The 136452-nt window shown below is 58.4% G+C and overlaps 5 protein-coding genes and 1 pseudogene across 22 annotated transcripts in view; 2 read left to right on the forward strand and 4 right to left on the reverse strand.

Annotated features, from left to right (window-relative positions):
- Positions 1-4587: 4587 nt before the first annotated feature.
- On the reverse strand, positions 4588-5895 carry LOC102956937 (annotated as a pseudogene).
- Positions 5896-15003: 9108 nt separating this feature from the next.
- BIK (BCL2 interacting killer) lies at positions 15004-32615 on the forward strand. 6 transcript variants are annotated; one of them, XM_042993454.1, is made up of 6 exons: positions 17888-18419; positions 21151-21342; positions 28985-29125; positions 30513-30620; positions 31352-31469; positions 32093-32615. In XM_042993454.1, coding segments are annotated over exons 1-6 (648 nt in total). In that variant the 5' UTR covers positions 17888-18417; the 3' UTR covers positions 32180-32615. The 6 variants fall into 6 exon arrangements, with proteins under 6 accessions (XP_042849389.1, XP_042849390.1, XP_042849388.1 ...); XM_042993457.1 differs by lacking the exon at positions 17888-18419 and adding an exon at positions 19738-19767; XM_042993455.1 differs by lacking the exons at positions 17888-18419; positions 21151-21342 and adding an exon at positions 15004-15475.
- Positions 32616-35758: 3143 nt separating this feature from the next.
- MCAT (malonyl-CoA-acyl carrier protein transacylase) lies at positions 35759-45367 on the reverse strand. Of its 8 annotated transcripts, none has more exons than XR_006220283.1 (6): positions 44874-45367; positions 43441-43528; positions 40745-40962; positions 37599-37783; positions 36446-36556; positions 36255-36343 (listed from the first exon to the last, which is right to left on the reverse strand). XR_006220283.1 is itself a non-coding variant. In XM_042993458.1 (5 exons), the coding sequence occupies exons 1-5, from the start codon at positions 45297-45299 to the stop codon at positions 36244-36246; spliced, it is 1017 nt and encodes a 338-aa protein (XP_042849392.1). In that variant the 5' UTR covers positions 45300-45367; the 3' UTR covers positions 35759-36243. The 8 variants fall into 8 exon arrangements, 5 of the variants coding, with proteins under 5 accessions (XP_042849392.1, XP_042849393.1, XP_007079583.2 ...); XR_006220284.1 differs by lacking the exons at positions 36255-36343; positions 36446-36556 and adding exons at positions 38161-38291; positions 38740-40291 and having other exon boundaries at positions 37697-37783; XM_042993458.1 differs by lacking the exon at positions 36446-36556 and having other exon boundaries at positions 35759-36343.
- Positions 45368-53006: 7639 nt separating this feature from the next.
- On the forward strand, positions 53007-63737 carry TSPO (translocator protein). Its single transcript, XM_042993462.1, has 4 exons — positions 53007-53074; positions 60914-61124; positions 62673-62811; positions 63297-63737. The coding sequence occupies exons 2-4, from the start codon at positions 60943-60945 to the stop codon at positions 63483-63485; spliced, it is 510 nt and encodes a 169-aa protein (XP_042849396.1). The 5' UTR covers positions 53007-53074; positions 60914-60942; the 3' UTR covers positions 63486-63737.
- Positions 63738-66890: 3153 nt separating this feature from the next.
- Positions 66891-83881, reverse strand: TTLL12 (tubulin tyrosine ligase like 12). Its single transcript, XM_042993463.1, has 14 exons — positions 83685-83881; positions 79995-80167; positions 77815-78013; positions 76881-77040; positions 76661-76794; positions 74492-74568; positions 73342-73458; positions 73066-73260; positions 72607-72718; positions 71620-71771; positions 71150-71231; positions 69350-69418; positions 68653-68791; positions 66891-68289 (listed from the first exon to the last, which is right to left on the reverse strand). Exons 1-14 carry the CDS (start codon positions 83859-83861, stop codon positions 68138-68140), a joined length of 1938 nt encoding a protein of 645 aa, XP_042849397.1. The 5' UTR covers positions 83862-83881; the 3' UTR covers positions 66891-68137.
- An 11869-nt stretch (positions 83882-95750) lies between these two features.
- SCUBE1 (signal peptide, CUB domain and EGF like domain containing 1) overlaps positions 95751-136452 on the reverse strand; it is a 131315-nt gene continuing 90613 nt past the window's right edge. For all 6 annotated transcript variants that reach the window (XM_042993465.1, XM_042993464.1, XM_042993466.1 and 3 more), the window contains 16 exons: positions 132654-132770; positions 126161-126283; positions 123348-123464; positions 121720-121842; positions 113533-113652; positions 113099-113203; positions 112000-112113; positions 111031-111168; positions 109682-109885; positions 106726-106887; positions 105225-105392; positions 103722-103883; positions 101770-101967; positions 100216-100368; positions 99787-99866; positions 95751-97751 (listed from right to left, as the gene is read on the reverse strand). In XM_042993465.1, coding sequence (XP_042849399.1) covers positions 97599-97751; positions 99787-99866; positions 100216-100368; positions 101770-101967; positions 103722-103883; positions 105225-105392; positions 106726-106887; positions 109682-109885; positions 111031-111168; positions 112000-112113; positions 113099-113203; positions 113533-113652; positions 121720-121842; positions 123348-123464; positions 126161-126283; positions 132654-132770 — 2237 coding nt within the window. In that variant the 3' untranslated portion in view covers positions 95751-97598. The remainder of the gene's footprint in view (positions 97752-99786; positions 99867-100215; positions 100369-101769; positions 101968-103721; positions 103884-105224; positions 105393-106725; positions 106888-109681; positions 109886-111030; positions 111169-111999; positions 112114-113098; positions 113204-113532; positions 113653-121719; positions 121843-123347; positions 123465-126160; positions 126284-132653; positions 132771-136452) is intronic.

The following is a 136452-nucleotide window of genomic DNA, read 5'->3' on the forward strand; positions in this document are numbered from 1 at the left end:
GCCACTCCTCAAAGCCAGCTGGGTGGGCCATTTCCGTGGGGGGCCCCGCTTTCTCCCAACCCGTCCTTCCCTTCTCATCCATTTCTGCGCCTGCAGGGACCCCACCCCTTTGCCCTCATGCTGGGATCCCCCAACTGTCCCCCAGCCCTGGGGGGGCCCCAGGTGTTCAGACCCTCCACCAGGTAAGCTGAGTAGGTGTTTAGTCAGCAGTAGAGGAAAAACAATGACAAAAGAATCAATTTATATCCCGGAAAGCCGCCCACAAGCTGTGGTTTTGAATTCTTAGCCTCTCGGGTGCTCAGTTCCTCCTCTTTAAAATAGAACCAGCTGGGGGGTTGTGAGGTTCAATGAGGCCGCATGGAACAGTCCAGCAAGAAGCCGGGCCTGGGGGCGGGGGGGGGGGGGTGGTTTCTATGATCATTCCTGTTATTATTATTATCATTCATTATTAATGAAAGAGAAGCACTCAGATGAGGACCACACTCTGTGTGTGTGTGTGTGTGTGTGTGTGTGTGTGTGTGTACCCCATGGCAGGACTGAGGTTTGATGGGTTGGGATGGGGGTTGAGAGAGAGTCTAGAGTCCAAACCTTCTCTCCAGACAAATCTCAGATTCATGGGAAATGCTCCCCCCCGTCCCATGTTAAGGCCCAGGACAGACACAAAGCCAGTGAGAGAGATGGGGTGCTGATCTTCCCAAGAGCCGGGGTCCTGCCCCCCCCACCCCCCACTTCTGAGTGCCCGTGAGCCAACCGCACACATTCGTATCCTGTCCTGCTCAGTACTGCTCATATGGGGAAACCTGCACCATGGAGGGAGCCAGCTGGTGCCAGAGGGGATCTGAGCCCAGGTCTGGGGGACTCCGAGTTTGCTGCCCTTTGTCTTGGGGCAGCTGGAGGCAGGCAGGCTGTGCACCATCGGTGGGGGAAGGCGGGGTGTGCGGGCGACTGCCGTGGGTGGTGGAGGCCGAGAAGTGCAGCTGGAGGTCAGGGAGCCCATCATAGGAGGCTGGCCGATCACCTGTCTCCCTCTCCGACCGCCTGTGGCTATTCACGGCTGTGCCCCCCGGGGGCCTGGCATGGGTCTGGCCACGGAAGGTGGCCAGTGAGGACTGGGAAGGACCAAGAAAAGAACAGCCCCCTGTATGAGCGCGCGTCTAAAATACCCAGACTTCTCCCAGCCCTGGGGCCCCTCTCTCTCAGAAGAAAAGGTCTGAGTACGAACCTGACCATCTCTTCTGGACCTGAGCTCGGCCTTTAGGGCTCCTGGGCCTTGGTTTCTCCATCGAGAAGGGTCCACACACCTCGCCTTGCAGTGCTTTTGACGAGATGGAATTTAACAAAACCGTGGGAGCGTATGGGCCCTAATGTAATAAGCCCTCGATCCTCCCTCCGGCCCCCACACACTTGACCCCTCACCCCCTCAGACTGCCAGAGGCGGTTGCACCAGACGAGGGAGTGAGGAGGAAAGCATCTGCAGGTGGCAAGGAGGGACCGGGTGTTGGTGAAGAGACCCAAGAAAAGTTCCTACCAATGAATTAAGCCACCCGGCCTCGGGCAGGAAAATCTGAGCCCCGATTCACATCACGATATCTGCGACGGCCTTCCGAGGTTCAGAGTTACCCCCGTTCAGCACTGAAGGGAACTGAGGCAGAGGTGAGGAGGCTGGCCCAGGCCCCACAGTTCATCTGGGGCCAACACAGACCTGACGCAGGACCTGTAGAAAACTCTGGGCAGATGCCCTAAAACGAGCACGTGCGCCTGAGTGGGCTGTGCTGGGTTCCATTTCTGCCCCTGCCCCGAACCCCCAACCCCAACCCCCCAAAAAGACCCACATTATCAGAGGAGGATTCAGGCCCCTAAGCCTTTAGCTGGATACTTTTTCCCATTTTCGACCTCCCCTCTGGATGCTGAGTCCCCTGAGGGCAGGGCTTTCGACACCCCGTGTTGTTCCCAGAGTCTCACTGCTCAGTGGAGATGCCACGGGGAGGTTTGGGCACGAATGGATGACCTTGAAATCGGGAATTGGACACACCTGAGTGCAAACTGGTTTTTGTTTTTGTTTTTTTTTAATTGCATCATGACTTCAGGCCTGTTGCTGAAGCCTCACTGAAGTCAGCTTCCTCATCTGTGAAATGGGCTCTAGACACAAATTTCACTGGATTGCACTGGAGAAGTAAAACAAACCCTTACTGGCCAAACACAGGCCCTCACTGGCCAAACGCTGAGGGGTCAGTTTCCACACACACACACACACACCCCCCCCGCCCCCCAGTGGGCTCCAGGCCCAGGCCTCCTCCAGCCAGGATCATTGGCTCACTGAGTGCTGAGCCCAGTCCTTGATGGGGGTGATCCGTCCTGCCACCGGGCTTGGCTAGCAGCTCCCTCCTTCTGGAAACAAAGAGGTCAAACGTCTGTGCTTCAACTCTCCAGCCTTCATACCTCTGCTCACGCTGTTCCTTCTACCCTGAGTGTCCTTTAGTGAAATTTCTGGGTCGTAGACGCTTTGAGATGTTTACCGGGCTGACCTCCAGGCTGCACCTCTGTGTGTTCCCAGTCCCAGTGCCCAAGGAGACGGGGCTCCCCACTCCCCTGTGGTCATCAAAGGCTTGATTGCTCGGCAGTATCTTTATTGATTCGATTTGTACTTCTTTCATGATTCGTGGGGGAAATGGTGACACCTACACTTCCTCAGAAGAGAGGACGAGACTGCAGAACTTTTAAGTAAGAAGAAAAATTATTTCTCTACGAAAGAAAAATTCCCAAAATGCTGTGGTCTCTCGGGGTCCTCCTCACTTTTCGAGGCTGGAGCAGGGGCGTTTGGGACAGCTGTGGTTAGCAGTCCCGAGACGGGGAAACCTGCAGGCCTGGAGGGAGAAACGGGGTCCCGCTCGAGTGGCCCGCATCACCTCCTGCTTTCATTTTCCTCCTCTGTAAAATGGGAACAGCCCTGTTTGCCTCCTAGGTTGTCGTGAGGACAGAAAGGGATGGTGAAGGGACATTCCCTCATTTGTAAACCAGAGATCTACAGAGGGTCCGGGGTGCGGGGTGCAGGAGAGGGAAAGTGAACCCGGGCCCTGCCCTCTCGGAGCTTACAGACCACAGGAAGCCAGACTGGGAGAGGTCCTTCGAAGGGTGCCTCCTCCCCCCAGAGAAGAGGTGTGGACAGCAGCTGCCCTGACACCACAGGCCAGCCCATCCTTGTGGACTGTGGGCATGTGAGCCGTAGAAACCGCTGTTATTGTTTTGAAAAAATCTGCTATCACACTGATAAACTGAGCTGTCAGAAGGGATGTTATTTCTGGGTGAAAGGAGATTCTGCAGAACCGGGGCTCCTTCCTGCCTGCAGCCACGTGGGCCAGGTCCCTCTCGCCAGACCTGACTTGAGTGATAACCTGGGGCCTTGAACCTGCTCCTGGCATCGAACAGCGGTGGCCGTCGCTGCAGGATGTCCACGGCCTGCGGCTCAAGGCCCCCACAATGCTTCAGGAGCAGATATCACCTTCTCTCTGACCCTGGATTCCTGGAATTGTCTGATGGAGCGGAGGCCTGTTCTCTGTCCCCCTGACAGGTTGCATGAGATTAGGTTATTTTGGTCACTCCGGGCCATTTGGTTTTTTTGGCCCGAACACGTGTCTATTAAATTGTTGTGGCACGAGTTGAGTGGCCCGGCTGGTTAAGCCTCCTTAATCTGCTCTGAAATGCACGGGCTCTGTTTTCAATTGTGATACGACCCTTGTCACCAGCAAAGGGCCCCCCCCCGCCCCCAGGTTCCCATCATGGGCTCCGCCCACCAAGTACTCCTGGCAGCCGGGCATCTGGGTCTTAATTAGAATCCTTGCTCTTGGCTATTTTAAGTCTGATGCGTTGTGCTTTGTGTTGTTTAATTTTATTTTCCAGTATCGAGTTTTCATTTACATACCGGAAAGTGCACAAATCTTAAGCGTTCAGCTGGACGCATGGGTACATAGGTACGTACCCCGTGAGCACCATTTGTACCACCCCAGAAAGTTCCCTCATGCCCTTTCCCAGCCAGTACCCACCCACCCCCACCTCGAGACCTAGCCAATAGTCTCACCTCTATTTCCATAGATTAGTTTTGCCTGTTCTTGAACGTCACCCAAGTGGAATTGTGCAGTATGTTCTCTCTGATGTCTGGCTCCTTCCACTCATCATAATATCTACTAAAAAGTTATTGTTTTGGGGCGCCTGGGTGGCTCAGTCGGTTGAGCGTTCGACTCTTGATTTTGGCTCAGGTCATGATCTCTCGGTTGGTGGGATCGAGTCCTGCGTTGAACTCTGTGCTAACAGCTTGGAGCCTGCTTGGGATTTTCTCTCTCTCTCTCTCTCTGTCTCTTTCACTGCCCCCCACTCTCGCTGTCAAAATAAATGAACATTTAAAAAGTGTTATGGCCAGAAACATAATACATCTTCATTGGAAAACTTGCAAATAATGTACAAGAGAAAGAAAAAAAAAAAACACTTGATAATATCTGCACTTATTAACCACTCTTGACCTTCTAGAATGTTCCTTACAGACCTTTCAAGGCAAATGAAAATTTTTTTTTTTCTAATGGTGAAAAAATTTATATTTAGATTTGGCCAGCTGGACTCAGTTTAGATGATCCCCATTTTGTTGGCAACATCCAAAGCATCATGGTCGGGAGCCAGTCGAGCATATGCCGTCTTCTCTCTATCGGGCCTGATCCGGGGGTTGACCTTGGCCACGTCAATGTCATAGAGCTTCTTCACAGCCTGTTTGACCTGGTGCTTTGTTGGCCTTGACATCTATGATGAACACAAGTGTGTTGTTGTCTTCTATTTTCTTCCTATCTGACTCCGCCGTCAGGGGGAGCTTGATGGTGGCATAGTGGTCAAGCTGGTTTCTCCTAGGGGGCCTCTTTCCAGGATATTTGGGCTGCCTTAGGAGACGCAGTGTCTTGGGCCATAGGAAAGTAGGGGACGTGCAGATCTTCTTTTTTTTTTTATGGCTGTGGACTCCTTTCAGCGCTGCTTTCTTGGCCTTCGAAGCCTTTGCTCGGGCTTTGGTTTCGGGGGGCGGGGGTGGGGCAGGGGCTTCCTTCTTCGCCTTTGGTGCCGTCTTTGTGAGGGGGGAAAATATTTTTCAACGTAAGTCAACTCCCGTGATACGTTTTACCCTAGAACATTTTTTGTCTCACTCAGCACAGCCGAGGTGCGTTGCCTTTCCACGTCAGGACGTGTAGACCCACGGCTACACAGCACGGCATTTTTATCCCCGGATGATGGGGACTTAGGTTGTCTCTCCCATTTGATTTCCTCTTGCTTCTCTCTCACTCCCGGGACAATATGCTCCATAAGGACAGAAAACGTATCTGTCTGTGTGCCGCCTCCCCCACACGGCGTGGGTGCGGGAGGGAGCGGACAAGTTTCAGTGAACGTGCTTGCACACACGCCTGTGACAACTAGTTTAACTATGTTTGCAAGAAAATTCCTGAAATTCGGATTGTTGGCCCCCAAAGAATACACATTCTTAAGTTTTTTGGGTTTTCTTATAAATATATATTTTTAAATGTTTATTTACTTTTGAGAGAGAGAAAGGGCACGAGCAGGGGGAGGGGCAGAGAGGAAGGGGGACAGAGGATCCGAAGCAGGCTCTGTGCGCACAGCAGGGAGTCCCATGTGGGGCTTGAACTCAGGAGCTGCGAGATCCTGAACTGAGCTGACGTCAGCCACTCAACTGACTGGGCCACCCAAGAGCCCCCACATTCTTAAGTTTTTTTGTTCTACATTGCCAAATTACCTTCTGGAAAGATCTGTTTAATCATGCGTTCATTCTAATTTTTAGTGAACACCTACTCTGTGCCAGATACGGTCCCAGGCGCTGTGTTTATAGCGGTGAGCAGCCCGCGTCTTCATGGAGCCCGTGTGTACCCCCCACGAATCGGGAAGGCCCAAGGCCACTTTCCCACCGCTCACCCTCACTCAGTTACCTCGTGCTTTTGAAACATTCCCCATCGGGTGAGAAGAGATATCTCACCACTTTTTTAAAACGTGTATTTATTTTTGAAAGGGAGAGAGGGAGAGAGAACGAATGGGGGAGGGGCGGGAGGGGGGGGGGGACAGAGAATCCGAAGAGGGATCCGTGCTGACGGCAGAGAGCCTGATGTGGGCTTGAAGTCACAAACCGCGAGATCACGACCTGAGTCGAAGTCAGACACGTGACCGATTGAGCCACCCAGGAGCCCCTCAACAATTTTTTCAAAATGTATTTATTTTGAGAGGTGGGGGGAGGGGCAGAGAGACAGGGAGAGGGAATCCCAAGCAGGCTCTGCGATGTCACCACAGAGCCTGACACGGGGCTCAAGCCCACGGACCGTGAGGTCACGACCTAAGCGGAAACCAAGAGTCGGACGCTCAACCGACTGAGCCACCCGGGCACCCCGAATGCCGACTCCAAGTTAAGCCTTGTTCCCTGTCCCTGTGGCGCTTTTATGCCAGTTGGGGAAGACATACCATAAACAAAATTGAGAACTATAGTGCCCGTAAGAGGTCATAAATGCAAGACAGTCGTAAAGAACTCTAGGAAGCCAAGGATTGCAGGGTTAGGTGGGAGTGTCAGGGATGCCTTGCTGACAAAGGTGACGTTTGAGCCAAGATTTAAGGAGATCAGAGGACCAAGCTGCAGATTTCTAATGGAAGACCAATCCAGGCAGAGGAGTACGTGTAAAGGGCCCAAGGCAGCCGAGAACCCGCGTTTGAGGAATCGCAAGGAGGCCAGGGTGGCTGGAATGAAATGCGCAATGAGAGGAGTAGTTGAAAATGAGGCCAAGGGGTGCCTGGGTGGCTTAGTTGGTTAAGATTCTGACTTCGGCTCAGGTCATGATCTCGTGGTTCGTGGGTTCGAGCCCCGCATCGGGCTCTCTTCTGTCAGCATGGAGCCCGCTTCGGATCCTCAGTCCCCCTCTCCGTCTGCCCCTCCCCTGCTCATGTGCGCGCTCTCTCTCAAAAATAAACATTAAGGGGCGCCTGGGTGGCGTAGTTGGTTAAGCGTCCGACTTCGGCCGGGTCACGATCTCGCGGTCCGTGAGTTCGAGCCCCGCGTCGGGCTCTGGGCTGATGGCTCGGAGCCTGGAGCCTGTTTCCGATTCTGTGTCTCCTCTCTCTCTGCCCCTCCCCCGTTCATGCTCTGTCTCTCTCTGTCCCAAAAATAAATAAAAAACGTTGAAAAAAAAATTTAAAAAGAAAAAAAAAATAAATAAATAAAAATAAACATTAAAAAAAAAGAAAAAGGAAAAGAAAATGAAGCCAAAAAGGTAAAATGGGGCTAGGTTAGGTAGGGCCTTGAGGACTTTGGCTTTTACTCTGTAAGACAGAGAGCCCTGGGAAGATGTGTGCCTTGGGCGAATGCAACCTGAGGGTCCACTGGAGGGCAGGGGCACTTATAAGGCGCCGGCTGTTGGCAGCTGGCTTTGGAAATCCTATAGCATCATTTCTGCCAAATTCTGTTCATTAGAAATTAGTCCCCCGAGGGGCACCTGGGTGGCTCAGTCGGTTAAGCATCTGACTTTGGCTCAGGTCATGATCTTGTGATTTGTGAGTTAAAGCCCCGCGTCAGGCTCTGTGCTGACATCTCAGAGCCTGGAGCCTGCTTCGGATTCTGCGTCTCCCTCTCTGCCCCTCTCCTACTCATGTTCTGTCTCTCTTCCTCTCTCTCTCAAAAATAAATAAACATTAGAAATTAGTCCCTGGAAATCAGTCCCTGGCTGGCTCAGTGAGTAGAGCAGGCGACTCGTGATCTTGGGATTGTGAGTTCCAGGCCCACGTTGGGGGTAGAGTTTACAGGAAGAAAAGAAGGGAAGAAGGGAGGAGGGGAGGAGGGAGTTGAACCTGGCCCACATTCAAGGAGGTGGCAGGTGTAAGAGAAGGAACCATCGAGGACAACTCTGAGGTCTTTGGCCTGAGCACCTGGAAGGACGGGGCTGCCGTCAGCTGGGACGGGATGTCAGCTGAGACTGGCGGATGCCGGTGTGGGAGCAGGTGAGTTAGCGGGGCCGTGAGAAGGCCAGCGCCAGACCCCTGGGAGAGATCTGAGGGGGTAACTAAGCTCTCTGGGTTTCCAAGGCATTACTCAAGCAGCTAAGAACCAGCCTTGACTTTCAAAAATACTCTTACTACCCCTGACTCTTGTCCCCTAAGGCCTCTCTAGGGCCTGGAGAAGTATCTGGCTCCAGGCTCTGGGCACCCAGGGACCCTTCCCCACCTCCACCTTCCCTCAATCTCCAGCGGCTCCCCAGCTGAAGACAGATGCTTGGTTCTGGCCATTGACCTTGATCTCAGTCATTCCTGAAGCTTCCTTGAATTCCCAGAGAAGCCAAGTGCTATGGGCTGTATACAGCCCGGACTCCAGATTCATGTGCCCCGGGGCCCCCACGGATGCATGGTCACACAGCCCTACGGTGACCTGTAGAGACTGCCTGTACCTGCTCCCCAGAAATTCCAGGCAGGGCTAGCCTGTGGGGATGTGTCTCTTAACCCAGTGACCCGGGGAAACTCCCCCCTGCACAAAGGTTCAACCCCCCCCGCCCCGCCTCCCCCCCCCCCACCATGTCACTGGACTCCAAGGGGGACCAACCCCCGGAGGTATCTGGAGAATGTCCCCATCTTCCCCCCTACAGCTCCATAGACAACATGTGAATATGCACACACATACCCCACTCCCCAGGTTGTAAAGCGGCAGTTCCTCCCCCCACCCTCACTTAAAGAAGAGGGAGGAAGCTGCGAGCTGCCATAGAAACTATTGTAAAATGTGGTTCTTGGGGGAGAAATGATGTAAGGACACAGGGAGGAAACTGACTCAAAACAGACAAGCCCGGAGGTGCTCATCCTCAATGCATTTGCTGGCTCAGCAAGTACTGACTGAGCCCCCACCCTCCAGCTCTGCCCAGAACAAACCAAGCCTGGCTCAGTCTCAGTGGGGAGCGGGGAGTCCGACAATAGACAAATACATTTGTAAATAAATACGGGCGACAGCAGAAGGTGTCGTGGAAGGACAGAGCAAAACAGGTAACAAGGGACGCAGTAGCCCCACCAGCTGCTGAGTGACCTGGGACAGTCATGGCATGACGGTCTCTTCAGGCACCCGCTGCCGTCCTCACAACTGGGTGTCACTGTCCCCCACTCGCTGCAAAGTGAGAGAAACAGGCTCGGATGCAGTAGGTGAGTTCCTGCTCACATAGCTGGGAAGGGAGCCCCCTCCCCCTCATCCCAGTGCAACGGCACCTCCCTATCCTACAGCTCAGCTGGCCTCTCTGAGCCTCAGTCTCCTGGCCTGTAAAATGGGAATGTCATGAGGTTCCCAAGGGCTTCACAAGAGGTCCATCCATAGGGGGCCTCACTAAGTGTGGACTGCAGTATAGTCTGGGCCAGATGAGCAGAGCAAAGTAAAGGAGACCCTGCTGGCCAGCTGCGGGGGGGGGGGGGGGGGGTAACCTGGGTCTTTCTACTAGTTGGATGGAAGCTGGGATGCCCTCCCTCCCCCCAGTTCAGGAGCCCTGGCCACTCTCAGAGACCCCAGGCTCCATCTGCCATCCAATAACATCTCATGTGGCTGCTGGGTCCAGTTCCTAAAGATCTAGTCCTGCTCAAAGCCCTTCCATCGGCCCCCCCAGTACCCACAGGACCATAGGACCAAACTCATCTTTCCCTTTTGGTCGAAATCCAGCCCTTTCTGGCTCTCAAATCTAGCCCTTCAAAGACCTCTTCCTCCAGGAAGACTTTCCTGATATGCTCGAGTCTTCTCTAAGGAGCCTGACTCAGTTTTCCCTCTCCCGAGGCCCGGAGCTTTCTGCCTGAGATCCATTAGATTCTTCTGTCCTGCTTTTATCTCACTTGGAGCTATAGATTTGCCCCTTGTCTTTGGCTCAGCTCCAGTCTGAGACAAGACCAAAGAGTTTTCTTTCTCTTCCTAAAAAAAAAAAAAAAAAAAAAAAAATTTTGATTCCCAATGCACATCTGTAGAGAAAAAAAAAATCTGGAAAATACAGAAAAGCACAAGGCAGAAAACCATACCAGTTATCCTTATGCCCAGAGATGACCACTATTCCCATTCTGCAGTCCTATATTTCTTCCCAGACTTTTCTATAAGGATATTTTCAAGATGTGGGATTGTAGTGAACGCACTGACTTGTAAAAGTGTGTTTTCTCGTTTAATAGAAGCTGTACCTCCGAGATACAGTTTCTTTGGAACATGCCAAGTGGATTCCTTCAGTAATAGCCTCTGGGTTTCCTGACCTCCAGCTGTGCGCCGGGCACTGAAGTTTTCCTTTGCTTCCACTTCCTCAGCAGCCCGAGGCCACACAAGTTATAGAGTCAGGATCCAGCCTCAGTGCTGAGTGATCCCAGAGTCCCCGTTCTCGACTTTCTCACTCACCAGGCTGCAGGCTCCCTCTCTGGAAAAGGCAAATACCCCAACTGAAATTTTGCTTCGTTTGAAGGGGTTCACAGACTTCCTGATGCCTTGCTACAGACCCCCAAGTCAGATGGGACAGAGAGACCAAGGTTCAAGCCCCAGTCTTCCGATCTCTTGGCTGGGTGACCTCGGACTCTTTAGGACCCCTCTCTGAGACTCAGTTTCCTCGTCTGTGCAGTGGGGAGACCTACCTTGCAGGAGCACATGAAGGTGACACGAAATCACCCAGGAACACGCCCAGCCCACAGAGCTCTCCACAGCCTCCTGGCAAGGAGCTCAGGCACAAGTTAGGAGAGAACAGCAAAGCCCTTTGATGGGTCCCTCCTGATATTACGAAGCCTCTCAGAGCGGGAGAATTTTCCAGATAAGGTGTCCCAAGGCGAGGCCAAAAGTCTGGGATGGCAAGTGGAAAGACGGGACCATTGAAAATCTCACCGATGCCCGGTTCCCCCACTTGGGCCCTGGTCACTGAGGCTGGCACTTGGCAGACACACTTGGCCAGCCCTCCTCGCCCCTGTCTCCCCACCAGCCCCCCGCCTTGGATGAATGTCCTGCTAGAATGTGTCGACTCTAGACCCCCATCAGCTACCACCCCGCCTGGCATACGGTGACAATCAATATTCGTTAAATGAATGATCCAGAAAAAAGTCGTATCAAGGACAATACTCAACCCTAAGTTGGTGCCAGAGGATCTACTGGATAGTGGACCCCTAAACTGCTGAGAGAAGGGGTCGGCTGGGGCTGGAGGACCCCAAGGCCCCTGGAGGCAGCTCCTTGGGATGGAGACCTTCCCTGGGAAGGAAGGGGCTGCCCCACCAGGTCGTGGTGTTCTCTTAGAGAGCAGGATTCATGGCATGATGGCCCTGGGACAGGCCAGCAAATCCCTATGGAGAAGGGGAAACTGAGGCCCAGGAGGTTTGAGCCCAGCTGTGGAGGGGTGGAAAGGGCACTGAAAGGACCTGGGCTTGTAACTGTCTCTGCACACAAAGGCTGGCTGCGTGATCTCCAGCAACTGACCTCCTTTTTTTTTTTTAAGGTTTATTTATTTACGTAAGTAAGCTCTATACCTAACCCCGGGCTCGAACCCAGCATCCTGAGATCAAGAGTCGTACACTCCTCCGACTGAGCCAGTGGGGCGCCACTAGCCTCCTTTTTTAGATCCTCAGTTTCTTGATCTGTAAAATGGGGCCACAAGTTCTCTCTTGCCTGCTCTGGGACCTGTTGTGGGTGCTCTGGTGTCTGTGACACCAGGATGCTCATTCCTGCTGCATCAGGCAGTCCTAAGAATGACAGAGGATAATAAAAGGTCATTAGCCCTGGGACGGGGGGACAGAACAGATGGTTGTGGATGCCATCATTCTCATTACTGTTATTATCCTTTGCCATCTAACCCAGGGCTTTTTCTTGGACTAAAAGGAAGCCAAGGCCTTCTACAGGCCCAATTTTTTTTTTAAGTTTTTAAGTTTTTTTTTTACTTTTGAGAGAGAGAGAGAGAGAGAGGGAGGGAGAACAAGCTGGGGAGGGGCAGAGAGACACAGAGACACAGAATCCAAAGCAGGCTCCAGGCTCTGAACTGTCAGCACAGAGCCCGATGCAGGGCTTGAACTCCTGAACCGTGAGATCATGTCCCGAGTCGAAGTCGGACACTTAACCGACTGAGCCACCCAGGTGCCCCTCTTTTAAAAAAAAGTTTTTTTGGGGGGGGGAAATGCAAGCTGGTGCAGCCACTCTGGAAAACAGTATGGAGGTTCCTCAAAAAACTAAAAATAGAACTACCCTACGACCCAGCAATTGCACTACTAGGCATTTATCCAAGGGATACTGGTGTGCTGTTTGGAAGGGACACATGCACCCCCATGTTTATAGCAGCACTATCAACAATAGCCAGAGTATGGAAAGAGCCCAAATGTCCATCGATGGATGAATGGAGAAAGAAGATGTGGTATATATACACAAGGGAGTATTACTGGGCAATCAAAAAGGATGAAATCTTGCCATTTGCAACTACGTGGATGGAACTGGAGGGTATTATGCTAAGTGAAATTAGTCAGAGAAACACAAATATCATATGACTTCACTCCTATGAGGACTTTAAGACACAAAACAGATGACCATAAGGGAAGGGAAACAAAAATAATATAAAAACAGGGAGGGGGACAAAGCAGAAGAGACTCATAAATATGGAGAACAAACAGAGGGTTACTGGAGGGGTTGTGGGAGGGGGGTTGGGCTCAATGGGTCAGGGGCATTAAGGAATCTACTCCTGAAATCATTGTTGCACTATATGCCAACTAATTTGGATGTAAATTTTAAAAAATAAAAAAACAAAATTAAAAAAATTGTTTATTTTTTTAAATGTTTTTTAATGTTTATTTTTGAGAGAGACAGAGAGACAGAGTGTGAGCAGGGGAGGGGCAGAGAGAGAGGGAGGGACACAGAATCCGAAGCAGGGTCCAGGCTCTGAGCTGTCACCACAGAGCCTGATGCGGGGCTTGAACCCATGAACCATGAGATCATGACCTGAGCTGAAGTCGGACACTTAACCAACTGAGCCACCCAGGTGCCCCTCTTTAATTTTTTTAAAATTTTTTTTTAAACTTTTTTTTTTTTTGAGACAGAGAGAGACAGAGCATGAACGGGGGAGGGGCAGAGAGAGAGGGAGACACAGAATTGGAAGCAGGCTCCAGGCTCTGAGCCATCAGCCCAGAGCCCGACGCAGGGCTCGAACTCACGGACCACGAGATCGTGACCTGAGCCGAAGTCGGACGCTTAACCAACTGAGCCACCCAGGTGCCCCCAGGTGCCCCTCTTTAAAAAAAAAATTTTTTTTAATGTTTTTTATCTTTAAGAGAGAGAGATGGAGCATGAGTAGGGCAGGAGCAGAGAAAGAGGGAGACACAGACTCCAAAGCAGGCTCGAAGGTGTTAGCGCAGAGCCTGACACGCAGGGCTAGGCGCTGGGCTCGAACTCGCCAACCAGGAGATCATGACCTGAGCTGAAGTGGGAAGCCTAACCCACAGAGCCGCCCAGGAGTCCCTCTACAGGCCCAGTTCTTATTCAAAAGCTTTTGTCTCCTTCTCATCTATTGGCTCAGCATATTGTTTTAGGACCTTGCAAAGCAAATATTTTTACATACCCCTCCCTCGGGGATACTTATCCCTCCTCTGTCCTTCCTCCTCCATCCGTTCCACTAATGTTTGTTCAACACCTACTATGTGCCTGGCCTCTGCACCTTCAGCCTCGAAGCCCCTCTGGAGGTATTCTCCGGCACATCGGATCTTTTTGGCCCACCAGCCTCTGTGTCATTACTTTCCTTCTGAGTGAGGCATTTGGAGAGGGGCCCCTATTTTATAGGCCTCCTCACTCCTGCAAGGTAGCCTGTGGCTCTCAGAGAAGGTTGGGATGATCCAGTCTTTGTGGGGTTTACAGGTGATGGGATTTGGGGGTCCTCAGAGGATTACAAAATGTAAGAGGCCCGAAGAGCCCCCAGAGAGGGGCCCCTGAAGCTTGAGCTCTGTTGTTTACTAAGGATTATCTGTTGGTGGTCACAGATCATTATCTCCTCCCATCCTCCCTATAGCCCTGCCCGGTGTGGGGTGGGGTCAGCCCATTTCACTGATAACACTGAAGGAAAAGTGGGCATCACTGCCTGTCACTCCACAAGTGGGAGGAAGGGGTCAGGGGGCCCCAACGGTAGCAAACGGCAGAACCAGGGGGGGAGGGGAGCTCCCCTGGACCCGCAGTTCTGCCTTCAGAGACTCGTAAACAAGCCTTGTTGTTGTGTTCTTGGAAAAGCGGTTACTTTGTAATCCTGGCCGGACCTCTGCCTTTCTCTGCCTCCATCACCCTCCTGTGCTGCAGTTCTGGGATGGGTCCTACCCCTCCCTAACCGGCCCCAGGGCTGAGTCCCACCCTACTTAGAACCTTTCAGATTCTCCTCCCTCAATAGGGGCTTTGCCCCCCCCCACCCCCATTTCTCCCCAGCCCAGGAGCCCCAGGGCAGGGCCGGCTGCTCCCATTTGGAAGGCAGCAGGGGAATGGGGGGTGCCGCGATGGTGCAGGTAGGAGTGGGGTGGGAAGGCCCAGCCTTGGATGCTGCTGATGCTATTTCTACCGGTCTTAGTTTTCATATTTGTGAAACAGGTTCAAAAATACCTAATTCCAAGTGGGTCCCAGAGCCTGGGGGAAGAGGGAATGGGGAAGTTTTTGTTGTTTGGTAAGCAATCTCTGTACCCAGAGCGGCGCTCGAACCGTGGACCCGGAGAGCAGGAGTCCCTAGGTCTGCCCACTGAGCCAGCCCGGAAAGGGGAGTTTTTAATGGGTCTAGAGCTTGTTTTACAAGATGGGTGATGGTGATCGCTGGACACTATGAATGTATTTAATACCACTGAACAGTGCACTTAAAAATGGTCAACATGGCCAATTCTGTTATGTGTATTTTACCACAATGAAGAAAATTGAGAGAAGCAAACCAAAACCCAACTCCCGAAACTGCTAGCACGGAAAGCATGTATATTTCAGGATTTCCACTGCCCTTTAGCCAGTCGTTTGGTCCTCTCTAAGCCTCAGTTTCCTCATTGGTAAAATGGGCACGAAAAAGCAGCACCGAGCGCTTAGGACCGCGTGGAGGGCGAAGCGCGACCGTCCCTGCAAGGATCCTGGGTCATAACACCCAAATTCAGCCAGCGGATTGGCCCACGAATCCTCCCCGGGGCCCGCTGTGCGCACCGCCGTCCGGGGAACCGGCGCACGCGCCAAACAAGCTTGCGGACGGCCGCGGGCAGGCAGCAAACAAGTAAACATCACACTTGTAGCAGCTCTGTTACCACTGGGACCCCGGTCCCGGGTTCCGAGCTCCTCGACGGGAGAGGCGGCCCCGGGGGCGGGCCGGGGCGGGGCCCGGCGGTTTATACGCTCGCGCGCCGGGGCGGCCGCAGACAATACGCTTCCCGGCCCGAGCGCTCCGGACGCCGCCACCATCGCCGCCGCCGCCGCCGCCGCCGCCGCCACCACCACCTCCGACTAGAGGTGAGTCCGAGCCCTGCCGCCCCGGCTGTGGCCCCAGCCCCTCTGCCCTGCGCCCCCCGCGCCAAGCCCGAGCCCGGCAGGTGAGCGCTCAGAGAGCGGCTGGAAGGTGGGGGACCTGTGCCCAGGAATTTTCCGTCCCGGGCAGCTGTCGGTGTGTCACTTTCGGGACGCTGGCTGCGTAACGCACCCTCTCTGGCGGGGTCTCCAGGCCCCCGCCGGCGACTGTACCAGCCGCAGCCCGCGCGGGCCTCAGTCTCCGCCTCCGTGCAATGGGGCGCCCCCTCCCCCGCGCCCCGCCCCGAGGGCCGGATACCCCGTCGCCCCGCACCGCCCACCGGCTCGGCCTCCCGGGGCCCGGCTCCCACCGCCCGCGAACCGGGCCGGAGCGCGGGACCGCCAGCCCCCGGCCGCACGGCCCGGTGTCCACCCGGAGTCCGGGAAGATGGCGTCGGGCGCTGGCCCCCGCCGGGACCCGGGGCGCCCCGAGTCGCCCCGAGTCGCCGCGCACCTGCCAGGGGCCGGAGAAGGGCTTTATTGTGGCCGCGGGGAAGTCCGGAACAGGAACTGCGCGCGGAGCGGGGGCGCGGCCGCCGCCCGGCACCTGCCCTCCGCCTGCACAGGTGCGCCCGCCGGCGTCGCAGACCCGCTGGAGGGGCCGCGGGCGCGGTCCAGCCGGTGGCCCGGAGGGGTCCCGCCGCCAGCCCCGCGCGGCCAAAACAAGGCCGGGGACGCTTGGGGTGTGTGTGTGTGGGGGGGTGGTTTGCGCCGGCCTTGGTTCGCTTTCGCTACGAGCCCCGGCCTCCTGGGCGCGAAACCGCTTTGTAAAACCGTTAATCGTTACTGTAATTTTCGCTGGCAGGAGCCACCCCGGGGGGGGGGGGGGCGGCGGCGGGGGCGGGACGTTGTTGCTGCGGCTGCAGTTGTAACACTTTCCCCAGCACCTACCGTGGCCGGGCCCTGGAGCGGGTCGTCTTTGAGCTGCGCTCCAGCTCCCCAGGAAGGGAGGCTTATCAGCTTTCTCCTTCCCGCGCGAGGAGGGGGGCGCACAGGGGAGCTCTGTGCTGGCCTCGTTTGCGCATGGAGAGTTGGTTCCAGGAGGCGGCCTGCGAGCCGTCAAGCCAGAAAGCCCAGAGCCGTCGTCTGGAAGCCCCGCCAGAACTCGCCACCCGGCCACTTTCCAACGGTGTCTGTCTTAGACGGGCCCCTCGGCCTTCTGAGCCTCAGATTGCCCGTTCTGTGAAATGGGTCTGCGAGGCTTCCCACCAGGTGTGGGGAACGCCCACCCAAGTGATGGTGGCTGTCAGTGGCCTCCCTTAGAGTGAACACTTCAACCTTATTTCCACTTATCTTGGGCGTGCCTTTGGGGTGATTCTTCGGAGTGGCACATCGTAGGAGTTTACTAGTGTGGTTTTTGCACTGGCTCTTTAAATGGTCTGTCTGAGGCTGTAGCTGGGTCTGGATCCCAGCTTTAGCACCTGGCTGGTGCTGCCCCTCTTGCCCGTGGCTTCAGCTTTTACCACCCTTCCCTTCCCGCTCCAGGATTTGGGGGATTTCCCACCATTTTAGCCTCAAGGTCACAGGGCTGTCACTGATGGCTTTGGCTGTGGCCGCTTGAGCTTTACCAACCTTACGCGGGTACAAGTTTATTTTTGCCTGTTTTTGGTTTAAAGTGTCTAAAGCATCTGGGGAGACTGGCTTCCAGGGTGTGGGCTTTCAGCCAGGGCCTCAGAACGCCCTCTGGGCAAGAAACCTGTTTCGTCGACCTTCTAAGATGGCTGCCAGGTGACTTTTTTCCCCCCGCTTTTTTTGGTGGGAACTACCTCGACAAGGATGTTTCTGCAAGCACCAGGGATCCTGTGAGGCCCTCTATGGGATGGCGAGAGGCCTGAAACAAAAGGAGTGATGATAGACTTAGCTCAGTCCCTAGGGGCATGTGGGTATCAGACTCGTCATCTCTTCCCTATCTCGGTTCCATGCTGCCTCCTCTGAGCAGTCTTTCCTGATTACCTCATCAAAGGTGCAGCCCTTCCTCTCTTTCTGCCAGTGCCTCTGAGCAAGGACCCCAGTTTACATTTTCTCGGGACACTAAAGAGATTGTGCTACCCTTCTGTGCTTAGTGACACTGGCCTGCAGCTCCATGAGAACAGGAGGACCAAATGTCACCCTTAGTGGAGTATCCCCAGCAGCTCACAGCCTGGGCGTGCTGGGAAGAAGCTGGGTGGAGGGTTGTATGCGTGTTAATCATCCTAAGTTTTTTTGTTTGTTTTTTTTTTAACGTTTATTCAGTCTTGAGAGCGAGCATGAGCGGGGGAGGGACAGAGACAGAGGGAGACACAGAATCCGAAGCGGGCTCCGGGCTCCGAGCCGTCAGCACAGAGCCCGACGCGGGGCTCGAACTCACGGACTGCGTGATCATGCCCTGAGCCGAAGTGGGCCGCTTAACCCACTGAGCCCCCCAGGCGCCCCCGTATCTTAAGTGCTATTAGGTGGGTATGAAAGCTGGGTTCACGGAGCTGCAAAGAAACCAGCGAGCAGTGTCAGCCCAGTTCAGTTCTCTTCCGATCGGCCCTCTAACATATGGAAGGGGCTGCTGGGGGATGGCTCCATCCGCTGGTGAGCCTTGAAGCTGACCCCCGAGGTATTTTCCCCTCTCCCTGGAAAGCATCCTGTTTTTAGCGAACCCTATTAAGTTTGTAGACAATTAATGGCTTCTTGCTTCCCCTTGCCTCCAACCTAGTGGATCCCACGAGAGTCTGGCTGTTTGTTCTCCCTGCTCAGAACAATTCCAAGAGGTTTCAAGGAAGTTCCCGGCACGCTCGGGTTTTATTGTGGGTCGCGGCCAGGAAGCCTGCAGCGGGTCCGGAGTGGACACAGGCAGCCACTCCCTCAACTTTTTGTCCTGCCGCTGGTTGGCCGGGGCCAGGCCCCGGGAGACATACAGAATGTAAGCAAATAAGGCCACGGCCCCCAGTTCCTTGTTGGCACCGAGGCCGGCGGGAGCGAGGCCGGGGCTGGGTGGGCAGCTGATTTTCGTAGTGTCAATATTAGGATGTGACAATACAAAACACCCACCGGGCCTTGCCGGGCAGCGCACGGTAAACCTGTTTTTCTGGAGGTGGGAGAAGGTACCTTGTCACCCGGACTGAGAGGAAAGTGCAAGCTTAAGAGCCAAGAGCAACCCGTCTGGCTACTTGGGGGGGCGTCACTGTGACATGAAGTTTTAGGATGGCGAGTTCCGGCCCCCCCACCCCCACCCCAAGTTGGCACTTGTGTGCCTGTGGCTTGGAGCTCAGAAGAGGCAGAGTTCAGAAGGGGAGGGCACGGATCTGCCGATTGCCCACACGCAGACGGTGACGCATCAGGAAAATCCCAGCTCTGACTGGGAGGTGGTTAGCACAGTATGCACCTCTCCCGAGCCCCGGGTCCCAGGTTCGTGATAGTTTCTCATTAGTGAGCACTGACTGTATACAACGCACGCAGCCTCCGCCTCCTTCTCGACAACCGCCCTTCCTACTGGGCTCTCAAAAGGTGAGGGTCTCCTAGCCAGGAATTGCCTGTCCCTGTGATCTGTCCCTCGATCGGTTTTATAGTCTATTACCTGCCTCCCCTGCCCCCTCATTGTCCCTGTTCACTAGGTCCCTGCTCTGAACTGGGGCAGACAGACAGGTAAACATTTAATGAGACTATCAATGGGCTAGGTGCCCAATCCAGGTCTGTTTGCCCAAGGTGCTGGGATAACTCAGGTGAGGAGCAGTTAATTCTGTCTTGGGGAGGGCAGAGAGGAGGTAGGCTCTGGGCTGGGTCTGAAAGAAGAAGCAGGCATCCTCTCCCCCCGCCATGCCAGTCTGGGGGAGGCAGAAGGAGGCCAGAAAGTCAGGTTGAGGGTTCAAAAGGGCCAGGGTGGCTGGCCTCTGGGGACCTGAGGACTTTGTCCTAGGGAGGAAATGGGGGTCCCCAAAACTACTGACCAGGATTCGGGGAGTAATTAAAACTCTTTTACACTGAGGGAACACCCAAAACTCTGGAAGAAAGGATCCCTGAGGGCTGTGTCTCTCTCCCTGGGCCCTTCAGACCTCAGGCCTAGCAGGGCACTCACTGTCTTTGACTCCTTTTAAACACATGGTAAGAACTTATTGTAATTAGTTAATGCTTCTTTAACGATTTTATTTGTTTATTTATTTTTCATGTTTATATTTTGAGATCAAGAGAGAGCAGGGGAGGGGCAGAGAGAGAAAGACCAAGGATCAGAAGCAGGCAGCTGGAGCCCAATGCAGGGTTCGAACTCCTAAACGGTGAGGTCATCAAAGCCAATGGTTAGACTGAGCCACTCAGGCGCCCCTAAAGATTTTATTTTTATTTTTAAAAAAGATTTTATATTTTAAGTAATCTCTACACCCAGTGTGGGGCTTGAACTCACAACCCCAAGATCGAGAGTCACATGCTCCACTGACCGATCCAGCCAGGCACCCCCACCACCGCCAGAACTCATTTTAAATACATGCTTTTTAAACTTAAAAACTGCAGGCCCAGGTAGTATCTTGGCACCCTGTCCTTTCTTTTTTTTTTTTTTTTTTTTTAATTTTTTTTTAACGTTTATTTATTTTTGAGACAGGGAGAGACAGAGCATGAACGGGGGAGGGGCAGAGAGAGAGGGAGACACAGAATCGGAAGCAGGCTCCAGGCTCTGAGCCATCAGCCCAGAGCCTGACGCGGGGCTCGAACTCATGGACCGTGAGATCGTGACCTGAGCTGAAGTCGGACGCTTAACCGACTGAGCCACCCAGGCGCCCCGGCACCCTGTCCTTTCTAATGATGATGGAAAAGCACAGGGATCCACTTGGGTCCCCTTTTGGATACCAAGGAGGACTTTGGGATCCCTTGGGTTCTCCTTGCCCTGTTTCCACACCTGCTTTCTGTTCACTCTATTGAACTGTGTATTATAACAAAACACCACAGTCTGGGTAGTTTATAAACCACAAATTTATTTCTCACGGTTCTGGAGACTGGAAATCCAAGGTCAGGGTGCCACAGACTTCCTGTATCCTTGAGTGGGGAACTGGGGGACCGGAAGGGAGCTTTCCTGGGTCTCTTTTAGAAGAACACTGATCCTGGGGTGCCGGGGTGGCTCTGTCGTCGGTTAAGCGTCCGACTTTTTTTTTTTTTTTTAATATTTGAGATAGCACAACTGGGGGTGGGACAGAGAAAGAGGGACAGACACAGAATCCGAAGCAGGCTCTGAGCTGTCAGCACAGAGCCCGATGTGGGGCTTGAACTCACAAACTGAGATCATGACCTGACCTGAAGTTGAAAGCATCCCACTCTTGATTTCAGCTCAGGTCATGATCTCATGGTTCCTGGGTTCGAGCCCCATGCTAACAGGATAGAGCTTGCTGGGGATTCTCTCTCTGTGACCCCCCCCCCCCCATTGGTGCATGTGCGAGCTCTCTCTCAAAATAAATACGTAAACATGAAAAAAGAATACTAATCCCATTAGTGGAGCCTGCCTGATCTAATTGCCTCTCAAAGACCCCGCCTCCTGATACTATCACCCTCTGCGTTAGGTTTTCAACGTATGAACTTGGGAGTGGACACAGACATCCAGAGCACAGCAAACCGGGGTAAAGCCAGTTGCAAAATCAGTCGCCAAGAGAATTCTTGTGTTGTACTTTCTCTAGGTTGGAGTGTCTTCATAGCTGCTGGAGCAGGAAAGGACATAAAAGAAAATCTCCCCAAGGCCTGTTTTCCAAACGAGGAATTAGGGGTCCAGAGGGGCTAAGGAACTTGTCCAGAGCCAAACGGCCAAGCTGGACTAGGACCCAGGTGGCCCAGCAGCCGAGTGCCCCGTGGTACAGTGTCCCTGTGCATAGGTAATGAACAGAAGCAGTGAGACGTGGGTATTTGCATAAATGCATCACAGAGGATCCTCATCTTGCCATGACTTCTTTCCCTGTTGCTACGCCGACCCACCTCTTTCCATTTTCGTGGTGGCTGACCTGACCGGGTGTGGATGGGATGGTGGGGGGGGGGGAGGGGGCACTGGTTTTTGCCTCATTTCCACTAGCAAACATTCCTGAGCGTACTGAATCGGGCCCAGCTTGGGGCTCCGGGGACCTGGGGTTGAATCAAGCCTGAGCAGACTCCCGCCGGACTTTGACCTAAGCCTGACCTAAGCCGGCTGCAGGGGCCAAGAAAGTGTCTCGAGTTGGAGGCCAGGTTTAATGCGGCTCCCGCCCTCGCCTCGGGTGCGCGACAAGCCCTTCCCAGTTCTAAACCTCATCTGAGTGGTGGGTGATGTTCCTCTGCCTCCCGGAGGGGTCAGGCCTGTAAAGTGCCTGATGCCGAACACTGCACACGCGTGGTTTACGTTCGCCGTCATGCCAGCCTCCCCGCTCGTGTGCTCAGAAGGCACGATGCTCACGATGTATCGGGCCGTGACTGGGCCCTACACACGGCCCCAGCATGTCCGTTGCGTCACTGTTCAGTGGGGAAACTTACCTGGCGTTTCAGGCCCCAGCAAGGCTTTTTTTTCTCGTAATTGTCAAAGCTGCCTTCCTTTTTCTAGTATCGTCAACCTGCGTTGCTAGGCCGATGTATTTTTGGAGCCCGGGGGTGGGGAGCATGACTGGGTGGCCGAGAGGCTCTGAATTTCCGTTCTCAACCTTCCTGATCCCCCGTCGGTGAAGTGGGGCAGACACCTCCTCCTGAGGGAGGCTGGACTCAGCAGCTGCACAAAAGAAGGCCGTGGGATCCCCGAGAGCCCTTAGCAGCAGGCCCAGAGAGGACAGTCCTTGCCCGAGGCCACAGAGGCCAAGCCGAGATGGACCACCTGGGTTCAAGTGGGTCAGGCCAGCATCTGCGCTGGGGTTCCGGGGGTGGAGGGCTGCGGGGCTGTGGCTCCCGGGGCCCATTCCAAGCTGCCACCTTCCAGATCACCGAACAACTCCCACAACCCTCCAGGGGTGAATTTCCAACTTGTCTTTCTACCTGAAACCCCTTTCTGCCTCCTTCCTTCTCTCTCCTTTTTCTCTCGCTGCTCCCTGTCTTCCCCCCCCCAGTTAATTTCTCCCATCACTCAAGGGAAGTGAGCCCTGCCTGCCTCAGAGGAGCGGTTTTGGGCATCTGCAGGTTCCTAAGGGTGGAGGCTGGAGGCCAGACTTCGCCCACCAGGTGGGGAGGGTGGGTTGGCGACTTGATTCCTGAAATAGACCTTTAAGGCAAATTATTTCCATTTCCGAAACATTCCAGCTGTTAACCCCAGAACAGTTTTTGCTTTATTTTTTTGAATCTACGATCACAGCACGTGGGTGATAGTAAAGGTTCGAGAACACAAAAGCGTACAGTTAAAAAGATTCAGCCCCCTTCCCCGCCCCTGGTCTGTCCCAGAGCGACCCCTTCCCCTCTTCACTAATCTCCTTGCCTCTTTCAGGAGATGATCTGTGCAGATAGAAGTGTTTGTTTATGTCCTTTATTGTTTACACACGCTGGGCAATACAGTTACAGTTACGAGCTGTTCTGTTCCCTGCTGTGTGCATGTAGCCATGTGCTTTCAAGATCCTGGCACATCAGCGCTCACAGGTTGGTTGCTTATGTTTTTCAAGGCTGCCGGGTACATGCAGGGGTCTGTACAGGAACAGTCCTAGAAACCAAAGGTTCTGTGCATTTGCTACTTTGGTAGATACTAATCTCCCACTCTCCTGGGTTTGTTGATTCCTTAACCAGCTTTGGAGCCCCTGCTGCGGGGCAGAAAGGGGGCAACAGCTGTATCTGTTAATCTTACTCTTTGCTCTGGAGGCTGTGCTATTTCCATGCAGAAGAGCCCTCTCTGAGCTAGGCTCAGAATCAGGTGACTGGTCCTGGTCACACAGCGGTGGCAGAACTGGGACTGGAAGGAACCTGGGTCTGTCTCGGCTGAGGTCAGGGCTTTAATGCTTGAGCGAGCACCTGATGCTTTGAGCGCTGGGTGCTCTGTAAACCAGGACCCCACCCCCGTCGTGGGCAGCAGCAGGGCTGGGGATTGGGTCAGGTGTGGGTGGGAAGCCCCGATGGAAAAATACTGAACTGAGGACCCAGGGTTTCTCGGCTGGGTCCACCCCGCAGCCACTGGCCCCGTACCCAGGACTCCAGTGACCTGTGGGAATTGGTGGGGCTCCAGGGGTGTGGCCACCTGTTCCAAGGCATGCAGGGACACATGGCAAGGCTGGGCTTGGGGAGACTCAGGAAACCGCAGGCTGCTGGGTCCAGAGCCCGCCCCTCACCATCTCCCAAGCCCCGCAGGTGTCCTTGTGGCTGTGTGGGCTGCACTCTTCTGCCCAGAGGCGAGATTGGCATCCCCAGCTCTGCCAGTAAAAGAGCGCTCCTGGCTGGTGTTTCCACGGGATGTGTAGGAGGGTGAGCGTGTGGGCTGCAGCCTGGGTGGGGACGCATGGCTAGGTGCGCCTGCCTTTTTGCAAATCTGCTGGAAGAAAAATAGATGCTTAAAAGCAGTCCAGGCCCCTGGGCCACCAGTGACCTCAGTAACGGCCTTTGTTTGGTCATGTGACAAACGTGCTCTGTGCCGTGTGCCGGAAGCCAGAGATCAGTGAAGATGGCAAGCGCCGGGTTTGTCACCTTACGTGGTGTTGGTGACATTACTCTTTAATTTCTCGGGTGTTATTTTTTGATTAAAATTTTTTTTAAATGTTTTATTTAGTTTGAGAGAGAGCATGAGCGAGGGAGGGTCAGAGACACACACACACACACACACACACACACACACACAGAATCTGAAGCTGTCAGCACAGAGCCTGACACGGGGCTCGAACCCACGAACCACGAGACCATGACCTGAGCTGGAGTCGGAGGCTTAACCGGCTGAGCCACCCAGGCGCCCCAAGTATCCTCATTTAGAAGGGGGAGAAGCTGGAGGCACAGAGAGTCCATGCTCTAAACCCCCAAAGAGGAAGAAACAGCAACTCAGTGTGGTCGGTTGGAGATAGAAGGGACCAGGGACAGGGGCTGCCTGAGCTCCCTGAGCCCCCCCCAGCCTGGCTCAGAGGACTTAGGAAGGCAGTGCCGGGGGCTGAGCTCTCGGCAGAGCGTGGTTCACGGAAGCACGTGGTCTTAAGTGTGTGGGAGCCTTGGCCAAGGTTGGATTGGCAGTGCTGGGGCTGGTGAGGTGGCCAGGGGGAGAAGAGAGGGCCCTGATAGCCGCGTGCCACAGCTCCCGAGGGGACTGGGGAGCCGAGTGGAGCGGTGGCCGGGTCAGATCTGAGGCTGCTGCACGGAGATCAGATTGGAGAGATTCTGGTGGAGACTGGAGGCCGGCTGGGCATCTACAGAAGAGCCGGGCGGGAGGTGACCAGCTCTGGGCTCCCCTGGGGCGGTGGGACTGCTTCAGGGACCTTGGCTCCCACCTCCCTGACCACACTCTGATTTCTCCCCCTCAGATCTATAGCCCTAAGGCCCACCCAGGCCCGGCTGGGTGAGCATTTCATGAGAATCCTTGCACAGGGCGTAAGTCAGGGCCAAGTCGGGGCCGGACAGAAGTAGGTGCTCAGACATCCGTCTGGATTATCATAGGCAGTTTGTGCTGCTTCTTGCCTGGAAAATGAACCCTATTAGTTTGGGGTCGTTAATCCCCAACTGATAGATGAGGAAACTGAAGGCCTTGCCCGAGCAAGTGAGCACTGGGGTTAGGAGGTTCACCCAAGACTCCCCCCACCTGTCCAGAGGGTCCCATGCTGGAAGCTTAGCTCCAGTGAGCAAGCACAGACCTGGAGAGGGGAGCCTGTCCCCGGTGTCTGTCCCCGGTCAGCTCAGACTGGAGGTCAGTCTGGTGGGCTCGGGGGACCCTTAGGAGGGGACGGTGTAGACCCTGCCCCCAAACAGTTCAGTCTGCTGGGGCCGTCCCACCCTACTGCACACCCAGCCCTGGAGCTAGTGAGACGCAGGCCTCCGCCTCCCCCCTACCCGCCCACCCCGCCCCCGCCCCCGCCAGCTGGGGTGCTCGTGGTCACTGTCCTGGGTCAGGCACATGCTCCTGCAGGGCTCAGGGGCCCCATTCCCATTTGGCGCCCAGGGATCCTGGGAGGGTCTGCTGGAGGCGGATGGATGCTGGGACAGTGGATGAAGGGGAGGCTCAGGCTACGTGCCCACCCACCGAAGTCCCGTAGTGGCCCCTTGGCTGCGGGGAGGCAGGGCTTTCCATGCATGGGAACACACCGCAGCCTCTGGAGAGAGAGCAGGCCCCTTGCTGGGGTGTGGTGTTGAGGGTAAGGGCTGCTGGGGGCGGATGCAAATGAGGGCTGGGGCTGCTTTTCTTGGGGGATTGCCATTTGCATAGACACCAAGCTCCCTGGGGCCTGGGGGCAGCCAGAGGCCCTCGTCACAATTCCTTAAATGCCACCCCAGTGCAAGCCGAAGGGTGTACTCAGTCCTCAGACTCTGTGCGGTGTTAAAATAGCTCAGCTCTGAGAGTTGTCTCTCTCTCGGTCCTTCATGCCCTTTGCTGAAGTTTGATACGTTTTTCTTTTTAAAATTTTTTTTAAAAGTTTATTTTGAGAGACTGAGTGAGTGAGCGGGAGAGGGGGAGAGAGAATTCCAAGCAGGCTGTGCACTGTCAGCACAGAGCCCAGTGTGGGGCTTGAACCCACAAACAGCAAGTTCATGGCCTGAGCTGAACCAAGAGTCAGACACTTAACCAGTTGAACCACCCAGGTGCCCCTTACATTTTTCTCCATAAAAGCTTTAAGGATTTAAAAATTTTTTAAATTGTTTTTAAGTCTTTTTTTTTTTTTTTTTTTTTTAGCTTTTATATTTGAGAGAGAGAAAGTGAGTGAGTAGGGGAGGGGCAGACAGACAGACAGAATCCGAAACAGGCTCTGAGCTGTCAGCACAGAGCTTGACGCGGGGCTCGAACTCACGGATCGCGAGATCATGATCCGAGCCAAAGTTGGATGCTCAACCGACTGAGCCATCCAGGCGCCCCAGTCATGTTTAAAAAAATCAGATTCATTCCTGGGGTGCTTGGGTGGCTCCGTGAGTTAAGCGTCCAACTTCAACTCAGGTCATGATCTCACGGTTCGTGGGTTCGAGCCCCGCGTCAGGCTCTGTGCTGACAGCTCGGAGCCTGGAGCCTGCTTCGGATTCTGTGTCTCCCTCTCTCTCTGCCCCTCCCCCACTCGTGTTCTGTCTCTCCTTCAAAAATAAACATTATTTTTTTTTAATCCGATTCATTCCTGACTGCAAGCCTTCTGTGTCTGCAAATACAGATTTATTTGCTACTGTATTTTCTGGTTGCCTTGTTGCTGTTGGTTTTTGCGTGTTGATCTTGTATCTGGCAACCTTGAAACTCTTCCGTGATTCCAAGAGGTGATTCTCTTTGTTTCCTACGTGAATGTTCATGTCATATCCACGAACCGTGAGATCATGACCTGAGCGGAAACCGCGAGTCGGACGCTTCACCGGCTGAGCCGCCCAGGCGCTCCTCTTTCTTTTTTTTAAAGTCCGCTCTATGCCCAGCGTCAGGCTTGAACTCATGACCGCAGTATCAAGAGTCATGCCCCAGAGACTGAGCCAGCCAAGTGCCCCACACCTCGTAGCTTTTAACTGCTACCTAGCATTCCCCGGAACAGATGAATAAGGATTACGCACTCAGAACGGTGCCTGTGCTGCTAGGTTGCTGGCAGCAACGTTTCGGGTTTTTAGAAATGCCACCTGACCCTCCCTGTCGGGGGCGTGCTGGCCTGATGGTGTGGGAGGGAGTCGCTGGGTCTCAGGCCTGCAGGTGCCCTCAGCAGGTGGTAGCACCCCCGCACCCCCCCCCCACCAGGTCTGACCCGACGGCTCCTTTCAGCCCACAGGGGATGGTGCTGCCCTGACAGGTGCGGTGACATATGTCAGGCCACGGGCTCTTTGTGGCCGTTGTGGCTGTGTTTACACGTCTGATTTCTCCAGCCCTCGCTCCTGCTACAGCTGCCTTTCAAGCTGGGCTTTCATCTGGAACAGACGTGAGCCTACTGGCTTCCCTTTAGGAAACCGAAGCAGCCCTCTTGAGGCCAATTCTGGGCATCTAGTCTCTCTGGAACAATGCTGTTCTTGTGTGGTGTCCTTTCTCAAAGGCCGGAGTGCCCCAGCCCCTCAAATACCTGTCTGCGCCCTTGATGACATCACAGCGCGCCCAAATCTGACCGCGTTTTGGATGCTGTGTTGAGAATAACCTGTCTAGACTCGCCCTTCAACACCTGGAGGACCCAAACGCTCTTCTCTGCTCCCGTGAACCTGTGTCCTGTCTTTGTGTTTCCAGTCATCACCCTTTAATGCTGAAAGCAAGTTGTGTGCGCACTCTGGCGTAGACCCGGTGTCCCCGGAGGGTCCCCGCGTGCGGGATCCGCTTCAGGGATGAACATTGTCCACCCTGGACCTGGGGAGCAGTGAGACTTCACTCTCTCTCTTCTTGGCTTAATCCTGAACTTTTCTAAGCCGCCAGTGTCCTCTTACTAAATACCTGCCTTGAAGGTTAGGGATCCGACGAGATGACGAGAAGGTTCTATCAACCCAGGGCAGGCTAACGTGAAGAATCGGAAAAAATTGGAAAGCCCAGGCCGTTATCGTAAGACAGTGGGTTGAAGTGCAAAGGTCATAACAATTGGTGCCCGTTCCCGCAGCATCACACCTACTAAGTGACACAGCTGGGATTTGAACTCAGGTCCTTTGGGTCCACATCCTTCGTTATATTCTGGACCTACGGCTGTTCGGTACAGTGTGGGGTAAATTGTGGTGAATCGGGTCACAGAATCCTACCTATCACCGGCGACGACTTGGGAGTCCACAATTGGACTAGGAGTGCTAAATATGTGAATGGTGATTTGAACGTGTTGAGTTTTCTTTTTCTTTTAAGGCCTTTTTTTTTTTTTTTTTTTTTTAATTTTTAATGTTTATTTTGAGAGGGAGAGAGACAGAGAGAGAATAAGTGGGGGAGGGGCAGAGCAAAAGGGAGACAGAATCTGAAGCAGGCTCTCCACCGTCCGCACAGAGCCCGACGTGGGGCTCGAACTCACCAACCGTGAGATCATGACCTGAGCTGAAACCAGGAGCCGAAATCAAGAGTCAGACGCTCAACAGACTGAGCCACCCGTGTGCCCTGGGTTTTATTTTTCTTCCACGGCTGGGCTGGCTGTGGCTTGTGTTTTTGCGAGCGTTGGGTCATGCCATCAGAGAGCCGGGCTCTGTCCCTGTCTCCTCTGCATATTTTTGGCACGCTGGGTATCCTTAATGTTCAACACCCTGGGTTATAAAATGGCTGCTGCCGCTCCAGCCTTCACTCCTGTGTTGAAGGCAGCAGGGAGGGGGAAGAGCTGCCCTGGCTGAGGCCTCTCCCTTTCAACTCCCGCGTCAGACTTCTGAGGCCTCGTTGACCGGAACTGGGTTATGTGCTCCCCACCAACTGCAAGGCATGCTGGGAAAGTGAGGACGGGAGAGTCCCGGTTGGCTTAGACGCACCGGGACTCAGTCAGTGTCTCTCTCCCCCAGAGAAGGAATGTCTCACGCAGGATCCCTCTCCAGGAACGTCTTTTTGAGCACCTTCCTGCAGGAGCATGGCCCGGAAGTTCTGGACGTTCCTGGCATGACCGATCTCGTGGAGTACTATGATCCTGGGCCCTCCCCTAACAGGTAGGTCCCAGTAACCCTCTGGGAGCCCCACCCCACCCCCCCATTTCTGGTCAGTGACTTTCAGGATATGGTTAGAAGAGCAGGCCTTGTGGGCTCCCTAGGCAGGGCTCCAGAGCGGAAATTCCCTAGGTGTGGTCGTGGAGGCCTTGCCCTGGGCCCGGCAGCTCTGCTCTGATAACCAGCCCACAGAGGCCCTCAGCATCCAGCATATTCCCGGGACGGGTCTCGGCACTGCTACCAAAATGGCTTAGACCTGTGGCTTTAGGGCCGGGTGTCTCCTGGCCCTCAGTGACCACGATCGCCTCTTCACGGCCTTCTGAGTTGGTTCCACATTTTAGAAAATCAGATGGCGCCCGAGGCGACTTCCCACATGGCTCCTGTTAGGGTGGCAAAGAAGGGGTCTTCCCAGGATCAGCCCCTGGCTTCTGGATGGTTCTCTTCTGCCTTAGGCCTCAGGATTGATTCTCTTAATCTCAGTTAGGCCCTGGACCTGGGCACTGGGGCTGGTTGGGATTTCAGAGCTGGAGGGACCTGAAACCCTGCTTCGTCTTCTGTCCCTGCCCCACTTGTAGATGGCAACAGGGGACGTTCCGCCTGGGGCAGTGTTTTGCTGAGGTCCCACAGGGTATTGGGATAGAGGTGGGCCCTCAACCCTCCATCCGACCTTTCAGCACCGCTGGAATAAGAGAGCACGGACCCCGGGGGAACTTGGGCAGGTGGCCGGGGCTGAGCCGGGATCCGCAGGGAGGCCTGTCTGCCTGGAAATTCCCAGACGGAGTGTGCGGGCAGACCCCCGAGAGCAGGGCTGAAGCCGGCCCACTGCCCGGAAGGTGTCGGATTTGGAGATCAGGTGTGAGCGCGGGCACCTCTTTCCATCCGCGATTCCAGTCAGTGAGCGTAGGGGCCCGGGAGCCCCTCCTTTCTGAAAGGAGTGAGGACACCAGGAGGTTTGAGGATTGGGAAGCCGGGAGCAGGTCCTAGAACCCCTCCCACTAGGAGGAGGGTAAGTCGAGGCTTCATAGGAAGCCAGTCCCAGTGATCCAGGGGGCTCAGAGCCCCAACCTGCCTAGCCCCTGTTGAGTGGTCTCTCCAACCTTGAGTTACCCTTGGAGGGGAGGGGGAGGCTGGAATGGGGCGGGGGGGGGGGGTCAACCCGCTGTTCACGCAGGCGCTAAATGGCTCCCTGCCCTCCCTCGAGGGGCCTGCACGTCAGGGAATGCACCTGCGGACGGGGCCTTGCTGGCTTTTTCTCGCTGGCAGATTCTCTGCTCCCACACCTCGCTCTGTTGCCCCTGGCCTCCCAAGAACCCGGGCCCGGTGCCTGGTGGGCCTGGGTGTGTGGGGTCAGGGCACAACCACACCCCTGTTCCCTGTGCCCTCCCTACAGCAACAGCCCCGACGATGTGGCCATGCGGCTGGCCTTCATCGGGGACGAGATGGAGGTGAGGTGGATGATGCCCCGCGTTGGCGAGCTGCCCGGGATGGCCATGTACAGGTGAGCGGCGCCCCCAGGCCCTGGGAGGAAATCGCTCCCCTCCCAGGCAGCCCCGAGCCCGCAGCCCCTGCTCCCGGGCATCAGACGAGCGGAACCCAAGTGCCTTTCTCTGCTTCCTCATCAAGCGGAGGCTGAACGTTTGCAAAAGGGCCTTGACCTCACGTGCTGACGGGGAATGCAGAGTGTGCCCGGGGGGCTGTCTGTGCGTCCTGCGCGGAGGCATCTGTCCTGAGCACGTGTGCCTTCATGATCTGCCAGCATCTCTGTGGGTTCTCAGAACCTCCCAGAATTTCTCAAGGTGGGGGTGTTCGAGACCAGAGTGAGAGTGGTTTCTTCTTGGTCCCCCGAGAGGCAGCCTTCTGTTGGCGAGCCTGGGCCTCCATCACAACAAAGATCCTCTGGACGGAGGACGTGCTCCCCTGGACCTGCCTCCTTGGGCCTGCGGGCAGAGGAGCGTTTTCCACAGGGCCAGCTCCAGAAACCAGACCAAACCCCCAGTGGCCTGGGGAGGGCGGGGGAAGGAAACAGGAAACTGGATGAATTTTAGGCCCAGAAACCGCCCATGGAGAGAGGCCCTCATCCATGGAGCCGCCCGGAGAAGGGGGATAGGCTGGCGGTGGATGCGAGGGGACGAGGCCCTCTGCTCCCCACAGGGGTGCCCTGAGATGAAGGCCGTCTCTGTCCCTGTTCCTGCAGTAATGGCCCCGCCTCCCCTCCCATTTGTCTCCCAGCTTGGCCTTCACCTACAACCAGACGGGCCTGAGAGGTGTTCTCAGAAGTCTCGTGGATGGTCTGGCCAACCTCAGGGAGAACATACGGATCTGGGGCTTCCTGACCCTCAGGAACAGGGTAAGATCTCGTGACCTTGACTTTTTCCCCTCCTGCACGTGGTGACACGCTCCCTGGGGCATGTCCTCTCGGGGCACCACAGGCCCCACTGACTCCCTGTTGTCTTGTCTTGCCTGCTTCTCCTCTTCGCTACTCGTGCCCGGTCCCAGAGGCCTCTGGCTTTGAGGACTCCATGCTCGAATTCAGGAGCGTGTTGGCCGGCTTCCCCGCCTGCCCTCGTGCTTCGTTGGGCAGACGTGACTGGTTCCTCCCTCCTCTGCCCAGCAGGCGCCTCCTCCCCCTGAGCACCTCTCCTCACCCCTCCTCCTTCCTCCGGGGCCCGAGTCGCCAGCAGACTGGCAGCCCGGGTGGCCTGGCTTCTCCTCCTCTGCCCTGTCCTCGGGGGCCTTTGCCCCACCCCACCTGTGCTCTCTTTCTGGCCACCTCGGCCCAGACCTGTCCCGTTCGGAGCGGGGTGCTCCTGTGTCCCCCACCTTCCCTGGCTCGTTCTTCCCACCCCACCGTCCGCCACGGGGGGCTCATCCCCGTGTCCGCGGAGCCGGCGTAGGAGGCGTTGCGGAATGGGCACCCCTGTTCCAGGCTGGAGGTCCTCACCTCTCTCCCCCTCCCCCTCCGTCCCACAGGTGTCCCCCAACTCCGGGCGCGGGCTGGCGCTGTCCCTGCTGCTGTTGGTGTTGCTGCTGGGCTGGGGGCTCCACCTCCTCCAGTGACTGTCCCCTGCTGCTCAGCGCGGGGGCGGGGCTGGCCTCGCCCCCCTGACCACCACCCTGGAGGTGGCCTCAGTTGGTTTTGTTGTCTTTTTAACTGTTTTCTGATGATCCCTTTTTTTTTTTTTATATTTAAACTCTGAGTGCTGGGACACTACTGAGGTTTCATACTAGTTTTTTCTTTTTCTTTTTGTAAGAGAAATGAATTCATTATACCTCTGGGGCCGTTACTGGGTAACTGCCCGCGCCAAGGCCTGGCTGGGCCTGCTCTCCGGGCCCCACACCGCACAGTGGCCGGTCCTTCCTCTAGCAGGGCGGTCACAGGGCGGGCAACGGGGGGAGTGCTGGCCGCACCCCCGTGTCTGTGATGCCCGCAGCAAAGAATCTGCTGGAATAGATTTGGGAGGGGTAGGAGAGCTCAATAAAATGTTGGTTTCCAGCTGGTCTCTGGTCCTCTCTGGGGTCTGCAGCATGGGCTCCTCTTGCCCCGCGCAGGAGAGTCAAGGCGGGTAAAGGGGGGCAAGGGGAGCGGGCGGAGAGAGGGCGGGGCGGGCGCCCAGCCACCTGCGCGTGATCACACAGCCTGCAGGCTCTTTCCTGCACCTGCTGTCAGAGTTAGGCCCAACACGATCAGGTTTACTCCTCAGCCCTGCCTGGTGCCTGAAACCTACTGTTAGGGATTATTTCCTTTGGGCTGTCAGTCTGTTATAATTGGGCTGCCTACCCTCCCCGTGTTTGGCCGTGTAGCCTGTGGGGCTGCTCACATAGGTGCGGGGGCGGGGGAGAAGGGGCACCAGGGGCCAGGCTTCCCACCGTGCGGGCTCAGACTGCCCCAGGCCTAGGCCTAGTGCTCTTTCTAGACCGCCAGGCGCTCCTCCCAGAACTTGTGCTCTGACTCCCTGCACCTCCACCCACAGTCCCCGATCTCAGATGCCAACGCTGGGCTGGGGTGAGCCACTTGCCTCCAGCCCCTCAGCCCCCCATCTTCTCCAGCCTCCCCTTGCTGTCCCCCCCAGGGCCTAGGCTTGGGGAGCCTTCCCTGCCCTCCATTCAACTCCAGAGCCGTGCTGCGCCCCACCTTCCAGCCAGGCTGGTCAGGTCCTGCCCACTCCAGCTGCCCCCTCCCACCCTCACAACTGAAGGGACCCTCCCAGCCACCACTGGGCCTCCCAGGCTGCAGCTCTGTAAGGTCTGGCCCTTCACAGTCTTGAGGCCTGATTTCAATCTCTTTCTCCTGTGTCAGTTGTCCCTTGGGGCTATGTCAGGCCTTCCCCAGGCTTCACAGGGCAGGCCCAGAATCCCCCAGTTCCCAGGTCCTCGCTGGGAATGTTCCATCCTGACCCCTCGCTCCACCCAAAGAACACTCCATCCCCAGACAGGCACCACTGAGCTTGGAGACCTGGGAGTGACCCAGGGCTTGCCCTGTGTGGGTGCCCTGACCCTAAGGCCCTGGGGATCCACTGCATAATCGGTAGGACGGGCCGTGGCTAGACCCGTTCTAGAGGCACCTCTTTTTTTGTTTTTTGTTTTTTTTTGCATTTTTTTAATGTTCTTATTTATTTTTGGAGAGAGAGAGGGAGACACAGAATCTGAGGCAGGCTCCGAGCTCCGAGCTGTCAGCCCAGAGCCCGACGCGGGGCTCGAACTCACGAACCATGAGATCAGGCCTGAGTCAAAGATGGACGCTTAACCGACTGACCACCCAGGTACCCCTAGAGGCACCTCTTCTAAGAAGTCTTCTGTGACCACCAGCTTGCTCTCCCCTAAAGTGTGGGGACAGAATTGCCCACCCAACCACGTACCCAGCTTAGAGGTTAGATGTGGCCAGGGGTGCCCGTGGCTTCTCCAGGAGTTTGGGGTTCTTCAGAGAGAGGAGGGAAAGGAAATGCTGTTCATGGAGCCCTCGGGTATAGCTGATGCAGTGGCTCCTCCCTGCAGGAATTTGGGGACCCCTTCCCCAGTGTTCTAGGGTTTGTGATATTCGCACCCATGGACACCGGAGGAGCCCCTACTGTGCTAGGCTTGGGCACAGGTCCTGGGGGTGTGAATACCTGGTCCCTCAAATCTCCCATTGTTTTTTGGGAGGAAAAAAAGCACACGCAGATAAGCTAAGACCTGTGGGCTGTGTTCCGAAGGCGGGAAAGGACTGAGAAAATGGCGGGGCCGGGGTGGACGAGCCACGGAAGACCGGGCCCGTCTGGAGACGCTGGCTGTGGCGAAGACGAGAGGGGAAGGGTCACCCAGCTACTGGGAGCAGCACGTACAAAGGCCCCAAGCCGGGGAGACCCTCCCGAGCACGAGGGAGGTGGCCGCGGCCAGTGTCTACTCCGTTCGTGCCAACCCCGGGGCCTTGATGAGCCGGCCCCAGCGTCTGCGCCCCCACGCGAGGTGGCGGCCTCTCGACCCCCCGAGCCGACGCGACTGCGGCCGTCTGGAGCCAGCACTTTACTTGTCTCCTCAAGAAAGCCCACCCCTCCAGGTGGGGAAACTGAGGCCCAGAGAAGGAGGAGGCTCGACCAAAGTGGCACCAGGATCCGCCGATCCCCGATCCAATTGGGGTCCTCTGACCACCAACGTGAACCGGTCCGGGCAGTAAGATGCCGAGGTTGAGGCCCACAGACGGGGAAGGGGGCGCAGCAAACCCAGTCTGGTTCATCCACGCGGCAACTTGCACCAGCTGCAGACAGACGCTGAGCGACAGTGTTACCGGAAGTCACTCTCCCAACAACCGCCAAAAGGCAGGACCGGAGGCCCGTCCCTCCCCGGCAGGGGGCAGACCGCGTGGTCGCCCAGGGGCCTCATGATTCCTGAAGCATCTCTGCGTGATGCCCCTGTCTCCTGGGCCTCTGCAGCAGGTCCCAGGGGACCACAGGGTCCCACTGCCACAGGGTGGACATGGACCCTGACCCCCTGGGGAGACAGGAAGTACTTTCCCAGAGAAGGGGATGAGGCTGTGGAGGCACGAGGGGCCCCCTCTTTGCGGTTTCAGAGGCTTTTGATCAAGGCCTTGGGTCCAGGCAGCATTTCCGCACGTGAGGCAGCAAGACCGGATTCTCTTAGAAGGTGCCCAGGGAAACCCGGTCCCGCCAGGCAGGGAAGCGGCCCCCGGCCCCTGGCGGACTGAGGGAGGCAAGCTGCCGGGAGGACCAACGGGCCAAGGGTCTCTGGTGGCGAGGGACCCGAACACGGTGGCAGGTGGGAGTCCTGCCTCGGGGTGGGCCGGCACCGTGGGACCAACTATGGCACAGGGTATTTTCCTCGGCGGGGGGGGGGGGGGGGGGGGGGGGGGGCGCGAACCGACCCGCATCCTGCCAAGGAGCCGGACGCAATTTCCACCACCACCCAGACCCTGGGCTCCCCCGTGACTTCCCACACCTCGTGACTCACCCAGACTCCAAGTCTCCAGGAGCAGGGTGGGCGAGGGGCCGCCCAGCCCAGGTCTCCCCCAGTGGAGGTGAACACTGCCTGCTTTCATCTTTCTGTCCCCCCACTACGGGGCAGAGAGATCTTGCCAGCTTTCTGGAACCTTCTTTAAGGTAGGACCATATGTCCCTTGACTGCTGTTCCATCCCCCTCCTCTGGCTTGGACCGGAGGACCTAAGGACCTGGTAGCGCCATCCCAGACCCCGAGGAGAAGGGCCGTGGCCCAGAGAGGCAGTGAGGCCTGCCACGTGGGAAGTCTCAGCTCCCGCTTCTCCAGCTCCCTCCTGTGGGACCGCGTTCCTCGGGGCCGAACGAAAGTCTGCGGCACCATTCCCCCCACCGCGTGGCCAGAGAACGAAAGCCTGGCCTGGAGAGCCTGGTCTCCCAAGGCTGCCTGCGAGGGAAGCCCTCGGTGAAGAGGGTTCAAACGGACTTGGCAATTATTTAAAAATAACAGCAAGGTTCTTTGTGAATATTTGAAAATTTCCACAACAAAATTCTAAGAGAGAGTTACTTCGTCACTGAACTCCAAAGAGCGGTCACCTTCAGGCCAGGGTGAAAACCGGGTTCGTGGTCGTATCTGCAGGGGTTCTCTGGGGCTGCGGACACACGTGGGCGCGTGGGGGTCACGATGCCTGGAAGTGCTATGGGCGTGGAGCGGCCAGGAGCGGGGACGGCTGTCCACGTTGTGCGCCACAGTCCCCCACGATGCAGTCCAGTTCCGCCCAGAGGCCAATGGGGCCCCTGTTGAGAAACACTGCTGAATTCAAAAGGAGAAACCTATCCAGGATTTGACACGTGCCCACACAACAGCAACATTTCCAGACAAACGCGGCGGTTTCTTACCAATGTTTTTCCGCTATCGCTGATCCATGAAAAAGCCACCGAGAAGCTTAGGATTACCCCTCAGTATCAGTGCAGGAGCTGCGTCCACAGAGAACCCGCACTTTGCTCCCGCTGTGGGGCCGGCGGGGAAGCTCAGTGAGGATCGCCCGTGCCAGGCTGGGTCACGGGCGCACAGTAGACACCCGGCGATCACCGTGTGAAGGGACGCCTGGGGGTGGGGGAGGCAACAGGGCCCCCGGCCAGCCTCCCCAGACCCCTCCCGCCTCGCTAAGGACCCTCTTCCCCACCAGGGCAGGGGCCACTCGTTCACAGGCATACAGCAGACACTCAATACTATCTGTTGGGTAAGCAAACGAATGTCGCCCCGGGTCTCCCAACTGCCGAGTGATGGACGGGGTGGACAGAATGGCTGTCAAAGCCGACCGTGTCTTGAAGCCCTTTGCATTCAGTGACAAAAGTGCGAAGGTTCTGGCGGTGGGTGTCCACGGGCTGCCAGGGCAGCGGAGGAGCCCGCGTGGCACCGGCCTGCCTCGTGGCCACGCCGGTATGCCCACGGCACCCACAGGGCAACAGGCCCGGCCTCGCAGTCCCTAGGCCCACCTGCCAGCCTGGCGGTGTCTGCCCACTTCACCGAGGCGCCCCCGTGCCCCCAGGCAGGGCTGGCGCGGGAGGAGCCAGACCCCGCCAAGACTTCCTGGCATCTTTCCCCCCAGCACCGCACACGCCCCAGGGGGAGAAAAGGAGACGTGCACCCGTCAGCTGGAGAAATACTCAAAGCACTTTGCAGGCCACGCCTCCCCATCACTCCGGGAGGAGGAAGCCTGCAGGAGGGGGCGGTCCAGGCCCCCCCCCCCCCCCCCGCCACCGCAGCCCCTCCCGGGGGGGCCCCCTCCCCCTCCCTCCTGCAGGGCCAGGCTAGGTCCCGTCGTCCTCCGGGTCCTCCAGAACCTCCACGTGCCCGTAGGACCTCCAGGCCTGCAGGTTGCAGCTCTTGAGGATGCCGCCCAGCTGCTTCCCCGGCCCTACTTCGAAAGTCTTGGGGAACTCCGTGCCCTTTCTCCGCCCGTAGACGGCGTGCATCGTCTGCTCCCACTTTACCGGGGAGACCACCTGCCGCGCCAGCAGTTTCCGGATGTGTTTCGGATGCCTGTACCTGTTCCCGTCGACGTTTGAGTGGACGGAAACCAGAGGCTCCTTCATACCGACCGACTTTAAAGCTCGGGCCAGGGGCTCCACGGCCGGCTCCATGAGGCGGGTGTGGAACCCACCGCTAACCGGCAGCATCTTGGTGCGTCTGAAGTGATACTTGCAGGAATTCTTCCGGAGGAACTGCAGGGCCTGGAAGGACAGGAAAGGGAGTTTCAGCCAAGGCCGTCCTAGGCGGAGAGGCACAGGGGGAGACGGTCGCCAGCGGCACCCGTGCGGTCCCGCGCGGGAGCTGCTATCCCCGCACGCCCACACCTGTCCGTCCGACAAACAGCTGTGAAGGACAGGCTCCCTCCCCTCTTTGTTCCAGTTCAAACCGGCCGTGCAGCTGGCACCCTGCGAGTCCCCCTCTGGGGCGCGGCCACTCGGACAGCCTACCGTGCAGGTGACCACCGCGGGGCTGGGAAGCACGGTCCCTCCCAGCGCGCCTCCTACGCACCTTGGGGGCCCAGGGGAAGTCACTCAACCTCTCTGAACTGTTTGCATCCGTAAAACGAGCACAACTGGACCTGCTGCACCAGGCCGCTGGGAGGTGACCCGACGGGAGGTGTGAGAGGCTGGGACACACGGCTGGTTTTCAACGATCTGTCAGCTACCCTCCGAAATTGTTCGTGAGCCTCTTTTCTTATACTCCGTAAACCTCAAGAGAAAAATTCGGGAGGCTCCAAGATTCGTTTCCTTCTATTGGAATCCCTTCTTCTGAGCTTTCTCTAGAGAAGAAAAGAGCTCTGTCTCCCAGAAGCCAAAAGCCTTCTCCTGAAGGGGGTCTCAGCTCAGAAGGGGGCTCCCTGGCTAACCCGCCCAAACTTGGGACTGTTTGCAAACAACGGCATTTGCAAATATTTAAAAAGTAGTAGATATTCTTAAGGGACCCTATACCCTCTGGACACAGCCCAGGTCCTGCCACCCCGACGGCCCTCCACTGGGATCTGCTGCGGGGCTTCCAGGGCACTAAACCGTCTGTCCGGCCCGGTCTCTCCAGGCTGTCCCCACCCGCAGCGGCTCAGAGGCTGGGCAGCCGTTCCCCAGAAGACTGAAGGGAAGCCTCGGTCACAGCAGCTGTATGACCTTGGGCAGTTTTGCCTTACCTCTCCGTGCCTCAGTTCCCTCTTCTGTGAAATGGGGATAATGACAATAGTTACCTCCCAGGCTACTAAGGAGAACTCTGCTTGGCACACAAGCGCTATATACGGGTTAGCAAGGATTTTGTAGGCCAAGCCCATCCACGTCCACTGGAAAAAAGTATGTAACAGGATGGCTCTTTGTGTCCCCAAAGGGCAGGAAGGATTCGAGTTTGGCTGGGTGGCACTCGTTCACCCGTCCCTGGGGCCCTCCCTGCACGAGTGTACTTCGTCTACCCGGGCACGGCCGACGCAGCCTGTGGCTCGCCGCGTCTCGGTGTCCTGTGCCGGGAGCCTGTCAACTCAGCACCGCTCAGCACGCTGTACCCGAAGTGTGAGCCACGTCTGCGGGAAGCAGTGAGGGGTCGGGCTGGCTGTCACTGCAGCAGAGTCCAGCCTGTCCTGACGCTTCACATCACCACCCCTCTCCCTCGTCCCCACGCCACTGAGGGGCACCCAGGAGCCCCCTCCGAACACAGGCCTTCCCACCGTGCCCGGACCGCCTGGGCAGCGGTGTCGACACGGATGGCTACTCTGTGGCACTTCCTGCGTCAGTCGGCATCCTTCCACGCGAGGTCTCTGGACTCATCCAGCTCAAGTCCGAGGTTAGGGCCACAGGACTCGAGGCCACGGCCTCGGTGCAGCGGGCTCCTCTGCGGCTGGCCCTTGGCCCAGGTGCCGGTTTAGCAGAGGCCAAGGAGTTTTGTCACATCAGCCGTTGCACAGGGACTGCCTGCTCAGGGAGACCCTGCCCTCGCCTGAGCTCTCTGCTGTGGCACTTCCGAACCCCCCACAGGGCCAAACCCGGGAGCCCGGGGAGTCGTCATCCTGCGTACCCGACTGTCCGGGAGCTCCTGAGGGAGACACCGGCCCTGACTTGGAGCCCCTCCTGGCCCACTCCAGGCCCTGCCGAGGCCGTGAATGGGAATGAGCAAGCAGCTCCATGATGAACGTGGGGCCACAGTCACTGGTCTTCCCGTCATCTCAGAGCACAAGAGGGACCGTGGCTCTCACTGGTTCAGAGGAGATTCACAAAGACATTGGGCACATGGGCAAGGCCTCACAGGGATGATGGATTGAGCGCAGTCAAGTGGAGGAAGAAGGTTCCAGAATGAGACAGACCGGAGCTCCATTCTGCCTCCACCATCTCTAAGCACTGGCCGCTCTCTCTGCCTCAGCTTCCTCATGTGTAGAACATGCTTCGGTGGAGCAGAGACTGGCCGCAGGGCCGGGACGAGTCGGGTGGGCACAGGCCCGCCCCTGCAGCCCCTGGTGGGACCCTGTGCGGACCCACCTGGCATCCCCTGGGCCAGGCCCTTTCCTGTGGTGGCTCCCTGCCTCTCCGCTGAGACGCCCTCCCCCTGCAAACTTACCCTCCCAGCACCACTCCTGGTGGTGCCTCGGGCCTTCTGGGAGCCAGCCTGACCCTTGTTATGCCCCAAACCTGAGGTCACCTGTTCACGGCTTGTCAGTTTGTGTACCCTCAGTGCTCATTACAGAGGAGCTGCTCGGGAGACGTCTGGAAACACAGTGAATGGAAGGAAGGACAGAAGGAAAGAAAATGAACTCAGGACAAAAACAGACACCTAAGAAAAGACGCAGCAGGAGGGAGCAACCTGGCAAGAATGGCTTCTCTGTCGCCAAGAAAGCAACCAGATCAGAGGTTGTGAGAATCGCAGAATTGACAGGAAGGCCCTGGATCACCTGGTCCAGCCCCTTACCTTCCACGAGGGCCAGGTGATCTGGTTATTTGCCCAAGGTCCTCATCTATGAGTGGCAGGGTGGGGACAGTAGCCCAGCCTCTTGCCTTTCTGCAGTGCTACCCCTGACTCTGCCCCCTGCTGGCCCTCAAGTACTTCCCAAAGGCCACGGCTGGGCAGAGCGCCCATCACGCCACCGTGGGCTCACGAGTGTGGGTGGAACCTTCCGGGCTCGACTGGGGTCTATGAAGGCTGTTCCCATCAACACCAACCTCCAGGTGTCCTGAGATCACCCTGCAATCAGGAAAGAGGTAGCTGGCCACCTCACACACGGGGTTCTCTATGCCCAAAGTCTTGCAGTGCTCCCGGGCTTCCAAACAGGCGAAGGTGAACTTGGACTGAGGCTGGCCAAGGACAGACAGCATCCCACTGGGGACAGCTTCCGAGGCTTCCTGCATGGCCTCAGCTCGGATTTTCACCGCATGCAAACCTATCCGGAGAGAAGCGCATTTGGAACGATCAGGGCACATGAGGAAGGAGGGATGCCCGGACCCGAAAGACAAAGCACAAGTTCCACACTGCGGGCTGGAGACGCAGACGGTGGTATCTGTCACCAGTCCGCGAGGCCACAGTTCCACTACATCTGTACCCATGACACGGGTGCTACTGCCATCACGAAAAGGGTGGGGGCGTCCTTGGCACCATAGAAATTAAAGCACGGAGCTCCTGGCCTCGAAGCCGGCTTGATGTACAATGGTGGTTCTTAACCAGGGGTGATTCTGCCTCAGGGCGGTGTCTGGAGACACTTACTGTCACAAGAGCGGAGTGTGGGGGCTGTCGGGGGGGCATGTGCGCGTGCTATCGGCATCTGGCGGGCGGAAGCCAGAGATGCCGCTTGACATCTTGCAGCGCACAGCCCCACCCCAAACATGGGATATCCGGCCCCAAACGTCAGCAGTGCTGCTGTTGAGAAGCCCCGGTGCAAAGGAACAGACTTTGAGCTGTACTGCTTCGGGCAAGTCACGACCTCCCGGGTCCAATTTTTAGTAAAATCAGGATGAGAATATCTCATCAGCCTGGATTGTCGTGAAAACTGGGAATTGGTATAGTACAGGATTCTCATAAATCCGGCTTTGCTGCCCCCACTTGGGGCTGGAGAACAAGGACACCGCCAAGGCAGACAAGCCGAAATGCAGAGCTCCTGGGTCAGTGCAGCTCAAGTGCAAGGTGAGAGGACAGGCCAGGCAACTCCGCTGACTGTGACGTAAGAGGGGCCTGTAACCACTGGACGTCCATCGTCCTGGTCCTGGGTCTGCTCCCTGGCGGGTGGGGGGGTGACCGGGCCGAGGAGAGGGTAAGGGACCAGTCCGGGGTTTGCTGGGACAACAGAGGTGTGAGGGGCACCCCCTGCACCCTTTCTCACGCATGTTCCTTCACTTGGCACATACGCTCATTTGTACTGGCTTGCCGGCCCCTTACACAGGTAAGGCTGCGGAGCGGATACAGAGACGGCCTGAGGTAGGAGGTAGGAGACAGTATTGCACGTCCTCCCATGCAGGCATTAAGTAACCATGCAAAACGTCAAGCGAAATAAAACCAGGAATACACACATGCTCTGATCCTGCAAATTATGTGCACATAAAACTACGTACGTATAAAATAGTTTTATTAGGATGTGTGAATATGCAACATTTCTTATCGCTTCCTTAATAGTGCCATAATGCTGCATCAAAGTAAAATGCAGTAAAAGTCAGTTTCAAGTGTATAATTCAGTGGTTTTTGTTGTTTCCATAAAACACCCCGTATCTGCTAAGTAACCTCTCCCCACTTCTCCTTTCCTCCACCTCCAGTAACCTGTCATCTGTTGTCTCTGTGGGTTTGCAAATTCTGGATATTTCATAGAAAAGGGGTCACACAACATGTGACCTTTTGTGTCCAACTTCTTCTACTGAGCATGCTTTTGAGGCTCATCCACGTTGCACCATGTATCAGCGCTCTACTCCTCGTCATGGCTGAATAATACTCCCTGACGTGGCCAGAGCACAACTTGTTCATCATCTGATGATGGACATACGGGTTGTTTCCATCTGTTGGCCATTGCAAATAATGAACACTTTTATGAACATCCGTGTACAGGTTTTTCTGTGTGGACACGTTTTCATTTCCCAGGTATGTACCTATGGGTAGAATCACTGGGCCACAGGGTAATTCTATTTGTAACTTCTTCAGGAACACTGCCAAACTGTCTTCCACAGAGGCCGCACTGGTTTACAGTCTCACCAGCGATGTCTGAGGGTCCTATTTTTCCATTCTTGCCAACGCTCATGATTACTACTATTATTATTATTTTAGTTAAAGCCATCCTAGTGGGTATGAGGTGGTATCTCAGTGTGGTTTTGATGTACATTTCCCCAATGCTGAGTGATGTTGGAACATCTTTTCATGTGCCTGTTGGCCATGTGTATGTCTTCTTGAGAGAAAAGTCTGTTCAAGTCCCCTGCCCATATTTAACTATAGGTGAAACAGTTTATGAGCAAAACTCTTAGGAAGGAAAGGAAATACTTAGGAAATAAATACATATTAAAAAAAAAAAAAAAAGAAGTGAAACTGACAGGTTCAAGATCAAACAGTCAATTACCCTTTTTCATTCCGGGACTGTCTGCTGAACACCTATCACGTGACAGGCACTGTGGTGTGTGAGTGGACTGAGAACACCCAGGACAGGGTGCAGGGCAGTCAAGCAAGCAGAGTTCAGGAGATTCCAAAAAGAAAGAAAATCCCCAAGGAACCCTTCAGGCTTAAAAGGGAATCAAGGTGAAGTCTGGTCCTCGGGTTCCTATGCTATTCTCATCTATGTGCTCCTCTATCACCCGAGTGGCTCTAGAATGGTCTCTGGCAGTGTCCTTTGTCCCCAGTTGAGCCCAGCAAGAGAATACCCCAGCACAAAACCAAACCCCTTCCTGGGTACCTTCAGAAAATTCCATGGCTCCGGCAAACACTAGGGCTGCAAATTCTCCCACACTGAATCCAGCAGCAGCAACACAGTTCTCAATAACCTGTGGTGACAGAGGCAGGACATGAGGCCAAGTTCTTGGGGGGGGGGGGGTTCAATCTGGGGCTCTGCACCTGAGAGCTGGCAGGGTGTGGAGAGGCTCCAGAAGCCAGGAGCCGCTGGCTCGGTGCTCCAGCTAGAAGAGGGCACTCCTCCTACTGATGAGGACCTTTCCTGGCCAGGCAAGTTAAAGCCTGCTAGCTGGTTCTGTGGTGAGCTGGGACTCCAACCCAGGGCTCTGGAGTCTCTTGCCTCCACCCTGGAGATGCCCCTAAGGCCCGATGGAGCTGGAGGGAGCTAAGGAGAGAAGAGCATGTCTCAGAGTCAGAGCTGGATTTGATTCTTAGCCTGGGAGGGTTCCCTAACTTCTCTGAGCCTCAGTTATCCCGTCTGTGGAATGGGGACAGGGCAGAACCTACCTCACAGGACTACTGAGAAGGTTATGCAAAGATCATGTCTCTGAGGTGCTGAAGCACAGACCTGGCCCAGGGTGAGTTGTTACCACCACGACTCAACAGGACCACTCCACTAAGTCTGTTAGTGTCTCTGAGTCACCTTCCCTCATCCACAAAGTAACTGTATTTACCTCACCAGGTCGTGAGCACAGAGTAAAGGCTGTAAAGTAGGGCTTCACATTTACTGTTCCGATATCATTAAATAGTAACAGCAGTCAATTCACACCTTCAAGTGAAGTGACATTCTCGCACCTCCTCCTCCTCATGATCCTTCATTTAAGGTTGAAGTTTAATCCTTCTAAAATAATTCAGTAATGGGGCGCCTGGGTGGCTCAGTAGGTTAAGCTGCTGACTTCCGCTCAGGTCATGATCTCACAGTTTCGTGGGTCCAAGCCCCGCATCGGGCTCTTTGCTAACACCTCAGAGCCTAGAGCCTGCTTCGGATTCTGCTTCCTTCTCTCTCTGTCCCTCCCCCGCTCATGCTCTGTCTCTATCTCTCAAAAATAAATAATTAAAAAAAAAAGTTAAAAAAAACTTTAAAATAATTTGGTAGTCAACAAATGACTAGGGTTATTTAAAACTGCAGCCCAGCCCTCGACTTCCCAACCCCTTTCCCTGCTCTATTTTCCTTTCTAGTACACCCTATGCAACATGCTATGGCATTGACACACATAGTTCTTCTTCATTATCTATCTCCCTTCCCCGAACACGCAGGCTCCCCTAGGGCACGGATCCCTGTTTTGTTCAGGGCTGTATCCCCAGCGCCTAGAACAGCGCCTGGCGCCGAGGGGGAACTCGGTGGGAATGTGCCCCGTGCATCAGACGTGGGAGCACTGGGGCCTGGCAGGTGCGTCCTGGCCTGGCTAGCGGAGCTCGCGCAGGGCCGGGCCTCACCGCGGGCTGCAGGTGATGCAGTTTCTCGACGGCGGCCAGCGAAGCCACGAAGACGGCGGGCTGGCAGTGCACGGTGCGGTCCAGGGCCTCCTGCGGCCCGTGCAGGCTCAGCTCCAGCAGGTCGTAGCCCAGCACGCTGCGGGCGGCGGCGTAGAGCTCGCGGACGCGCGGGTAGCCGAGCAGCCCCCGGCCCATGCCCACCACCTGGCTACCCTGGCCCGGGAAGAGCAGCACCGAGCACTGGCCCGGCGGCCGCCGCCGCCGCGCCGCCGCCTCCCGGGGCCCTTCCTCCGCGGCTGTGGCATCTCGCAGCAGCTCCGCCACGTTCACGGCGCCCGGCGGAGGCAGCGGGAAGTTCGAAGCGCCCCGGCGGCAGCCCGCGCCCCAGTCCCGGGCCCACGCAGCCCGCGCGACCCGCACGCTCATGGCGAGGCCGCTGCCCCCGGTGCGTTACCGTGGCGACCGAGGCGCAGTGAGGGCGGCGCGGTGCGGCGCGGCGCGGCGCGGCGCGGTCCTTGTCGCATTTCCCGCCGGGCGGGCCGGGTCTTCCGGGGGGGCGGGAAGAAAGGTTCCGCGGCTACTGGTTCCGCCCCGGCCCCGCGAGCCTGTGCGGCTGCGCGCCGGGGCCTGGGGTGACCCAGGCGCTCGCGGGAACCCGCGCCGGACCGAGTAAGGGTGGGCACCGCACAGCCATCCGCCGGCGCAAGTAGTTATTGAAGGAACGGCGAACGCGCTGTAATACTCACTCTTTCTACCTAGCTTGTGAAGGGCGGTTGAGACGCTTCCGCGTTGTTCCTCCTGCCTGATTTCTCAGCAGCTCTGTGCGGTAAACCAGAGAACAGCTCTCTCGAAGAATCTTGTCTACAAGCCGAACAGGCACCTGTAAGCATCCAATGAGTATCTGTTCCATTGAACAAAGCCCTGGATGTTTTTCAGACATTAGCTTATTTTGTATGTATGTATATATGCATGTATTTAATTAATTGATTGATTAATTTTTTAAATTAACGTTTATTTATTATTGAGACGGAGAGACAGAGCATGAGCATGGGAGGGGCAGAGAGAGGAGGAGACACAGAATCCGAAGCAGGCTCCAGGCTCCGAGCTGTCAGCACAGAGCCCGACGCGCGGCTCGAACTCACAAACCCAGGGAGATCATGATCTGAGCCGAAGTCAGACGGTTAACCGACTGAGCCACCCAGGCGCCCCTTAATTTATTTTTAAAGTAGGCTCCATGCCCGATGTAGGGCTTGAACTCATGGCCCTGAGATCAAGAGTCGCTTGCTCTACTGACTGAGCCAACAAGGCACCCCGTGGCATCATTGGCTGATTTAATTCCTCACGGCAACGAAGTGATGGATAGGTGCTGTTATTATCCTCAATTTACAGGTGAGTGGGCAAAGGCACAAAGACTGAATGATAGGTGGTTGGAGACAGAAGGGGCATTCGAAGTGGGGGTTATAGGTTTCTGAGCCGTAGTGTGAGGCTGCTCAGGGAGAGTGTAACTCTGACCTCACCCCACTTACCCTCTGCTCCTCTCTCATTTCCTGCCAGCCCAGGAGACACACACACACACACACACACACACACACACACACACCATAATGAGAAAGATCCAGATAGAATTACATCAGCAAATCTACTTCAGTGCGTTCGTCCTAAGAATCACATGTGCAAAGCCCTAACTCTCAGAACATCCAGTGCAGCCTTGCTTTTAACAAGGAAAAAGTGGAAATAAGCCATATATTCGACCAGAGGAGATTCCTTAAATGGGTTACGTACGGCAGATCTATATGACTCTGTGGTCATCAAAGATGTGGAGGAGGTTTTCAGGTTAAGACATGAATAGAGCACACGCTGCCTCCAGAAGCCTATAAATTCACAGTAAAGGAATCTTTTAAAGACGTAAATCTGCAAGGACAGGGAGAACAAGAAAGAGGGCCCTTGCAACAGAACTTCTGGAAGCTGAAAAGAAGGAAGACCAGTATTACCTGACTTCATAAACTCTGGATAGCCAAATCCCTCCTGACAGTGGGGAAAGGTGACCAAGTCCTATTTATCAGCAGATTCCTCAAAAGCTTAGGAACTGGCAGCTTATAGACCTAGGGGTGAAAGAAGATTAAAATAAAGAGGTATCTTGAAGGTATCTTTGAAGAACAGATATTTATTTAAAAACAATTTTTTTTAGTTTTTTTATTGTTGAGAGAAAGAGAGAGAGAGAGCGCAGGGGAGCGGCAGAGAGAAAGAGAGACACAGAATCCAAAGCAGGCTCCAGGCTCTGAGCTGTCAGTACAGAGCCCGACACAGGGCTCAAACTCCACAGATCATGACCTGAGCCAAAGTCAGACACTTAACCGACTGAGCCATCCAGGCATCCCAATCTTTGTTTATTTATTTTATTAATGTTTATTTTGGAGAGCATGAGGGGGGAGTGGCAGAGAGAGGGTGGTGGGGACAGAGGATCGGAAGCAGGCTCTGTGTTGACAGCAGAGAGCCCGACGTGGGGCTCGAACTCACAAACCGTGAGATCATGACCTGAGCTGAAAGCAAGAGTAGGATGCTTAACCAACTGAGCCACCTGGGTGCCCCAGACAGTTAGATCTTCAGGCCCCTCTCTCGAGCCACTGAGTGGAACCCCTCCCTCATCTGGCAAACATCTGGGGTTTAGCTCTGGAAAGGACTGGACAGGGACAATGGTGAATGTGGGTACTCTGCTAAAGTGGTTAGATACTGAAGGCCGAATGCAGAGATCTCCAGTGCTCTCCCCCACTAAGCTCCCAGAAACCTGGAGCCAGGCCCCTACCCTGCACGGAAGGGACTCAAGGATCGTGGGGAATCTGACCAGTTCAAGAGGAAATCTGAAAGATATTGACAATCCAGGAAGTTCCCAGACAAATGGCCAGACAAGTTCCAACTTACAGTGATGTTAAACCAACAAATACTATCCACACACGTGTTTTCTTTCCTCATAATCATGAGCAGCCAGCCCAAAATTCCCAAGCATCTGAGGAAAGCGTCTTACAAACAGAACACACACACACACACACACACACACACACACCCCCCACAATGCATGGGATTCAGAGACTATGGTAAGAGAAGAAAATAATTGTTTTAAGAAAACTATCACAGATAGTTGAGAGGTAAGAGAAGGTGCTGTATCCATGAACAAAATCAACACAAAATTATATATAAAAAAAATTTAGAAAACAAATAAGAATCTCTTGGAAATTAAAAAGAGGACAGCAGGAATGGAAAGCTCAATAGAAGGCCAGGAGGAGAAAGTTGAGGACACCTCACATTAGGTAAAATATAACAATCCTGAAATCCGAAAATCAAACCAAAACCAAAAGCCCTTGAGAAGTGGAAGAGAAAAGGAAGTTACGGGACCAGCCTAGGAGGTCGAGGATTCTGAGTAACAAGGGTTTCAGAAAGAGAAGTGAGAAAATGGAGGGAAGGAAATCATCCAAAAGAAATTCAGTTTCTGAAAAACGAAGGGTATGAGTTTCCCGTATGGGAGGGCCCCCTGAGCACAGGCACAGTGGATGAAATTAGACCCCCATAGAGGACTATCCGTGTGACGGTCCAGACCTCTGGGGATAAAAGTCTTAAAATCTTCCGGGAAGAACAAAATAGGTCACATGCAAAGGCTCCAATCTCTGAATGACTCCGGCCTGCTCATCAGCCCGGCGTCAGCAGGAAGACTGAATGTCTTCAGGATCTGGATGGATAACAGTCTCCAACTTTGAGTTCTTCCTCAGCCAAGCATCAGTTAACCATGAGATAGAAGGCAAGATTTCTTTTTTTGAAAAAATATTTTTTTAATGTTTTTATTTTATTTTTGAGAGACAGAGCATGAGCAGGGGAGGGGTAGAGAGAGAGAGGGAGACACAGAATCCGAAGCAGGCTCCAGGCTCCGAGCTGTCAGCACAGAGCCCGACATGGGCCTCGAACCCATGAGCTGTGAGATCATGACCTGAGCCAAAGTTGGACGCTTAATTGACTGAGCCACCCAGACGCCCCTGGATTTCTTTTCTTTTCTTTTCTTTTCTTTTCTTTTCTTTTCTTTTCTTTTCTTTTCTTTTCTTTTCTTTTCTTTCTTTCTTTCTCTTTCTTTCTTTCTTTCTTTCTTTCTTTCTTTCTTTCTTTCTTTCTTTCTTTTTCTTTCTTTTTGAGTTTATTTATCTTGAGAGAGACAGAGACAGTGTGAGAAGGGGAGGGGCAGAGAGAGGGAGAGAGAAAATCCCAAGCAGGCTCCACACCGTCAGCATGGAGCCTGATGCAGGGCTCGAACTCAGGAAACTGTGAGATCATGACCTGAGCAGAAACCAAGAGTTGGACTGTTAGCCGACCGAGCCACTCAGGCGCCCCTAGAATGCAAGATTTCACAATGGCCCTTCCTACACAGTCTTTCTCAAGAACCCCTGGAGGATGGGCTCAGCACAAACATGGGTGGAACCAACTAGGAAATGAGGAGCCAGCCAGCAGAAGGGGTCTAGGGCATCCCCGAGGTGGTGGCGAAGAGAGACCCGGAATGATGTGTGCCCCACGCCTACGAGGGCTGCCATCACCAAGACCCTAGCAGTGGCTCTGCTGCCTCCTTGGGAACAGAATCCCCAGTGAGCCCGGCCCAGATTCTTGTCTGCACTTGGCCGATCTGGATCACAGGGTGGTGAGACCCTCTTGTCCCCTCCATTCCCTGCTGCCTGGCTCAGCTGCCTGTTCCCCCCTCTCAGAAGTGTGCACCCCTACTCCTGAGAGCTGAATACAGGTCCGGTGAGCTCACAAGCAACGAGGCAGAAAAGCCCAAGCCTCTGCCCATTTCCTGTGAAATGCCCATGTCGCAGCCACAGACGTGCCGGCAGGGGAGCCTCACCCCCAACCTTACCCTCTGCCCCTTCAGGGGCTCTTGCCAATGTTTGTCAGAGGCCCGATCCAGTCTTCCCTTCCTAGGGGTCTTCCTCTGGTCTGACCGTCATGCCCACTCTCTCCAGCCAGTTTTGTGCTGCCCCGCTGTTCAAAGCTAATCAATAGAGTGCTCAGGGAGTCATAGCTGGGTGGTATTAACAGAACTCTAAAGGAAAGCACGGCCATGTTTAACACAGAGGTGATCTTGGGGTGGCAGGGAGGAATCAGAATACCAGGAGGCCCCTGGGGTGCTGGCAATCTTCTATTCCTTGACCTGGGGAGTGGACACTCAGGTGCCTTTTTATTTTTATTTTAAAGTGTACACAGCATTTTATATATATTTCTGTTTGTAGGGAACACTTCACAATTAAGTAAAAACACTGTAGGCAAACGTTTGCTAGCGGAGAAAGAGGCTCCTGGTTTATTGTAAGGGGAAGGAAGAAAAATTATAAAACCATTTACAGTGTGAAGGCATTCTTGTAAAGGAATGTGTGACGCCCTTAGAAAAGGGCGTGGACAGGGGCGCCTGGGTGGCTTGGTCGGTTAAGCGTCCGACTTCGGCTCAGGTCATGATCTCACGGTCCGTGAGTTCGAGCCCCGCATCGGGCTCTGTGCTGACGGCTCAGAGCCTGGAGCCTGTTTCAGATTCTGTGTCTCCCTCTCTCTCTGCCCCTCCCCTGTTCATGCTCTGTCTCTCTCTGTCTCAAAAATAAGTAAACGTTAAAAAAAAAAATTAATTAAAAAAAAAAGAAAAGGGCGTGGACAAAGTCACTCACTGAAGTATGGGCAGTGTTTTGCTCTCGGCGATGGGTGAGTAGGTGGCTTTATGTTTTCCTCTGTGTTTTCCAATTCCTTTACAATAAATGTGGATTTCTCATGGAATAAAGTAAACTCGTAAATAACATATAAGGAAATACTGTGCCTGAATCGCGGTTGGAATTGGGAAGCTGAGTGACACATCGGTTAAGAGTGCAGATCCTGGGGGCGCCTGGGTGGGAGTCGTGACTCCATCGCTCTGGCGCTGTGTGACCTCGGGATGTTCCCTCCCCTCTCTGAGCCTGTGAGGGTGTTTTCCATGCCTCCTTCCTGGATCGACTGAGGCCAAAGGTTGGGTTTGGTTGTGTTGTATCCTCCAAGGTTCAGCCCAGCGCTGGGCACCTTGCAGGGCTCAAGATACAGGCCAAATGCCCGGGAGAAGCTCCAAGCTCGGTGCCGTGGAGTTCAGAGGTCACCGCCCACTTAGAATGGGGGTGGCGCAGAGCTGGGGTTCTGGAAGAGCTTGCTGGCGCAACACTGGAGAGCAGTCAGACTCGGACACGAAGAGGTGTCCAGTAGGGGGTGAGGGGTGCTTTGGCAGGGACACAGAGGAGGGAAAGGGTGGGGTAGTCGGCTTGACCCCATTTTGACAGGGCCTCCGGTGCCAGTTTGGACTGGATCCTAAGCAGCGGGAGGGTCCTCAGCAGAGGAGGGCAGTGGAAGGGACCAGAGGGGAGCTGGGGGCCAGCTAGAGGCTGCGGCTGCTGCTCAGAGGAGGGACAGGGACAGTGGCCCAGGCTCAAGTGGGGTCTGTGGGGCTGGGCAGGAGCGAGGCGGAAGTGATGGGAGGTTTCCAGGCACACTGGGTGCGGCATCGCTATCTGCACGAAGACCTGCAGTGTGAGCCCCTCAGGCAGCGGCTGGCCCCTCCAAACTGCATGGTCACATCTGTGAAAGGTGTGTGCACTTCACACAAACCTTGTGTGTTTGTTCTCAGTCCCTCCCTTTGGCCCTGGCAAGCAGCAGACATGTGGGGGCAGAAGTCTCTTGAGCCTTGAGCCCCATGTGTAGTAGGGGTGAGGCTGGAGGGAAGCTGCATTGTCTCCTCCCCACGAGTCTTCCGGGGGAGGTGAGCGGGCCACTTGGCCAAGCCACAGGCACCTCCTTACAGGAAGTGGGTGAGGGCTGCCTGGCAGCTTGCTGGTAGGTGTGCCCAGACCGATTTCATCAAGGACAGCAGTCACAGGACCAGCTGCCACAATACTTTGAGGGACCCAGGAAAATGTTTTAATTTCTTTTATTTTAATAAACTAATCAGTTAACTTAATTAACGAATTAAAATATTTTACTTTTTAATGTAAGCTCTACACCCCACATGGGGCTCGAACCTACAACCCTGAGGTCGAGACTCACATGCTCCACTGACCGAGCCACCCAGGCACCCCACCTTTTTTTTTTTAAGTAGGCTCCCCCTGCCCAATGTGGGGCTCAAACTCACGACCCTGAGGTCAAGAGTTGCATGCTCTACCGGCCAAGTCAGCCAGGAACCCCTTGTTTTAATTTCTTTTAAAATCAGAAGAAAAAGAAACAACGTAGCCTGGATTATACTTGTCTTTTTATCAAAGCAATCAAAGGAGGAAGGGGCTGCAAAGGCCCAAATCATTTGTGCTGCAGCCGGGAGGCTCCAAGCTACTGTGGTTGGGGAGAAGGAGCTATAGTTCATGTTGGTCCCCCGAGGACCAATTTGGGCAACTTTGGCTTCTGCAGGCTGAGGGTCCCTCGGCCCAAGGACAGACTCTTGGCTTCAGTAATAAAGCAGCACCTGTAGATGAGGAGGTGAGGGGTCCAAGGCCCGGGGCTGGACATGCTGGGCCCATCAGGGTGACTGACAAACTGGAGGTCACCTCTGGGCCGTGATGGTTGCAGTCTCCCCTCACTGAGTGCCAAGCGTCTGCAGGGCTCCCTGCCCACATTGCTCTGTGGCATCCTCATTAGTCCCGAGCTGTCGTGCCCATTTTACAGATGAGGAGATGGAGGCGGAGAGAACCAGTCACAAAGCGGCTGAGCCAGGACTAAGAGTCCAGCCTGCCTCGTGCCCGGGGCACCAGTTTAAGGAACTGGGGTACTCTTCCGGGGATGGGGAGCCAGGGCTACTGTATAGGGGTGTTCGGGGCTTTGGTATCAGGGGGCGTAATTCCCCTCCCTGAGGTCGGGCCCTGTTGCCCCATTTTATAAACGGGAAAGGTGAGGCTCAAGAAGAGAAGCGACCTGTCAGCCGGCGCAGCCGGGAAGGTCGCCACGGGGAGGACTGGGGCTGACGGAGCCTCGGGCGCAGAGGCGGAGGCGGAGGCGGAGGCGTGCCTCGCTGGCGGGAAGGAGGCAAAGAGTGAGCTCTCCGGCGGCTTCCAGCCAAGCGGGGCGGAGCCGGGGCGGGGCGGGACCGGGGCGGGGCCTCGCGGCCGGGGCGGGGCGGGCCGGGGCCCTGGGCCGCCGCCTCCCGCCGCGCAGTGCCTTCCCGGAGCGCGTCCCCGCGGCTGGTGAGTGGGGCCCGGGCGCCGAGGGGGCAGCGGGCGGGGCGGCCCAGCGCAGGTGCGACACCCGACGGCGCCCGGCCGCCTGCGCGGGGGCCGGGGGCGAAGTGAGGCGGGAGGAGGCGGGCGGGAGCGGCGGGGCGGGGATCCCAGGGGCGGCCGTGCGGCAGCGCTAGGGGCTCGGCCGCCGGGTCAGCGGGCAGGGCGGCCCGGGCCCTGACCTCCGCGGTCGGGGCTGCCGTACGGCGGGGTTCCGGTGGGCGAGCGGGAGACGGAGGGGGAACTAGGGCAGCCTCGCCGGGGCCCGGCCCTCCTCGCCCCGCCCCGGCCCTCTTCGCCCCGCCCCCGCCCCGCCCCTCCTCTCCGCGCCCCTTCCCTCCCCTCCCCGCCGCTCGGGTCTGGAGGGAAGCGCAGCCCCCGGAGGGACCGGACGCTCCCGGCTCCCGCCCATTCCGCAGATGTGGAAGCAGGGGTGGGGATGGGAGGAGGGCGAGAGTGGCTGAGCGGGATACCGTGAGGACCACAAAATGCCCGAGAGACCTCAGGCTGCTGATCAACTTGAGACACTCCATTTCTAGGGGAGGAAACCCAGGCCAGATTGGGAGGTTACTTGCACACAACCGGTTAAGACCCCAGAGGGCCTTAGAACTGGGTCCCGAGATTCCCAGTTCGGTTCTCAGGTGCGCTGTAGCCTGGACAGAGGTCTGGTGTGGGCAGAACATCGCCTAGGACCTGCCTGTCCCCTGGCCCTCCTGCAAAGGAGCTCAGAGCCTGGGTGGTGGTGGTGGGGGGGCCTCCCGCTGTGAACACACTGCCAGTTCTGGGGTCCACCCTGCTGGCCTGGCCCGGCCTGCGAGCCTCTCTGGCTGGCCTGCTAGTGCCCGATGGTACCTGGTGCCGGCCGCCAGCTCTAAGATGGATGGCAGAAGGGGCTGGGCTTGGGCCTGCCCTAGGGGCCATGGCCTGGGGCTGTTCCAAAAGGGTCACGGGGCTAGCAGAGGGTCAGAGGAGGCTGTGCACAAGAAGGGTGCCAGGGTGCCTGGCACACAGCAGGCTGTTGACCGAAAGGCCTAGCTGGAGGAATGTGGGCCTGGAGCCTCTTCCTCTGCGGGCAGAAGTGGGGAGCCTCTGTGGGGGATGCGGGACAGCAGTGGCCGATGCCTCCTTCATGGAGCAAGGGTGTTTGTCCACTTGCCTGGAAGGGAACCGGGGAGCAAGGGGTGGGGGGGTAGCAAGCCTCTTGGTGGAGCAGGGGGTAGGCTGCCTCTTTCCGTTTCTAGAAGGCTGCTCAGCACACCCAAAGGGAGTCTCTGAGGGAATCCTTTCAACTGAGGGAAACTGAGGCTCACCCAGGGGCCCTTGTCCAGGGTCACACAGTGACAGCGGTGGAGCCAGGGTTTGAACCAGTGTGGTTCAAAGCCTTGCTTCCTCCACCAGGCTCGAGAGGCTACTTTCTCTGCCTGCTGTGTGTGTGTGTGTGTGTGTGTGTGTGTGTGTGTGTGTGTGCGCGCGCGCACCAGGCACACATTTGTGCCTGGCAGTGACGGAATAACAGCTGGCTGGATCTGCCAGAAGCCGCTGACAGTGGGTTCCTTGGGGTGGGGTGGGGGCTTGGGCTCAAAGGGAGGGAGCCTTCTTTTTACTATATACACTTTTGCCTTTTCAGTATTTTATTTTCAAATCTGTTTCTCTCTCTTTTTTTCAAAGTTTATTTTGAGAGAGAGGGAGGGAGGGTGGGAGAGAGGGGGGCAGAGGGAGAGGGAGAGAATCCCAAACAGGTTCCACGTCCATGGAGCCCCACGCCGGGCTTGATCCCGAGACCCTGGGATTATGACCTGAACCAAAACCAAGAGTCAGATGCTTAACCCATTGAGCCACCCAGGTGCCCCTATTTTTACTTTTTTTTTTTTTAAACTTATTTCTGATTATGCAAGCCATGCCTGAATATGCTCTTTGTGTTTAAAAAAGTAATCATCTGCCCCATAAAGCAAATACCCCCTTGTCACTCCCAGCCCCACCCCATCCCAGACCTCCCAGGTCACCAGCTGGATGGGGATCCTTCCTGACCTGTTGTCTCTTATGCTGGGTACTTTCATAATGAAGAAGATTCACAAAGGTTATGAATGAGGAGGATTCGCTGTGAGTCATTTAAAAGTAGAAAGGATCGGGGCACCTCGGTGGCTCAGTCGGTTGAGCATCCGACTTCGGCTCAGGTCATGATCGCGCGGTCTGTGAGTTCGAGCCCCGCATTGGGCTCTGTGCTGATGGCTCGGAGCCTGGAGCCTGCTTCGGATTCTGTGTCTCCCTCTCTCTCCGCCCCTCCCCCATTCATGCTCTCTCTCTCTCTCCCTCTCTCTCTCTCTCTGTCAAAAATAAAATAAACATTAAAAAAAAAAGTAGAAAGGATCTTCTGTGTCTCCTTCTCTCTCTGCCCCTCCCCTGTTCGCACTCTGTCTCTCTCTGTCTCTCTCAAAAATAAATAAACATTAAACAAAAATTAAAAAAAAAAAAAGTAGAAAGGAGCTTTAAAACAAGTCCCTGGACAGCGGTGGCTTGAGTGAGAGATAAGGCCGAGGAGAGCTGGGCACAGCTGGGGAGGCGAGGGTGGGAATCAGAGAGACAAAACTCTTTTTTTTTTTTTCCTGGGGAGCAGTTTCTGCCACCCCCAGGGAACAGGAGGATCCCCTGAGACTCACTAGCTCAGCCCACACTTCACAGATAGGGACATAGAGGTTTGGGACGTGAGATCTTAGGGCCAGAAATGGGTCTGGAGTCTCTTGGCCAGGAGCGAGGCATCTTAAGGACAGGTCCTGACTCCCACCCTGAGGGGAAAAGAAGGATTCAGATCCTATAAGTGCCGCCCGCCCCTGGGCCAAGGTGGGGTCTGATGCCCTGTGGGGGCTGGGACATTGGTGCTGGGGCTGAAGAGAGTGAGCCTGTTGACCCTGACAGAATCTTCTGACACTGGGCAGAGGGTGGGACCGCTGAGGCCAGCAGACTCCCACCTCAGGGGTGGGGGTGCTTTGGGCCTCAGAGTCACACAGATCTGGAAAATTCTGCGACTCCCTGTGCCTCAGTTTCCTCATCCGGACGGTGGGAATAGTAACGTCCACCACGGAGGCTGGGAGGGTGTGGCTCAGGGTCCCCGGAAGAGAAGCAGCTGGTCGCCTCCCCTGCAGCCACTGTGACGAATTAAGTAATGACCAGCAGCATGGGCCTGGCCCACAGCTTGCCATCCACCAAGCACCACCCATGATGCTCATTCCCCAGAGGCCTAGAACCTTCTCCTGACCCCAGGTCCTGAGCCCTCTGTGTTGGAAGTCCTCCTCTGGGAGTGGCCCCTGGCCGTCTGTGAAGCATCTTGCCCCATTTAGCGCCCTGTGCCTGACTGGCTGATGTTTTCTCAGCCTTGGGTCTATGCCACGGGGCTGTTTCTTCCCCCGGAGGAAATGGGGTGAGTGGCCCCAACACTGGCAGCACAGCGCCTCGCTCATCTGGTCCTCGCTTGGGCCTCCCCATGACCCCATGAAGCCGGCCGGGCAGGTTTTCCACGCAGCTGATCAGCCCTCGAGCCCTTTCCCAGCCTTGGGTGCTCCCTCACCTTCCCCAGCCCTCCCTGGGACCCCATCCCAGAGCACACCTCTCTCAGGCCAGCCCAGCCCAGCCCAGCCGAGCGTGACTCAGCCTGGTGGGTCCCCCCCCCCCCCCCCATCGGGTGATTCAATGGCTGAGCAGTCCCCGAGAGGCCACAGGAAGCTCCCTGCCTGGGCTCTCTGCGTGGGAGGCATCTGGCCTTTCTGTGTTCGACCTTCAGGGCGGGCAGACTCTCAGATCCCCTAGGCCCAGTGAAGCATAACCACAGCCAGGCTCTGGAAGACGCAGCCGGGGGTGGGGCAGGAACACGGACTCAGACCCTACTCTGTCCCTGAGGCCTTAGGGAAGCCACCGCCCTCTGGTGGCCCTTGGTTTGTCCTGTACCCAGGGACCGGGTTGGTGGGGTGTAGGGCCCCCTGGCCCTGTGAGAGAGTCCTGTGTGGGATTTCCTGGGCACGGGCTGGGTGCTGTGGCAGGGTGACACGGGCGCCCCTGCCCACAGCACCTTGGGGAGGAGTATGGACCCACGCGGCAGTGTGAGCACGCCTCAGAAACATCACGGTCAGCGAAAGAAGCCAGGCCCCAAAGGCCCCGTGGTGTATGATGCCATTTACATGAAATGTCCAGAAAAGGTAAATCCACAGAGACAGAGGGCTGGTTACCAGGGGCCGGGGGAGGGAGGACCAAGGAGTGTACAGGGGTTCATTGAGGGTGATGAAAACGTTTTAGAACTTGGTGTGGATGGTGATTACACGACATTGGGAGGGTAATACTGTCACCGAATTGTGCGCTTTAAGGGGTTAATTTGACGTTATGCAGATTTCACCTCGATTAAGAAAAAAAAGTAGGAGAGAAAAAAAAAAAAAAAAGACAAAACCCGGGACCGGAGCCACTGACAGTCTCAGAGCAGGAGTCTTGTGGTGGAAATGGAGGCTCGGAGGCTCTTGGTGGCACTTGCAGTGGGGTCTGGGGCCCGGGCTCAGGGCCTGATGCAGTGACAGATGCCGAGCGTAATAAGCAAGGGACAGTGCAAGCTGTTATCCAAACCAGGATACTTCTTTTTTAACGGTCTGCTTGGAACCAACTTGGGACTTGTAGAAAAGTTATAAAAGTCGTACCGAGAGTCCCCACGTAGCCTCCACCCAGCTGGGAAGTCACTGTGGTGTGGCGCTCGCGACCATAGACCCCCAGTCACCCTGAGGAGACTTGAAGTCTGACATTCAATGCCTGACCCCCAGCCCCTCCCCTCAGTGTCCGGGCCTCAGTTTCCCTGCCGGCATGTGAGGATCAGGACGGTGTGAAGGCCTCCCACCTGCTCAGCCATGTCCCAGTCTGGGGGAGACCTAGGGCACAACCTGTGGCACAACCACAGCTCCTGCTGTTGCCAAATGCTGTCACTTTACTGTGGATCCAGCATATTTGTTAGGCAGGCTGGGCTGTGTCCCCATTGCATAGATGAGAAAGCAGCTGAGGAGGCCCGAGCCCGTCACATGTGTCACCAGGTCACATGCTGGTGAGCCCAGCGGGACGGCTGGGTCCCAGGGCTCTGCGTCCAGAGTTCCACATCCACCTGGCAGGAGCACAGGGCCAGGGGTCCTGTCGGTTGTGGTGAGATAGACCCTCAGGCTCACCTGTTCTGTGCTCTCTGGAAACCAGAGGGCAGCGCAGGAGGGCGGGGGAGGGAGGAATCAGTCAGTCCCCAGATGGCAGAGCTGGAATCTGCTAGCACTCTCTCGATTGTTCCCTTTAAAATGATCTTCATTATAGACGTTTTGGAAAACAATAAAGACGGAATGAACGTAGCGTTGTAAATCCCACTGCCAAGGGCAGCCCATAGAATCCTCGGCTGCCCGCTTGCAGAGGGGTCCCCGGCCGACGCCTGTCCTGCTCTGTGCCTCCGGTCTTCCGCTGGCAGATGGGATGAGATGTCATCGTTCCCCGCAGGGCAAGGATTGAAGGGTGGTGGGTGGTCAGTCGTTCCCCAGCAATGTTAGCTTTGTGATTATGACGGTTCCTAACATCTTCGTGAATCTGTTACAGGTTTTATTTTTGTGTTTTATTAGTTTTTTAAGTTTATTTATTTATTTTGAAGAGGAGAGATCACAAGCAGGGGAGGGGCAGAGAGAGAGGGAGAGAGAATCCCAAGCAGGCTCTAGGCTGTCAGCATAGAGCCCGATGCGGGGCTTGAACCCACCGACCATGAGATCATGACCCGAGCTGAACTCAAGAGTCGGGCGCTTAACCGACTGAGGCACCCAGGCACCCCAAATCCGTTACAGTTTTTTAAAAAAATTTTGATGTTTATTCTTGAAAACAAAATTTTAAAAAATGTTTATTTTTGAGAGAGAGAGAGAGAGAGACAGAACATGGGCAGGCAAGGGGCAGAGAGGGAGACACAGAATCTGAAGCAGGCTCTAGGCTCTGAGCTGTCAGCACAGAGACTGATGCGGGGCTCGAACTCAGGAGATCATGACCTGAGCTGAAGTCAGATGCTTAACCAACTGAGCTACCCAGGCGCCCCTGTTACAGTTTTTAAAATGCTTATTTGTGTTATTTATTTATTTTTAATTGGGATCATTCTGTAGTCAATTTTATATTCTTTCCTCACTTATGTGGAGAACAATTTTCACGTTATGAGAGTCGTCAACAGCTGGCTTTGGGGGTTGACCAGGCCCTGATGGCTCCCCATTGCCTCCAGAGCGAGCACACCCCCCCTTCCCTGCACCTGCTCCCCCACAGCCCGACCCCCTCAGCCCATGCCCATCATTCTCTTCACCCTGACCGCTCCCGCCCCCGTGTCCCTGTGCAGGAAGGGCGCACTGTGCCGCCAAGACCTTCTTTTCTTTGAGCCCGGGTCAGGGGTGCCCTTTCTGACTGAGGTCTGTGTGCCTCTCTGGGACCCCCACTCCGTCTACCCTGGGCCCCAGCCCCCGCCCCAGGAGGCCGTGCTACAGGTTTGCTGAGCTGAATCTGGGTGGGTGGCTTCTTATCTCCTGCATACAAGCACCCCCAGATTCTCCAGTTAGGATCAGGCTCTGTCAGCGGGAGCCCAGCCTCCTCATTTTATGGTGGGGAAACTGAGGCCCAGTCAGGGTGCTCACAGGCTTAGAGTCCCACAGCAGGTGCGGTCAGAGCTGGCCTGAGATGCCCCCAGCTGGGGGTCCCCCTTGCTGTCACTCTGGATTCTCAGCCCCAGTGAGCAATTCAGTCTGCTGAGAGCCTCACTGGCTGCTGGGCGCCTAGTAGGTTCTCCGAGACCTCAGGGCTGCGCGGCAAGGGGGCGTAGCTGTTGAGCACAATGTACAAGCCTGATGACTGGGTCCCCAGCCCTTGAGGTGGCAGCATCCAGGCCTGGCGCAGGGGGCCTTCCTTGCCCTGAGCCCTGCCAGCCTCTCAGGGCCGCCGAGGGGACCTCACCAGCCTTGAACTCTTGCTAACTCCTGTTCTTTCCCACCCACCTCCTCAATGAGCCTGGGCGTCATGGAGGGAGCAGCTTTTGGACTGGGCAGAGCCTGGCCCCAGAGTGCTGTGTGACTGCTTTCCCTCTCTGGCAGGCAGGGCAGGGATGGTGATTTTAGGGTGGGCCTGAAGGTTGGTGGTAAAATACTCCCCTACTGAGCTTGGCCTTGGTAGGCAGTGTTGATATCCCATTCTACAGAGGGGGATACTGAGGCCCAGAGGGCTGAAGTGATTTGCCTGAGGTCACAGTGAGTCAGTGGAGAGCCAGGGTTTGAGCCACGCTCTGTGTGATCCCAGCTACTGAATGAATGAATGAGTGATGAGAGAATGAATGAATGAGAAGTACTAGAACATAAAGTAGAGGGTGTGGACTGATGCAGGCTTCCTAGGGCACCGAGCTGTCAACTGGCCTGGGGAGGAAGGGTTGGGAAAACTTCTTGGTGGAGGAGACACGAACTGGTCTTGAATCCAACTTGACAGGAGCCCCAAGGTCAAGGGTGAGGGTAAGAGAGAGGACAGGGCCCTGGCCGCTGAGGCAAGAGCTGAGGTTGGGGCCACCTGTGGGGGCAGGGGTGACCCCAGGCTCCCGCCAGTCAGGGCAGCCTTCTGGGTCGGGGGGCAGGAGTTTGGGTGGAAATGCATTCGTTGGAGCCAGTGCACTCGGCTGGCAGGGGCTGCCTGTGTGAAGCTGGCCCCTCCCCGCCCAGTGCTTGGGGAGGCCTCGCCCCAGTTCTGGAGTGCTGCCCCGCCCCTCACCCCACCCCTCACCCCCACCCCTGTCTTCTCTTTCAGAACTTTCCAGAACAGCAGCCGCAGCAGCAATGGCCCCGCCTTGGGTGCCCGCGGTGGGCTTCACTCTGGTGCCCAGCCTGGGGGGCTTCCTGGGCTCGTACTATGTCCGCGGGGAGGGCCTCCGCTGGTATGCCGGCCTGCAGAAGCCCTCCTGGCACCCGCCCCGCTGGACGCTGGGCCCCATCTGGGGCACCCTGTACTCGGCCATGGGGTAGGTGGGCGGGGCCGTCCTCCCCCTTCCGAGGCTGAGGCTCGAGTTTAGAGCTTCCCCACGTGCTCCTGGAGCCGCAGGCACCGTTTCCTGGCCCGGTTTGCCAAGCGAGGGTGGAGGCAGCTTCGGGACCGTTGCTCCAACAACTGAACTTTCTCCTCCAAGGCCTCCCGGGAGGGGCGGGCCGGATGGCGCAGCCTCACGCTGGCACCCTGGCTGTTTTCGCAACTCCGGGGAGTGGGGGTGGGGGGGGGGGCGGAGAGCCTGGCTCAGTGTGTCAAGTCCAGACCTGGGCGGCTTCCAGGACCCACAGCGGCAGCAACAGGAACGGCAATTCTCGCAGCTACCATTTGTCGAGCACCTGCTCCGTGCGAGGCCGGGTCTGGGTTAATTTGCAAGGCCACCCATTTGACAAGGGGTCTGGAGAAGACACACAGCTAGCAAGTAGGGACCCTGCAGGAAACCCTGTGGCGAGACGGCGGCAGCTGGGCGGGTGAGGGCACCCTCCTGGTGGCTCTAATGGGAACTGCAACCGGCCGCTGCGGCCTGCTTCCTGCCCTGGAATGTTCGTTGCTTCCCTGCATCCTGAGTCTATGCCAGCCCAGGGTGGGGCTGCAGATGCCAGGCGCCCGGGGAGCAGGTGGCACAAACCAGGCTGGATGCCCCCCGGGGTTCTGATGGGACTGAGACACCCACAAGTCCGCACAACCCGGGTGTCACGTGGGCATCACCCCCAGAGTCCCAGGCCCTGCCCAGTCAGGCTCCCAGCTCTTCCTGTGTCCTGCTTTCTCCTCCCCGATCCTGGCCCAGGCATCACTATGTCTACCTCATCTTGCTTCAGTCTCCAGGCCTCCCCCTTCTTCTTGGCCTTCCTCCTCCAATGAGATCCTGATAAAGCACAAATGTGACCCTGGTCTCTCTGTCGTGGGACCCTGCGGAGGCTCCCTGTGACCCTGATGAGGTCGAATCTCTCACGGAGTAAAGACTTCGGGCTCTGGCCCTGGCCACCCGGATTCAAATCCTGACTTTACCTGCTGGTTGCCTGCTAAGGGGTCTTAAGAGAGTCACTTCACCGCTTTGTGCCTGAGTTTCCTCACCTGTAAAAGGCGGGTGATGACGCTGCCCACCTTCATTTATCACGAAGATAAAACAAGTTAATGCTCGGAAAGTGCCAGGGCAGTGCCTGCGTGTGTGGGAGCTGGAGGACGTCACCTGTGCCTGTGCCGGTCCCATCCCCGGCTGGGCCAGGAGCCTCTTTCTCACTTGTGTGCCTCACGTGCCTTGCTCTTCAGAGCCTGATGATAATGATGGCAGATATTTATTGAGTGTTGCATGTGCCAGGCGCTGACCCAAGCACGGCCAGTGTGTTAACTCACATCCCGACAGCAATCCTGTAGCGAGAATGAAGGCCCAGAGAAGTCAAGCAACTTCCCTGAGGTCACAAGGCAGTCAGCGGCAGAGCGTGCCTGAGCCGTCACTGTGTCGCCCCATAGGTGAGCTTTTGGGTCTCTTCCCTGCTGGTGCCCTGACCCGTGGCCTCTGTTTCAGGTATGGCTCCTACATGGTCTGGAAAGAGCTGGGGGGCTTCTCGGAGGAGGCTGTGGTTCCCCTGGGGCTCTATGCCGGGCAGCTGGCCTTGAACTGGGCGTGGCCTCCCCTCTTCTTTGGCACCCGACAAATGGGTTGGGTAAGTGTGGCCTTGGCCAGTCCTCTTGGTCCCTGGAGATGGCCTGTGGAGGAGTGGCCTTTCCGTGGGGGACATGGGGCATCACATCCTAGATGGAGTGAGCGTCTCGCGACGGGGGCGGCTCATGGTCAGGATCTCTCAGAAGCTCAGGGGGCCGGCAGCCCTCCACGGCTGCTCCTCCTTCAGTGAAGGGAGCACTGCGGACTCCTGATGGAACCAGATGGGCTTGCGGGCTTGGTTGGGGGGCCATTGTATGCTGAACACAGCGCACCTGGTGATGTGCTTCCCTCACCCAGCAGGGATCGTTCCCATTTTACAGATGGGAAACGGAGGCACACGACGAGGGAGGGGCTTGGCTGGGTCGCTGAGGGGTGGGATGGAGGAGTGTTCCCTCGATCGCCGCCTGTAAGCGGCCAGCTGGGACGCACGTCTCGTGGCTACGTGAGCCTCAGGCCTCCCTGACCCCTCTGCCCGTGTCTCTGCAGGCCCTGGTGGACCTCCTGCTGACGGGTGGGCTGGCAGGAGCCACGGCCGTGGCCTGGCGTGGGGTGAGCCCACCGGCCGCCCGCCTGCTCTACCCGTACCTGGCCTGGCTGGCCTTTGCGGCCGCGCTCAACTATTGCGTGTGGCGGGACAACCAGGGCCGGCGCGGCGGCCGGAGGCTCGTCGAGTGAAAGCGCGCCTCGTCCGAGGACTGTGGCTGCCCGCCGGTCAGGTGGTGCCCGTGGTGGTGGCCCTTCTACTTCCGTGGCCACCGGGCCTGTAGGCGTGCCCGGGTCTCAGCCCCGGGGGCTCACCGCCCGCTTCGGAAGTGCTCTAGGCCAAGCTCCTGCCCCAGAAACAGCGTCCTGTGCTTTCTGCCCCTGCTCCAAGCAAGCTCTCAGAACGTGGAAGGTCATAAGGCAAATAAAGTTTTTAACCTCCTGGCAGTGGCCCTCTTACTTGGGCAGGGGCTGCTGGCTGCGGGTGGGGGCGGGAGGGACTCATCCTCCTGCGGGATCTGTCCAGGCTGCACCATCCAGACGGGGCTGGACCAGGTCAGTGCTCACCCACGCTCCTCGCGCCTCCCCCCAGGCTCTCTGAGAGGCGGGGTGTCTTGCCTGGCCCAGAGCAGCCTGGGTTCAACCCGGAGCCCACACTGGCTATGCCGCGGCTTGGCTGGCGTCCGGCAGGCTGGGACCTCGGTCCTACCCACTCTCTAAGCCCCCGGGAAGCTCAGCCTGGGGCGTGGGCCCACAGTTGGCCTGGGCCAGCACCTCGGCACCCTCAGCTGGCCTCGGCCGGGATGGGGCTGGGCCTAGAGCTGGGGACACCGCCTGACCTGCCCCTTGGGTGGTGGGACTCGTGCTGGCCTCACCCCACCAGAAGCAGCCTCACAAACACCAAATCGGCAGGAGGGCGTGTCAGAGGCAGTAAGGCCCGTGTCCCGGCTGTTGGGAGTCGGTGAGGTTGGCGCGCCCCCTCCCCCCCCCCCCCCCCCACAGGCAGTCTCCCCCTGGGGCGGTCCCTCTGCTCCGGCTACGAGCTCCCACATTCCGGGTGCGTCCTGCCTCTGCCGCTCGGCCGCCTGGCGCCCGTGACCTGCCGTGCCTTTTGTTGCCTGGTTTTGCTTGTCGATTACCCAAATTGGCAAAACTTTGGTGTTTCGCTCGGTCATCTCGGGAGGCCGGATGCTTCGCGGCCCGTCTCCCCTTGTTCTATCCCCACTTTACGATGTCAGGAAAGCTCGGGGAGAGCCAGCTGACTGCATTGTTCTGAGAGAAGGGGCGGCTGTCTTCCGGGGCCATCGCCCTGCTGCTTACCCTCAGCTCCGGCGGATTTTGGAGCCCAACAGACGATGCTCTGCAGGAACGCGGCAGCCTGGCAGCCGGGAGCACCTTGGCCAGCTCCCCACGCTGTTGTTCTGATGCTCGTGAGAGCAGAGGGGTCAGATGGAGGACTCTTTGAGCATCCTCATTATTTCCGAAGTTCTCCAAGAAGGTCAGGGGGCCCCCGGATGTGTCACAGCCACCCCTGCGCCTGCCAGATGTCCTGCACTGAGCTTTTTTTTTTTTTGTACTTAGCACTTAACTGCACCCGAGACTTCTGCCATCTTCCGTGATGCTGGTGCAGGTGATTTTTTGCCCCTTCCATTCACTTGTGGGTCCGTTCATCCCTAGCAATATCCCACACACTTCCTACTGGCCACATACCACGCACGGCCACAAAAATGCCTGACGAAACGGACGAGAGGCAGATGCACTTTGCCATTTTGTTTGCTGGCTTTCTTGTGATGCTTCCCCCCTCCTCGCACCCCCTTCTTCATACACAGCGTTCTCTTCCTTTCTGAGCTGTGGTCATCCACTAGGAACGTCAGGGTGCTGGCAGTTTCCACGTTGGTTTAACAGGAAAACCCACACCTCATGGATGGGTCACGTCCTTCTGGGCTGTGCTCTTTGCTGGAGCTACTTCGTGCCGTTGAAATCTTAAATCTGGGCGTTTGTCTCCTTCTGCAGCTGACTGGCCATAAAGGACACAAGGCCATTCCCGCAGCCCAGGAGGGCTCGGCCGACCGTCCGCAGGGGCACAGCAGTGACTGTGGGTGTGAGCTGAGCACTTTAACGTGTGGTCGGCCACCCTGAACCCCGCAAGTGGAAGCCTCGTCTCTGGTGCTAAGAGGTTCTCCTACATTGGCGCCTCTCCAGGAGAGCGCCACCGAGTCCGGGGGTGTCGCTGTGGCCACGGAACATCACGGAGGGTCTTTCTAGATGTCACTATGAGCATCTTAAGCTTCACCTTTCGGATTTGTGTGGCTCTGTGGAACATTGGTACAACTGATACCGTGGCTGTGGCTCCCCGGTCAACTCCAGATGTCCTGCGCTTACAAATTCTCCGTTTTGATGAATTCTCAATGCAAACAAAAGGACTCCAGGGAAGATAATACCAGAAAGAGGCATTCCCCGGGAATAAGAACCGTCTCCATGGCAAGCGGTCTGGGCTTCAGGGACGGTGGAGGCCCTGCTTGATGCCCTTCCTTGGGGGTTGTCTGCGTTTCGCTGATCAGAGATGCGAGGACAGCTAGAGTGGGGGACAGCCCATTTATAATTAAGGAAAGTCTGGATCACGGGGTCTTCTGATCCCAGCCGTGCCTGCTCGGAGTGTCCGGGTAATCAGGTTTTAAGTGGACTGGGAATGAACAGGAGTGCCACCCCTGGTAGGCAGCTGGATGAACAACCTGGTGTGAGTGCCCACCCTGAGGGGCGCAGGAGGCCCCTCGCAGGGCACGCTGGGGAGGGGACCTCTGCCTTCCTGTCGTCAGCTCCATCACCACCAGGGGGCGTCGCTGCGCAGGCTAGCGGCGCTCACGCCCCTCCTGACACTCTGGCTGCCCTAAGAGCGGTTAGGGTCTCCTCTCACCCCCGTCCTCAGGGTGAAGAAACGGGCAGAAAGAGACTCCCATTGCCTGAGGCCCCAGAAGTGTGTGCCGGAGCCGGGGTTCAGGGCTCGCGCGAGGACAAGGCTCCTGGGCGTTGCCTGTGATGAGCCTCAGCTCCACGTCTGTCCCCACGGCGCTCCGCTCCGCAACGGAACCGGTGCTGGGAAGCCCAACTTTGGGTTAGGAACCTGCTGTGGTCTGAGTGTCCCCCCGAATCCCTGTGTTGAATTCTAAGCCCCGATGTGATGGTCCTAGGAGGCGGGGCCTTCGGGAGGCCTTTAGGTCACAAGACAGAGCCCTCATGAGCGGGATCAGTGTCCTTACAAGAGACCCCGCAAAGCTCCCTTGCCCCTTCCCACCTGTGACCAGGAAGAGGGCCCTTATGACACCATATCCGCCGCCCCCTGATCCTGGGCCCCCCACCGGCCTCCGGAACCAGAAGGAAGGAAGTCCTGTTAAGCCCCCCAGTGGGGATATCTGGTCACAGCAGCCCAGACGGACCGGGACGGGGAACCTGGAAGCCTCACCGCTATCTCGTCTCTCCCATTTTTCAAAGCACCAGTCTTGGTATTTTGGTTTTCTTTCACAGCCCAACAGGCAAACGGCTGACACGCTGCGCCAGGCCTGTGGTTCCAGGGCCTCCCAAGAGAAAGCGAGGCCAGAGTAGAGAAGGCATACTTTATTGTGATACGAATCGAGTCAAGGAGAGGACGGGACGCCAGCGGCCCTCCAGGGCGACGACCCGAGACGAGGTGCCCTGCTCTCGACACCTGTGCGTGGCTGGAGGGAAGGGGCGTCCCCCCGGCTGACAGGCTGAGGTCCTGGGTGACAGAGGCCGACAGACACAGCCAAGGAGGCACAGAGATGGAGGCACAGTCAAGTCCAGTTTTGCCACGAGGATCACTCTTGGTTTCAAAATGAAAGCAGCTCCCCGCTCCCCGGGAGGCGGACTGGCCCCCCTGCCCTGTCAGCGGGGCCTGGGCGTGCTGTGGCTACACACAGGCTGGCATCTGACTCCAGGTTTCGGAAACAAAAGCATGGAAGGGATAAGAAATTTCGATTTACTCCCGTAAGCGAAAAACTAACAAAAACCCAACATTTTGACTCTAGACTCTGGTGGAAGACGACATCTAACTATGATGCGAAGTTCTCCCTGGAATCATCTTTGTCGGCTCTCCACTGCCTGGTGCCCTGCTGCCCACACTTGTCCCCGAGGCCCCTCGTCATGGAGTCCCAGCCGACGTCGGACGAGGGGGAGAGCGCTGCTGTGCCCGGCGGGCGGCGAGGTCTGCGGGGGCCACGGAGGTGGGAAGGACGGCCTGCTTTTGCCAAATGGAAAGGCAAGAGAGATCAGAGGCGGCAGGCACGAGAAGCTTGCCAGTAAAGGTTTTGGTCGAGGTTGGGGAACAAGAAGGCTGGCAGGTTCCCAGGGGTTTTGGGGACACGGGGTGCAGCGGGGGACCCCGATGCCCTGCCCTGGGGGAGCCACGACGCACAAGCAGCATCTGGAGAAGGAGCCAGCCTGGCCCCGTTCGTGTTTGGGCTCCACAGGTGCTTCCGGGGAAGCCTGTTTGTGGGGACGCCTCGTCACGCTCCCGGAACCCGTCTTCCGCCGACACCCTGGAAACACGGCAGCCCGGGAACCAAACTCTTTGGAAAAGCCTTTGGCTGAGCAGAGATGGCGGTGAGGGGACTGTGCACGGGGGCCTGGCACTCAGCCCCAGGGGACACGGTGACCGGCCCTGCTCCTGAGTCAGGAGGCAGAGGAGGACCCTGAGCCCCCCAGAGGCGGTGCTGGGGCCAAAGCTCGAAGGCGAGGCTTGTCCGAGGGAGGACGGGGAGGAGGACTCTGCAGAAGCGGCCCGGGGAGCTGAGGCTGGAGGACCCAGCCTCAGCAGGACCCGCGGGCACCTAGACCAGGCGGCTGACGTGGCAGTTGCTGGGCTCGTCCAGGTACAGGGTGCTGAAGACGTCGTTGAAGAAGGTCGGGTGGTACCTGCAGGCTCGCTCGCAGTCTGGGTTGAAGTTCACCTCCAGGATCTGTGGCTGCATCACCCGCCTCCCTGACGGCGCAAGAGCAAGGGCACCTCACTCCCGGGAGGGTGGGCTGGGCCCTGGCCGCTGGGGCCTCGGGGCACAGGGCCCTTTCCTTTCGAGCTTCCCCCCGACACTGCAGCCCACCGCCCTTCCTGCCTGCGCTCTGCCCTGGGGACCGCCACCCCTTGGTGGTGCACCCCCCAGACCAGACCTCCCGGCGAACGTGAGGCAGAGTACAACCCGAGGGGCACCGACCGACAGGGGCAGGGAAGCGGGGACGCCCTCTCTGTCCCCTGGGGGCGCCGGCAGGGGGAGGGCTGGATGATCGGCTTTGGCTAAGTGGAGAGGGCGTGGTTTGGATTACAGGGCGGGGTGGGTGGGGGCCTCACCATCTGGACGGTCGTCCCACTTGAGCATGAGGTCGATGGCATACACAGCCCGGGATGAGGCATAGTCGCAGAGGCCCAGGGGCGGTGGCTTGGCACATGCCGCTTGGAACAGCTCCGTGAAGGCCTGGAAGATCTCACCCTGGGGACGGGGGAGGTAGGGCTGGGGGGCTGCGTGGCTCTGTGGCCGGGACCAGCCCCCAGAGCTGATTTTGACACGGGCTCCCTGCCTCCACATGGGCTGCGGCCCCTAATGGCCCAAGACCCCTCCTCCTGCAGCCTTCGCGTCTCCGCACCCGGCCGCCCCCTAGGACACCGGCCCCTCGCTCGTGGGTCCGACTACCGCAAAGCAGCCGGTCTCCTGCCTCAGAGCCCCCTGCTGCCCTCTGCACCGAAGCAGACAGAGCAGCACCAGAAGCAGCTGCTCTAAGAGACGGAGGCCAGCCTGTGTCTCCAGCCGTGTCCCTGCTGTCCCCTCAGGTTTGCAATTTCTGGGGCAGGTAGGGCCTATTGCCATCGGGCTGTCCCCGTAGTGCCCCGAATCCCCTCCAGAGCACCCCACAAGGTCTAGAGTGGGGGGAGGGTTGCAGCTCACACCATCTCCTTCCCTAGTCTCGGTGGGAGGAGCAAAGACCCCTACCCGCCCGATGCCGGCCGGTGAGGGCAAGCCCCAGCCTCTGCGGCTTTGCTCAGGACTCACCTGGACGCTCTTCCAGGGGAATTCTGGGTATTGCTTCTCAAACTCAGGGATGAACTCATCATAGTGCACCTGTGACAGACACAGGGACCGTCACGCTCTGCCCGGGGCCTCCTCCGGGCCGGGAGCGGGGAGGCCTGCCCCACCTTAATTTGGGGCCTCTGACACTCGCCAGGGCCACCCCCTGTCGGTGCCAGCCGCCTATCCAGCACCCCCACCTCTGGGCACAAATGGGAGGCAGGAGGCAGTCTGAGCTCTGGATCTTACTATAGACTCAGGACAAGCAAATTTACTTGTCCGAGCCTCAGTGTCACCGTCTGTAAAACGGGAGGATGCTCCCTGCCCGGCACTTATTTGCAGGGCTCTCGTGAGGCTCAAGTGAGACGCTTAATGCTGAGGGGTCAGCAGACTGCAAGGCCCGGGGGGACACAGCACCACACCGGTCTCCATGCATGGGGGGCAGAGCCTGTACCCGCATCTGCAGGGCCCAGGCCGGAGCTCACTGCTCAGCACCAGCTCAAAGTGCCTGGGGACAGCAAGATCTCCCCAGGCCAAGGCTTCACCCCAAACACACCTGCATGAGCTGGCAGTAGGCTCAGGCTTCTTCCTGCAAAGGACGAGCCACGGTGGGCTCATTCACATCCTGTTGGACATGTGTCCCCGCACACAGGAGCTTCAGGGGAAACAGGACCCTTGGGGCATCACACAGTATACAGGGCGGCCCTCGGTTGTCTCAGAGACAACTTCCAACCGTGTCCTAGGGTCCCATGAGGGCTCAGGGTCCCAGGCGCCGGCTGCCAACACAGCCCGGGACCAGAAGCAACCGCTGGGCGTGCACGTGGGCAAGGCCACTCCGGTCGCACAGTCATGGCGAGGCGTCTCCGGGAGTGGTCAATGCAGCACGTTTGTGAATAGTGAACACCGCACGTGGCCCAAATGTCTATTAGCAGGTGAGTGACGAGCCCATCCCGGGGACAAGAACACCCCCGGCCGCATTCAGCGATAATGATGGATCTACACACACGATGCTCAACAACAACAAAAGCCACAGAAGGATTTGCTCCATGGCATTTACACACAGACTCGTATAGGACGTGCAAAACAGTCCTTTGAATGATTTCGGGAGGTACGCACGCTGAAAAGAATGTGCCCGGGAAGGATAATCACCCCTTTCAGAGGAGTGGCTCCTTGTGGGAGGCAGGGCAGGGAAGGCCACCTGCAGGCCTCGGGCCGAGCAAGGGTGCATGAGTGCACGTGCCCTACTTCCTGCCTGCCTCAAACAGCAGGTCAGGGAACAGGGAGGGCCTCCGGGAGGAGGCAGCCTCTCTCTCCTCCCCTCCTTCCTCCACCCAGAGCCGGCCTCTGCCTCCGCCCAGGCCACGCCCACCTGGCCAGGTGCACTGCTGGCCGGCTGGGGTGTGATGCCCTCACCTCGAAGGGAGCCTTGCCCTGATGTCCCCTTGCTCACGGTGCCCAGATAGCACAGGGCACGGAGGATCCAGGCAGGGTCACAGGCCAGCAACAGCAGCAGCCGGCCTTGGGGGTGAGGGTGGCGGCACGTGACATGCACCCCGTGCCTCCCCACCCCCACCCGCCCTTGTGCCGAGCAGATGCTTCCAGGGGAGACCTGCAGGCGACCTGCCGCAGGGCCCGGGGAGGCCGCGGGCACCTCAGACAGAGCTGCGGGGGTGCCGTTCTGACATTAACACAGGTACCCCAAGTCCGCTCCTCTGACCGTCTACACAGCCTGCCCAGAGGACAAGCCGATGGGTGTGGGTCTGCACCCGCCGCCCCGGTCTCTACCTGCTTCAGCACCACCTCCGGGTCGTAGTTCATGACAGTGAAATGTTTCTCGTAGTCGTCCAGGTCATCGAGCGCGAAGGGCCTGCGGGAGGAGCGCGCAGACACGGGAGGGTCCTGAGCGTGGCCGTGGCCGAGCAGGGACAGTGCCCTGAGCGAGCCCGCCGGACGCCTGTCCCCCCATCGGCACGAGGGGGCGGCCCCGCAGAGCTTGGGTCAGAGCGAGCGATGAGCCAACCGTGAGGACGCCCTGACGGCCCGGACACGTCATTGCGAGACTCTGGGGTCGGTGCCTGTTCCGCAAGGACGGTCCCCAGCGGTGGCTGAGGCAGGCAGGGCAAGACCCCCCGCCATTTACCAGCTCAGCGGGCCACCTGCCGGGTGCGCGGGGGGGAGCAGCCCAGGGCAGGCCTTCTGACCCCCGAGGAAACGAGGGGCCCCGCTGCCCACCCCCCAGCCAGTCTCCCAGTTACCGGTTGGAGAACCGCAGCCAGAATACGTCGTACACGAACAGCGTCAGGGGCTTCACCGAGCGCAGCAGCACGACGTAGCGGACGTCAAACTTGACCTTCCCCACGTCTTCTCGCAGGAATAAGACTGGACTTTCAATGTATTTGGACACGACCTGGAGGGCACAGACGCAGGGTCGCGGGCGGGCTCTCACCTCCCCTGGGCCAGGACCCAGTGCCCGGAGGCACCCCAGCCTCGCCCCATCCGCGTCCGTCCTCACTGGCCGCGGCTCGTGCGGGCCGTCACATTTCCTGGGGATGCAGGTGCGCTCCTGCCCCGGTCCCGGGAGCGGGCCGCTTCCCGTCCTGGGGTCCACGGAGGCGCGTGCACCCTGCACCTGGCTTCTTCCTCGGCCTTTGCACACCCTGTCCAGGCTGTGGCAAGTTCTGTATCTTAACCTTCACTTTAACCGAGGGAAAGGATCCCACCAGTTTTTGGGTTTTGAAAACTGAATACAAATCCTCAGCCATAATCCCGCCGACTCCCCGTCCGCTGTCTGGAATCCCTGCGACAATCATCCCCATGGCGCGCTTTCCTTGGCTTCCGCCCAGATGCGCTGCGTCTCACAAAGCCCCCGACGCTGCCCCTGTGCCGTGTGTCCCTGCAGCAGCCTTGTCTGGGGCCCCGAGGGGCTCCCTGGCCTGGCCACCTGCCCCCCTGCTCGGCGGTCACTCCTGGTGCAGCACATGGGGACTCTGAGGTCAGACACACCAGGGGCAGCTCCGAGCAAGGGCTCCCCCATGTCACCCGGACAGTCACACGGCCCTTCCCTGCCGGCCAGGCTGGTGGAAGGAACGGAGTGTGGGCTTCAGAGACACCCGTGAGCTGAGTGACCCGACACCAGGACCTGCCCGCACACAGGCCCTGACGCCCGAGTCCCCTTTGCCCCACTGACTCAGCGGCCAGCCGGTGCACTGAGGGCCCCCTGCCCCCGGAGCGCCAAGGCCCACCTTGGGGGTGCTCTCGCGGTGCCGGATGACGCTGTGGAGGCTCCTGGTGATGTGGGTGTCGAGGCTGCGGGCCAGGTTCCAGGGCTTGCAGATCCAGTGGTTGTCCTGGCCCCTGAGAGCATATGGGGTCGGCTGGGCTGCTCTCCGGGCCCACCTTCCCAGGCAACGTCTCCCCAGGACCGTGGCAGCCCTAGGAAAGGGGCGCCCAACCTCCCGCAGGGAGCAGTGGCAGGTGTCACAGAGGGGGCGTTAGGGGCCGGACCTCAGGGAGCAAGGAGGAACTCGCTCGGCAGGGGCGTGGAGAACTCCCCCCGCAGTCACAGCCGGCTGTGGCACCGAGGCCACGGTCAGCGCGAGGCCGAGGCGCGGGCCGGGGGGCCGGTGAGGACGGGTACAGGTAGGGTGGGGGCTGTAGGGACGGGACGCATGTAGGAGTCTCCGCCTGGCGGGGGCTCTTACCGCCTCTCCCGCTGCTGGAAGTAGCTGACGAACTGGGGCAGCTCGGTGCGCAGGTTGAAGGTACGGGGCAGCCAGGCTGGGCCCTCGGGGCCCCCCGCCCGGCGCGCGATGGAGGCCAGGCAATCCTTCACGGTCAGCAGGTTCTCGCAGGGGAACTGGTTCAGCAGCACGTTGGGCCTCTCCTGGCTGAGCCTCCTGGAGGGCCGAGGGAAACGCGGGCAGCTCGGGGTGGCGAGGGGACTCGGCCTGGCTGGCGGGGGGCGGCGGGGGGCTCACCTGTAGTCCTTGAAGTGGGAAAAGTTGTAGAGAATGTCCGCGTCCGCCTCGCTCTGGGTAAAGGTGAAGCGTGGGTGGGTGAGGTGGCCGAGCACCTGCTGGACGTCCGTGTAGACCCTACAGGGAGAAGTCGGGCTGAGCCGGGCCCCCGCCTATGCTCGCCACACCCCTGCCACTTGGGGGCGCCCCGCCCGGGGCTGATGTTAAGGAGGACGCGGCTGGGTGTAAATTCGACCCTGCGGTCCCAGCGCGGGCCCTGAGGGCGGACAGCCAGGGTCAGACCCCAGCCTCTCTGCTTGCCTGCCGAGGGTGGGGCAACCACACACCTACCTGTGTGACCCCAGGTCCCCCCGTAAGATGGGATCACGGCCTAGCTCACACTCGTCACTGGGAGGAAACGGGCTAACCCGAGTGTTTAACAAATGCAGGCTTTCCTCCCACGTGGAAGCAGGAAGGATGGACGCACGAAGAACCCTGCCCTCAGAGAAGGCAGCTGGTGCCCTGGTGCCTACAGGTGAGCGTGTGGCCCAGACAAGTGTCCTGGATGTAGCCCCGCTCCACACCAGTGCTCACTGCTACCTGCCTGGCCCTCGCTGGCCCCGGGCAGAGGTGAGGACAGAGCCTGAGAGCCTGGGAGCCCAGTTGTGGGGTACGGCAGAGACAGAAGGCAGTTAGTCTGTGGCTGGACCAGGTTTGCGTAGACCGAGGGCTGGGCCCCGCCTCCGAGCCTGCCCTACCCCGGGGGGGTGGGGGGGTTCGGCACTGACTTTTACACCCTCACCTGTACATGGAGTACCTGCTTTCCCCTGGGGTCCAGTCTGCACCTGCCGGCCTCGCATAACCCGCCGGCCCACCCCTGCAGACCCTCCTGGGCACCCTGTGCCTTCACTGTCCGCACAGGCTTCCTGCCTTCCGGAGGGGCCGCTGCACGCAGGCCTGGCTATGACTTCACCCCAGGACACCCCCTCACTTTTCACGGCGCTCTCTCTGTGATCCTCAGACTCTGTGCCTAACACGTCTGTCACTGCCACGTCGCCAAGAGACGGCAGGCTTCCTGAGCGCCTCCCTGTGCCAGGCGCTGTCCTAGGGGTTGTGGGAACTCGGGGAAGTGAGGGAAGTCTCATCACGAGCCGAGAAGGGAGCTGCGCACCTGAAGACGTGGTCACGGGGATATGCCACCGGACTGATGGCGAGTGGCAGCTTCTCCTTGTTTTCCTCCAAAATGGCCTGGAAGGAAAGCACCGAAGGTGGAAACAGACCCTCGAGAAAGGGAGCACGTGAACACGCCCCCCCGGCCCCCACCCTGGCACATCGGGGTTTGAGATCTCAGGGGGCACACTCAGACCCCAGCCAGAGCCAGAGCCCTCTGACCACCCTGCCCCGGGATTCTGGGCCTCAAGGCCCCACAGGTGCCGGACTGCCCGTTTTGTGTCAAAAAAAAGAATCTTCCCGAGGCTCCCTCCAAATCACAGGCAGCTGAGAAGACGTCAGGCCCGTCCTGGGAGGGGGCTGCCCGGTCCCAGCGGAGCCCCGAGGTGCCGCTGGAAGCATAAGCAGCGTGGTGGTTTAAAACACCCCCACGCTCAGCAGCCCTGCGGAGGGGGCCCACGTGGCTGGGCGGGTGAGCGTCGTGGAGGCAGGTCCTCAGCCCCATCGAGCCTCAGCTGACAGCCTGGCTATGCGAGCGGGGCTCCGAGCCAAAAGCTCCCCGACGCCTGTTCCACAGACAGTGGGGGTGAGATTACAAACGTCTGCTGTGTGAAGCTGCTGTCTTCGTGTCCCTTCTTATCCAGTGACAGCTAACTAATACCGGCTACCCCAGGGCTCAGGGCTCAGGGCCCAGGCCGATCTAGATGGTCAAATGGGGAAAAGCAACCAGGGGGTGACAGACAACCAGAGTTTGGCCCCATCGCCTCTTCCTGGGCAGGAGAGGGCATCCCAAGGAAAAAAAAAACCCTAATTCGTGAGTGCAAACTCCACTCTGCAGTCTTAGCTCCTGAGCCCTGAGGTCAGAAGGCCATGTCACCTGCTTGCTTGCCCGCTGAACAACCTCACCACCAGGAGGAAGTCTTCATCCCTAAGCAATTCTTAAGGCTTCCCCCCTTGCATTCACTTGTTCACTAAGCACCTACTACGTGCAACTATCCTACGAGGCTCGGAAACTCGCCTCAAACTCAAGATGAGTAATCACAGTGATCGCGCAGTTTTCCGCAGGGACGGTTCGACCGCCACTGGCTTACACGGAATCCCCCAGAAAGGTGCCAATAGTTCCATCATCATGGCCTCGTCTCTCCCAAGCAACAGCACTCACGGAATCGACACCGCCACGCGGCGCGTGCCACCCTCACTCTTCCTGACTTGTCTACTCCTTCCCACGATCCTCTGAGGCGCTCGGTGAGCGTCTGATGTGCCAGTGTGGGCTGGGAAATTTCCACACACTGGGGCGAGGTCGGAAGCCTCTGCCCACAAGCTATCAGGCGCCCCTGGTATTGGAGCCCAGCTCCCCCACCAGCTGTGTGACCGTTTGCAAGTCACTCAACCTCTCTGTGCCTGTTTCCTCATTCTCAGTGAAATGGAGATAGAGACGGGACCTTAAGGCCTACTGTCGTGAGGATTATAGTCAAGCATACCCATAGGTGCTAACCACAGGCTCACTCGTGGCCTGGTTTCCAACTGGGACCAGCCAATGGGAAGCAGTGGCGGGAGATCAGAGGGCAGGGGAGGGAGGAGAGAGGGGCCAGGGTGTCTTCCCTGCCCAGCCCTGCCTGGTCGGGTCTATGTTCCTAGAGTCTCCCCCTTTCCTCCCCTGCCCTGGGCCTCCCTGACCCCGACTCCCTAATTTGCCCAAGAGGCCGCCACAGAGCACCTTTGTTGCTCGTAACAGTGACGCCGATGACTACTTGCTGAGGGCCTACTGTGCGCCAGAAAACGCGCCTTGCAGTGTTCGAGTCCAGCGTCTGTCGGGGGAGGAGGAAACGGTACCGAGTGGGGATCTGTAACCAAGCCGCATGGCCCACGCTGTGCCCCCCAGTCCCGGCGAGGAGTCCCCGAAAACAAGGAGGAGCAGCACGGACGACCAGCGGCCGCAGCTCTCTGATCGCCTGAGAGCGTGGTTCCCAGCAGCCGGCCCCTGGGGTCTGGGCTCAGGGCTGGCAGCTCCTGCTCACTGCCTGGGCTCTGAGCCCGTCTCTCCGGCACGCCCAGACTCTCCGCTGCCCCCCCGCGCTAGCCAGCTGGCGCTCAAGAACATTCGGTGACCGAAGAACATTCCAGAAGCCACCAAGCAGGGAGGCCCAGGGTCGGAGGGGGACGGTCACACCTGGTAGTGCTGGTCCGGCGGCTCGGGCGTGGACGAGCTGACGTCCAGCATGTCGGCGGGGACCCAGGGCAGCAGCCTGCACTTGCGGATCAGAGGGTCCGCCTCTCCGTAGGCAAAGTCTCGGGTCACCTCCTCTGCATCAAGACACGTGGCCCATCAGGAGGGAGCGGGAAGCCAGGGCCGGGGCCCATCCCTCAGGGCGGGCGGGGGTCGGACTTACCGCCCGTGTCCAGGTCCCTCAGGGGCCACAGCAGCGTGTAGGCCACCTGCTGGGGCATGTAGAAGAAGGGCGCGGTGGCAAAGCTGGGCGTGTCCGAGTGCTGGATGCGCGAACCGAACTCGTCCATGATGTACCACACGGGCACCTTCTCCTCGGCCGTCTGTAGGCGGAGCACACACAGCCGCCTGCGTCCACCGGTCCGCCTGCCTGCCCCCTTCTGTGGCACATCCTCCCGCCCGCCCATTCACCCGAACGGCGGCCCGTCTACACCCAGCTCCCAGAGCCTGGAGCGACTATCACATGCACCTTTAACCGGGGGCCTCCTGGGCCGTTCTGGGCTGACTGCAGCGATCGCTTGTGTGGGACAGGTGTTAGACCACGGCCGCACGGACGTGTCTGGCTTTGTGCGTGTGGCAGGGAGAGAGCGAGGGAGGCTCCTCGGAGGAGGGGACATCTAAGCTGAGACCCCGAGAAACAACTTTTGTCTCTTCCCAAACTAAAAGTGGCACGGGGCTGGAGTGTGAGGGTGAGTCTGGGGATGCTGGGGGGGAGGGGCGGTCATGACAGCAGGGACTCGACTCTTCTGGAGTCAGTGAGGAACAACTGAGGGCTTTCACGGGGACGGGACAACAGAATCTGAAAGCATCAGGAAACAGACAGCCAAGTCACGGAACTCAAGTCTACGGTCAGAGAGAGGGTGGTGTCCCACGAGCTCAAAGGCCCCCAGATACACGGGTCCCCAGCGCTGGGTGGCCCAAGGCAGAGTAACAGGCCCACGATGAAGCCACAGGGAATGAGGGGCCCCACGGAGAGGAGTCTGCTCACCCCAGGGTGACGGCGCCGGGGCCGGGCCCTGGCTCTCCTGCCCAGGGCCGTGAAGGCCCCCGTCCCTGTCCGTCGCCCGCCCCCCCCCCAGGTCCAGCTGCCTGCTCACCCCGTGGGACAGTTGGTAGGTCTGGTTGAACCGCCACATCTCCTCCAGCACCAGGTCCACAGCCTCCGCGCTGGGCAGCTCGCCGTGGAACTCGACGCCCATCAGGTTGGCCATGCGGTGCAGGAGCCCGGGCACCTGCTGCAGCTGCTGACGCGCGTGCTCCACGCGGCACGTCCAGGCGTGGTCGATGAGGAAGATGCTGCAGGCACAGACCAAAGGGGGCCGTGAGGCTGCCCCACGGGCGCGGCAAGAAGGGCAGGACAGAAGGGGCCAGCAGGAGATGCTGAGGAGGGAGAGGCCTGCGGCTGTGGCCTGGGGAGGTTTCTCTCCCTCTTCCAATTCTGAAAAAGCCAACGGGGTCCCCGCATCCCACCCGTTGGACCTTGCCTCCCATCAGTAGGACCCTGCCTCATACCCGTGGGTCCCTGCCTCATATCCGTGAGACCCTGCCTCCCATCAGTGGGTCCCTGCCTCCCACCAGTGGGCCGGTAAAAGAACCGAATGCGACCAAACATACAACACGCTGACCACACACCGTGTACTTGTGTTTCTGCCCATTGCTATTCGTCACCGTAACAACAAGTGTCTTCAACTGGATATGGAACTGCTGCACAGGTGTATGCCCCCCTCCTCGCTGCCTGCAGGCCCGGCACACGGCAGGTGCCCAGCAAAGGCAAAAGCTGCCCACGGCGGAAGGCCAGCGGCAGGCAGCCGTGCACAGAGGCCGTCACTCGGGGCTCACGCACGCGTGCCGGGGGCTTCAGGGCACTTCCTGGGAAAGCCCGAGGCCTTTTTGTGGGAGAGGCTTCAAGTCTCCACACATACGGACAGCTGTGCCCCGTGTGGTCCAGTCCCCCTGGAAGAGCCCAGAGGGGCGTGGCTGCACGGCCCTCACACACGGCGGTGGGAGCGCGTTGGAGGGCCAGGCAGGCATCCCTACCGCGCCGCGGGGCCCGCTGGGCCAGGACGCTCCGAACACACAGGCGTGTGGTTTGCCTGCCGGGCCACACGGCCCTCACCTCCATTCCCTTGAGGAGATGAAAGGAACAGCAAATGCTCCGGTGTTTCCTCTGGGTGGCAAGATCAGCAGTGTTTATTTCATTGTGCTTGTGGTACTTTTTGTTTGCATACCCGGCAAGAGATGGAGATTTATCCTTGCCCTTGTGCGCAGGGGATACAACCGTAGGATGCAGGGCACCCAGCCCAGCTTCAAGGTGGGATACCTGGGGGTGGCCCCGGGCAAATGCTCACCAGGGCGGGTGGACACAGCACATATGGAGAGAGGATGAGGTTGGAACCCGGCAATCAGAGGAGATTCACGAGGCTCTAACGGGAGAAAGGCCCAGGAGCAGGGAGGGCTGTGGAGCTGAAACCAATGTCCGGAGCTCCAAGCCCAGGACTCCGCCCGCACCCCCTCCTGAACCTGCCCGGTGGCTGCTGGGCCGGGGCCCCAGAGCGGCACGGCCGGGAACAGAGCAGGTGCATGCGGAGGCTGCTGCGCTGAACTTGACGTGAGAGGTGAGTCTGCAAGTTTCTGAGCGAGAGAGCGTGTGGGTGGTGGCTCCTGGCTGCTGTCATGACCTGTGTGGCCTCTCCCGCCCCCTCACAGGCTGGCGAAGGAGGCCAGAAAACCTTTGCAGAAGAAGAGGCCAGCCAGACCCTTCCCGGACACAGAAGACCCTGTCCCTACGGACACAGGGGCTCGGTGACCTCGAGAGGCCGGCAAGTTTCCTCCTTAAGGTTCCAAGAAAGTGCGGAGGACGGGCCCGCCATGGCTGACGACAGCTTCTTTTGGTCCCTGGGAGGCAGGAGTCCTGGGTTCGGTCTGAGCTCCGCCCCATCTACCCTGGTGCCCCCCGCCTGAGAAGCCAACCAGACCACAATGCTCACAGTCCGGGCATAAAGCCCTGGGAGAACCTGTTTATGTTTCCTGGGCTCCACCCAGAGACCCAGATCCCGTAGGACCGGAGACAGGCCTTCAGAGAAGGCCAGGCTCACGGGTAAGGCTGCCTTGCACCCACACACACGCTCTGAACCAGCTGGCGAAGAGGCCAGTGCCCGGCACACAGAAAACACTAGCGCCTGAATTTACCGCTTCTGGCCTCGGTGACCCCCCCCAGGAAGGAGCCCATCCTGAGGGCCACGGGATGGACGACGGGCGTCTGGCCCGAGGCTCCTACCTGTTGGGGTTGGCCGCCTGGAGCCCGTTCTCGCTGGTCACGATGACCTTGTAGCAGAGCTCGCTGCCGGGGTTGGGCTTCTTCCTCCGCGCTTCCCGGGCTGCCTCGCCCTCACTCTCCTCCTCCACCTCCTCCACTTGCATGATCCCGAACATCTCCCCGGCATCAAAGACCTGGGGCCACAGCAGGCGTGTTGACGGGCTACCCACCAACCCGCCCCCCCCCCCCACCAGCCTCAAGGACCAGCTAAACCCCTTGGGAGAAGCAGCACCTATTTATTATCCGACTACCCATCTTACAGGTGGGGAAACCGAGGCTCCTAGAAATCAGTCAGGACTGGGACCTAACCGCCGTCACCAGCTATTGTCCAGAGTCCCTCAGCCCGGGACACCCGGTCTTGGAGGTAGGGCTGCACGTACGGGGCGGAACCCTATCTAGTCTGGTCTTTACTGCGCAAGGAGGGGAGTCCTGAAAGGCAGTGGGTGGCCCCGGTCATGTCAGAAGTGAACGTAAGAGGTGGGGTCTTGGTGGCAGGGGATCCCACCCCAATTCCACCAGAAGAGCCAATCCCATACCAAGGCAGCTGAGGCAATCCAGAAGGAAACAGGTGCCCTGGAGCCTCCCACAGCCACCACGCCTGCCCAGACAAGAGGCAGTCTGGGTCTGCACAAAGCGGGGCCTTGGCGTGTGGTTGGAAGATAAGGGCCCGGGTCCTTAAGTTTCCCTGCAACGGACAGTGCCAGCCCTGTGCAGCCGAAGTCAGCCCTCTCCTGCGTGCTCTGGAGCCAGGCTGCCCCCTGCAGCCACACTCATGCACTGTGTCGGCCACGAGTTGGCAAGGGGCCTCAGGGTAGATTCTGGAGCCAGCCTATGGGGCTTTGGACAAGTCACTGAACCACTGTGCCTCAGTTTCCCCATCCCTCCAACGGGAACATCAGAACCTGCCTCAGAGGGCTGTTGGAAGGATTAAATGATTAAGACACGAAAAGCTTAGAAGCGCCTAAGCCCGGCAAATGACGCAGAAGCACTTGCGGTCATCACTGCACTTTGGAGACCAGTCTCTCACCAGGGAGGAAGGCATCCTCTGCCTTCCAGGAGAGCTGAGTGTTAAACCGATAGAACAGTGCACGGTAGGTCCCTGGCACAGAGCAGGGACTCCACGAAGGCCAGTTCTCCCCCCAAACCTACTTCTCATGACTGACAGAAAAAAACTGCATTCCCAGCAGAGAGAAACCAGCTACCTATTCAGGCACAAGCAGCTTTTTCTGTGCTGGGCAGGTGGGCACTTTGGGGTGTGAACGTGGACCCCTCATGATCTTGCCTAGGGAGCTGGCAGCCGAGTGGCACAGAGGAGTAAGGTCGGGCCGTGTGACAGGCCCAGGTAAATGGTGCTGGGGCCTGATGGGAGGGGAGGGTTAAAGCGGGGGAAGCTGTGGCTAGGGGTGGTGGTCAAAGGACCCCAGGCAGGGGGGGACAGAAGCTGGGGGTAGGGAAGGCTGTGGAACCAGCCAGGCTCCTTGGAAGACAAGGGGAGCTGCCTCAAGCCAGGCTCCCTAAGCTGTCCGAGCCTGGGGAAGGCTGCCACCTTCCTTCCAGCACAGAGCTGCTCAAAGGACTGGAATTCACACCCTGGGTTTCAATCTAGAACCCTAACTCCTATGCGAGGGAGGGGCACAGTGGGGCAGTATAAGGCCTGGGGATAGAGGGCCTGCCTTGGGGGGGGGGTGACCATGATCCCTTCTGGGTTCAACTACAGAAGGCCCTAAGGGTGTAATGAAGGGGTGTGGTCTTGCAGCCAGGAAGTTCCTGCCGGCAGCGGGAGTTGCAACTTATTTTAAAACACTCCCCACCTTTTCCAACAGAACTGACTTGAAGTAAGGCGCCACGGCCACGGGCCCTGCGGGGAGTTGGAGGGGCCCGGTTCCGGTTGGCAGGTGCCCACCCCCACACCTGGCCCCCAGCGGCAGCAGGCTTCACTGAAGACAATGGGTGCAGGCTTGGGTCTGGCGATGTGATGACTCACAGCTCTGCCCATAACCCCTAATGGCAAGGGAGGGTCATGGAAAAATACTGGCTGCCCCTTGGTAGAGCCACAGCGGCCAGTGCCAGTGCGGAGGGGACGCTACACTCTGGTGACCGCCCACCATGTGCTGTGGCACCTGCTGAAGCTCATCTCCTGCCTCCCCACCCAATCCCCACTAAGACTGTGGGAGCTGGGGCCCTGTTCCACCGTCGGGCTTTCCAGATGGAGACTCTGGCTTAGCTGGACCAGTGACTTGTCTAAATGAGGGTTTACTGCCCATGGAGGCTCGCTGGACTGGGGCCAGGGGGTTCTCCCACATGTGTGCCTTCTACCCAGCACGAGGACCTTCTTATCCTAACAGATTGGTGGGGTCCCCAGCACATGCCTGGGACCCGAACCAAGTGCTCAGGAAACACTGGTAGAATTGAGAGGGCAAATAAAACAGGGGAAGGAAACTCACTGTTTGCTACAAGAGGTAGGTATGTACTGAATGCCACTGATATCGCGTCTGTTTTACAGCAACTATGTGTTAGGAGCAGGAGGGTACCTGGTGAACCCCGATTTCCCACAGAAAAACTGGCTGGGTGGGTGAGGTGGGGGTGTGTCCAGCAGCTAGGCTTGGGGGACAACCTCTTCCTGGATCTGGGGGTCCCTTTCATCACCTGTGCCCCTCGGTCAGTCTTGGCCCCAGGGAGCAGCAACCCCCCACCCCACCCCCCCAAGAAGAGCCTAATTGCAGCTAAGAAGGCCCCACTAGCTGGCCTGTTGCTCTGGCTTCAGCACCTGGGCAAACTACCAAAAACCAGGGACCGCTCTGATCAGCCAGCACCCGTGGGGTGCCACACTGGAGGCCCAGGCTAGATAAGACTGGTGAGAAGGGAGCTGTCCCCACAAAAGGGCACAGAATCTGGAAGCATGTCAGCCCTTTTCTTCCTTTCTGTAGAGTCCTTTTCCGTGTCCCACAACCTCGGTTTTCTTTCATTTGCAAAATGAGGGTGGGGGGGGGGGGCTCAAATCGAATGATGAAACATGTAAGAGTTCTATGGCCCCAACAGTTCAAGCCACACAAATTCATGGGGCATCTATTCTCCTTGAAGGAGTGGCTGAAAGCAAGGCACAGGTTCCCGAGTCTGACAGACCTCAGGAGGCTCTTCCTCTTCCTGTGACTCAGTTTTTTCAACTGCACAATGGGGATGTGTGTGGGGCTCGGAAGCGTGGGGAACTCAGTACAGGGCCCGGCACAGAGCAGGAGCCCCAGGCGCGGGCAGGATCGGGGCCCCAGGCACTGGGCTCTTGCCGCCACTCTTGGGCCCCAAAGTCTAGGCACCTCCTAAGCTGCCAAGGAGGCACCATCTAAGTCGGTCGTCACGGCGTTCGTGCTCTTCGCGCCTCTCCCGCCTGGTCCCCGCCGCGCCCCAGCGCCGACACACCCCCAGCGCGTCGCCCCCGGGCCTGCCTACCTGGGCGCAGGACGGCGCCTTCCCCCCTCCTCCCCCAGGCACCCTAGCAGCCTCGTCGGCAGGAGACCCCCGGGGCCCCCTCCCCTGCCTCCCCACCGGCGCACCTGGCCCGGCCTCCCCTCCAGGGCCCCGCCCGCGGCCACACCCTTGCCGCTTCCCCGGCTCCGCTCGGCACCCCGGGTCCTCCCGCGTCGCCCCAGCCCGCACCTCGTGCTCCAGCTTGTGCAGGAGGCGGCCCCAGTACCGCTCGGGGACCCCGGACGCGCGCAGCGCCGGGCCGTGCAGCGCCGCGAACTCGGCGCGGGCCCGCGCGCCCTCCTCCGGAGTCAGGCCCGGGCTGCCGCGCTCGGCAGGCGGGTCCCCCGGCCCCCCGTTGGCCTCCATGGCGCCCGCACCAGCGCCGGCGCCGAGTCCCACTCCGCCGCCGCCCCGCGGGCCCGGCCCTCCCGCCTCGGCCCGCCCGCCCCGCCCTCCTCGCGAGCTCCCCGCGGCCCCCGCCCACCGGCCCGCCCGGCGCCGGCTCTCGCCGCGGGCCGCCGGGGGCTGAAGCTCCGGGAGCCGGACCCGGGGCCCGGCCGCCCGGCCGGCCGAGGGGCGCGTGCGCGAGTGCGTGAACGCGCGGGCTTGCGCGGCGAGGACGCGGGCGGGGCGGGGGTGGTGGGGGGACGCGGGCGCGGGGCGCGTTGGGGGGGGGGGGGTTCGGTGCTGCCGGCGAGTGCGCACGCGCGTCTGCTGGGGGCGGTGTTTTCTCTCTCGCCCCGCGGCTGCCCCGGGGCATGCCGGGAGCGAGGCCGTGCGGCTTCCACGCGGTCGGAAGCGGAAGAGACTCCAGGCACCGTCCGAAAAGGAAACTGAGGCCTGGAGTCGGGGCCGGGCCCGGCGCCCACTCCGCTTGGAAGGCTCGCAGAGCCCGGGGGTGGGAGGGGGTCTCGGGTTCTTTGGAAGGCTTCACCGGAGTTCGGTGCTGCCGCGTAGTGGCGCTTCGATACCCGTAGTGTGGATTCAACATGTACATTTATTCAGTTAAACTCAGAGGGTTTTTTTGTTTGTTTTGTTTTTAAAAATTTTTTTAAATGTTTTTATTTATTTTTGAGACAGAGACCGAGTATGAGCAGGGGAGGGGCAGAGAGAGAGGGAGACACAGAATCTGAAACAGGTTCCGGGCTCCGAGCTGTCAGCACAGAGCCCGACGCGGGGCTCAAACCCACCGACCGTGAGATCAGGACCTGAGCCGAAGTCAGACGCTTAACCTACTGAGCCACCCAGGCGCCCCTTTAAAAAAAAAATTTTTTTTTAATGTTTTTATTTATTTTTGAGACAGAGTATGAGCAAGGGAGGGTGTTTTGTTTTTAAACAAGTGGAGGTAGGGGCACTTGGGTAGCTCGGTCGGTTAAGCGTCTGACTTCGGCTCAGGTCACGATCTCACGGTCTGTGAGTTCGAGCCCCGCGTCGGGCTCTGTGCTGACAGCTCAGAGCCCGGAGCCTGTTTCCGATTCTGTGTCTCCCTCTCTCTGACCCTCCCCCATTCATGCTCTATCTCTCTCTGTCTCAAAAATCAATAACGTTAAAAAAATTTTTTTTAAAAATAAAAAAAAAATAAACAAGTGGAGGTAGTTCAAAGGTATTTCAAAGTGCGATTACAGAAATTCAAAAATCATTCTTTGAGCGTTCTGTGTTTTCAAGTTCTTCTGTTGCTTTATAGGGCTACGTTTCATGGTCTTGTTTGCAATTTTGCAATCGTAATTTGCTACAAAGCTTCAGGACTTTCGGGTTTTTTGCGGGGGGGGGGGGTCCTTCAGTGGCCGAATACTTTGATTAAAAGTTTTAAACCGAATTTGGGTAAAATGCACCATTTCCGAGACTCGTTAAATGTCACTAGGACACTTAACGGTGGTGTACCAAGGCTCAGGCTTCCAAAGTGCCCTTGTTGAGGGGCCCAGAGAAAACCGTTACCCCCATGTACAAGTACAGTTTTGTATCTACCATTGCCCTTTTTTTTTTTTTTTTTTTTTTTTTTTTTTTGAGAGCGAGAGAGAGAATGAGCAGGGGAGGGACAGGGAGAGAGAGAATCTTAAGCAGGCTGCACACCCAGTGCACAACTTGACTACTGGGGGTTTGATCTCACCATCGTGAGATCATGACTTCAGCCGGAATCAGGAGTCAGTCGCTTAATGGACTGAGCCCCCCAGGTACTCCCCTACCATCACCTTTGTCACACAAATTTTGTAGTTCAGTTATTCTAATTATGAAAAAAAAAATATTTGTCAATTTTGGCAACTATGATTTCTAATCCAATTTACAGCCTGTTTGGATGAAATCATTACACCCGATTCCAAGTACGTTTCTGCTCTGTGGGGGGTTCTTAATTTAGTGGGAACGTTAGTCCCTCTCTGCTGTGCCCATCACACTCTAGATGGGTATTATCATTGCAAAAGAAATGCAGTCTGTGTTCAACTTTTTTACTGAACTTAGCTGAGTAGCATTCCCTGTAATGTTGGGTTTTTACTTTGTGATGAGACGTGGGCAGGGAGAGAGAACTGTCAAGGAATCCTTGAGACAGTTTCGGTGCAAAAAGGTGGTTTTATTAAAGCACAGGGACAGGACCCGGAGGCAGAAAGAGCTGCGCTGGGCTTGTGAAGAGTGATTGATCGTATGGAGAAGGGAGGATAGAGATAAATGAAGTTCCCAAAAGGATTTTCAGATGTTTTTTAAGGAAGACTTACAGGATCCTGGAGATCTGGCCGTTGTTAAGCTAAGATTGTTTTTTGTCTCTAGCAAGGCATTCAGACCGTTGTGAGTTCCTTGAATGTCATTCTCTGCCTGTGTCACATAGTTACGAACGGGCTGCAAATTGTAAGGCCACTCAATTTCATCTGCATTTCTTTTGCCTTCGTTCTCCTTGTCACTTTGGACAGAATAAATTTCCAAAAGCTTCATTTTGATTCCATAAATTGGATGGAAAAAAAAAAATGGAACCATCTTAGGATTTTGATATTACATCGGCATCCTCTGTGGAGTAATTCCTCAGCCAGTGGGGCCAGTGCGTCTAGAGTGATGGCTTTGCTTCCCACAGGAGAATGAGAAAACTTGGAATTGGAACAATGAGTGAAATTAATGTAGAAAAAGTCATTTGATCTAAATGAAGTCATGATTTATGCAGTGACATGTCAACCCGCTTCTGTGACCGCACGTGTTGATTCATTTTTGGGGCACAGTCTTCGAAAATAATTCCCAACTTTCGAAGTAGATGGGATGCTTCTGAATTGGAATTGTGTTATCTGACGTGGCTCGTGGTTAGTGACATCTTTTCAACCCCCATGGTGGAGGGTAAAAGTTGCCCAATATTTTGTGGAAGTTTCTATTTCGTAACCAACTTTGACGTCGGGCTCTGTGCTGACAGCGCGGAGCATGCTTGGGATTCCCTGTCTCCCTCTCTGCCCCTTCCCTGCTCACTCACTCTCTCTCAAAATAAATAAACTTAAAAAAAAAGAGAGAAAGGACGTAATCAACTTTGAGAAATGGAGATTCAGGACTTAATTTTAAATTAAATGTGGACTCCTCTTTTGTAAGTGTCGTGCTCCTGAAAAGATTTATTGCACTATAAGAAAAAGTACTACTTAGGGGCGCCTGGGTGGCTCAGTTGGCTCAGCTCAGAACTTCAGCTCAGGTCATGATCTCACGGCTTGTGAGTTCGAGCCCCACAAGCCCCCTGTCTGTGCTGACAGCTCAGAGCCTGGAGCTTGCTTCGGATTCTGTGTCTCCTTCTCTCTCTTCCCCTCCCTCGCTCACGCTCTCTCTCTCTCTCTCTCTCTCTCTCCTTCAAAAATAAATAAACATTAAAAAATTAAAAAAAAAAAAAGAAAAAATACTACTAAACAAAATATAAACAAAAACCCTGCATCCCATACGAGAAGGGACAGACAAACTGCCGAAGCAGGAGTGTTCAGTCTTCTCTGCACAATCCAGAGCAGAGCCTCTCAGCCTCGGTTTCCCACGCACATCTCGTGCATGCCGACCCTGTCCTTTCCCTGGCCTCCTGCACCTTGTGAGCTATAGAATAGGTCACAACTCAGGTGGCAGGTAGGCAGGGATGGCAGGACCTCACTGTGAATATTAGCGAATCACAGTGTTATTTGTAACTGGGTAAGAATGAAACTACTTCACTGGCCTGATCATCACGAATAAGAACTATGCTATATTTTTGACCATGCACTACAGCCTTACGCCCACATAGATAGCATATGTCCTACCTCTTTTCTTTTTCTTCGATGTTGATTTATTTTTGGGAGAGAGAGCACAGGCACGAGCAGGGGAGGGCCAGAGAGAGAGGGAGACACAGACTCCGACGCAGGCTCCAGGCTCTGAGCTGTCGGCACAGAGCCCGATGTGGGGATCGAACTCACGGACCGCGAGATAGTGACCTGAGCCAAAGTCGGACGCTCAACCGACGGAGCCCCCCAGGCGCCCCAGCATACGTCATACATCTAATAATTATATTATGAGCAACTCTGTGTTGCACTGGCTGAAAACCCACCTGTCATCCCTGACACCACATCTTCCTCCCCTCCGTGTAAGTCTGGAGTTTATCCACTCCAAGGGACGTAAATCCAGCTCGAACTGGCTTAAAGATAAAGGGTATTTAGGGGTGCCTGGGGGGCTCAGTCAGTTAAGTGTCTGACTTCCGCTCAGGTCATGATCTCACAGCTCGTGAGTTTCAGCCCCGGCGTCGGGCTCTGTGCTGGCAGCTCGGAGCCTGGAGCCTGCTTTGCATTCTGTGTCTCCCTGTCTCTCTGCCCCTCCCCTGCTCGTGCTCTGTCTCTCTGTCTCTCAAAAATGAATAAACGTTAAAAAAAATTAAAAAAACCCCCAAAGATAAAGGGTATTTATTGGCCCATACAATGTTATGGCCTGACTGTGTCTACCCAAATTCAGATGTTGAATTCTGACTGTATTTGGAGAAAGGGCCTGTGAGAAGATAAACGTTACATGAGGTTGCAAGAGTGGGGTCCTGATGGGATAGGGCTGATGCCCTTACAAGAAAAGGAATAGATATCAGAGTGCTGTCTCTGCCAAGTGAGGACACAGTGAGAAGCCAGGAAAAGGACTCTTACTAAGAACCAAACGGGTTGACCCCTTGATCTTGGACCTCCCAGACTCCAGAAGGTAAATTTCTGTCGTTTGAGCTACGCAGTCTGTGGTGTTTTGTTATGCCAGCCAGAACTGCCATATGACACTTCACACAGGTGTTCAGACAGGCTTCAGGTCCAGCTTGATCTAGGCGCACACAAGCATCGCTGGGATCTGGTTTTCCTATCTTGTCCCTCAGCTCTGCTCTTCTGTGCACTGGCTTTCCTCTCCGATGGGCTGTCCCCTTGTAGTGATAGAATAGTTGTAGCAGCTCTGGCCGCATCCTCCCAGAGGTCATTCCCACTGGGAGAGGGAGCCTGCGTGTCTGTGTTTCTCTCGCACCATGGTCACGTCCTGTGAACGTGGCTGACCCGTCCCTCTGACAGGGCAGGCCTGTTTTGCCTTCCCTTCCCCAGATGCAAACCCGATGGCGTCGGGTCTCTACTTGAAACCTCGCGTGGCTCCCCAGTGCCCAGGAGTAAAAGCCCAGCCCCTCATGGGACCTCCTGGCAGCACCTTCTCCCTCGCTCTTTGAGTCCTGCGCCTCTGGCGCCCTCCAGCTCTTGCAGTGGGTCGCACAGCCTCTGCTGGGTGGGGGGGGTTGCTCTGCCCCTTCCTCCTGGGGGCCCTCGCCCTCCGCTCCCCTCAATTCCAACTCATCGTTTGGGTAGCATCCGAAGTGGCGCCCCCTTTCAGGAGGCACTGAATGTGCAATTTGATTGACACCGAATCCCGCCTCTGCTCCCCTCGCCCCTAGGAAGAAGGAAGGAGAGGAAAAAGGAATTTCTATCCCGAAAATTGCAAGCCCCGGGGTGACCTTTGGTCCCTGCAATCTTCTCCCGCCATGGGCTGTGCTGAGGGTCCTTGTAGAACACGGGTTTTTCATACACCCTGGAGCCTAAACCCAAGACAAGGATTCACCTGTTGCTCAACCAAAGAGGCAGAGGTTGGCTTCCCTGCTGGGGTGGGGGGTGGGGAGGTGAGGGAGTGAGGAGGTGGGGGGAGTGGGGGGGGGGCGGGGAGCCCGCAAGGAGACTGCAGGCTGGTAGCTTCCGAAGGACATGTGTTCAAACCCACACTTTCCCTTTGTTTGCCCATAAAATAGTACAAATAAAGCGAGGAGGGAAACCCTGCGGAAGTTGTCAAGCAACAAGGGTGTGGTGCTTTTTCTCCGTCGTGATTTTCCCTTCCTTCTCCTGGAAGGGAGATCCTTGTTCTGGAAGGGATGTTTGTGACTTCCGTGCTTTAAACTATTCCTTCCAGGGGCGCCTGGGTGGCCCAATCGGTTGAGCGTCTGACTGCAGCTCAGGTCATGGTCTCAGGGTTCTTGGGTTCGAGCCCCGCGTCGGGCTCTGTGCTGACAGCTCGGAGTCTGGAACCCGCTTCAGATTCTGTGCCTCCCTCTCTCTGCCTTTCCCCCACTCGTGCCCTGTCTTTCAAAAACAAATAAACGTTAAAAAAAAAATACTCCTTCCTCACATGTGCGTGTTATGTTTACTTAAGCAATATATGGTTCGGTTTTGCTTGTTTTTGAGATTAAAGATATGGTGTTATTAACTTGGGAAGCTTTTTTTCACTCCACATTGTGGTATTTTGTTTTGTTTAGACTTGAACTGTTTTTACTCACATTTTTCACACCAAATGTGTGTGTTTTTTGCCCCCCACCAACCAATTCTCCACCTGCCTCCAATTCAGTTTGATTCTGACACGGTCTACCCGGAGCTAGCACAGACCCCACAGGTGAAGGGCTCAGTCTCCAAGGCTGCCCCCACCTGACACCCCGGACCCACGTCCCAGGGGGTCACCCGTGCTTCTGACCAAGCTGCTATAAATTCAGGGCATTCCCATGACTTCCTCCTGGGGTTTGATAATTTGCTAGAATGGCTCACGGTGCTTTCCTTACTACCACTGGCTTTGGATAAAGGATACAGCTCAGGCACAGCCAGCTGGAGGAGATGGTAAGGCACAGCCTATGGGGGAAGGGGTGTGTGGGTTGTACCACCCTCACGGCACCTCTGCATGGCCGCCAACCTGGAGGCTCTCTGAACCTCCTTCTTGGGGGGGTTCTATAGAGGTTTCATTATGTAGCCACAACCGATTGAATCATTGGCCATAGGTCAGGGGGTGGAGCTCAAAGTTCCAACCCTCTACACAGTCTTTCCAGTGACCAGTGACCAGTGACCAGCTCATCCAGGGACCCCAGCCCCTAGTCCTTCATTAGCCTGCAAAAGACATCACACTGGGGGCTCTAAGGGTTTTAGGAGGTGTATGCCATGAGTTGGGACAAAGACCAAATCCAAATGCCTATTGCTTTTTTCTTTATTTCTTTTTTTATATTTTAGAGAGCGTGCACGTGTGCAAATTGGGGAGTGGAGCAGAGAGAAAGAGAGAGAGAGAGAGAGAGAGAGAGAGAGAATCCCAAGCAGGCTCTACACTCACAAGCCCGATCCCATGACCCTGGGATCATGACCTGAGCTGAAACTGAGGGCCTGGTGCTTGACCAACTGAGCCACCCAAGTGCCCCGGGGCTTCTCTCCTTTTTAAGGCTGAATCCTATTCCGATGGATGGACCATGTGTGGTTTATCCTAACATGTTCCTAAAGGAGCACTGATGTTCCTGTTGATGGGGACTTGGGTTGCCTCTATCTGTTGACGATTGTGAGTCATGCTGCTGTGAATATGGGTATACAAACTTATCTTTGAGACCCTGCTTTTCAGTTCTTTTGGGTATATTCCAGAAATCTCCTTAGACTTTCAAATTATTGTGTGAAACCAACAAAACAAAACAAAACAAAAAACCAAGCAACCGACCAAACAAGCAAAACAACCTTGCTATTTACTGTCACTTATTTGGAATATTAGTATCATTTATGAGATTGTTTTTTCTCCCGTTGAGTGCATGATGCCAGACGATTCTCCAGATTATCGAAGAGAGTAATGGTTATCAGTCTCTTTGGGGTTCTGGATTTCTTTGAGAAGCTAACGAAAGCCGTGGGCCATATTCCCAGAGAAACACATGCATGTGTATGTGAGCACACACAGCATCGATTGTGCATCTAATTTTGGGGGTTCCCATAGTGACCGTGACTCCAAGATTAAAGCTGCAGCATAGGGACGCCTGGGTGGCTCAGTCGGTTAAGTGTCTGGCCGGCTCAGGTCATGATCTCGTGGTTTGTGGGTTCGAGCCCCGCATCGGGCTCTGTGCTGACAGCTCGGAGCCTGGAGCCTGCTTCGGATTCTGTGTCTCCTCCTCTCTCTGCCCCTCCCCCAATTGAACTTTGTCTCTCTGTCTCTCAAAAATGAATAAATGTTAAAAAAAAAAAAGCCTCAGTGTAGAGGAACATCTCCTTTTTCACACTGCGAGTCACGAGGAGCAGTGGAATTCGAGACACAGAAATTTTACCTCCTGGCCGCTCATTTAGGAACATGTCAGTTCCCTGACTTCGGGTGCTCTTAACATGCAGATCTCAAACCCACTGCTTTGCCTTCCAGAAGCTTACCTTAGCTCCTTCACTCTTAGCCCCCAACAACAGCCAAGGAGTGTCTGGGAAAAAAACTTTTTTTTCTGATTCCAGTTCCCTTCCTTCCCCCTCTGGATGACCTCTGATGAATGAGGGAAAGGACCAGCATGTAGGTTCATTTCCTGTTTATTATTAAAGTGATTTCCACAAATGGTTAATTACATGCATACGTATGAACGTGATGGAGAAAACAAAACCTTGACTACCGGGGGCAACTAAAGGGAAAAAACACGGTTGCGTTGGTATTTGGCCACTCTTGTAGGCAGAGTGATTGCCTGGGCCTTCCCAGGACCCAGAGCGGAGGCTGGGGGAACAGGGCCCCCCAGGGGCTGTTCAGAGGTCCTGTTCCACGAGCCGGGACGGACTGGGTCTGCTCAGACTGGTTCTGATCTCGGCGGATTAAGACCTTCCCCGGGGATCTACGGGGCCTCTGAACCGCACGACAAAGTACTCGGGAGGCATCGGCGAGCTTTCTTTTTTGGCCCCTACTTTTCCGCACGCTGTTTTTGAGGGACACCCGCATTCTTTAATGTTCATGTGCCGGAACCTGCAAGGGGACCTCTCCGGGGTTGGGGGCCACTCCGCGCCTGCCCTGTGGGGGAAGGGACCTGTCCACGCGGGGGAGGGGGCGGAAGCCGGTCTTCCTCTGAGTTTTCAGCTCCAGAGGGAGGGAAGGTCGCTACGTGCCCCCGCCCTCCACCTCCCTCCCCTCCATCCCTGCCCCCAAACTCCCCACCGCCAGCTCTGCCTCAGCTGCGCTTCCCGAGCTGCACAACCGTTAGCAACATTTCACGGACATTCCGGACCTTGGGTTTCGAGGGGCTTGGGTTTGGTTCTCCCTTCTAGCAGTTATGAGCCATTCGCCTCGGGCGCGTCCCTGGGCCTCCCAGTCTCAGCCTCCGCAGGGGATTAGGGTCAGGCCTGCCCGCCTCGCTGGGCCATGGGGGGCTCAGGCCTTTCAGCGCCTCCCGTTGAGACTTGAGGGGTACAGTTTCGGGGGTCCTGCTCTCTGGGGGCCATGTGTGCGGGGGTCCGGGAGGGGAGGGGCGGCCGTGCCTGTGGCATCTCCGAGATGCCCTCTCCAAGAAGCAAGGCGGCCTGGATGACGCGGCCTCCGGCCCCGTGCCTGGCATACAGCAGGTGCTCAGCACTTACCCCGGGGCGTGGGGGGCCGGGGTGGGGGAAGGCTGGCGCCTGCAGGTGGATTGGGGCGGGGGACAGGGGAGGCAGCCATGGGCGGATCGAGCTGTCCGCTCTGTGTGTGGATGAGGGGTGTCTCTCCAATGTCAGCCCTTCTGCCTCTGGCCTGAATGATGTCACCTTGGCACCGTCACCCTGGTCAGAAGGGGCTGAGCTGCCACCACGTGTATCTTTGGTGAAGAAAAGGGGCTTCGATACAGATACGGTTTACCAGGTTGACATCTCCAGGCGTGTAGCAGAGGAGGTAAAAACAAGCTGAGTCCCGGGGGAACAAGAAAGGACCCTCCCTTCTGGAGCATGGACTGTTCTGGGCGGGGCACTGGTGCTGCGGCGGGGGGAGCCCGCTGTCCCGTGCGTGGTGACCAGGGTCTCCTCTGTATCTCTCTCTGCTGGTGGAGAAGAGCGGCCATGTCGTGAGGCCGGGCTGGCGACAGCTTCTCCTTTGGGACACGGACTTCGGGACTCCCTGGGTGACCCCTGCTCTGCTCTGCCCTCCTGCCGACACTCTCCACCCCCCACCTAGGGTAGCGGGAGGCGCTGGAGGGAGGGACTGCCTTCTCCGGAAGGAACGCCGAGGTCTGGCCACCCCAGGGCCAGCCTCAATCACCTTTATCTCTGTGACCAAGAGGGACTTTCCAGGGGATCCTGCCAGCCAGCCCCACGGCTGTGCAGCAAACGTTTGCTAAACGACTTAACCTAGCTCAGTATCTTCTTTTCCTGCTGGGGGTGGTAGTGAATGATTATTCAACCCCCAAGATGTCACAGAGGCAGGCACTCCAGCTCCAGCAGGCTGGGGGCCTCTTTGGTGGAAAATGGGTGATGTTGGCCGCGTCCCTGGGAGAGTGAGGGTTCGGGTAGGACACAGGCTGGAGGCAAGAGGTTCTCTTCGGGCTTTCAGAATCGGCCTCTTGGGGCCATTGCTCTCTGGTGACTTTTTGGCCCGGGTCGCAGTTTACCTACGTGTCCCAAACCAACGGATGGCAGGAGGGAAAGCTGTCTGAGGCCACCATCTCGGGCCCCACGGCCTCCTGGACTCTGTCACCACAGAGGTGAGGAGGGGCTGGCAAAGGCTGACCCCGGGGAGCCCGAGCAAGGTCACCACCACTGGCAAATGCCACCAGCGGGGGCGAGGGGCAGAGGCAGAGTCTGAGACTAAGGGGAGGAGAGAGGCCGGCACAAGGCCACAGCTACAAGGCTCTGGCTCAGGCAAGAGGGCTGCCTGATTCGGGGAGGCAGACGAGGTGACCCCAGCGTTCACTCGCTGAGGGCCCAGCCGGCCCCTGAACCTCGGGGCAGGTTCTCTTCCTTTCCTTGGTGTGTCTCCTCAGAAGCAGAGAGCCAGGAGACGCCAGAGGTGCGGGGCAAAGGGGCTTCCTCAGGTCCGCCGCTCCTGGGTCCCACCTGACCGCCGTCCGCCGGTCACCCGCTGCAGGGGCACCTTGGGGCGCTTCCCTGGTCACCCCAATGCCAGGCCCCAGGCCTTGGCAGCTGCTTTCAGTCCTGGCCAGCTGGGCAAGCTTTTCTTTCCAGAAGCTTGTTCCTTAGCTCTTTTCCTTGGGGTTTATCGAGCGGCCAGACGCCGAGGGTCCTTGCCGGGCGAGGGGCGGCGGTGGCTGGGATGGGGCTGCGGTGGGGGCTGCTCGAGGCCGATGTCCCATCCGCGAGTGGGGCGCTCCTTCTGGCTCAGCCCCTGCACGTCTCCAGTCTCCCTCGGGCAGCCCGGGACTCCCGCACCCTCGTCCTTGGCTTCCGTTCTTCAGGACTCACACGGGGCACCCGCCCCACCTGGGCTCGGTCCTTCCTCTCTCTCTCTGCCAGCACTTCGGCACCAATCTGCCGCCAGCTTCCGGAACACGGATGCACGGACACGCGTGCTTTGTTGCCCGGGGAGCTCTCCCAGGACCATCGGGCTCTGCGGACCGGGGATGGCTCTGGCTTTAACAGGTGGGACCCTCAAGTTTCCCAGTGTGGGGCTGAGGGCTGACCCCATGCCCGGACGTCTAGCCCTGATGGTGTGTGTGTGGGGGGGCACTTGGATTGGGGCGGGAGGGCTGAACGGTAGGCAGCTGGCCAACTGGGGTTGCCGGCGACCCTGTCCATGTGAAGGGCTAGGGGCCCCGCATCCGTCCTGCCGTGTCGGGGAGACGCCGGGCAGGTCTGACCACAGCGGTGGGGAATGCCGCGGAACGTGGGTGGCCTCCCACTGGAAGGGCTGGTGGACTCGTGGGGTTTGCGGGTGGCAACTGCCAGAAGCCACCGAGCGGGGCAGCAGCAGGAGTCGGAGAGAGGTCCTCTCTGTTTTGAGAGCATTAAGAAAATGCTCCCCGCCCCCCCCCCCCCTCTGGGGAGGTTGTGGCCGGAGGCCCATTCTGGACGACACCCGTCTAATTTCTGGGCCTGAGCAACGGCTTGGGAGGGAGGGCGGGCCTCTTTCTGGAGAGGACCGTGACTGGGGGAGGGCGGTGCTGGCCCAGGGGGGCTCCCGACGGACACTGACCTGGCCGCCAGATGCAGCCCCCTCCCACCCCAAGGTGGACTTGGGCGTAGCCGGCGCTGGAGGGAGTGCCGCTCGAGCTGGGGACTCACCGTTGCTGATGTAGGCGGAGGCGGTGGCTGGCCCCTGAGCTCGGAGCCCATCGTGTGGCCTGCCTTGTCATCGGCCCCCAGACCCCGCTCGCCTGCCCTCGGGCTTCGCCATCCGCGCCACGCTCCCTGGCGTGTGGGGGCAGGAGGAGGCATCTAGAGGCACTTGGGATGGGTGACTGGAGTTCAGCTTTCAGACTCTCCCGTGTGTCTTGGAATTTTGAGTGTTTGTTAACCCTAAACATACAGACCACTTCCTATGCGTGTCCCACAGCGGCAGCCAGCGGGCAAGGACTCAGCGCGTTGGGGGGCTTTTCTGGCTTCCCGGCTGAGGGGCGTACCGTGCACCCTGGTCAGACTCCGGACTTTTCTTCTTTAAGGACAGACTCTACAAGGGACACGGCGTGTCGCAGAGGAAGGAAGGCTGCTCTCGGGGCCAGGCCTCCCGACACTGGCCACCTGCCCTCCCCGGACAGGTGGGACGGAGGGGTGGGCTCCTGCCCTCGGAGGCGTCGCGTGGTGGCACGGCCCGTGCTCCCGTGGAAAAGGGCTCACTTCCCTGTGGCACGCGGCCACAGTATGGATGCCAAGGTCACGCCTCAGGGCCAGCCACACGCCCCTTGCTGCGTTTACTGCTGGGCCCCTGTACCCACAGGAGAGGGGGCAAGGGGAAACCGTCTTCTACCACATTCCGTCTGAAGGCAACACTGCAGCAAAGCCTCGGGGCCCAGTTCCCAAAGAATCCGCACTCCAGGTGGGTCCAGAAGCAGCCTGCCGTCTCCCCTTCCTGCAGGCTCCCTCCTACCTTCTCCCCTTCCCGGAGGCTCCTGGCCCACAGACACAGGGGCAGCACGCTCCTGGGGAGGGGTGAGTCACTCAGGGATGCCGGCGACAGCTCGTGGGGGAAGAGATGGGTTGCAATTCGTATTTATAGTTACTAAAGAGCATTTTCCTAAAGTACCCACAAATAGAAGTATATATATATTTATCTTTATATTTATATATATATAGGACTTAATTAGATGCTCTATCAAGGAAAAGCACAAATCTACAGTTTCCTCCACCAGCAACTCTTTTCTGTCCCATCACAGAATCCTTAGAGCCCCGCCACACGGCGCCTGCGTCCTGGGCCCGAGGCCGGAGGAGTCGGGGTGTGGATGCCTTGCAGGTGTAGACACTGGCTTATCAGAGCTTCCCAGATGCCTTCCCGCACCCCTCCTTCCACAGCCTGGCTTCCTGTCTCCGATTAGGCCTCTCAGAGCCTGCCTGGAGACAGAGGCAGCCACACTCCCCTCTCTCTTGAGGCGTCGGGTGAGGCCACCCGTGACCCCCGAAACGTGCACTCTGCCCAGGACCCGGCCGCGTGGTGGCACAGAGCGTCCTGGCTGCTCAGGAGAGGGCACTGTCCTGGAATCGAGCCGGCGGAGGTGGGGGGAGGGAGAAAGGCCGCCTCGAGCAGTGTTTTCCCAACGGGGCGATCCGAGGGGTGCGGTGGGCTGGGGTCTCTGCTTGGACGCGGTCTCACCCCCACGGGCCGGTCAGTGTTTCCGAAGGGCAGGTGCCCCGGTGACTTCCCGAGGCGGCGCGGAGGCGTGTGGAGCCGCCTTTTGGCTTCCGCCGTGGAGGGAAGGCACTCTCCCCTCCCCGTCTGGGTACCGGGCCGTCCCCAAGCTGGGCGGCTCCACGGGCATTATTTGTAGGGCCGCAGGAATCGGGACACTTTGGAGCGCAGCAGCTTGATGAAGGACCGTGGGAACATCTCCTTGGACTCCTGGGCTGTGTACTTGAAATAGTTCTGGGGGTGTGCCAGCACGTCGAACAGGGCCTTGATGAGCTTTTTGTCCTGCAAGACACGGCGAGGCGGGCGGTGAGGCCGAGTGGGGGGCCGGGGGCCCCCGCCGCTCGCTTCTCCAATGTCTGGGGTGGGGTGTCCGTGAGGACGGGGGAAGGAGGAAGAGTCTACACTGCTCGGTGGGTTTCAGGATCCCACAGACTCTCTTTGCCACGAATTGCTTTTTGATTTAAGGGTTTACTGGTTTGGACTTGGCAATGCAAAATATTTTATTTCAAATGGGTTCTGCAAAACCAAACCCAGGTAGGGACGCCCGGGTGGCTCAGTCGGTTGAGCGACTTCGGCTCAGGTCATGATCTCGTGGTTCGTGAGTTCGAGCCCCACGTCGGGCTCTGTCCTGACAGCTTAGAGCCTGGAGCCTGCTTTGGACTCTGTCTCCCCGTCTCTCTCTGCCCCTCCTGCGCTCACGCCTCTGTCTCTGTCTCTCTCTCTTAAAAAATAAATAGACGTTAAAAAAAAAAAAAACAAACAAACCAAAATAAGACGTGCAGCTGAGGCCCTGGCTTTTGAGGCCCACAGTCTGGGGTCTGAGAGCTCAGCCCCGTGTACACACCAGCCTCTTCACCAGAGGAGGGTGAGCCTCGGCGCTCAGGGCGGGGCCCGTGCGGATCTGAGCAGCAAGCGAGGGCCAGAGGCCGCCTGCACCAGGACTCGCTGTCACAGTGAGACTTGGGCCACATTTGCTGCCCAGGGCCGGCTCTGTCCTGGTGCCCGCTCATGCGCTCTCTCTCTCTCTCTCCCTCCCTCCCTCTCACACAGGCACTCACACATCCTTGCCCTTGGGAAACACAGAGCTCTTCCTGTTTTCCAGGAGCAGGGCCAGGTGCTGGGACAGGACCCCCTGCGGCTCCACTGAGAGGGAGGGAGTTGACTGAGGCAGGCGCCAACAAGGAGGGCTGCGTGGGGCTCTAGGAGTCTGTGACCTGCCCAGAGGAGGGGCGCCTAAGCTGAGGGCAGGACACTGGGACGTTCACTGAGGAGAGCGGCTGGGGAAGAACGTTCTCGAGAGGCCCTGGCGAGGGAGCGGAGGGAGCGTGGAGGCCTGAGAACCGCTCGGAGGCAGGTGGTGGCCTTGCCGGTCCAGGTTTTGTCCTACGTAATGGAAACGCTTCTAGCTCTGGAGAGATGCTCTTGGCTGCAGGGTTAGAGCTGAGGGCAGAGGGCCCAGGGTGGCAGGGAAGGGGCGAGGAGGAGAGTCAGGATGGACTGATGGAAAGGCCAGCGTGACCTTCTGGTTCCTACTAAACAGAAGGAACTAAACAGGCTCCAAAACGTCTAGGCCTCACCCCGGTTGCAGCAGCATCAGGGGCAAATCCCTCTGCCTACAAACCGCCTACTATGTGCAGGGGTGTGCCAGGCCCGGGGCTGGAAGACCTGAACTCTGCGAGCCACCCGTTTCTTAGAGGGGTTGCCTGGGGCCACCGGGTGGGTAAGTGACAGCTAGAATAGCGGTCAGCGGGGGCGGGTGGACTGGCCTGGTCCTGCTCTTGTCCCGTCCACCTCAGCTCCTGGGCTGGGAGAGCCGTCTGCCTACAGGCTGGGCTGGGGCTGGACCCCCAGAGCCCGAGCAAATCCCTGGGTCCGGCCTGGCCACTGCCCGCTGCGTGACGGCCACAGCCCCCCTCGACGACAAGGTGGCTCTGCTTCCCAAGCCCTGAGCAAGATGAGGAGCCAGGCGGTCCCGAGGGCGGGGGTGGATTCTACCGACTTTCAGCTCATTTCACAGGCGGGGAAAGTGAGGCCAGCAGAGGCTCAGGAAGCTGCCCAAAGACCAGTCACCAGGTCCTGGGCCAGACACCCACCAGGGAGCCGGCCTCGGACCTCCCAGTCTGCAGGGACAGACGCACTGGAGCCAGGCCCCGCCCCCAGGCCCCCCCCCCCCACGCCCTCCTCCTCTCGTCACCACCCTCCCCCGCTCACGTCTCCGGGGGTGGGGGCGGGCCCTGGGGGCAGGGGTGGCCCTGGGTCATCACAGGCCACTATCCTGGGATCACACGGATCCTTTCCCATAAAGAAGCTCACTCACTTTTAAAATTTCCTGGTGATTCTCCGAGGCGTAGAGCCGTCCGTCGCGAACAATGTCTTCGATTAATTGCTGGTAGTCCTCTGCGAAGCCCGCCGGCGGGGAAGGAAGGGCGGTGAAGGCTCCAGACCCTGCCTGCCCTCCCCCCTCACCTCTGGCCTCTGCCCCGACCCACTTTCAGGCTTCAGCCCTCGGCCAGAGCAGTCCTGCCTCCGAACCTCCGTACCCTCCACCCAAACTGTTTTCCTCGAGCTTTGGCTAGTGGGAAACTCCTACTCAACCCCCAGAACCCTGCCTGGGCGGCACCTCACGCTGAAGCCCACAGACGCCACTAAAGGCTCCCTCATCTGCACCACCCCTGCCCCCGTGTGCCTGTCATCTCTGTGTCTGTGGGGCCGGCCCGGGCTGGGCGCACGGCGCAGCCACACGTACCGTCGTAGGTGACGTAGGGCACTTGGAACCCTCTGCCGCTGTTGCCTTCGTTGGACTTGAACTGGATCCAGAGCTTCCGGGAGCGGGAGGTGAAGGCGATGGGCCTCTCGTAGGTCTGGCAGGTCTCGTAGGTGGTGATGGACGTGGGTGAGGCTGGGGGCAGAGCCCAGGACCTGAGTGGCTCGCTGAGCCACAGCTCTGCACCTGGCCCCTGTCCTCCTGCTTTGGGCCGCGTGTCCCCCCCCACCGGTCAGCCACCCGGCCCCCACATCCAGTCCCCCGAACAGTCCGGCTCTGATCTCCACCCTCGTTCCCTCTGCCTCAAGTGCCTGTCCTCACCCTCAACCCCAGTTCCCACTCATCCTGCGGAGACAGGTTTGTGTCTCCCCGTCCAGGAAGCCTTCCTGACTGCCTGCCGTGTTCCTGCTCTGCTCTGGTGAACCCTTTGTCACGGCCCCTCTCTGCTGGGTTGTCACTGTCTCCCTCTGGAGGGAGGGACGCTCCCCTAGGACAGGGCTCATGCCTGTACCCAGCACGAACCAGGGCCGGGGTGGAGGGTCACATTTGGGAAGCCCCCTTTCCTTGTGAACAGATGAACAGGAGTGAACCTGCTGACCCTGGGATGCGTGGGGCTGGCCAAAGGGTCCCCCAACTCTTCACTGCTCCCTGGGGAGCCTACCTGAGGTGCCCTGCAGGCGGGAGAGGCTGACCCCCTAGAGTCCAACCCTGCGGGCAGGTGACAGAGTGGATGGGGGGGGGGGACGGTCGTGGGCTGGGCTTGGACCGGCTGTGGGATCCCGGGCAGGCACCATGCCCTTTCTGGCCTCTCAGCTACACTGAGTGGGCGATGCACACACGTGGTAACAAGCAGGACAAGGGGAACAGAGTGGACAGAAACCCCTCAGTCTCCCTGTGCCTCAGAGACATTCCAGCCCCAAGCGGGCAGGTGTGTCTTGTGCCTGCCTGCGTCCACCTCTTCCTTCTGTAACGTTCTGACTGGAGCTTGCTCCCCGTGGTCCCCACGGCCCTCCAACAGCAGTCAGGCGCCCTGGCCTAGGCACCTGCTGCAAGGGACTTCACCTGGTTCCTGGGGGGATGCCGGTGCTTCCCCGCCTTTCTCGTCCTCACCCACCGCGCCCACTGCTAGAGCCGGCCTGCTGCCCGTGGCCTGAAGTCCCTCTACGAGCCCCTGACGGGGGTGACGGGGCGGGACGCGGTGACTCACAGAGGGGAAGGTTCAGGCTGTCTGACCCTGGGGTGTCCTGCGTGTGCACAGGCTGGCCCTTCGCTTGCGAGTCCCCGAGGGAGCGGGAGGCGGGCGGAGCAGGGGTCGCTCCCGGGGCCTCACCCTAGGTGGGGTGGCGGGACACCTGGGAGGAGACTGGCTGGCGGTCAGCGTGGGGACCGGACCCGGCCGGGCCCGGCTCCCGCTCAGGGTGCGCCCCACGCTCGCCACCCTCGGGGCAGGGCTTGAGGCAGACAGAGGGGCGCCGAAAGCCCGCCCGCGGGTGACCCTGGGCGGCCCCTCGCTGCCCTGCCACCACCTGCACCTACCGCTCTTCCTCATGACCAGGACGTCCCCGCACTCATCCTCGACGGGCAGGAAGATCTCGGGGACCACGATCAGGATCCTGCGCTTGGGGGGCGGGGAGATGTGCCAGACGCACTCCGTGTTGGCCGGGTAGTCGCCGGGGTAGTTGGGGGACTCGATGTAGCCCGTGTAGTCGCCGAGCTCACCGCCACAGTGCTGGTCTGTGGGCACCGGGGCGCGAGGGCCTGCTCAGGCCGGCTGCACGGGTGCCCCAGAGGCCCGGCCTCCACCCGGCCTCCCCGCCAGCCGGGCCTCCAGATGCGCTTCTCACGGGGTCTCTCCCGTGGGGGGCCCCGCTCCCTGAACCCCACTTCGCCCACTCACTCCACACCCCACGCACCGCTAGGCGCCGAGTGTGGTCACCCTCCCGGCCGAGCAGGACGGCTCAGGGGACAGGCAGGCAGCACGGTGAGGAGAAAGAGACAAGCTTCCCCTTGTTTTCCTTTTTAGCCAAGCCGTGTAACCCCGAAGAGGCCAAAAGTGACGGCTCGGTGAGCCGAATAGTTTCTAGCCTCAACCTGACAAAGGAGGCCACCTTAGTTCTGCAAAGAGAACTGAGGGGAAGTATTTAAAAAAAAAATTTTTTTTTTTTTACATTTATTTATTATCAAGAGACAGAGCAAGACAGAGCATGAGCAGGGGAGGGGCAGAGAGAGAGGAGGAGACACAGAATTTGATGGAGGCTTCAGGCTCCGAGCTGTCGGCACTGAGCCCGATGCGGGGCTCGAACCCACGAACCGTGAGATCACAACCTGAGCCAAAGCTGGACGCTTAACCGACTGAGCCACCCAGGCGCCCCTGAGTGGAAATATTAAATATACAGCATTTTCTTACACGTTTTCATTTATAAGACTCAAAATTGCTGGGAAGCATTTCATTTTTACACTTATCTTCCAGAAGCTTCCCCTCCTATTCGGTTTCTCCGCTTTAACTCATGAGGACATTTGAAACCCTGTCTCGGGGCGCCTGCGTGGCTCAGTCGATTGAGCGTCTGACTCTTGATTTCAGCTCAGGTCGCGATCTCACGGTTCAGGGGTTTGAGCCCACATCGGGCTCTGTGCTGACAGTGCAGAGTCTGCTTGGGATTTCCTCTTTCCGCTCCTATCCTGCTGGTGCTCTCTCTCTCAAAATAAATAAACTTAAAAAAAAAAAAAATAAAACCCTGCTTCTGTGGAGCTCGCCCACTGTCCCTGCTCTTCTGCCCCTGAAGGCCACGAGCCGTGGGGATGCCCCGGGGAACAGAGGGTTCCACCTCTAGGATTAAGTCCCCTTCGCGGGCCTTCAGGCTGTTCAACATGCCAGCAGCTCAGTGTCAAAGGGCTTAACTGGCTAGAAGTCGCTTAGGAGAAGGGTACGACACTGGAAAAGCCGTCCCCAAGGACTCCGAGAAATGAATTAAAAGGTATCTGAACTAAAGGTAGCGTCCTGTCGGGCCCAAATGACTTGCTAAGTGAGGGAGCGGCGTATCTGCGTCCCAAATTGTCTCGTGCTGCCCGCGGCACTGATGTCCTTTGGCTAAACCGAGCTCCTCTTGGACACGAGAAGGCCGTGTGCTGGTCGCTGCAGCCACACGCACGGAGCGTGTCCTTCCTGGGTCCGAGGTCATCCGCTCTGTGTCCGCCTGCCGGTCCGGCCGTGCATGCCTTCAGGGCGGCCCAGCCTGGGCCTCCGCGGCTGCCCCGCACGGGGCCTGGCTTTTCCCTCCACAGGCCCGGAGCCCGGGGCAGGGCCCGGCCGGGCACAGGGGCGCAGGCTGCCCTGGTGGGCGGGTGTCACGCGGGGCAGGAATACGTGCCGGAGCAGGGAGGAGTCCTCCGCCGGCCCGCGGGCACCACGCGAGGTGAGCGGCCACCCTGCCCCCGGCAACGCCCCCCAGCCTTCCCAGCGCCCCGGCCGTGGCAAGAGCGGCACCTACTTTTGCAGTGCGTGACGTTGGTGGAGCCGTCGAAGTCGGTGCTGGTGTTGCCCGGGCAGGTGATGCAGTGGTTCTGGCCGAACTCGGGCTGGTAGGTGCCCACGGGGCAGCGGATGCACCGGTGGGTGGTGGTGTTGTAGTGGTGGCCAGGGGAGCAGTGCACTGTGGGGCGGGGACGCCGGTGGGCAAGGGCAGGGCGCGTTCTCGCCAGGGCCTCCTGCCCTCGAGGCCTGTCTCGGCACAGAGTTCGAGGCCCTCCTCCACCACCCAGGGACCCCCCGCCACGTGCGCCCGGTCCCGACCCTGCCCGCAGCCGTGCGTGTGTTCGGGGGCAGCAAATGGGACACGAGACGCTGTGAGGCCGGGCGTGGGGTGGCTCCAGAGGTGCAGGGATTTTGAGTGGAGACTCGAGTCGTGCGCAGCTGGCCGGGAGGCTCTCTGCGGGGAGGAGGCGGCAAAGCGCGGGCCCGGGGTGGGCTGCACGGCTGCCGGGTGTGGCCGGGGGGGAGGTCAGGGGCCACGGGGACGAGCTCCCGGGCCCAGGGGGTCACGCTGGGCTTTGCTCTGAGTGAGGGCACCCGGGGCCCTGGCAGGTTCCCGGCGGCCGCTCTGGGGGGAGGGGTGGCAGGACAGGCGGCAGGGGCCTGGCTCAGGGGTGCCAGTGGGGTGGCGAGAAGTCATCGGTCAGAGGAGCTGGCAGGGGCTGCGCACAGACTGGGAGTGAGTGCCCAGGCCGGGGACCCCGAGCACGACCGGGCGGGGGGTGGGTGAGGCTGAGGCGCGCTGGGGCCACCGGCAAGTGGGAGGTGTGGGCTGGGAGTGGACTTGGCTCTGGCCTTGAGGGGAGCGGTGACCGGGGGGCAGTGGGGCAACAGACTGACTAGTGGGGTTCAGGAGAGGGCGCACGAGAGAAATAGAGTCCACACGCTTTTGCTACAAGGTTCCCAGTAAGGAAGAGAAGTCCTGGCAGGAACTGGAGGGGGGGTGGGGCTAGAGAGTTACGACTTTTCCTTCCAGAAGGGAGGCTTCAGAGCAGTCTGTCCGTTCCCAAGAACACGGGGGTCAGTGAGCGGGCAGAGTTGTCCCAAAGGCCTTGGCGGGCCGGAGCGTGTGGACGGGGAGGCGGGCTCATCAGGGACACGTGGTGACATGGAGGGGAAGGTGTGGCTGGACCGCAGGGTCCCCACGGCCCAGGTGAGCTGAGATGCCCGACCTCGCCCCACTGTCCCTGCTGCCCCCGCATTTCTTCACCTCCCCCAACCTTCCTTCTAGCCAGGCTCAAGGCTCCGTCTACAGCCACTGTGCCTCCTGCCCCTCCCATCTGAGACCCTCGGGCAGGCTTGTGTTGGGCCCTGTGTCCCTGTCCTAGCGTGCGGCACGGTGACGGTCACCAACGTCCGCTGCCTGACAGCTCCCGCCTCCTCCGCTGCCCTTGGAGGTCTGCCACCCAGGAAATGAGAGGGGTGGAGGGCAAACGTCCCCCAGCCGCCCAGCCCGCCTCACCTCTGGCCTCGCAGTCTTGGAAGGAGGCTGTGCCCTCGTGCTTGGTAAGTATCCCTCCTCCGCAGGGGAAGCAGCCCGTGCGCCCAGGCTCTGGCTGGTACGTGCCCACCGGGCAGGCTTGGCAGGGCCTGAAGCCATCCGGGGAGAAGAAGCCTGGGGAGCACTGACCTGGAAGTCAGAGGTCACGGCTCAGGCTGGCCGGAGGGGGCGCCTGGGTCCCGACCCTGCTCTCAGCCCTCCCCTGCCCTGGGGAAGGGCACTAAGGGGGTGGTGGGAGGGACCTGGCCCCAGTTTGGACGTTGCCAGTGGCTCAGGTGCTCTGGGACCTTGGCCGGGCTGGCTTGACCCTTCCCACTGGCAAGAAGGGCTGCGGGTTAAAGAGCAGGTGGCCTTGCTGCTGAGCTGGGATGTGAGAGGTTGGAGGAGGTCACTTCCATCAGAGGGGCTTCCCCCAGGGGAAGGACCACACTGTGCCCTCGCGAGAGGAACGGGGGCTCCAGGCTGGCGCACCTTGTCTGTCTGCAGGGCTGGGCCGAGCAGAGGGAGGGGGCTCGTGAGGTCCCTGAGGGCCCCGCTGGGACAAGGGAGGGGACAGCACATCCAGCGGGAAGTCGGATGTAGAGGGCGCTCCAGCACTGAGTGAAGGGTGGGTGGGGGGCCCTCTCAGCCCAGACCCTGAAATCCCTGTTCCTACCAGTGGCTACTCTCTGCTCGCAAACAGTCACCTTCCTGCCAAGAGCAGAGGCCATACTCCTAGAGGGCACAGTCGGCCAGCCCGCAGAGACTCAGGGCTGGGCTCTGATCTCTCCTGTACCCCAGAGAAGGCTGGCTGTGGTCTCCGCTGTCCTAAGGATCTCACTCATCCACCCTCGTGGGCACACCTTTCCCCACCTGTTCTCTTGGGTGGTCCCCACGATGGCCTGGGAAGGGAGGCTGATGGGATGTGGGGTATGAGCCCATTTCACAGATGTGGTCATGTGAGGTGTAAGTGGAAAAGCTCTTTGTAAACCAAACTGTGCTTGGTAAATCAAAAAAGGGCTTTCCAAACCATCTACAGGGCAAACTGTAAAGTTCTTTATAGAGTACAGTTCTTGCCGAGTATATGGGGCGCCCCGTAAAGCATTTCGACGATGAGGCAGTTCTCCGCACAACGTAATGTGTTTTGTCAACCGTGAAGCGCTATGTGCCTCTGCGACGGTAACTTGACCTGTAAGTGACCGAGTATTTGTAAACTGTCAAATCCTTTCTGAACCGCACGCTGCAACTTTCAAGTGCGCTAAGTACAGCCCGTGCTCGCCGGCACACAGACGCTATGGGTCTGCGGCGTCCTTTGTGAGGGCAGCGACATGGAAGTCATACCGGGCTCTGCGAACGGCAAAGAGCTTTACAGACTGTCACAAGGTACCAGGCCTTTGCTTTGGGGACCTCAGTGGAGACAGGAGGTACTCCCAGCACCCCCACCCCATCCCAACCCCTCCCTCCTGGGGGGGCCCGCACTCGCCTCCACATTCGGACACGTTGCGGGCACCAGCTAGGCCGAGCCCGTCGCTGCTGGGGCATGGCGTGCAGCTGAGTTGGCCGTCCCCGTCCTGGTAGGTCCCCGGGGCGCACGGCACACACTGGCCCGGCTCTCCGCTGAAGTGGGTGCCAGGCCCGCAGGCCACTGCAAAGGCAGAGTGGAGAGATCGCTGGTGGCAGAGGTGGGAGTGGTGGCCGGGTGGTCTCTCGGGCTCTGTCCTACCAGATAGGGTGCATCCCTCGTCCCTGGGGCTCAAAGGGCCCGGAGGAGCCCAGACCCATCTCAGGAGAGAAGGAGCAAGGCGGCAACCATCTGTGAAGGCCCTGGAGGCCTGACCCTGGTCTCGTGCCCCATCGTGGCTGCTCCGCTCAGGGTCCTGGGCAGACCCTTCCTCCTTGTCCTGCCCTTGGCCTGCGTACCAACTGCTTCCTGGGCATCCCTCATCCAAACCCAGCTCTCCTCCCCTCCCCTTTCCTTCCTCACGTGGGGGGGTTGCCATCTGAGGAGATACGGGGTGGTGCAGAGGGCGTGGGGCGGGTGACAGAGGCAGGGGCAGGAAGGTCCGGTGGCTGAGGGTCGTCCAGGGATGGGGGGCTGAAGGGAGAGCAGTGTGGTTGGCTGCATTGAGCAAACAAGCAAACCGGTGAGTAAGCAAACTGACTGAGCAAATGAGAAAGGGAGTGAATGTCTCTCTGGAGAAGACATTTAGAGAGAGACAAGGTTAGAAAGAACCCTGGGAAACTGAACTGGAGGTTCAATTGAACGGGTGTGAACTCATGGTTTTATAAAACACACACACGCACATGCACACACACACACGTGCACACACGTGCACTCTGGTGTATACATCTGTATCTATGTAAATGTATACATGTGCTAATGTACGTGTGTATTTGCACATAGATAGAAACCTATGCTTCCTAGTTCCGTCCCGTGGGAGGGCCTAGAAGCAATGAGTACCCCACCTTTGGCTTTTCCATATCCTCCTCCTCCTTTAGGGGTCCAGGGGCCCTGACCGATTCCAAAGGGGCAGGGGAAGTCCAGGTTTTGTGCCAGAGAATCCTCAGTGAGTGACAGAGGCATGGGGCACGTCCCAAGGACGTGGGAGCCAGTCTGACGGGGCACCTACTGGCTACAATGGGGATGATCCGAGCACTGAGCTAAATAATGTTAAGAATGGATTACAACCCCTTGGGTAAAAGAAGAATGTCTAAGTCCGCACTGACATAAATACACAGCCACGCGGACACGCAGACAGATATATAAATGAGGGGGGAAGCAAAGCTCTTTCTTACGGGAGAACGCTAACTTATACACAGACAAGGGCCGGCAGGAATAGAGAATACCGCCCGGTAACCACCGGAGAGGAGGCTGATCCGGCAGGAGTTGCCACCGGGTGCGACGGCTGGTGGCTGGGGGGATGTCTGATGGGGAGCAGGATGTTGGTGTAAACTCAGACTACATCCCCAGAAAAATCCTCGTCAGTTACATACGGAAGGAAAAGGGTGAATTAAGGTGGAGGCACCAGCCGTGGGCTGGGTCAGTATCCTGTGCCTCCTGATGGGGGCGCTGAAGAGCAGGCGTCCAGCGTGAATGGGGCTGGTCGCGGAAACGTGGGCGCGGCCCGGTAGCACTTGGGGACAGCGGGGGCAGGAGGCGCAGGGAAAGAGCAAGGAACTGGTCCAGAATGAAGGAATCCGGGGAGACAGGACGCTAAGTGTGGAGGACAGGGGCGTTGTGGGAAGAGCGGGTGAAAGGTAACGGGTGTGCGGCCCGGATGGTGGTGTAAGGGTCACACACGCACACACCCCAGAGGGCGCGACACAGCACACGGGGGAATCGGGATGAGGAGAACACGGAAGTCCCTTGTTCTGCCTGGCGATATTTCTGAACGTGTGAATGGTTTCAGAATGAGCTATTAAAAATAAAAGAGTGACATCACGAAGGCCGCGGTCCTCCCTCCCTGTCCGCTCCTCCCTTCCCCCCACGCTCCTAAGCCCCGCCTCTCCTCCACCGGCTCCCCAATTCATCTCTGTGGCCCAGCCTATGCTTCGCGCTCCAGATTCCCGGCTCCGACCACCCATTCGACGTCTTCGCGAGGACGACTCGGCTGCGTCTGAGCACAGGAGGACAGACAGAACACCGTGTCTCCACCAGCCCCTCCGCCCCAAGTTCCCCACGGCGACCTCGGAGCCTCTCCCCTCCTCCCCCCGCACAGCTGCCCCCCCCCAGAGTGCACTCGCAATGCGCCTCATTCCTTCCTGGCCTGCTGCCAGCCCCGATCCCCGTTCAAGGCTCTGCCGGCTCCCACCGGGCCTCCCCTCTGTGGTCCTCCCACCGGGAAGCCTTCTCCTGATGAGAGAGCGGGTAAGGCTGCTCCCCTGCTTGGTCAGGTCACCTGCGGCCTGGGCCTGGGCCCCGGCTGGCTGCCCTGGCCGAGCTCCCGCTGGGGGCCTGGCCTCGCCTGCTCCCCGCAGCTGGTGCCCCCTGAAGCCGGTGCTCCCTGCAGCGGGTGCCGCACTCTGGGCGGCCTCGGCCTCCTGTGCATCCTTGCCCTGCTGCTCCTTTGCCCTCAGCTCCTACGTGGCCTCCGCTGGGAAGCCTTCTCTAGCCACACGGACTAGTCCTCACGCCCCCCACTGCCCCTTCACTGTGGCCGTGCCAGCCTGTGCTCTCCCTGTCCCACCCGTCCTCAGGATTATGGCGAGGGTCAGATGTACAAATGTCTGCCCGGCAAGAGCCTTGCCCAGGGGGCGGCACCAGGGGAACGTTCCTCAAACGACAGCCATGATGACGAGCATGACAGTGCTTCTCCCTGGCAGGCTTCTGCGTCTGACTGTCCCCTCCCGAGGCATCTGTTTACCCAGGCCACCCGTGGAAGGAAGGGCAGAGGGAGTTTGCCCAGTGGGCATCCCAGTGGCCGCGGGCAGGGACGCACCGCATTTCCCGTCCTGTAGCACCTGGCCCGTGCTGCACGCCCCCGGGCCCTCCGGGGCCTTGGCCGGCCACTGGGCCATCGCGTACTCTGTGCCTGCGACCCGGATGGAGAACTGCTGTCGGCCGATGGACCTCCGCAGAGTCTTGATGGCGGCCTGTAAGCTCTGCTCCGCGCGCTTCCGCATGCAGTCGGCCTCACAGGTGTCTGCAGGGGCGGGAGGGACGGTCACTCACAGCCCCTCGGGACTGCCTCTTCCCGAGCTGCCCCTCTGCCAGGCCTCTGCCGAGGGCACAGGCTCGCAGCGGCCGCGGGCCCCCTTGTTGCGTCCACCTGACAGATGAGGAGACCGAGGAGGATCCGACAGGTAGGACCTTCCCCAGGCCGCCCAGCAGGCCTCCGCCACCGCGACGCGTCACCTCCCTAGGGCACGGCTCACGGACGGGCGCCCCTCCCTGCCACTCAAACAGCCTTGAGGCCGCCACTGTTCCCGGGATGACAGCCAGCTCTCTGGCCTTGAACCCAAGGCCCCTCGTGGTGGGGCCCCCGCCCGCCGCGCCAGCCCTGGCCCCCAGTCCTCCGACACCCACCGTGGACTCCACTTTCCGCCCTGCCCTCCTGAACACACTCAGTTCTCTCTGACCTCTGTGCCTTTGCCCGTTCCATTCCCTCTGCCTGAAGGCCATCGCCTGCCACCTTTTCCACTGGATCTTTGATTTCAAGCCCTGATTCACACGGCGCCTCTTCTGGGAGGACCTCCCGGACTCCTCTCTCGGGGAGACGCCTCAGCTCTGTGCCCCCCACCCCGGGGGTCTCCCTTGGCACCGGGTAGTTTGTGTGCGCGTCGGCCTCCCCGTGGCTGGGGGTGCCGCCAGCGTGAGGACCTTGGTCTGGTCCCCTCTTTCCACGGTGCCCAGCGCTGGGCACACGCAGCACACGTCTGTTGACAGAGCTCAGAAAGCACGGACACGAAACACAAGCCGGCCATGTAAGCCCCCTTCTGGAACATGGGAAAGGCAGGCCAGTGGCTCAGTTGTTCCGGAAAGGCCACAGGCGTTAGGCCCTTCTGGGCCCCAGCGAGCGCACGGGGGACGGTTGGGAGAGGCCGTGTGGCCATGATGTGGGCCCCCGAGCCCCGTTCCTCTCACTGCCCTGGGCCTCCTCTCCCACCCCGGGCTACAGGCAGCCGTTTCAAGGACCCAGCGCCGACCCGCACCAGTCCCCCCATCTGCCTGGCTGGGCCTCTACGTCCAGGAGCCGTGGCTCGGGTGGGAGCCCGGACCCCGCCAGCCCCCCCACCCCCGCCCCCCGCATCCTCTGTCCTCCCTCCGGCCTTCAGGAGCCTCACCCACCTGAGGCCTCGTCCGTCTTTGCCTCCACCTCGAACTCCGCCGTGATGTGGGTCACCTCCTTGGATGGGGACTTCCGGCCACGGCGCCTCTTCTTGGAGGAGTCACACTTGAAGTTCACAAAGGTCACGTGGCAGTTTTCTGGACAGAGAAGGGACCGCTGTGGCGCAGGTGGCACAGGGCAGGAAGCAGGGTCCTCCCGAGCCCCGCGCACAGATCGCCACCGGCGGGGCTCCCGCTTCGCCTAACGGCCTGCGGTGCGGATGGGGAAACCGAGGCTGGAGAAGGCCAGGCTGGCTCCGGGTCTCACGCGGGGCTGGTGGCTGAGCCACGCCCCGCACCAGCCATTCTGAGTCCGTCAAACCGCCGCAGGCGGAGGCGCCTGGCGCGTACTCGCTTCGTGGAGCCGTGCCGCTCAGTTCCGTGGGGCCCGGCCCGGGTCGGGGCTGCTTGGGCGCTGGGCTCTGTTAGGTCTGGGAAGGAGTCCTGAGGTGTCCGGGAATCTTGGTGGAAACAGAGCTGGGATGCTTTTCGCCCCGGCTCTTTTCGTCGGGCTTTCCCTACACTAACCCCTGACCCCCCTGGGGTCAGAAGCCTGGAACGTCCTTCTTGGCCTCCCTCATTCAAGGATGAGCCACTGCCCGACTCCCACGAGGCCTTCTGGACACAATCAGGCTGCACTTGCCCTGGGGGAGCTCATCTAACCCGCTCCAGGTGGGGCAGGGGCAACGGGCCCCGGGGATGCTGGGGGACCTGAATTTTCCACTCAAATGCCGGCCTTCCTCCCGAGGGACACCACCACTGTCTCTGGTGCTTCAGGCGTGGCTCCTGGGGCTCAGGGACCGTGATGGGGAGGACAAGGAGAGGCCCCCACGCTTGAAGCCCAGCCCCACTGGCCCCTGGGCTCCCAGCTCCCAGGCACGGGGACCCCCGCCACCCCCGTGTGGGTCAGTGCCACGGCCGCCCACTCACCCAGCAGCGGCTGCCTCGGGGCCTCCTTTGCTGGCTCCTGGCTGTGGGCCCAGAGGCGGCACCTGGCATCTCGGATCTTGAAACGGGCCTTCTGCCTGATGGAGGCAGGCGCACCTGGGGAAAGCCCAGACCCCCCCTGGTGGCGGCCTCTCCTGCAGGCAGGGAGGTGGTGGGGCCGCGGGCTACACAGGGGGCCGCCAGTGGGACAGATCCACTGGGAGCTGGGGCCGGGGAGCCTCCACTGCCTCATTTCTCTCCCCGCAAGGCCTGAAGAAGGTGGGCGTGTGGACGGCGGGGTCAAACTCAAGCCAGGGGGCCATCCAGCCAGAGGTCTCCTGTGGAGGAGGAGAGGGAGGCCTCCCGCCTCCTCCCCCATCAGCACGGCCGGGGCACGTGGCTCATGCTGTTGGGAAACGGGGTTAGAACAGAAAAGAGAGGGAAGCAACGGAGGGAAGGGGGTTTGAAATAACACAGGTGCTGTTATTCACTGTGTGTGTTAATCAACACACTGCTGATTCCTTTAAAGAGCCAACCACAGCTGCTGGTACTGAAGAATCCTACGATCGCAGATACTTAGACTCACATCCTGTGTGTGTGAAATGCACACAGATGCCCCCGTATCAACATCCGGGAATTCAACATCCCGAATGGGAAAAGCTGCTGGAGACAACCTCCTGCGTCTGCCGGGCCGCCTGGGACCTGGCTGGTGGGTCCCAAGGGGCGTGGGAGGGGGCTGGGCCTCCAGTACTGCCCGGACCTCGTGCTCACAGCACACGTGAGTCACTTCACTGAAACGGAGCCTGAGACCCACAGGCTCCTAGCACCTCGGGGTCACTGGAGCCGCGGCCCAGAGCCTCCGAGCTGGAAGGGCCCTTCCCTCCGCGGCTTGCTGCCCCTGGGCTGGGACTCAGCCCGCAGACCAGTTGCTTGTAGGTCCCAGCACTGCTCTCAGCCCCCCAGGACCCTGGACCGTGCGGGGCAGGCCCCCGGCCAGGAAGCTCTTCCCCGGACAGCACCCCTCCCTCTCGCCCCAGTATGGCGCTGGACGCCAAGTCCAGGGCTCACCCGGGCACGGGCAGCACGGACTGGCCGGGGGTACCTGAGCAGCTGGGGCCAGCGCTGGAGCCGGTGCTGTTTCGCTTCTGTGGCGTCTTGCCCTGGAGACCCGGGACGCCGCAGCTCAGGCTGTAGCTGTTTTCCGAGTCTGCGGAGAGGCCGGTGGCCAGATGGACTTGGGTGCCCCCCACCTCCCCGCCAGGGGCCCCTGATCCTAGAGGTCTCAGAGAGATCGCTCTGGGTAAGTGGCTGGGCGGGAACGAGCCCGCCACACTTGTTGGGAGGGATGCCGTGGCCCGTGGAGAACCAGCCAGCGGGCCGGGATCACTCGGCGATCAAGGCCGGGGGCGGGGTGGGGGTGGGTGGGTTCATTCCTAGGTTGGGCTCTTTCCTGGAGAACAGAAGGGAGCAGGGGCTGCACCTCAGCGAAGGAGCCCCCCACTCCCTCATCCCCTCCCGGGGACGGCCTCAGGTTACCTGGCACGAAGAGTGAGTGGGCGGGGCAGAACAGGGAGCACCTCTCCACGCCGCCCACCCTGCTGCAGGACAGCTGGGCCCAGGTTGAGGCTTTGGCCCGGGAAAGGCACCTGCCGGTCTCTGAGGAGAGGGAAGACATAAGAGCAGGTCGGAGGGGGCCAGGGTGGAGGCTTTCTGGAGGCCCTGCCCCTGAACGTGGACCATCAGGGACTCCCACCACACCTCTGCCCCGTGGCCAGACCTCGGTGGGAAGGGGCTGGGGGATGGCAGGGTCCGTCCTCCCTCTGACCAGTCCAGGCCGTCTGTGGCAAGGGTCATGCTGCTGGCCTGGGCCGGAGGGCAGGGCTGGATTCTTTAGGGCAGGTGCCCGTGCCCCTCTGAGTAAGGGAAGAGCTGACAGTGGACACAGGCTTCGTGGCAGTGACTGACCTCGAAGCACGTGAGGTCGTGGTCACTGGGAGCCCCTCTCCGGGGCAGCCGCTGGACACGGCCATCAGGTGTCTAAAGATGTCCCCCAAATTAAGCCCCCCAGAGTTTCTCATGTGATTTTTAATCTTTTGAGGATGACAGAAGTCCCCAGACTCCCAGGAGACTGACAGGTCTGCAGCCATGGCAAAATCGGAACAGATTTCGTGGACAACAAACTGGTCGGTGACAACTGGCTGAGATGAACACGCCTCTGGAAGCGTCGCACCCAGTGTCTGTCACCAGCGGTCGAGCTGCTCCAGCCAACGGGCTGAAACAGGGGACGTAGCCGGAAAAATAAGCTGAGAGGGGAAGCTGCCCATCTGGATGGTCTCCGACATGTGGCTGAACATTTTCAAGGAGTCTTAGAAAGTAAATAATCTAGAAATGCAAACAAACCCCTGGCCCTCCAGGTAAAACCCCAAATAAATACAAGACCAAAGAATCAAGAACCTTCAAATAAAACCCCCTGCAGAAGAACCGATGTTCACGCTGGTTAACACGCAGCGGGACAAGCATCGGCAAACTTCCAGGGGAGACGTCAGCCCCCAACCGTTCTCCGGACTGTCTCTAAATTCCTAAAGGGAACTGTCACTGACTCTGGCGGACAGCAACACCGCCTTCTTGTCCTCACGGGGGTCGCTCGTTGGGAGAGGCAGACCATCCTGGCCCCGAGCATCCTGTGTGCTCTTGCGGGGACGCTGAGGATGCACAGTCCCCGGACAATTTCTCAGGGTCGTGTTTGCCTCCAGCAGCCTCGGGGATGAGGGAACATCTCCCCCTGGAGAAGCAGCAGGCTGGCTCTGTTCCCTCCCTCAGCTGCGATGCAAGGTCTCTACCTGCACGGCGTCAAGGGCGCAGATGGGACGTGGGGGTGGGCGAAGGGGAACCCACACAAATGTGCTAGGTTGCCGTGCTGTGTACAGAAGTCCTTCGTCTCTGGCCCAAGGGCTCCAGGACTTCCAGAACTTTCCTGGCGCCCTGAAGCAGCAGCAGCCTAGCTCGCTAGCTGTATGTGGGCAGAATCTCTGACCCCACCACGTGCACCACTGAGTCCACCATCATGGAATGCCAAAGCCCAGAGAAAAGCTTAAAGTCACCACCTAACAAGCAAGAGGGAAGGCAAACCGACCGGTGGTAAGTGGGGGGGGGGGGGGGGGGAAGAAAGAAAAAGTATCGTTAAAGTAAGGATGTCAGGTTGTGGGAGAACACGAAAGTAGTAGTAAGAGGCAGCTCTGAAAGTGGGCGAGAAGTTGCAGAAGGCGTGGCGGCCGTGACCTTGATTCGCTCTGGTTTACTGCATCAACCACGCAAGTAGTGAGACTCTGACAAGCCTCGGCTCTTTCCCAACCTCCAACCTGCGACCGCTCCTTGGGGGCCGTTATCAGACGACAGCCCTCCCTTCTGTGGGTCAAAGCCCCTACCCAGGTAGTGGGGCAGGATCTCCTCCACAAATGGAACTGCCAGCTAAAAATAGGCCTAAATATAATACACCTGAACAATACCTGTGAGGTTACTTTTACAAGTCCCTGAAAATCCTCCTACATAATTCAAATTATAGCTGATAGGAGCCTTAATATACCCGTATTACGTATGACTCACCAACAGGATCCCAGGGCGCCTGGGTGGCTCAGTTGGTTAAGTCTCTGACTTTGGCTCAGGTCACGATCTCGTGGTTCATGAGTTTGAGTCCTGCCTTGGGCTCTCCGCTGTCAGCACAGAGCCTGCTTCGTTCGGGTCCTCTGTCTCCCTCTCGCTACCCCTCCCTCTCTCAAAAATTAATAAACATTAAAAAGATTTAAAAAACCAGGATCCCTGGGGCAAAGCTTCCACAACTTCAGTAGAACAAATGGAACAGAGTCCAGGAAGAGTCCAGACTGAGTGTTCCCAGACTGCCATACGCATACATATTTTTTGGTATGAACACGCAAAAGTTAGGCCATGCTCTCAGGATGCAAGGTCAACAGCATGGCAAACACCCATGGCCAAGGCGTGTCCTCCCTGCCTCGGGGCAATGCCTTGGCTAAAGCAGTTGGAGCATCTTTAGGTCTTGTCCCAGAATCACCTTCAATCCAAGGGTACCACACGCAGTATGATCCCCACCGTGAACCGGGAGCACCCGGTATTTTTTCTGCTTGTCATTGAACTAATTATGGCATCTGGTTCCTTTATCCTTCTCATGTTACCACGGAGCAACTCCTACCCCTTCCTGAGGAGGAAACTCATCTTTGGGTGTCTGTACTTCAGAAGCGTTCATATCCAGAACAGATCTTTTGGACATTCCAAGCCAAATCCTGACTTAATACTGTTTGTTGAAGGCACCTGTCTTAAAAACGAAGAGATTTAAAAATTCATATGGAAATTCAAGGTAAGTTTAAGAACAGCCAGATCAATCGTGAACACCAAAAGACTAAGTTGGAAGACTCTCACGTCATGATTTAAAAACTTACTAGAAAGCCACATTAATCAAGACAGTGGGCTACAGACATGAGACAAACAGATCAATGGAAAAGACAGTCCAGAACTAGACCCACACATTTACAGCCAATCGATTTCAAGAGGATGGCAAGGTCATTCAGTGGGGAAAAAGAATGGTCTCAACGATTGGCATGGTGACATCTGGATATCCAGACACAAAAGAATGACGCTGGATCCCTATTTCACACCATACAAAAATTAATGCGCCGTGGATCAAAGACCTAAGAGCTACAATGCTAAAGCTTTTTAGAAGAAAACAGGTGTAAATCTTTGGGATTTACGAAGATTGGATTATTCAGTGGTTTCTTAAAAATGACATCCAAAAGGAAACAAATAGGTAGATTGGACTTTATGAAAATTGTGCTTTATGAACCTTTGTGCTTCAAAAGACACCACCAAGAGAATGAAAAGACAATTCACAGAACGGGGAAAATTCCTCGCTAATCCTATATCTGGTGAGAATATACGTAGATTATACGTAGATGTCTTATAACCGAATAATAAAGACAAATAGCACAATTACAAAATGGGCAAAAGATCTGAATAGACATTTCTTGAAAGAAGATCTACAAACAGCCAACAAGCACATGAAAAGGTGCTCAACACCACTAGCCGTCAGGGAAATCCAAACCACAATGAGAAAGCGTTTCGCCCCCACGGGGTTGGCTATAATCAAAAAGTCAGAAAATAACAAGTGTGGGTGAGGATGTGGAGAAACTGGAACCTTACCCACTGCTGGTGGGTGTCAAATGGTGAAGCTTCTTTGGAAAACAGGCTGGCAGTTCCTCAAAAGTTAAACCCAGCGTTACCGCACGACCCAGCCATTCTCCCCCTAGGCATATACACAAGGAAAGTGAAAACATATGGTCACACAGAAATGTGCACATGAGTATTTACAGCAGTATTGTTCATAACGGCCCCAAACTGGAAATAGCCCGAATGCCCTATTCGGATAGATAATGGATGAATATTATCCATGAATGGATAAATGATGAATGGATAAATAAAATGTGGTATAACCATACAACGGAGTATAACTGGGCAAGAAAAAGGAACAAAGCAGTGACGCGGGCTACAACATGGGTGAACCTTGAAAACATGAGGCTAAATGAAATAACAAGCCAGTCACAAGAGGCCACATGGCACACGATTCCACTTATCAAGTGTCCAGAATTGGTGAATCCACAGAGACAAAAGTAGACGGTGGCTGCCTACGGCTGGGGGGTTGACTGCTATGGGCACAGGGTTTCCTTTTGGGACAGCGATGAAGACGTTCTAAAATGGCCTGTGGCTGCACAGCCCTGTGATTCTCCTAAACACCACTGAGCTGTGCGCTAAATGGGGGAATTGGATGGCATGGGAATGATATCTCAATAAAGCTGTCGATAAAAACAAAAAACAAAAGGAAGAGAGACAATACTAAGGCCGGATACACAGGAACGGTCCAGGCTGGAATCAAGCCCCAAGGGACTCACGCTGGCTCTGGCGGCCAAGCCTGTGGCCCGCTGTAGGGCTTGCGGAATTGTTACCGATAAAGGGCGGATAGGTAAACGGACAGCTGTGGCGTTCGACTTAGCAGTGCTTTGGAAACAGAGAGGTTTCCTGCCCGTAACTGAAACGCGGAGGCCCACAGTACGAGGGATGAAAGTCAGAGGAGATGCTTCCGGGATCACCACGCCGAATGGGCTGCTCTGACCGTGATCCCTAGGCCAGGACTTCCGACAGTGCAGAGAGGAGCATCCGTGGAGAGGCGCGGGGATTCCAGCACAGGCACACGACGTTTGCCTGCCTGCTCTGGAAAGGGGCCAAGCGGGACAGTCGTGTGGCCAGCTCCCTGAGGGTGCCATCTGGCGAGCCAGGACGGCCCCCTGGAACCACCAGACGGCCTCATATGGATGTGCGCTAACGTTTTCTTCAAGATAGCTTGTCCCAGTAGGGACAAACCAACCGGCTGTGGTGGCCGACGACGTGGTGAGAAACTCTCCCAGGACAGCGCAGGACTGGCACCAAACCCTCGGGGACCCCTTGGGCATCCCCAAGTGGATTTTATGGGTTATACATGTGCGCTCATAATAACCACGTTTCCTTTCTGAGTGAACCAAAGCAGTTGCTTGTTGGAAAAAACCCCAGCACTCGTAGGAGCTAAAATATACTAGACCTTGTGTTCCTTATTTGGGACGTTCCGACTCATTTATTTAGAAATACGCAGACACCCTTTTACTGGGAGGGTTATTCGTAAATCACTCGGAAGGTTCGCTGTCTTTTTACCCCGTATCTTTGGGGGGAAAACAGAGGTGGCTTTTTCAGAACTTACTACAAAGTGCACAACTGACAGCTCTTGAACTGGGTGGGGTTCCCGAGAAGCTCCAGAAGCTGGTTGCACACAAAACCAGCTACACCCCAAGATGCTCGGGACAGGTAGCAGCGGTTACGAAGCTCTCGCCTAAGACCACTGGGATGAATTCTCCCTGATGCTTGCAACCACTGTTGTCCACACACTCCGTTACACGCCTTTGGGCTTCGTTCTTTGGGTCACGCTTTCCCACCTGATGCTTTTAAGGTTATATACACTTTTGACTTACCCTATCACGCTTCCTTTGCCAATGATAACTGGCCTGGCTCCTGGCCTTGCTACTGACAGCCACCATCGTAATTCTTTAGATCAGTCCTCCCAAACTACAGCCGGGGAAATGGATACCGAAAAGCAGGATAAAGTGAGTTACGCATGCCTTATTAATTACGCCCCTCTTTGTAGACCATACAGAGAAGAGAAGGAGGACGCCCTTGTGCTGGGAGAGGTGGATTCTGCTATCTGGCAACATAACCGACCGGCTATCACAACCCAACACCCACAGACAGTATCCCTGCAGCCCCCCGGAGGTGGAGCCCATCTCTTGTATGGGATCTGGCTCGTCAGCGCCACCCAGGACCGCAAGCTGACTGTTCTGCGGGGCTCTCGGACTGTCCCGAGTGGGTGGCTCTCCCCACCCCTCGGTGAACGCCGCCTTCTTGCGAATCGTCCGAAGCTAGAACACCCTTCCGAGAGACACCAACAGCACCTGGTGGAGCTGATCAGGGAGGCCGTCGGTCCCACGCGTAGGAATCGGACAGCTCTAAGTGGTCATTGAAGACGTGCCCCTCGTGTTGGGTGACAATAACACAGTCACGGCATGGTGTGGGGGGGGGGGGGCGGGACGGACCAGTCTGTCTTCCTGGTGCAAGCGGTCGTGGGTAACAGGAAGACCTTGGATTTTCTTTTGGCCACCGTGGGGGTGTGTCACTGCCAGCCCTTCCCTCTGAACCTGGACTCGCAGCAGAGGTGCTGGGACAACCCACATTGCGGTAATGAGGGAAAGCAACCTGAACGCCGAGGGTGGCCTCGGGGAGTTGGTGGAACCAGTTTTCTTGGTCAGCCCCGGGAACTCTTAGATCACGGGTCTGGAGGGCCTTCCGGCACCTTCCAACAAGGTTACGCTTGTTCGTGTCAGTCACCCCACATCTAGCGTCCAGAATGCTAACTGCTTCTACGTCGTCACCGTGGTCCTGGCAGACGACTTAAGGTACAGGAACGGGGTAAGATCCCGCGGACCGACAGTGACAGACAATCAGACCCCCGATGACCCTTTGTGGGGGGTGGGCGGCAGCGTGAGGACCTATACAAGCCCCCGCGGCCTCTCTTGCAGCGCTGACGGAGGGCGGGGCGGCCGGAAGGGTGCTGAGAATAAAAATGCCCCTTCCCCCTTCCCTAGGGAAAGCCTGCTGGCCCACAGCTTTGGTAACAAGTAAATGCCAGGCCTGGCAGGACCCTAACCAGTCAGTAGACACGTCTCTGAAAGCCAATCCATCCACGACAGCCCCAGGCTTGGAGATTCAGCCATCGGGTGGCAGATTCACTCAGCGATCAGTCTACCAAGGCTGGAGTCAACCCATTCTTCCTCAGTACGCAGCACAAGCCACACCCCGGGTCACATACCACCCAATCCTTTGTCTCCAGCACAGCCCCTAACGGGCTCCCCCTGCAACTCAGGACGAGACCAGCGGTCTGCTTTGCTCACCAAGACTGCCTGAACAGCACAGCATTCCTTACTTAAGCGAGCAACACATTCAGCCTTTTGGTATCAGATGCCGAGTGACGGTATCCATTCTTTAATACGTTCACTCATTCGTTCAGCAAGTATTTACTGAGCGCTTACAACTGCCAGGCTCTGTTCTAGGCGCTGGGGATTCAGCGGCGAACAAGACAGGAATATGTGCTCAGCCGCGTAAAGCGCGCATACGTCTGGCGGTGGGAAGCCCAATGACAGAAAAAGCAAAGTGGGGAGGCAGGGGGGCGGGAGGGGGGCGGAGGTGCTCAGGGAAGGCCGCCCAGAGCAGACAGCTACAGGGGCGAGGAGCCTCCAGGCCAAGAGGGGAGCACGGGCACAGTCTCGTCAGTTGGGGGGGGTCGAGGTCACCGAGGCTGGCATGGGGCGAATGAGGGTGAGGGCAGAAGGCCACCAGGCCAGGGTGTAGAAGCCTCTGGGCCACCCTAAGAATTCTGGTTTTGCTTCCGCTTGGAGAGGGGTCCTGGAGGGCTCTGAGCAGGGAGGGACTCGCCCCAAGTCAGGTTTAAAAGGCTCGCTCTGACTACCCCGGGCATGTTAGAGCACCGCGGGGCAGGGAGAGCTGTTTCGGGGCCGTGGCCCCAGCACCCAGAACAGGCCTGGTGCCTGGTGGGCAATCATGTGCTCGTAAAACCAGAGAATGTGGGGGGTTGTCCAGAGTTCAGCCCAGAGCTGCCCCGTCTCCGGCGCAAGTCAGCGGAGGACACGGGAACCCCACGCTCTCTGGGAGCCCACCTCCCTTCCTGTGCCGGACGCTGTGGGGCTGGTGGCCTGGGCAGGTGGCGGGGATGCCAAGACCCAGGGGCTCCCCTCCGGGCCCTGGTGCCGCTGCAGCCCGAGTAACCAGCCCCTCCCCTCTCCCAGCTTCCTGGGCAGGACAAGGGGGGGCCTCAAGCTGCACGCCCTGAGCCCCGGGCCTTCACCTCGGTGACCCCTCCCCCCCCACAGGTCCGCTTCTGTGCCTCTGACGCACCCCAAGTGTGCCCTCTTCCACAAGCCCCGCTTCCCGTCGGCCGCATCCCAGGTGAGGTCGCCCCCGTGCCGCTCGCCCCGCCCTGACAGGCCCCTGCCCCTCCCGCCCAGGCCCCGGGTGGAAGGGGGGACGCCAGCGCCCGCGCCCTCCTCGTGGGTCCCCACTCACCCACGCAGTCCTTCCGGTTCCAGTGGAGCCGCCTCCCCGGGGGACAGACGCATTCGTAGCTGCCCTTGGTGTTGACGCAGCCCTGGTCGCAGCTCCCGTTGCTCATGCTGCACTCGTCCACGTCTGCAAGCGCGGGTGGGGGTGAGGGCGGGAGGCTGGCAGGGCAGGGCCGCCCAGGACGAGAGGGCCGAGGAGCCTGACACCGACGACAGCCCGACACCGTCCTCGGAGGCAGACGTGCGGCCGCACGCGTCACACGCGGACGCCGGCCCACGTCCCTCCCCCGCCGGGGACCGTAGCGGTTTGCTGAACTTGAGCGGCTGTGCCCAGACTGGGGCGGGGGAGGGCAGAGGCGGCACAAAATTAAAGTGCCAAGCAGGTCTCATGGGGCCGGGTCGTGAGGCTTCTCTTACCAGGGCCGCTCCCTCCTGGGCCCCGGGCCCCAGTGTCAAGGAAGCCGCCTCCGAGGCCCTTCCTTCGCTGACCACCAAGGAACCAAGGCCCCCCCTGGAGATGGGGACGGGCTGGGCCACACACACTGGGGTGCCCGGCTCTGAGCATCTGGGTGGCCGGGATTTGGGCAGCGGCAGGCCCAGGGGAGCTAGTGCCCGGGTTTTGGGGGGTCCCTCCAGAAGAATCTGCAGCCCACCCCAGGAGCCACCCCCATGCCCCACACCAGCTGTGCCCGATCATGTCGCTATCTGACCCCATCCCACCCGCAGAGCCGCCCAGCAGAGGGAGTGTGGTCACAGGAAATGAGGCCCCTAGGACCTCGGGGCCATTCTGATCTCTCCCACCTTCGCCTGCTGCCCTGCGCCTCTCCAAGTCCCATCGTTTATAGCTAAGCACATCTAGAACCTTCCCCTTCTCTGGACGCCCCCCCCCCCCCCCCACCCCGACTTCGCCCGAGCTCTGGAGCTCTGGCTCCCATGCCTGGAGTTGCCTCCCTATTGGTGCCCTGGGTTCCTCTCTCCCAAACGCGTGGCAGCTAGTGACCTCGTTACACGGACATGGCCATGTCACACCCCTACTCAAACCCTCCAACAGTCTCTCTTCGCCCTGGGGGTAAAACCCAAGTCACCTCCAGGGCTCACCAAGCCTTGCCTCCTCCCTGCCTGCATCTCCCACCACGTTCTCCTTCCCTCACGGGGCTCTACCGGCTGCTTCTTGGCCCCTCGGTGCTGCCTCGGTGACTTTGCACGTGCTGATCCTTCTGGCCTGCTTCCTTCACCTTGTGCCAGACACCTCTCCTTTAGGGTCCCCCCACTGTCTCCACACGCCTCCCTTCTCTGTCGTCACCCTCTCCCGCTGGCATGAGCCATCTGTGGGATTCTCTGTGTGGCAGTCACCCCGATCCGGACCGAGGTCCCCTGGAGCTGCCGTCCGCAGGCCTGAGGCCACAGCCTGGCAGAGGCCGGGCCCCTTAGTGGACGCTTGCCGCTCCCTCCCCCATCCTCCACTCTGCTCTTGGCTGAGCCCCTCTGCCCACCAGCCCCCAGCCTTGCTTAGGTCCCCTCCCGGCCCTCCGGAGTCAAGGTCAGGGTTAGGGTGTGGGGCGCAGCGTGGGTGGCCGTGTGGCCAGGCGCGTGCCTCGGGGGGGAGGTGGCCCTGGCGGGCGGGCTGCAGACCTCCGCAGTGGGTTGTCCCGTAGAGTGTGTAGCCGCGGTGACACAGGCACTGGAAGCTGCCCGGGGAGTTGATGCAGATGTGGTCGCAGGTCCTCTCGAAGGAGCACTCGTCGATGTCTGTGTGGCCACAGGGAGACAAAGTCCGGGGAGGAGTTTCAGGGGGATGGGCACAGCCTGTCACTCCACGGTCACCCAGTGTACGTCTGTACACAGAGTCCCTGAGGCTCCGTGCACAGGCGACCCGCGGCGTCAGCCTTCTCGTCAAGGCCCCATTTTCTTTTTTTTTTTTTATTTTATTTATTTTTTTTTTTATTTTTTTTATTTTATTTTTGGGACAGAGAGAGACAGAGCATGAACGGGGGAGGGTCAGAGAGAGAGGGAGACACAGAATCGGAAACAGGCTCCAGGCTCTGAGCCATCAGCCCAGAGCCTGACGCGGGGCTCGAACTCACGGACCGCGAGATCGTGACCTGGCTGAAGTCGGACGCTTAACCGACTGCGCCACCCAGGCGCCCCCCCATTTTCTACTTTATCTCCGCCAACCTCACGCTTCCATCTGCCGTCTTTTCTGGAGGTGGGCAGGGTAGAAACACTTTGACCGCAAGGTATTATTACGAATCTCTGCTATTTTAACATCTCACGTTCAGTTGTGGTTGGTATTTAATCCGCATCTGCAGGAGAGTGACAGAGGCTTGCCTGAGGATACACATGAGCTGGGACATGAAGCCCGGACCTCTTGGATGCCGACCGAAGTGTGTTTTCCTATTCACTTCAAGATGTCTCTTGAGGCAGTAAGGAAAACAGCCCAAACAGAAGGGGGTATGCCACTCACGAGGGTTAACAAGGTAGCCTTGACACTATGTGAAATTTGATCCTGAGCTTCCTGGTGGCCAGAGTAAAAAAGGAAAAAGGGTCACAGAGTGCTTGTTATCGGACAGAAAGGAAGAAATGAACCACATGCTCATAGGAGACAAGCCTGTCCTGGCCAAAAATTCTGAGGAAAATGGCTCTCGTGGGATAGCCGACGGGGCTCCTGAGGGCCAAACAGACACTGACCCACCTCTCCATGGGCACCGTTCACTCTTGGCGTACACCGAATGTGACCACACATATTGACGATATACATGTGTTTGTAATAATTCCAGCACAAGCGAGGAATCGCACTGTGGGTGCTCCAAGGAGGATATGATCCCTCCCTGCAGCAGAATCTGGGAAGATCTCCTGGTACTTGTGGCATCTGGGCTAGGCCTTGAAGGACGGGACTAACTCGGCAGTTAGGAATGGAAGCGGGGGAAGGGCGCTCCAAGCAGCGGCTGCGGGGGGGGGGAACGAGGCACCAGGGGACTATGTGGAACTCAGGGGGGTGGGGAGGGGTGTCTGAGGTCCCCATCCCAAGGGCCGGAGTGCCAGGCAAAGGAAGGCAGGCTCCTCCCTGCTGGAGCTGGGCAGCCCAGGCTGGTGCTGGAGCAGGGCTGGGAAGTGGCCAGAGCCCCAGGGCCTCAGAGAGGGGGGCCTGGAGGGGACTGGCTGGAACCCAGAGGCAGACGCCTCATCGCCTCCTCTCGGCAGCTGCCCACCTCTCTCGTGGGACAGCTGGGGGTACAAAGTCAAGGGCTCTCCCTGAGCCCTCCACAGACCTCGGCAAGGCAGGTGGAGAAGCTAAGTCCGAGCGTAGAGGAGCCTGGACAGGTGCTGTGCTCCCAACAGGCCTCACGCCCTGAGAGGAAGCTAGAACCTGGAGATCCACCGAGGGATGAGGAGGCGGAGCCCGGGAGGGGACTTGGCGGGCTCAGGTCACATGCCAGGCTGGCGGCAAGCCTGCCCCGGCCCCTCCCTCACCAGCCTTCGTCGGTGCCCTTGGGAGAGCACAGCCCTCGCCCCTCATGGCAGCGCGCTGCCCCAGGGCCAGCCTTGAGCCCCACTAACAGGCAGGAGATACAAGCCCTATGGCCCCACTCAGCGGTGTGCAGCCTGCCACAGAGGAAAGGACTCGTCTGCAAGAGTCACTGATGATGAAACTGAGCCACGTTCCTGCCACACAGGACGCCCTGGCTACTCCCCCTGTACTTTCTCCCAAAGCCGGCCCCCGGGACACCCCTGTCTTCTCAATGACCTCATACAGTTCCACGGGGCTCCTTACGGCTCCCCGAACTCTCCTTGGGTGGGTTTACCTCCCTGGCTTCTCCAGGAAAATGCCTATTCACCACTGTCCCCTCCACCAGGAAGTCTTCCCCGACTACTCTCTCCACTGCCCATCCTCTGGGCTCTCCCTGCAGCCCGGAAGTCTCCTGGACTTGTGCTGGGCTGTGATGCTTGGCTTCCGCCCAGGCCTGTCATCACCCCATTGGCTCCTTGCAGGCACCCGGGAACCCTAAGGAAGGACTGCAGGAAAGTGTAATGTGCCCTGCCTTCCAGCAGGTGGTAGCATCTCACCTCCGAAGCCTCCGAAGGAGGCCTGGGACCACAGGGATGGAGGGTGGAGCTTCTGAGCTCTGCCTGGACTCACTGTGACCCCCCTGCCCCCCTCCCATCCCCGGGGGCATGTGCAGATGCCTTTCCGGGCCTCACTTTCCCATCCATAAAGGCGCAGGTTGGCCTGGGTGGCTTCTGAGGGTCCCCAGGGTCCTGAAGGACAGAGAAGGCGGGGGCGGGGGGGGGGCAGGTGCACATGCTGGGAATGGGAAATCCACAGCTGCTCTCTCACAACAGCAGGGCTGATGAACCTGGCCCTGGGCCTCTGCTCCTAGGAGCCTGCATAAGCCCGAGGTGGGCGGGACAAGGACGGGGTGTCCCGGGGCGCACGGGAGGCTCACCTTGGCACGTCCGCTCATCGGTCAGCAGTTTGTAGCCCTTCCGGCAGCCACACTCGAAGCTGCCCACGGTGTTGCGGCAGAAGTGGTCACAGCCTCCGTTGTTGGCCAGGCACTCGTTGATGTCTGCGGGGACCAAGCAGGCGGGGCAAGGCGAGTGGGCTTGGCCACCAGGTGGGGGGACAGTTCGTCTCCGCTCCTGACTGCCGATGGCCCCCCATCTGAGCACAGCGAGCGAGGGGCCTGGCTCACAGCAGTGGGGGTCAGGAGGATGAGTCATCCCGCCTCCCCCAGACTGGGCATTCGTGGCATAGACGGGAGAGGAGTGACGTGTGCTGTGCCCGGCAAGATGACAGGGACAATGACGTCCACCGTGTCCTTCCACATGCACGTTTGGGGCGTCAGTGCGGCCTGGAGCAGGCTGGCTGCTTCCCGATGGCCGTGACCTTGGGCGAGCTACTGCCCCTGGAGCCTTGGCTCCCCGGCTGTAAGACAAGGGTCAGAAGCACACCTTGGAAGGACACCATGAGGATTAAATGACAGTCCTGGGGGCTGGGGGCTGGTGCTTAGGGAGGGCTCAGTCAACAATTTGTAGCTTTAATGCCCCCGCTTTACTGATGGGAAACGGAGGCTTAGAAAGGTAACTGTGTTCGAGGGGGGTTGCTAACGTCCCCGGTTCTTGCCTGTTGGTCTAAGTGGATTCTTCACTCATCATTTAACCAGCTGTGGCTGTACCCTAAAGGTCACCGGGCCCAACCCCGTGCAATAAAGGGCCCTTCCCAAACATCCCTGCCAGTTGGCTTCTCCTTGCATACCTCTGGTAATGGAGGGCTTTCTCCTTCACAGCATGCCTGTTGGCTGATGCATCACCAGCTTCTCCCTGACTCCTGTGAGTTCCCTCCTGCCTCCCCTGCCCTGCTTCTCTGGGTTTTGCTCTCTGGACCCCAGGCCAGCCTGGCAGACCGTGTCATCAGAGACCTCGTCCCTGAGGTCTCTTCTTGGTCCAAAGTTCCTCTTGGGCCCTGACCCCAAGGCTCCCCATGCTGACATGACCCAGCAAGCAGTAACAGATGACTTTCAGAATGGTGTTTTCACCCTGGATTGCAGGGGGTGAAAGGAAGTGATGGAAAACAGAAAGGACTTCTCTGTGTTGGCCAAAGGCCACATCTCTGCAGAGTGGCTGACTCAGACTCCAGCTATCGCTGAGCCTGTCCTGAATGTGAGGGCCCAGGTGCCCCTGTCCCATGAGCAAGGTCCATCTGCCCCCTTTGTGCCGAGCTCCATGGAGGAGACTCCGTCCCATCTCAGCGGCTCCAAATCTCAGATGGAGCCTCACTTCTTCTTCCTCAAACCAGACAAGCTGGACCTGACACGTGCAGAAAGTCCTAGAGCAGTGCTCCCGCAGAGTGCTCTCCAACAAGATAAAACCCAAGTGTGGCCCAGGACACTAGGAGAAGGAGGCTTTTATAGACAGCAAGGCTGAGGGGCCAGGCCTGGGGTGGGGGGTGGGGGGGCTCAGTCGGTTAGGCGTCTGACTCTTGATTTCGGCTCAGGTCACGATGGCACGATTTGTGGGATCGAGCCCCACGATGGGGCTCCGAGCTAATAGCACAGCACCCGCTTGAGATTCTCTCTTCCTCTCTCTCTGCCCCTCCCCTGCTCTCATGTGCTCACACACATACTCTCTCTCTCAAAATAAATAACCTTAAAAAAAAAAAAAAAAGACGGCAAGGCTGCAACCCTCCCACCCCCGGCAGGCAGTTCTCAGAGCCTCTGGGAGGAGACTGGCACAACCCGGGGGCCCAGCGAGCCTGGCAGGGGCGGACCCCAGAGCTGCTTTTCTGGGGAGCCCCCGTGGGAACCGCCTCTGAGGAGTGCAGGACACCCAATGGGCGTGCCCCTGCATCTCCTTGCCCTTGGTTGCCCCCCTCTCCATGCACCCCCACCCCAAAGACCCATTCGGTTTGCAAAATCTGGTGACTCTGGCACAGGGAGGAGGCGGAGGAGGGGAACCGGAGGTGGTCCCCACTAGGTGAGGCCTGCGGTTCGGCCTGCCTGGCCCTGACTCCTGCTGTGCCACCTCCTGGGTGACTTCACCCCTCTAAATACAGTAGGTGCTGTATATGTGCGCAGCGAGATGATCGCTCACGACAATCTCAGCTCTGGACAGCTCTGTACACGCCCATGTTCCAGGAACAAAAATGCCCAAGGGTAAGGCTGCCCAGACCCCACGGTAGGTAGTCGGACCCTCTGGGGGGGTCCCTGCACCTACTGGGTACAACCTCATGCTGGCGACTGGGCCAAGCGCTTTGTGGCAAGGCCTTGTGTGATCGTCAAAATGACCGGGGGACCAGATCCCCCGTTTTACAGAGGGGGGGTCACAGCTACACGCAGGAGCCAGCTTGGAGCCCAGCTCCAGCTGTCTCCAAAGACGAGCCTTCTCCAGCGCACCCTGCTGGCCCTGCGGCCTCCAGAGAAAGCAGACATCAAGTCCAGTTGAGGGCCTGTCCAGGGCAGAGGCTTGGACATCTCTCTTGTCCTCTCCCTCTGGGGATTATGGGAAGATGGGGAAATTTCTTAAAAACATTTTTTGATGTTTACTTATTTTCGAGAGAAAGAGTCAGACTGTGAGCAGGGAAGGGGCAGAGGGAGAGGGAGACACAGAATCTGAAGCAGGCTGCAGGCTCTGAGCAAGCCGTCAGCACAGAGCCCGATGCGGGGCTCGAACCCACAGACTGTGAGATCGTGACCTGAGCCGAAGTCGATGCTTAACCGACTGAGCCACCCAGGCACCCAGGAAGATGGCAGGAGAGTGGAGGCCCGTCTCGGCTCTGACCCAGGGAGCTGTGTGATCCTGGGCAGGGAAAGGCACCTCTCTGAGCCTCAGGTCCCCCATCTGTGAACTGGGCTGCCAACAGGCGCCTCTCACAGACTGAATCCGCAGACGGGGTCTGCCTCTTCAGGAATGCCTCAGGGCTTCTGGACCCCCCAGCCCCATCCCTATCCCCATGTGGGCCTGTCGGCTGAGGGACTGTCACAGCAGCCAGACAGGCCGTGGGAGGCATGCTTGCTTGAGGCCAGGCTGGTGGAGAGGCTGCCTGGGGGTCCGAGTGGGAGAAGTGCCCCCCGCTCTAGCCCGAGATGCAGTCACGCAGGCCCTGGACCTTCATTCTGACGGGCCTCGGCCCCTCTAAGGCTCCTCTCCTTCTTCACCCTGCCCCCACCTCCACCAGGCAGCCAGCAGTCCTGTACCTGTTTACAAGTCTTCTGTGGCCCCGGGTCATCCCAGGACGAAGGCCCAGCCCTGTTTGCAGGCCCTCCCCTTGGCCTCCTCGGCCCGGATGCTCTGCCCTCCTCTTTCTGTGTACTTGACTTCTGCCTTGGTGGCCCAGACTCCGGCTGCCTCACTCGGGGCAGCCCCCACCGCAGCTTGGGAACCACCACCTCTCTAGGAAGACTTCGCTGACGTTCCCTTCATCAGTGTGGGCTGTCCCCTTGTCATGGGACCTGGCCTCGGCGGGGGGCGGCGAGAGGGCCCTGAGGACACAGATGGGGAATCTGGCTCCCGTCTGGAGCCCCAGGGCCCAGCAACAGGCTGCACAGAGTGTATTCGCTGAAGAATGACGAATGAATGAGTTACGGTGGCTAAGAGCAGGGCTCTTGAGGGCCTTGGGCCATCAAGGAGAACTTTCAGCCGTATCAGCAATGTTCAAGCATCAGTGGGAGGGGGCACAGCCTGGAAACCCAGGGGCCATGTGGGGGGCTTTTGGGTGGGAGTGGGCTGATGTCACCCTAGGGCAGCCTCGTGGGGAGGGCAAGCCGCTGGGCTGGGCTCGCTGGGCAGAGTGAGGGAGAAGAGGAAACAGGTGGTGGGTGGGCATTCTTCGGGCTGTTCTGGAAGGTGTTGGGAGGAGGGCCTGGTGTCTCTGAGGAAATCCGGGCTGCAGCTCAGGGAGTTGAGGCTCCAGACCTCCCTCCTCTCAGAAGAGCCCATTAGCAAGGTGCCCCCCTTCCCAATATCAAACAGGTGCAGCACCAAACAGGGGGCCTTGAGATTGGACCCCTGCCGTGCCCACACTGTTGAAAACAAAGCTGGGGGCAAATCCTTCAGACAACTCCACAGCATGTTTCAGGCAGGAACCCCCTCCCCTCCCCTCTTCTATGCCGGTCTCCACATGCCCGTGTGACCCCTGTGTGCTCAGGGCTTTCAGTTCTGGATTTTCCAAGACCTCTGTTACCTTTACCCTCTAGTCACGGGTCTTGCTTCACCATGGCTTTTGGCTTCCAGAACATACGAAACCTTTGAAATCACTCCTTTGATATCCCCTTCTGGGCCCGGGCCAACGCCAGGGTGTGCACGCCCACCGAGGAGGCAAAGCCCCGGGGCCGGGGATTCCCAGCCGGCCGGTCCTGCCAGGCGCCCGCGCCCTGACCTGCACCTCACTGGCAGCCCCGGAGAACTCGGGCAGTGAGCACGAGGCTCTGGGACCCCAAATCCTGGGGTCTGGAGGTCAGCGTTTGTTCCCCAGTGTTCCCTGAGTTGAAGACGTCATGATGCTCATCACATCGGGCAGTTCTAGACCCATGCCAGTCCTGAAATGCCAACTTGTACGACAACATCCGGACTGCTCTGCTTACCGCCGCCTCCGCCTGGTCCAAGCCGGGTCGTCTCCAGCCCGGGTGACGACAGCAGCTGCCTCACTGCTCCTCCAGACCCCGCTCAGAGCCCCGTCCAAGCGGTGGTCAGGGACCGGCTCAAAATGCAACCCCGGGCCCGTGCTGCCCCTGTTCAGTGGTGTCTGGGGGCTCGCCAAGGCTCAAAGGGTACAGGGCCGAGCCCCTCCCCGGCACACAGGCCCCGCGGCATCTGGCCTGGCCTCCCCTGCATCTCACAGACCAGGGCGCACAAGATGTCTTTGGGGCCTTAAAGCCCTTGGCCTCTGCACGGCCGCCCCCATGCTGCTGGAAACGCGGCTCGGTAGCGCCTCTCCCCGCGCCCTCTCCGCCCCGGTGCGGGGCAGGCTCCGGTCCTCAGTCTTCTGCTGGGTGGTACGCCATCCAGCACCCAGCGTCTGTAATACACGTCCATCTCGGTGATTTTAAAAGCTGATAAGCTGTCTTTTGCATTCGATAGAACGGGAGGCGGAGCGGCCTGACTTTACCCTCTTCGGCCCCAGCTCAAAGGGCACGGGGCCAGGCCTGCTGCGACGCCGCTGGCTGTGAGGACAGCCGGGACTGCGGGGAGCCCTGGCCGGTCCCCCCTACATCGAGTCCACATGTCACAAGCGGGCACCGAGCGGGCAGAGTGGGGGCTACGGAAGGGCTTTCTTTTCAAACAAACAGGTGGAAGGACCTCTGCTTCTGTCAATAACCCCTCGGTTCTTCCCCGCAAGGCAGCTCAGAAGGAGTCAGATGCTGTCTAGTTTTACAGGCTTAAGAGAAAAGCCCACCTCGGACTATTTAAAATCGCCAGAGGCCTCTGCTGTCCGTATTGTCACCCACTGGGCTTTGGAAGTTCACACTCCTCTGCCCTTCCGCTGCCTTCCAGCCAGGCCTGCTTCCTGGCAAGGCGGGGAGGCAGGTGGCCAGCGCTCCCAGGGATCCGAAGGGTCAGCTTGGGGCCTTGTGAGCGGCACTGAGGGGAGCTCTCCCTCCCCTGCAGGGGGCTCTGGTGCTTGGGGCTCCTTTGCGAGGGCTGTAGGGAGGCCCCTTCAGTCTCTGGACCTGCCAGCTCTCGCTTGTGTCCTGACGGACCCCTAACACCACGAGCACCTCTGGGGGCACTCAGAACCCTGTGGGTTGAATCAGGGAGCGAGAGGGGGAAGAGCCGAGCAAGGTCCATCTGCTGTCACGTCCAGTGGCCGGGAAAGCGGTCCATTCCCGCAAGATTCTCATCCTCCCGGAACCTCACCTCTAACTGCAAACGGAGGTCCTTCTGCACCCCTAGTCCCGAGAGCCCCCACAATTTCACTCCTCCAGCCACAAGAACACGCAGCGTTCTCTTTTTTCCAACGGTGACAAGAAGACAATCCCGTCTCTGTACAAGGAGACCTGTCCTCCCCAAACCTCCCCGGGTCGTGCCGATGCCCCAGCTCTGCCAGGTGCTCCCGCGAAGGGGAGGGGAAGGGACGGCCACAGCTCTCACCCCGGGTGTGTGTCTGTTGAGGGGACCACGATGTATCACTGTGGGCCTAGGAGGCCCCGCAGTGAAGACGCTGCTCGCCCAGCACAGCACAGCGCACAGCCGGTTTCTCGGATCGCAGAGAGCCGCTGTTTTGCTCAGGACCCTACCGATGCAGCGTTCTCTTGAACCCTGCTGGGGGGCACTGGTACCGACCCTCCCCCTTCTCGGCCTCTCCAGCAGAAGCCTCGGGGACCGCTGACCCCTGCCCTTGCAGTCACTCGTGGCCACACACTGGACCCGAGCGCGCGGCCCCGTCCCTGCCTGAGTGGCGGGCGCAGGGGGGTACCCGTGCCGCCGTGGCTTTGCGCTGACCTTTGCACGTCTTCCCATCCGGTTGCAGCGTGAATCCCACCGGGCAGCTGCATCGCACGCCAGTGGCCGTGTCCCTGCAGGTCCGGTCACAGCCTCCGTTGTTTACTGCACACGTCTCTGGGAGAGGGGAAAAGAGACAGAGATGCTCAGTCTCCTGGGACGGAAGCCACCATCGCCTTTCTCCATTCATGGGGGGGGGGGATCCTCCTGAGAGAGGAGACCTGAATTTGAGTTCTGGCTGATGCCTTCTAGCTGTGGGCTTCCCTGAGCCTTGGGCTCCCCGTCTGTAAAATGGGAGAATGACACCGTTTCCGTGGGATTGCTGGTGAGGACCCGCTTCGATGATGGCGGATGGGAAACCGTCTGCACACGACAGAGGGCTGTGCTTGTGTAAAGGTCTCCCCCCCACCGCACAACAGGATCAACACTGCCACGTGGAGCCATCGCTGAGATCAGCTTGGCTGGTATTTAACTGCCCAGCGCCGGATTCCTAAACCCTTGTCCTGCCTGGACTCAGACTCCAAACCCGGGGACTGGCAGTCCCTGGGGCTCCGGAACAGGTCTCAGCGTGGACTGGCTTGTGACCCTGGCCGTGGGGTTCCCAGGGGGTGGTTCCCCGAGCCTGCACACCATCCATCACCTTCATGAGGCACTCAGCTCAACATCTGTTCTCATTGAGCCATAAGCCAAAGGCATCTGGTTTTTGTCCACTTGAAACTTGTCTAGTGTTTTGTTTTTTTTTTTTCCTTCCTTTGCAAATTCAAAGGGCCTGGAGTGGCTGGGGCAGAGCCCCAGGTCATCCAACCCGTCGTGTGGTGAGAGTGATCCTCCCCAGGCCTGGAGAAGGGGCTGGCAGAGCTGGGTCACCAGGGTGCAGGTGGCCCGCACACGGAGGGGACCGTTCCTAAGGCCTCTGAGCTCTTTCTGAGCCTCTGTGTGCTTTGATCTTGTGGGAACCGTGCCTGAGTGGACTTCCCCTCTTCCCTTCCACGTTGGGAACTGAGGAGCCGAGGGCCCCATCTTTTATAACCCGAACCCCCCCTGCCTGTCTACCTTGGCTTCCTCCGCGCACCTGGCCCTGGGGGCTTTTTTCCCTGAAGCCTCCCCCTAACTGGTTTATTCCGTCTGTCCTTCTGTGGTGTCTGCATTCCTGCGGGAGTGATGACTGAATACATACCCCGATAGCCAGGAGTCCCTGCTGCTGATTCTACCAAACTCTGATGCCTTTCCTTTGAACTTCAACTCTGTGTGTGGGGGTGGGCAGGGCAGTGAGAGGCGGACATCCGGCTTTCCCTTCCGTGTGAGTGTGCAGATTCTGCGGGGGCCGTGGCGGGCCTTGTCCGGAATGTCCCGGACACAGGGGCCACCGGTGGCAGGGGACCACCGGCCCTTCTTCTCAAGGCTAATGCCTTCCCCGTGATGGGAGGAGCTGTGACTATTACTGAAAGGCAAGCGTCCCGGCCCCCGACTCCTCCTGGTCTGTCTTTCCGAGGGTCTCCACAAACCCCAGCCCCGCAGCCTGGTGTGCCGGCCCAGGGGCTCGGAGGCCTCCAGCTTGCTCAGGTCCCAAGGCCCAGCGCAAAGACCACCTGCACGCAGAGCCTCCCCAGCCCCAGGCGCGGACAGGCCCCCGCGCTTCCCTGCACCAGGCTGGCCTCCGTCAGCACCAGCCACGCTCTGACCCGCACGTGGCCTGCTCTTAACCCGACTGTTAACCGGGGCAGTGGAGGTGCGCGGGCCGGGGTGTCACTCACCGAGTGACCGAAGAAGGCTACCCCTCGGGTTGGTCCTCGGCACCCTCGCCCGGCAAGCCTTCCCTCCCGAGAGAGCCGCGGTGAAGTTCAGACAAACTCCCCACTTCATAGCCACTGGTCTGGGGCCCCGTGGGGGGGGGGGGGTAGTTGCTTAACAAGCGTCAGTTTCCCCTCCTGGGGTTCTAACCAGAGAGGCCTCCCAGCCCCAAATCAAAGAGCCAGCGCAACCCTCAGGTGCCTTTTCGGCCTTTCATGTGGGACAGCCCTCTCTAGAGCGGGGCGGAGGACCTGTCTGCTCTCCAGGTGCAGGTAATTAGGGCCCAGGCCTTGGGGAGCTGGGACGGGGGCACAGCCGGGACCTCACTCGTGACCGTGATGGCGCCTGGGGCTCCCCGTGGCAGTGGAGGCGGGGTGAGGCGGGGGCACTGGGGGCTGTGTCCCTGAGAAATGGACCTGACCAGGCAGGCTCCCGTGGGCCCTCCCCACCTCCGGAGGCCCCGATGGGGCTCGGAACCTTGGCCTTCCAGAGCGCTGGGGCCTCGGGACCCACTGGGCGGGCAGAGGCCGGGAGGAGGCTGGGGTCAGCTTGGAGGGTCACCCCCTCTCTGGCCTCTCCCCTGCTCTGGGTACACTTTTAATCTCTTATGTTGCTCTAGATGAGGTGTGGTGTCTAGACTTCAGGTCCTGAGCAAGGAGCTCTGGGCCCCCAAGAAAGGCCCTCAGGGGCTATTCTGGGTCCAGACCTCCTCATCCCATAGCACCTGGTTATGGCGGGTCACCTGCTCCGGACCCAACTCAGCCTTCCAAGCCTCGTGTGCCCCGGGCTCTTAGCAGCAAGGTGAGGCTCTCCTGCCCCTCCACCTTCCTGGAGAGGAATCTGCCCGGGGCTGTGTGGCCGGCGAGTGGCCGAGCTGCTGGGCCCTGCTGGGTCTGACTCCAACCCACCTGATGGCCTGAAACCTCCAGCCCCGGCCCAGGACCCCACACAGCCGAGCAGGTACTATACTTTCCACATCCCTCCTGTTCCAGTGTTCTCTGTGCATCCTACCCCCACCCATCTGCCCCCTCGCCTGGGGCCCCCAGGCCTGGTCTTGCCACTTCTTTAACATCTGATTCCGGCCCCTGCCCTTACTGCTGCCATTCTGGGCCAGGCCACCAGTGTCTTCCTTTGTGACAATTACGGCCTCGCAAGGGTCCCTCTCCGCCAGACCACTGCCTTACTCTGGGAAGGACCCCGTGAGCCCTCTAGTCTCTCCCGGAACCCGCCTCTCCAAGACAGCTACTGGGTCTTTCCAAAGGCCTCTCCTCTCCCCCTGGAGAGACGAGGAGAGACCCTCCCGGGGCACAGCCCTCTACAGCCAACAGAGGATCTTCTCCTCCGCTAACATCTGCTGGCCTCACAGCAGCCCCAGCGGCTGGCCTCTTTTGCAGGAAGAGAAACTGAGGCTCCAGGAAGTTAAATAGCTTGTCCAGGCAGACGGAACCTCATATTATGAGACCCAGGGCAAAATTAAAACGAAGGGCCCTTGTTCAAAAATTAAGCATTTCAAGACAGACAACAGAGCACTCAACCAATGGGGGGGAGGCCCTTCTGAAGGCAGGGCCTGGGGCAAGCCCCCTCACTCCTGGAGCTCAGGTTTCCTGACGTGCGAAGTGGAGGTGATGGTGTTGACCACGGAGTTCGTACGGGGCCCGGACAGATGTGGATGTCATGGTGCTTTGTGAGTTGTCACAAAGCGTTTCTTGGGGGCCCAGAGCGGGTCGACCACACGCTCACTCTCAGCGCCACCTCTTACGACCTCCCGTGAGGGGTCTTAGCACCCAGTCGGTTGCTGACTCGGCTGACAGCTATTTCCTGAGCTCCTGCTCTGTTGTGGGGCACATGCGCCTCAGACAGTCCCTGGTCTTGTGGAGGCCTCAGCCTAGGGGGGCGGCAGATGGGCTCACTGCTCTGACCACCGGTTTGGGAAGGACTCCTTGGCACAAGGTGGCTGAGGACTGAGGGAGAGGAGCTCGAGAGGAGTCTGACGGCAACCAGGCCTCAG

The sequence above is a fragment of the Panthera tigris genome, chromosome B4, assembly GCF_018350195.1.
Source record: "Panthera tigris isolate Pti1 chromosome B4, P.tigris_Pti1_mat1.1, whole genome shotgun sequence".
Taxonomy (NCBI): domain Eukaryota; kingdom Metazoa; phylum Chordata; class Mammalia; order Carnivora; family Felidae; genus Panthera; species Panthera tigris.

Coding starts and splice junctions, on each gene's coding strand:
- BIK (XM_042993454.1), top strand. Junction 29,126..30,512: donor CCTGGGCCCTCCCCTAACAG/GTAGGTCCCAGT, acceptor CCCTCCCTACAG/CAACAGCCCCGACGATGTGG. Junction 31,470..32,092: donor TCCTGACCCTCAGGAACAGG/GTAAGATCTCGT, acceptor TCCGTCCCACAG/GTGTCCCCCAACTCCGGGCG.
- MCAT (XM_007079521.2), bottom strand. CDS start 45,299: ATGAGCGTGCGGGTCGCGCGGGCTGCGTGGGCCCGGGACTGGGGCGCG. Junction 43,529..44,873: donor TGCATCACCTGCAGCCCGCG/GTGAGGCCCGGC, acceptor CTGTCACCACAG/GTTATTGAGAACTGTGTTGC. Junction 37,784..40,744: donor TGATCTCAGGACACCTGGAG/GTTGGTGTTGAT, acceptor CTGTCCTTCCAG/GCCCTGCAGTTCCTCCGGAA.
- TSPO (XM_042993462.1), top strand. CDS start 60,943: ATGGCCCCGCCTTGGGTGCCCGCGGTGGGCTTCACTCTGGTGCCCAGC. Junction 61,125..62,672: donor ACCCTGTACTCGGCCATGGG/GTAGGTGGGCGG, acceptor CCTCTGTTTCAG/GTATGGCTCCTACATGGTCT. Junction 62,812..63,296: donor GCACCCGACAAATGGGTTGG/GTAAGTGTGGCC, acceptor GTGTCTCTGCAG/GCCCTGGTGGACCTCCTGCT.
- TTLL12 (XM_042993463.1), bottom strand. CDS start 83,861: ATGGAGGCCAACGGGGGGCCGGGGGACCCGCCTGCCGAGCGCGGCAGC. Junction 78,014..79,994: donor CAGGCGGCCAACCCCAACAG/GTAGGAGCCTCG, acceptor CTGTGCCTGCAG/CATCTTCCTCATCGACCACG. Junction 71,232..71,619: donor TGGCTGCGGTTCTCCAACCG/GTAACTGGGAGA, acceptor CTCCTCCCGCAG/GCCCTTCGCGCTCGATGACC.